General features: G+C 42.8%; 4 protein-coding genes, 2 long non-coding RNA genes and 2 pseudogenes across 13 annotated transcripts in view; 3 read left to right on the top strand and 5 right to left on the bottom strand.

Annotated features, from left to right (window-relative positions):
* The window catches only part of LOC136792246 (uncharacterized), a 50,374-nt gene extending 3,771 nt beyond the window's left edge, over positions 1-46,603 (bottom strand). The window contains exons 1-3 of one of the 2 annotated variants that reach the window (XR_010835751.1): positions 46,494-46,603; positions 44,616-44,693; positions 12,840-13,118 (exon numbers count right to left, since the gene is read on the bottom strand). This is a non-coding gene — a long non-coding RNA (uncharacterized lncRNA). Of the gene's footprint in view, positions 1-12,839; positions 13,119-44,615; positions 44,694-46,493 lie in introns of those variants that run through there. The other variant, XR_010835752.1, reaches the window with a different exon arrangement.
* On the bottom strand, positions 3,834-4,300 carry LOC131767368 (large ribosomal subunit protein eL28 pseudogene; annotated as a pseudogene).
* LOC136792247 (uncharacterized) lies at positions 46,128-48,884 on the top strand. The gene is made up of 3 exons (XR_010835753.1): positions 46,128-47,429; positions 48,230-48,359; positions 48,561-48,884. It is a non-coding gene; the product is annotated as an uncharacterized lncRNA (long non-coding RNA).
* Positions 48,885-51,488: 2,604 nt separating this feature from the next.
* On the bottom strand, positions 51,489-51,796 carry LOC131767366 (acylphosphatase-1 pseudogene; annotated as a pseudogene).
* Positions 51,797-58,740: 6,944 nt separating this feature from the next.
* On the top strand, positions 58,741-78,627 carry FOXJ2 (forkhead box J2). 2 transcript variants are annotated; one of them, XM_067008706.1, is made up of 12 exons: positions 58,741-59,016; positions 59,362-59,858; positions 65,700-66,046; positions 68,099-68,173; positions 68,985-69,053; positions 69,236-69,376; positions 69,870-70,068; positions 72,055-72,441; positions 72,861-72,962; positions 73,775-73,984; positions 74,541-74,639; positions 75,931-78,627. In XM_067008706.1, the coding sequence occupies exons 3-12, from the start codon at positions 65,714-65,716 to the stop codon at positions 76,017-76,019; spliced, it is 1,704 nt and encodes a 567-aa protein (XP_066864807.1). In that variant the 5' UTR covers positions 58,741-59,016; positions 59,362-59,858; positions 65,700-65,713; the 3' UTR covers positions 76,020-78,627. The 2 variants fall into 2 exon arrangements, with proteins under 2 accessions (XP_066864807.1, XP_058938539.1); XM_059082556.2 differs by having other exon boundaries at positions 58,741-59,858.
* Positions 78,628-79,353: 726 nt separating this feature from the next.
* C3AR1 (complement C3a receptor 1) lies at positions 79,354-99,469 on the bottom strand. Of its 3 annotated transcripts, none has more exons than XM_059082567.2 (3): positions 99,160-99,469; positions 91,078-91,197; positions 79,354-82,800 (listed from the first exon to the last, which is right to left on the bottom strand). In XM_059082567.2, the coding sequence occupies exon 3, from the start codon at positions 82,791-82,793 to the stop codon at positions 81,339-81,341; it is 1,455 nt and encodes a 484-aa protein (XP_058938550.1). In that variant the 5' UTR covers positions 82,794-82,800; positions 91,078-91,197; positions 99,160-99,469; the 3' UTR covers positions 79,354-81,338. The 3 variants fall into 3 exon arrangements, with proteins under 3 accessions (XP_058938550.1, XP_066864809.1, XP_066864808.1); XM_067008708.1 differs by lacking the exon at positions 99,160-99,469 and adding an exon at positions 92,080-92,093; XM_067008707.1 differs by lacking the exons at positions 91,078-91,197; positions 99,160-99,469 and adding an exon at positions 87,279-87,423.
* NECAP1 (NECAP endocytosis associated 1) lies at positions 99,285-140,511 on the top strand. Of its 4 annotated transcripts, XR_010835754.1 has the most exons (10): positions 99,311-99,461; positions 105,242-105,342; positions 105,499-105,603; positions 106,294-106,375; positions 107,210-107,318; positions 107,416-107,599; positions 117,990-118,391; positions 128,070-128,225; positions 129,092-129,243; positions 139,203-140,511. XR_010835754.1 is itself a non-coding variant. In XM_059082598.2 (8 exons), the coding sequence occupies exons 1-8, from the start codon at positions 99,367-99,369 to the stop codon at positions 109,878-109,880; spliced, it is 828 nt and encodes a 275-aa protein (XP_058938581.1). In that variant the 5' UTR covers positions 99,285-99,366; the 3' UTR covers positions 109,881-111,580. The 4 variants fall into 4 exon arrangements, 3 of the variants coding, with proteins under 3 accessions (XP_058938581.1, XP_066864812.1, XP_066864811.1); XM_059082598.2 differs by lacking the exons at positions 117,990-118,391; positions 128,070-128,225; positions 129,092-129,243; positions 139,203-140,511 and adding exons at positions 109,403-109,505; positions 109,832-111,580 and having other exon boundaries at positions 99,285-99,461; XM_067008711.1 differs by lacking the exons at positions 117,990-118,391; positions 128,070-128,225; positions 129,092-129,243; positions 139,203-140,511 and adding exons at positions 109,403-109,505; positions 109,832-111,580 and having other exon boundaries at positions 99,305-99,475.
* LOC131767360 (C-type lectin domain family 4 member E-like) lies at positions 127,848-133,357 on the bottom strand. Its single transcript, XM_059082607.2, has 7 exons — positions 133,320-133,357; positions 133,124-133,210; positions 132,224-132,316; positions 131,534-131,623; positions 129,732-129,883; positions 128,998-129,113; positions 127,848-128,192 (listed from the first exon to the last, which is right to left on the bottom strand). Exons 2-7 carry the CDS (start codon positions 133,158-133,160, stop codon positions 128,033-128,035), a joined length of 648 nt encoding a protein of 215 aa, XP_058938590.1. The 5' UTR covers positions 133,161-133,210; positions 133,320-133,357; the 3' UTR covers positions 127,848-128,032.
* Positions 140,512-142,955: the final 2,444 nt, after the last annotated feature.

Genomic DNA, 142,955 nt, shown 5'->3' with positions numbered 1-142,955 from the left:
GTTGTGGCCTCTCCCGTTGCGGAGCACAGGCTCCGGATGCGCGGGCCCAGCGGCCATGGCTCACGGGCCCAGCCGCTCCGCGGCATGTGGGATCTACCCGGACTGGGGCACGAACCTGTGTCCCCTGCATCGGCGGGGGACCACTGCGCCACCAGGGAAGCCCACAAATGGTTATTTAAAAATTTATAAGTAGTTAGGTATAGTTGAAACATAAAGGTATATGTGGAAGAAGAGTAGAAATAAGACTGACTCTCAGGCAAGGGAATATATGTGGTTTCTAAGAGCAAAGACTTTGGAGCCAGATTGCCTAGGTATAAATCTGGTCAATATCATTTACCAGCCATGTGTGTCAGCCTAGGCAAGTTATTTTCTCATTTAATAGAATGGATTCTTTGTGTCTATCAGACTCATTAGTAGATAATGCATATTAACTGGTATGGTAGTCATTTTCCTTAGGTGGCTCAGTTTAACATAGTGTTTAATAAATGTGTATTAAATAAATTATATAGTATAGATGAAAAGAATCCGAAATCTTTCTAAAAGTTAGTAATGCTAAAACTTCAATTCTGACAGCCACAGGTCCCTTTTCATTTTACAGTAGCCATAACTTCAAGGCCTTGAACTTTTTGAGATTCTAAGAAATATAACTTTAAAGACTCCTGGCCCTGATAGAATTTTTCATTCTTTCAAGAGAAGCCACCAGGGAAATGCAAATTAAAACAATGATGAGGGGCTTCCCTGGTGGCGCAGTGGTTGAGAGTCTGCCTGCCGATGCAGGGGGCGCGGGTTCGTGCCCCGGTCCGGGAGGATCCCACGTGCCGCGGAGCGGCTGGGCCCGTGAGCCATGGCCGCTGAGCCTGCGCGTCCGGAGCCTGTGCTCCGCAACGGGAGAGGCCACAGCAGTGAGAGGCCCACATACTGCAAAAAAAAAAAAAAAAAAAAAAAAAAAAACAATGATGAGAACCACTACACACCAATTAGAATGGTCAAAATCTGAAACACTGACAATACCAATTGCTGGCAAGGATGCAGTGCAATAGGAACTCTCATTCATTGCTGGTGGGAATGCAAAATGGTACAGCCACTTTGGAAGACAGTCTGGTAGTTTCTTACAAAACTAAACATACTCTTACCACATAATCCAGCAATCTCACTCCTTGGTATTTACCCAAAGAAGTTGAAACTTATGTCCGCACAAAAACTTGCACACAGATGTTTATAGCAGCTTTACTCATAATTGCCAAAACTTGGAGGCAACCAAGGTGTCCTCCAATAGGTGAATGGATAAACAAACTGTGGTACATCCAGACAATGGAATGTTATTCAACACTAGAAGGAAATGAGCTATCAAACCAGGAAAAGACATGAAGGATCTAAGGATCCTTCCCTAATGCATCCCTAATACATGTTAATAAAATAAAGAAGCCAGTCTGAAAAGGCTACATACTGTATAATTCCAACTCTACGACTTTCTGCAAAAGGCAAAACCATGGAGACAGTAAAATGATCACTGGTTGCCAGTGCCTGAGAGTGAGTGATGAGAGGAGGGCAGTGGAAATCTTCTCGATGATACTGGAATGATGGCTCCATGTCACTATCCGTTTGCCCAAATCCACAGACTGTACAAGACCAAGAATGAACCCTAATGTAAAGTCTGGATCTTGGGTGATTGTGACGTGGCAATGTACATTCATCAGTTGTAACAAGTGTACCACTCTGGTGGGAGATGTTTATAACGGGGGAGGCTATGCATTTGTGGGGGAAGAGGGTGTATGGAAAAAAATGTCTGTACCTTCCTTTTAATTTTGCTTTAAACCTCAAACTGCTCTAAAAAAAAAAAATCTTTTAAAAAAATTACCAATTCCCTATACAAGCAATTTTCTCCAATCTTGAAAGCAGAGGCTGTGCTCATTTCATTTCATATCACTTCTTCCAACACCATTTCCGTCACCCTCTCAATACTTGGCACAGTTCATTATTTAGAGTATTTTGGAGGAATTAAATAATTTCACTTTGGAGGCAGACAGTTCTGTATGGAAGAGAATGTACTGATTGGACATAAACTCAATTCTTAGTGGTAAACCACAATGCCAACTAAAAGTTTATAATCTGTCTCTTGTCAATTTCACCAACACAACTCACCTTTTAAGCCTTACCTAATCAGCCAACTAGGCTTGCTCCTTGTCAATTTTTTAATGAAATTCAATTATTAATTTCTATTGAACAATTAATTCGTAAGAATATCTTATGAAAACAACAATGAATTTTGCTGTTTAATACCATACCCCAAACTTCTTTGAACATATGCCCTTATTTAGTACTGTCTCTTCAGAAACTTCATTTCATGCTTCTAAGTCTGTTGTCAATGCGAAGTAATGTGTTTTGGATCAAGTACTTTCTTTTTTTTTCTTTTGGCCACAGCCCCCCAGCTTGCGGGATCCTAGTTTCCCGACCAGAGATTTAACCTGGGCCCACAGCAGTGAAAGCGTGGAGTCTTAACCACTGAACCACCAGGAAACTCCTTGGGTCATACTTTTTAATACTTGCAGAAATTAAATTGATTCTACCATACCATAGCATCATGTTTATTATACTTATTGCTAATAATCAATAATAAGTCAGAATATGCTCTAAACAATAGCTAGGAAGATAACTAGATCATTATAGTTGACAAAGGCAGAGCTGGAAAAAAAAGGAAGAACCAGGTTACTAAGAGGGGGAAGTGAGTGTCTATGTCTCAACTCAAACCAAGAAAAAAAAAAAAACAACCCACTACCTTATACAACAACTGCCCACAATTCAGCCCCAAACTCTCCCCAGTGCCAACAGACACCCCACCAAAGATATTAAATGGAAAGTTCCAGGAATAATTCATGAGTTTAAAACTGCATGCTGTTTTGAGTAGCATGATGAAATCTTGTGTCATCCTGCTCTGTCCCACCTGGTGAGTGACATGCTAGACTAAGTCTGGAAGATAAGCAGCACAGAGAAAAACCTCTGGGTTTATACAGAGAGCCCCTCTCCAGTGTTTTCATAACTGGTCTTCTTCCAGGGTCGGAGCCAAAAGAGACTCTCTCTCCTTGCTGAGCATCTTAATGCTCCCCTGAAACGATCACCCACCCCTGGAGCAGAAGCTCCTCTCCGACACCTCCCCCTTACTGTGCTGCCTTGGGCAGGAACACAAAGCTCCCCCTCACTCACTGTTTCTAACACCCACTTTTCTAACGCCCAGCTGAGACTACGTTCACTATTTCCTCTTATCATCAACACTAGGACGCACAGGCAAGGTGAGAGAATAATTACAGTGCAGTGTAGTTGACTGGGCAAGAGTGAAATCTGAGGCCCGCCTCCGGAACAGGAAGAGTTTAGAGTTTCCACGTTTGAACTGGTCATTTAACTTCTCTATATCTCAATTTCAGTATTTAACTGGAGGTCATTATACCCAGCTCAAAGAATTTTTGGGATAAAGAAATCAGATAATGCAAGTGGAAAGAAACCTGATAAACTCTAAAGCCCTAGCAAACAGTCATTTAGTTAGTCATTTATGCATTTTTCATCAACTGCTTATTGAATACCTACTGCGTGCTAGCTACAGTTCTAGGCACAAGCTATACGAACGTCGCTAAGACAATGTCCCTCTCCTCATAGAGCTTAAAATTTAATGTAGAAGGCCTGTGAAAGGTTAATTTTATGAGCTACCCTGGCTGGGCCACCATACCTAGATATTTGGTCAAACATTATTCTGGAAGTTTCTGTGAGGGTGTTTTGTTGTTGTTTTGTTTTGTTTTTCCCCTGCTTACAGCTTTATTGCTGTGGGCAAGGGGACAGATCGCTCAGGAGCTCTTGGTGGGATGGGTCCGCTTCCTCGGCACCATCACAGGCTTCTGGTTGCGCAGGACGTGGCTCTGCAGAGGACGGCCATGCGCAAATCCGGGCGCTACTTGTTGTTTCGGATTATGTGCCAGATGCTGGTGAGGGTGGCCCGGGCGTTCTTGTTGATGCTGGTCCGCACGTAGCAGGTGGCCAGCTTTCGCGGGCTGGATCTCTGCTTCGTGACCGCCACGACCCCTTTGCCGGCCGCCACCGGCTCCATGCCCACAGTCTTGCGGTGAATGAGCCCATTGTAGCCGAAGGAGTTGCAGGCTTTCAGGTTATTGGGCTCGGTGCCGTACATCTGCCTCTTCCTCTTGATCAAGAAGCTGGAGCTGTTCTGCACGACCATCCATTGTAGATGCGCGGACATGGTGGCATCTCCTCTCATTGCGGCGGCCGGAGATGGAAAGAGGGGGGTGTTTGGGGATGAGATGTACGTTTAAGTGATGGATTTCTAGTACAGCTGGTTGTCCTCCATAATGTGGGTAGGCCTTGTCGAATCAGCTGAAGACCTAAAAAGAACAAAGAAGGGACACCTTCCTCCCCACCCCAACCCGGTCCCCCGCAAGAAGAATTCTACCAGCAGACTGTTTCGAACTTCAGCTGCAATGCCAGCTTTCCTGGGGCTCTAGCTTGATGGCCTTTGTAGTTGAACTGCAGCACTGGCTCTTCCTCGGTCTCCAGCCTGCCAGCCCACCCTGCAGGTTTTGGACTTGCCAACTTCTATAATCACATGAACAAATCCCTCAAAAAAAATCTTTTTCTACATACAAGTATCCCCTGCTTTTTGAAAGTACGCTTTATGCCACTTCACTTTCATGAAAGATATACAAACATTAGTACCTGTTTTCACTAACCAAAAGAAATCGGGAGAGGATTTACACTTTCAGGGAAAACAGGTGAAAAGTGAAAACAGCATTAAGTAAGCATTTGTTTTGCAACGAGCCGTTATAGAGAGAGCAGCCGGCCCCAGCTTTGAGAGCGGCACTGCAAGTTCCTTCCCCAGAATCTACACTCGGCATTTCAGCGTCAAGCTGCCATAGCTTTGAACTACGACTCTGAGCATGTCTGCTTTATCTTTTTTTTTTTTTTTTTGCGGTACGGGGGCCTCTCACTGTTGTGGCCTCTCCCGTTGCGGGGCACAGGCTCCGGACGCGCAGGCTCAGTTGCCATGGCTCACGGGCCCAGCCGCTCCGCAGCACGTGGGATCTTCCCGGACCGGGCCACGAACCCGTGTCCCCTGCATCGGCAGGCGGATTCTCAACCACTGCGCCACCAGGGAAGCCTCTCTGCTTTATCTTGATTTATTTTGTGCACCCGTTAGCAAGATGTGTCCTAAGGTAATTGCCTCTTTGTTTTATGCCATTTCAGCTTAAGAAAGGTTTCATAGGAAGGCTGTACTTCCAGATAACTGGGAAAACCTGTATTTACACATTCTGTTGGTTCTGTTTCTTTGCAGAACCCTGACTAATACAGATTTTGGTACCAAGAAGTGGGGTGCTGCTATAACAAATACCTAAAAGTGTGGGTAGAGGCTGGAGGAGTTTTGAGACACACGCTAGAAAAAGCCTAGATCACCTGGAAGAAATTGTTGGTAGGAATATGAATGATAAAGGCGATTCTGGTGAAGTCTCAGAGGGAAATGAGGAACTTGTTATTGAAAATTTGGGGAAAGTTGATCCTTGTTATGAAGTACCAAAGAACTTGGTGTGATTGTGTTTTAGTGTTTTGTGGAAAGTAAACTTTGTGATAAAATAGAATATTTAGCTGAGGAGATTTCTAAGCAAACTGATAAAGGTATGATTTCCCCTTGCTGCTTATAGTAATGTGAGAGGAGATAAATAAATCGAAGGAGGAATTGTTAGGCAAAAAGGAACCAGAAATTGAGGATTTGGAAAATTCTCAGCCTATCCATATGGCAAAAAGCAAGAAAGCTTGCTCTGGAGAGGACACCATGGGTATAGCTGGAAAATCATTTGATAAAGGGATTAGGAGTGAAATTCCTGGGTTTAATCAGCCATCTCAGCAGAATCTAGCAATAGAGTTGGTGTTACACCAGCAGAAACACTGCCAGACTAGACTAAAAGGTGAAGAGATAAGACAAATTGAAGGAAGGCTATCAGACTTCTGAGATTCTACAGGATAGGGCAATAGATCTAGCAACATGTGTTATCCTTTAAGGGAAGAATGACCCTGGTTCATGATGATATCATGGGAATGAGACCAGAGAGCTCCCACTCCCACCAAAGACCCAGAGCACACGGGCCATCAAGGCAAGGCTCTCTCCTCCTCAGTTTCAGTGCGTCAGGCCAGTGGCCAGGGCTGAGGGGGCATCAGGACCACCTCAGTGGGCCTGGAGGTCAGAGCACTGAGCCAATGAGAATTATTTTTGAGACTTAAAATTTAAGGGAATATTGATTTCATGGATAAGACAACAAAAGCACAGGCAACAAAACCAAAAATAAACAAATGAGACTACATCAAACTTAAAAAGTTTTGCTCAGCAAAGGACACAATAAGAGAGTGAAAAGGCAACCGATGGAATGGGAGAAAATATTTGCAAATCGTGCGTCTGGTAAGGGGTTAATATCCAGATTACATAAAGAACTCATCAACAAAATAATCAAATAAAGTGATTAGAAAATGGGCAAAGGACACGAACAGACATTTCTTCAAAGAAGATACAAAAATGGCCAACAAGCATATGAAAAGATGCTAAACATCATTAATCATCAGAGGAATGCAAATTAAAACCACAATGAGATGTCTCTCTTCACACTCATTAAGATGAAAAAAAAAAGAAAGAAAAGCTACCATCAAAAAAAAGAAAGAAAACCAGAAAATAACAAGTATTGGTGAGGATGTGGAGAAATTGGAACTATTGTGCACCATTGGTGGAATCATAAAACAGTGCAACTGCTATGGAAAACAGTATGTCAGTTTCTCAAAAAATTAAAAACTTCTAGGTACTGAAAGCAAGGGCTCAAAGAGGTATCTACACACCCATGTTCACAGCAGCACTATTCACAATAGCCAAAGGTGAAGCAACCCAAGTGTCTATCAGTGGATGCATGGATAAATGAACTGTGGTGTATACATACAGTGGAATAGTATTCGGTCTTAAAAAAGGAGGAAATCTTGTCACATCCTACAACAGGATGAACCTTGAGGGTATTATGCTAACTGAACTAAATTAGTCAAAAAACACACTGTATGATTCCACTTAAATGAGGTGTCTAAAGTCGTCAAACTCATAGAAACAGAAAGTTGCATGGTGGTTGCCTATAGCTGGTGAGAGGAAGAAAAGGGGACCTGTGGCTTAATGGGTACAGAGTTTTAGGTTTTTGTTTGCGTTTTTGTTTAATTTTATTGACTTATAGTTGACTAACAACGGTGTGTTAGTTTCAGGTGCAGAGTTTCAGTTTTGCAAGATGAAAACGTTCTGGAGATCTGTTTCACAACAATATGAATATACTTAACATTACTGAACTGTACAATTAAAAGTGGTTAGGATGGTAAATTTTATGTTATGTGTTTGTTACCATGATAGGAAACACAAGGGAAAACAACCTAATGGAATTTACCTTGCCAAGTTTTGGACTTGTTTGGGACTCTTCACCCCTTCCTTCTTTCCGATTTCTCCCATTTTGGAATGGGACTGTCTATCCTATGTCTGTCCTACCACTGCATTTTGGAAGCACATAACCTGTCTGCTTTCAGAGGTTCACAGCTGGAGAGGAATTTTACCTCAGGCTGAATCGTACCTCGAGTCTCACTTACACCTGATTTGGATGACATTCAGATGAGACTTTGTAGTTGGAATGGGTACTGGAATGGGTTAAGCCTTTGGGGGCTGTTAGGGTAGAGGTAGTTGTACTTTACATGTGAGAAGCACATGAATTTGGGGGGGCCAGAGGGTGGGGTGTTACAGACTGAACTGTGTCCTCCTAAAATTCACATGTTGAACGCCTAACCTCCAGTACCTTAGAATGTGACTGTCTTTGGAGACAGGGCCTTTGAGGAAGTGATTAAGTTTAAGCGAAGTCATAAGAACGTGACGTAATCCAATGTGACTAGTGTTCTTATAAGAAGAGAAAGAGACACCAGGGGTGTGCACACAGAGCACAGGCCTCTTAAGGACACAGCAAGGAGGCAGCCACCTGCACAGAGACAGGTCTCAGGAGAAACCAGCCCTGATCTTGGTCTTCCAGCCTCCAGACCTGTGAGAACATAAATTTCTGCTATTTAAGCCACCCAGGGACTTCCTGGAGGTCCAGGAAGTGGTTAAGACCCCACACTCCCAAAGCAGGGGGCACAGGTTCGATCCCTAGTCGGGGAACCAAGATCCCCGCATGCTGCTGTGTGAAGTGGCCAAAAAAAAAAAAAAAAATAGCCACCCAGTCTGTGGTATTTTGTTATGGTAGCCCTAGCAGACTACTACAACAGACAACAAACAAACAAATACAAATACATAATGTCAAGTAACGATAAGGGAGCACCTGGAAAAATATATGAGCAAGGTACGGTAACAGAGAGTTGGGGAGGAGGGTTATTTAAGGCAGGGCGCTGAGGGTAGATCTCAGTAGAGATGACATTTGAACAGAAACCTGAATGACGTGAAGGAGCAATTCTTGGGAGCATTTGTGAGAAGACTGTTCTAGACGGAAGGCATTTCAAACACGAAGACACCAAGTGAAGGACGTGCTCTTGGCCTGGTGCAGGAGTGTGGTGAACCAGGGGCAGAGAGGATGAAAAAACTGTTGGAGAGATAAGTAGGAGTCCGGTCATGCAGGGGCATGGTAAGTGATGGCTTGGGTCCTGGATTGTATTTTAAATGTGACAGGAAGCCAGGAAGCTACAAAGCCATTTTAGGTTTTGGGGTGAAGGAGTAACCTTAGTTGATTTATGTTTTTTAAAATGTATTTGCTGGGCTTCCCCGGTGGCGCAGTGGTCGGGAGTCCGCCTGCTGAGGCAGGGGGCGCGGGTTCGTGCCCCGGTCCGGGAAGATCCCACGTGCCGCGGAGCGGCTGGGCCCGTGAGCCGTGGCCGCTGAGCCTGCGCGTCCGGAGCCTGTGCTCCGCAACGGGAGAGGCCACAGCGGTGAGAGGCCCGCGTGCCGCAAAAACAACAACAACAACAAAAACGTATTTGCTGTTGAATGGAGAAGAGGAGAGCAAGAGTGGAAACAGAGACCAACTAGGGGGCCCGTGGTCCAGGTGAGAAATGATGAGGGCGTGGACGACGGTGGTAGTAGTGGCAGTAGTGAGTCGTTGTATTTGAAATATATTTTCGAGATACAACCAACAGCAGTCACTACTGGATGTTGGGCGTGAGGGAAAAAAAAAAAAGGAGTCAAGAATGATCCTAAGGGTTTTGGCCTGGGTAACTGGAGTTGCCATTTACTTCAGTCAGGAAAACAGAGAGAGGAGGGGTCAAATCAAGAGTTTTGTTTTAGACATGTGAAGTCTGAGATATTGTTAGGATACTCACTAATAACAGTGCACTAATAATAGAACACTCTCCTTGTTTTCCCAGGATTCTGGCAATATACAAATACAAAAGATATGGTTCGTGCCTTTACGGTCTCACGGAAGGGGGTGGAGAGTGACACATAAACCAATTTTTTTAAATTAATAGGTTTTATCTGGGGGGAGCAGTTTCATGTTTACAGAAAAATTGCTTAGAAAGTACCCATATACTTCCTCACCTTCCGTATTATTAACATCTTGCATTAGTATGTATGTACCTTTGTGACAACTGATGAACATTCATTGACATACCTTAGTCACCCGAAGTCCATAGTTTACATTAGGGTTCACTCTTGGTCTCGAACATTTTACATACTTGGACCAGTCACCCATCATTACAGTATCATACGGAAGAGTTCCACTGCCCTAAAAAACCTCCAGCGGTTCAACCCCCACCCACCATCCCTGGCAACTAGCGATCATTTTACTCTCTACACAGTTTCGCCTTTTGCAGAAGGTCATATAGTTGGAATCATACAGTATGTCGCCTTTTCAGACTGGCTACTTTCACTTGCTAATGTGCATTTTAGGGTCCTCCATGCCTTTTCGTGGCTTGACAGCTCATTTCTTTTTAGTGCTGAATCGTGTTCCATCGTCCAGGTCCACCATATTTTATCTCTTCACCCACTGAAGGACATCTCGGTTGCTTCCAAGTTTTGGCAGCTATGAACAAAGCTGTTGTAAATACTCACGTGCAGGTTTCTGTGTAGACGCAGCTTTTCAACTCATTTGGATAAATACCAAGGAATGTGATTACTGGATTGTAAACAAGTATTTAAAATGTCAATTTCTATACAAGGGCCAACAGGGAACACAGACTGTTGCTTGCAGGAAGCAAAGAGCTTTCTTTGAGTTCCTTAAGTTTACCCGAGCAATGCTCTGAAACTATAAATGTCCTTCCCTCTCCGTATGACTGTTAGTCTGACACTATCGCCAGGATGCCCCTGCCTGGCTCATTTACAGGAAGGCAGCCACTGAAGAGCGATAACTGAAGTGCCCACGCTGACTCACATCCACCTTTTCAAAAAACCATAAGCAAGTGCCAACCTATTGATGACAGAGGAAGCAAAGCCACTTTTCAGTACATTTCATAATTAAATGTCTATGTTCTTTAAGCAGTGGTCTTCCCTAACTTTGGTGAGCCCAACTCCGCCGAAGAAAATCCATCAAGTTCTAGACGAAGAAAAAAGCTACTGAATCTCTAGGGTGGTGTTTATTCATATGGGGTTCTAAGATGGACCAGGCAGGTATACAAACCCCCTAAAAGTAAATGCAAATATTGTACTTCAGTGTACTTTTCTGAGGGGTAGGGGGACCATAAGCTCTTATCACAGTCCCCAAAAAAGCGCAAGATCAGAGAACAGCCAAAGGAGCTGCCAAACCTTGGGTGTGTACGAAGGGGGAGGAGAAGAATCTGACCTCCCCTGGGTCATCAGATGAACTATGTAGTGTGGAGGCCGAGGGCATTGTCTGCTTTCTCAGTGGTTCACCGCCCACTCTTAGAGAAGGTCTGGGCTCTAATTCCCTCCTAGCAGGGGGGAGGGCACGAGTCCAAAGTCCTCCAAGAGTGCGGGGATAATGCTCCCTAGTACTAAGGTACTTTAGCAAGAAGTAAAACCAATCCTCAGAACGGGGTGTAGCCTGAACAGGCTAAAAATCTTCACCTTTACGCATACACTTGGTCACGGTAATATTTTAGCATCGCCTTTAGCAACTCAAAGAGGAAGAGCTGTGAAACAGGAAAGGCAGAGGTCTCTCGAGCTAAACTTTGAATGGTGAGATCTCCTCATTAAAACTGTCCACACTACATGCAGACGACAGATTTTGTCCAGTGCCAAGCAGGTGCCACACAGGGTTCTGGCCACTGTACTTGTCTATGTCTATGTGCCGTTCTATGTCTCCCACATATGCTTCCTTTACAAGCGCCATGTGGTCTTTCTGTGTAGTGAAAAATCGGCTTCCCTAAGTTACACAACTTTCTTACCGATAATTGAGGCCATTCGGACTGCTTGTTTCCAGCCTCAAATTCAATCAGGCAGTCACAGAAATATTTGGATGAGGCGGGCCCAGAAACCCAAGAATCTCTTCTGGTCTGTGTCTACCCTGTAGGTTAGCCCCGCCTGCCCGCGTTTTTTTTAGGAGGCTGCTACGTAAGAGAGTGCAGACGTGCTTCATAGACCGTAGACCGTCAGCCAGATCTCCGTGGCGACCAGTTCCATCACTCAAAGCTGAGCAAAGTCTCCCCACCCTTTATTCTTCTGCTTCTCCCCTCCTCCAACGGAATTTATTTCGTGCTAATGCTACCCAGGGATGCAGGCAGTATCTTTATCTCCCCTGTTCTCCTGTTTTTCCTCATCCTCTTTGGCTCTCCTTCTCCATTGGACATGAATCTGCACAATCGCATGGCATAAAGCCCTGAGTACTTCTTCCATGGTGGGATGCAGATTTATTGAATGAATGTGTAATTATTTAAAAAATATGTGCAACGAGTGTTTACTTTGATGGCCTGACCCTATAATCCTATAACTGTTTAAGTGTTCAAATGGGGGGGAAGTTACTTTGATTACAATCACAGTCTAAATTCTTTAAATATTAAGTTCCAGGTGGACTTTTTAATCCAACTTAATTCCAATTACACGTAAATGACTGTTTTAAGCTACTTGTAAATAAACAAGTTTATACATGTTTTTACAAAATTAAGAGGAACAAGATAATCCATTAAATTTCATACTCTTGACAAGTGGCCCTTTAAGAGCTTTGAGTCTTAGCTTGATATTCTCAGGCCAGCTCCCTCTCGAAACTGATAATAAGCAGAAACAGATCAACATACTGATAGCAAGAATGAGGAAGAAAGACAAATGGCCTGAAAAGCCCACAATGGGATATAGATCTGGGTTAATTCATTTATGCATTTGTTTACCTCTGCTATGTTGCCAGGCCCAGTTTTAGATACTGGGGATATTGTGGTGGTAAAAGAGGGCCATTCCTGCTCCCGTGGAGCTTAAATTCAAGTGGATTGGGGTTATGCACACGTTTTTACTTTCTTTAAAAATTTTATTTATTTTCTGTATTTATTTTTCACTGCGTTGGGTCTTCGTTGCTGCACGTGAGCTTTCTCTAGTTGCCATGAGCCGGCGGGTGGGGGGGGGCTACTCTTCGTTGTGGTGCGCGAGTTTCTCATTGCAGTGGCTTCTCTTGTTGTGGAGCACGGGCTCTGGGTGCACGGGCTTCAGTAGTTGTGGTGCGCGGGCTCAGTAGTTGTGGCTCGCGGGCTCAGTAGTTGTGGCTTGCGGGCTCTAGAGCGCAGGCTCAGTAGTTGTGGCTCACGGGCTTCGTTTCTCCGTGGCATGTGGGATCTTCCCGGACCAGGGCTCGAACCTGTGTCCCCTGCATTGGCAGGCGGATTCTTAACCACAGAGCCACCAGGGAAGTCCAGTTTTTACTTTTCATTTCTATTAAAAAATTTTTTTGGGGGGGTGGGTTCCCTGGCAGTCTAGTGGTTAGGATTCAGTGCTTTCACTGCTGTGAGCTGGGTTCAATCCCTGGTTGGGAAACTGAAATCTCACAAGCTGTGCAGCCAAAGATTCATTTAAAGCAAGTGTTGCTAAGAGCATGGATTCTGGAGCCAGGCATCCTGGGTTTCAATCCTAGCTCTGACACTTGCCTTGTGTGATCTGGGGAAGGTCATTTAGCCTCACTGTGCTTCTATTTCCTCACCTGTAAAATGAAGGTAATAATAGAGTCTACTTCATAAGATTCATTATGAGAATTAAATCATTTAATATGAGTAAAGTACTTAGAATAGTGCCAGTATATATTGTCACGTAAGTGTTTGTCAAAGTAAAAAAAAAAAACCAAATGTATCTATTTAATTTCATAGCAGAATACATATGCTCAGAGATACAGAAGCTACTGCAGGTCATGAATTAAAGCCTAGATCCCCATTTTTTCAAAGAACCTAAAGACTTTCCAAAGATTCTCCAATTACATGGGAGAAGTTCAAACACAAATCATCACAGAACTAGTCTCCTCTATAGCAGTAGTAAGAGGTTCTTGATAAACTGAAGGTGTTTTTATTACGTGCCTGGTTCTTATCAGGTTACATCATTTACAATTCACAGCAATAGTTTAAATTTATTATTATCATCCTCATTTGCCATGAGAAATCTATAAGTAATTTGCTCAAGGACCCACGATTTAGGGCAGAACTAGCTGTCTGACTGTACTATAGTATATTCCTGTAGATTAAGAGACAGATACAGCCAATGTAGGTTCAGAAAAAACTATCTAGGACAGCCAGTGTTTTCCTGTTCTCACCCCCTACCCTTTTCCTCCTAGAAATGGGGCCTGTTCTTCCTCCCTTCTTAATCAGCTGATCATAAACAGGAAGCATAGCTGGGTGCAGTAAGTCTGTGGCTGAGGACAAGTGGCTGTAGACAGACATCCTCCCAGGTGGAGCCTACCTGAGGGAAGAAACACTCCTGCCACTGTCAGGATTGTCTTTGTCAATAAGAAACACCAAAAGGAAAAAAAAAAAAAAAGAGGGGCATCCTTCAGGAATAATGGATTTGGAGAACCCAGTGCCTGCTTTTGTACCACCCATAAACTAAGAACATTTTTACATTTTTGGAAAAAAATAAGAACTATATTTCGTTGACTTGTAAAAACTATATAAAATTCAAATTTCAGTGTCCATAGGTAAAGTTTTACTGTACACAGCCATACTCATTCATTTATACAAGGGCAGAGCTGAGTAGTTATGACAGAGACTCCATGGCCTGCAAAGCCTAAGATATTTAGTATCCAATGCTTTACAGTAAAGTTTGCCAACTTCCGAGTTAGGCAGTTGATGAATCAAGTGGAATAGGGCCATAAATTTGTAAAAACCCATAGTATAGGGTTATACTAGGCCCAGGTCAGGGGAAAGAATGGGATGGGGCAGTGCAGCAGGAGGAGAGGGTGAAGAGAGAGAGAATGGAATACATCTGGGTGGGATACAGACATCCTGAGAAGTAAAAAAGCTCTGAGGACTTCCTGTTAGAGAATGCAACAAAGTGGGCTCACCAAGATGGAGATGCAAAAGACCAGAGACTAAGCAATAGGAAATTCTCCAAATTTCTCTCACACCACGTAATAGGGACTGGGAAAAACACTTACCAAGGTTGAGTGTGACCTCCCAAACTGGTTCCCTAGGTTCACTCAGGGCTGATAGGCTCACCTGTTCTTTTTACTTATCTATATAGAAACACATTATAGATATTATTGGGCTGGCAAAAAAACTTTGTTCCGGATTTTTCATAAGAGCTTATGGAAAAACCGGAACAAACGTTTTGGCCAACGCAGTATCACACCTAAATCCCTAAGCAGCTACTTTGAACATAGCACTGCCCTCCAAATATTTTTTCCATTTTATCGAGATATAAGTGACATACTGCCCTGTATACATTTAAGGTGTACGGCATAATGATGTGACTTGTGTACATCATGAAATGATTATCACAGTATGTTTTGTGAACATCGATCATCTCAAATAGACAAAAAATTTTTTAAATAGAAAAAAAAATTTTTGTGATGAGAATGCTTAGGATTTAGTCTTGTACCAACTTTCATACATAACATACAGTAGTGTTAATTACATTTATCATGTTGTACATTACATCCTGGTGCTTATTTATCTTATAACTGGGAGTTTGTACCTTTTGACCTCCTTCATCCAGTTCCTCCTCCCTTCACTCCCCGCCTCTGGTAACCACAAATCTTTTTTTCTATAATTTGTTTTTGAAATATAATTGACCTAGACTGCCCTCTTTTAAGGAGGGGAAAACTCAGGACTGGATTAAAGAAGTGGCTAATCGAGTGGCTAACTTAGTGGACTGATGGATGATCTCCAAATGCAGTCTTCCTATCTTGCTTAGCTACATGCCATTTTCTGTGACCCCCAAAGTGGTGGCAGTCACACTGCATTTTATATCAGTGCTGAAGATGGTATGGGGAAGAGGGCTGTCAGGACGGCTGCAGTGTACAGTGATGCACTGTGAGACTGCTGCCAAGGATTTCTGTGGCTTCTAATATTCCTTTTTACAGTTGGTAAGTGGAAGTCACAAAAGTTGGAAACTGGAGCCAAAATGTTTCCACCTCCATCACCTATTTACCTAATGAAATCGTGTGAAGAAATGGGATGCGGAGACTAGTAGAGAGCAACGACCTTAGTGGAGTCAGGTCCCTCGATAAATTATTATAAATAGAACACATTATTAAACCTAGATCATTAATTTGCTTATTCTACACTTACTGATTTCTATCACTGCTTGCTGCTGAGTCGTATTTTAAAACACACTATGGGAGCCTGTTTTTAAAAATAAAGTCAATCTCTACATAATTTTTTTAAATCCTGCATAATTCTATAATATCAATATATATGATTATTCTAAATAATTTCTTCGCAAATTCAAGATTTTAATGTGGCACAGTAGGTGTGTTTAAAGCAGAACACGTTGAATTTTCTAATGATTAACTTTCTACAATATGTCGGATGCTGTTTTTTTTTTTTTTTTTTTTTTTTTTTTTTTTTGCGGTACGCGGGCCTCTCACTGTCGTGGCCTCTCCCGTTGCGGAGCACAGGCTCCGGACGCGCAGGCTCAGCGGCCACGGCTCACGGGCCCAGCCGCTCCGCGGCACGTGGGATCCTCCCGGACCGGGGCACGAACCCGCGTCCCCTGCATTGGCAGGCGGACTCTCAACCACTGCGCCACCAGGGAAGCCCTCCCGTCCCAATCTTGAAGCGTCTTTCTCAGCGACTTATTCGTTCTAAATGACCTCTTCTCTCGGTACCAGCTCTCTCCTTCTCCTGCACTCACACCCCCCCATCCAGTTTCCAAGCCCCCTTTCCCCTCACTTGCTCTCTACTCTCCTTCTTCTAAGCCCACCCCTCCGCCCCCGCCGGCCTCGCCCCTGCCCCCTGGTATCTCTCCCTCCTTGGCCAAAATTGGCCCGACGAGGAGACCAAGAGCTGACACGGACGTTAAACACACGTGCAGTGACCGTCTGGGGCGGGGACGCACGGCCGGGGGCTGGACAGGATGCTGCGCCGGGAGCGCTGTGCCTTCCCGCACGTCCGCGCCTGCGCCCCGCCCACGGCCAGATGCTGAGCCGGCCCGGCAGCGCGCCCGCCCGGGTCCTCGGAGAAAGCTGTAATTTCCTGAATCTGAAGCATCTCTAGGGAGATGCAAAACGTTCCACAAGGGTTCTGCCTCTAGGGCAGGTTTTTGTTCTAGGCAACTAATCCCAAACCGCCCTTTCAGCGCCACTCGGCAGTGTCCGTCTGCACGCCCCCTGCTCCTCGACCTTACCCCGACTGTTTAGCCTCGGGTCTGGTCTGGTCTTGTTTTCTGTTCTTTTCTCTCCCCTTCTGCCTCCCTCCTCTGCTCTTCTCTTTTCTGTGTATACTGCACATTTCACATTACCACACGGCCTCGGATCTTTACAAAATCGTCCCGTTCTTTACGTACCTGCAGCACCCTGATTCTATTTTTTGAAGTCAATTTCATTTACATGCTGGGTGTCCAGGGCGATGACTTTTGACAGACATACGCACCCATGCACCCACCGCCCGACAGATTTGCATCTTACACAGTGTCCTCAGCACCCTGATTCCTGCTGCAGTTCCTGTCATTTTTTAATCATACTGTATAGTTTTAGTCTCATGCATTCACCTTTTTCACATATTGGCAAATAGTTATTAAGTACCTTATATGAAACAAACACCGATGCTACAGAGATTAAAAACTAAAACTACTCAATTTAAAAGGGAAGGCAATATAATGCGACTCATGCTTTCTGCTCTCCTTCCCCTCACGTATTTCTGAACGTGCCCCCGCCCCCTTTTTAGACCCTCAGACAACTTGGTCAGCTGACTAATCCTTCCTGGGAAATAAATGACTTCTTTCTTCCTAAGTTTCCTCTTTTCCTGAGGAAGGCTGAAGGTGAAGGAAGCACACTAGACCCAGCACAGCTGCTGAGGAGGAAGCAGGGTGGGAAAGCACTAAAATGGGGAGAATTCCCTGGAGGTGTGGATGGGAGGCTTAATGAGAGTGGGAATTGTCACAGGCACTGTTCCCAAACAAATAAGGTCTGAGAATGCAGCTGTAAAGGCTACTGGAAGGCTCTTTGGGCAGCGGGACAGGATGTAAGTCCCTGGGATAGAATCATAAAAGAAAATGTCAGCATATACCATTGAGTTTAATCAGACACATTTACTAAAGATGGGAGAGGAGGCTACTGACCAGAGATGAAGAAAATCTGAAGACCGCCCCCATCCCTAAAGGGCACGCTATTTGGCGGGGAGGGTGAAAACTCAATCTAAGAAAAGTAGGGGGCTTCCCTGGTGGCGCAGTGGTTGAGAGTCCGCCTGCCGATGCAGGGGACACGGGTTCGTGCCCCGGTCCGGGAGGATCCCACGTGCTGCGGAGCGGCTGGGCCCGTGAGCCATGGCCGCTGAGCCTGCGCGTCCGGAGCCTGTGCTCCGCTACGGGAGAGGCCGCGAGAGCGAGAGGTCGGCATGCCACCAAAAAAAAAAAAAAAAAAAGTAGGCATGGGAATTCCTTTGTGGTCCAGTGGTTAGGACTCCATGCTCTCACTGCGGAGGGCCCAGGGTTCAATCCCTGGTCAGGGAACTAAGATCCCATAATATGCGTAGCCACAGAAAGAAAGAAAGAAAAAAAAATAAAGAAAGAAAAGCAGGCATAAGGACACAAAGGTGAAAACTAACAAGAAAAGGAAGGAAAAACAAGAACGAAAAGATTGGTTGCAGTGTTGATGTAAACACTGCCCTCTTCCTGAACCAGTGACACAGGGCTTCCACTTCCCTTTACTGTCACATGTTGCTCAAGTCTAGAAACGAAGATGTCTGACCACGAACTTCAAGCGAGGGGATAACCTCTAGATTCACATAGTAGATGTTCAAATTACAAAACCGAGCCTCTGTCTTTTTCTTTCTTTTTTCTGCTTTACTTAAGTATAATACACAAACAGAAAGCAGATAAAAATGTGTTAATGTTAAGTATACAGCTGGGTGAATATTTACATCCATATTCACCTGTACAGTACAACCACCACCCAGATTAAGATCCAGATTCTAGAACACTTCTAGCTCCCTAGAAGGTTTCCTTGTGCCTGTCTATAGCCTCCCTCCCCAGAGGAACCCACTATACTGACTTCTATCATCATTAATTTTGTTGTTCTTGATCTCTATGCAAATGGAATCATATAGTATGCACTCTTTTGTGCTAGGATTTTTTTCTTTTTCACTTAACATGGTGTCTATGAGTATTATGTGGTGTGAATCAGCAATTCATTCCTTGTTACTGCTGAGTAGTATTCCATTTATGGATATGCCAAACTTTATGTATCCAGTCTCCTGTTGATGTACACATTCATGCTACTCCATTATTGTTTTAAGTTTTGAGCTATTATATAACATCCCTGTCATTTGCCATACATATGAATTCTTTTCTCTTGGGTGTATACTTAGGAATTGGATTGCTGTGTTGCTATTTTTTTGGCAATAAATTCTAAATAAAAACAAGTGAGCTACATCTCTGTCTTAATATGTGTATGGTATTTTAATAAAAATCTTTTTAGGGCTTCCCTGGTGGCGCAGTGGTTGAGAGTCCGCCTGCCGATGCAGGGGACACAGGTTCGTGCCCCGGTCCGGGAAGATCCCACATGCCGCGGAGCGGCTGGGCCCGTGAGCCACGGCTGCTGAGCCTGTGCGTCCGGAGCCTGTGCTCCGCAACGGGAGAGGCCACAGCAGTGAGAGGCCCGCGTACCACAAAAAAAAAAAAAAAAAAAAATCTTTTTATATACATTGTTTTAATTGATCTTCAAAATTTTTTTGTGAAGTAAGAAGAGTAGGTAATGCTATCTCCATTTTACAGGTAGAAACTGAAACAGGGGGATTTAAATGCCCAATTTAGAGTCATAAAATTAATAAGTTATGAATTAGGACTAAAAACCACATTTCTAGTCCTAATTTATGACTCAAATTCATTTTTCCTTTTCTCAGATATAGAAAACTGCTGTTTCTTATTGTTTTTATTAGATGTTATCTAGCCTCATGTGAATGGAGAGGTCACCCAAATGTCCAGGTTCCCTGGACTGTCCCAGGTTAGCACAGAAACGCCCTGGGCAAACCGAGATGGTTGGTCATTCTACAGAACAAAGGAAGGGGTCAAACGGGCGTCACAGCTTGCAGCTGGGCACAAAACACCAAAACCTATCTGATTCAGCTCGTTCACACTCCTCCTTTCCCAAAGAAAAAGACATTTTTAATCAAAGAGCAATGCAATATCCACACACTTATGTACCATGTATGTCAGCTGTACTCCCTGACTCTCGGAATCATCCAGACTAGTGCTACTCAAGCTGTGGTCCCTGGACCAGCAGCCACAGCATCTCCAGGGAGTCCCTTAGAAATGCAATAAAAAGCCCCTACCCCCACTTACACTCCCCTCTCTCCCGACCTAAGAATCCGAATTTCTAAGGGGTGGAGTTCAGGAATTTGTGTTTAACAAGCTCTCCAGTTGGGGTCAAAGGAAGCAATGGGAAGGGGAGCTCGGGTTTGAGAAGTACTTGATGGATCCTATCTGGTTTTAAAGGTATCTCTGGGCAGAATAATTCCATTACCTCACTGAGTAAACTTTCCTTATGTAAAACAAATCCCATTGTTGGTAAAATCTTCTTTCTTGCTTATTAAATCTCTTCTCTACCATTCTGGTCCTAAATGAGAATGTACAGTATCATTTCAGAGCTGACTTTTTGTTGTCCTTTTCTGAGGCCATTCCAAGTATTTTCCACCATCACTTAAATTCTAGTGTCCAGGGCATTCCCCGGCAGTCCAGTGGTTAGGACTCTGCGCTTTCACTGCTGAGGGCCTGGTTTCAGTCCCTGGTTGGGGAATTAAGATCCCGCGAGCCTCGTGGCATGGCCAAAAAAAAAAAAATTAAGGTGTCCAGAAGGAATCCTAGTGAAAAACCCTAGTACATCTAAAGAAAGACCTTGTGGTTCCAATGTGAATATTCATGAATCTTTAAGAAAATCACTTTTCAAAGTACAATACACCCAAAACCACACAGGTATAAAAATCATAAAGCTTAGAAACAGAGAGAAAGAGTTGATCTGGATCACAGGAGAGGGGAATAAAAGATGACAAGCCTGGCAGAACGAAAAACAGAACGAATTTACTAGCTGGGGCTGGATTTGGGCACCCAGTATGCGTTCCCTTAGGATTTTGTGTAATTTGGCTGGCATCCACCTACACAGTTTGTCTGTACTCTGTTCCAGGACTCAATCCAAAAGATCACCCTCCAACTCCAATCCAGCTTCTCACTGTCCATCTAATTCTAGGCTCTCTCTTCCTTCCCTTTCCCCTCATTCTTCCCCAGAGAGGGGTTGCTATGGGGATGGTATCACAGTAAGCCAACTGGTAAAGAAAAGCAGTGACAGAAGCATAGTGGGAGAGTACAGAGAGAAAAAGAAAAGACTAAGGCAAAAGGAGAAGGCACAGACATAGATAAGACTTCAGACAGTCAAAAGAGGAACTGCAGGGACTCCCCTGGTGGCACAGTGGTTAAGAATCCACCTGCCAATGCAGGGGACACGTGGGTTCAAGCCTTGGTCCTGGAAAATCCCACATTCCGTGGAGCAACTAAGCCCATGAGCTACAACTACTGAGCCTGTGAGCCACAACTACTGAGCCCACATGCCACAACTACTGAAGCCTGCATGCCTAGAGCCCATGCTCTGCAACAAGAGAAGCCACCACAATGAGAAGCCCGTGCACCACAACGAAGAGTAACCCCTGCTCACCACAACTAGAGAAAGCCTGCACGCAGCAATGAAGACAAACGCAGCCTAAATAAATAAATAAATAAATAAATAAATAAATAAGAGGAACTGCACAAGGGATAAGATATCATAAACAACTTACAGAAATGGATGGAGACATACAGCCCACAGTTAGAAGAACAGAGCAGAAGCACTAAGGCAATAGATATAAGCAAACCTAGGGACCTGAACTATATGTAGAGACATGGAGGGGAAAGACACAGTCATGTCTTGAACCAGATCATGCAGGATTCTGGAGAAAACAGCTGCAGGCAGAACTTTGCTAAGAACACAGACAGTTCCTGGGAAGTGTTTATTTATTCTCATATGACTCCATGAGTCATTTCAATTTCCAAGGAAGGGACCAGCAGGAGGTTATAAAGAGGATATGCTTACTTGCTTACTTCTGTATTGTTTCCCATTTCCCTTTCCGACACATATGAAAAGGAACCTCTCAAAGACAAGCAAAAGCTAAGGTCTTTCCCTTTGACATAACCCTTTTAGTCTCTTGACTGTTCCTCCGTCCATCTCCTCAATATTTGTATCTCAAAATTTCTACAGTTCCTTCTCTTTCTGGCTCCTTTGTCTTTTCTTTCCATTTCCCCAGGTTATAAGCCACCGTCTTCAGGCTCCTTTTGTCTCTCTGATTCTCTTTTCCGATATCTCCCTGTACCTAAAGTCATACTTGTCCCCATATCTTAGCCAGAAACTTTGCTTCTGCCAAATCCATTCTCTATTTTTGCCCATTAGCTGCATTCTTGGACCTCTCAATCTTTGGAGAAGATAACATCTAAAAAACACAATAAGAAACAACAGTTTTCTAAATCTGAGAAGATTTTAATTTTGTTTTAAAGGCAATTTTTAGACAAAATAAAATATATACATACATACATGCCGAGAGAGCCTACAAAATCGCACAGCACTCTGCTGAACATTGCAGAGCCCTCCACGTTCCTGCCGTCGGCTTGATTACAGTTTGGTCCATGGAGGGGACCGGAAAAGAAAGTGCTTAAGTAAGTCAAAGAATTGAGAGACTTTATTCATGTGGAAACAATCCAGAAAGGCTTCTGAATTTAGAATCTTCCAGAAGTTAGAATTTGGAATAGCTCTTGAAAGATGGGTAAGATAAGAGGTAGGCAGAGATTAGAGAAGGGCATCTCAGGAGGACAGAATGGACTGGGAAAAGGAATGGTGCTAGGAAGTCTGTGCAGAGGATTGGGGAAGAGTGCTTTGTCCAGTTCTGCTGAAGAGTAGGGTCCTTACAGGAATCTAGTAAGAGAGAATGCTTTTTTCTAAAAGCAAGTTCAGGCTCTGCTGCAGCAGTCTTTGAATACCGGACATGCTACTTTGAGTGTAAGCCCTTAGTTGAAGAATAAAGCAAAACCTTACTGCATTTTTTCCCTTTTTCACAGCACCAACATACCACTTGTACTCCAGAGACACCAAATGCGTCACTTTTGTCTTACGTGATTTGCCACAGCTAAAATATAGTCTCCTCACTCTGTGCTTCTTCTAATTTCCCCTCTCCATTTCATCCCTCCACCCCAGCTCTGAACCCCAAACTCTGTTGCTTCATTTCATTGTCCTCTCCATTGTTTCAGTCAGAAGGCTTTCTGGATAGAAACCAACTTGGTACAGTGGCGGAAAGTGTTTCCTGCAAACAATCTTCTCTCACGTATATTTTTAGAACAATGACAAGGTTGAAAGTTACAAGACCCAGGTAGCTGCTCAGACTACGGCATTAACTTGCTGTGCTATACACTATGCTAACAATTAGGTAAGTTGTTAAATCTGTGTCTCAATTCTCTGATCCTAAAAGGTAGTCTTAAGGCTGAAGGGGAAGGGCTCCAGCTGATTTACTCTCTGCCATCTCAAACACACTGTCTATACAAATACTTGGGGATTCACGCATGCCGAGCAATTATTACCCCATGGAAGAAAGGAGATCAGTTATGTAAATATTTTGACTACTAATTAGGTATGCACTCATCATTTCTTTCTCAAACACACACTCGAAATTTCCAAATGTTTAGAAGTTTCCCTGGTTCATTTTTGTGCCTGGTACATGTAGACATATTCAATAAATAACTGAATGAATGAATGAACCTCTAGCTCTAAAACACAAAGGTATTGGGGAAGGCTTATTTTTTGCCACTAGATTCTGAGTGCTATCACAGTTGTAATTTGAAAACTTCGAAGCATCTGAAGAGAGCTACCTAGTTGTTGTTTCTGGGTATATGGCTAAAGAAAGAATTTATTACTCCCCTTGCGCTTCAGAACTTCCATCAGCCTTTGCTCCTTTCAGGTACCCTGAGAGTGAAGCTATTTACCCCTGTCTCATTAGTTCCTCTTTGATCTTGACAGCTGCCATCAATACCAAGAAATAAAACGGCCCCAGGAAAAGACTGGAGCTGCTCCCAGCATGGAGCACATGCAGTAAAAAGCATTCCTCTTGGTCCCCACACCTCAGCCTCTCAGTACAGCCAGTGACAGGACAGTGACTCTGCCTCCGCCTGTCTCACTAATAGCAAACTAGTGAACATGTCTGCACAGCCACGGCCCAGAATAGCCACATGCCTCATCGGGGCACCTGAAAGATAAGGAGAACAGAGCTTCTGGTTTAAGTTGTGTTGTATTTATCTAGGAGAGAAGCAGGATTGTTCCTCTTCTCAAGAAACATGACCTTACAGACGGAAAGAATGAGCAAAATGTGGGGAAGGGAAAGTAAAGGCCAGAAAGGTCAGTGAGATAAGTGAGAGCATGATTTTACTTTATTTATAATATTTATTTATTTATTTTGGCCACGCCTTGAGGCTTGCGGGATTTCAGTTCCCCAACCAGGGACTGAACCCCGGGCCCTCGTCAGTGAAAGCACTGAATCCTAATCACTAGACCGCCAGGGAACTCCCTGATTTTGCTTTAAATGAGAGCATATGAAAATAATGTCCAAATGTGATCACTGAACATTGTTAATATTCTAAAAAGGATGGAGACTGATAGTGGTGACAGAAAATCGGGGCTCTGAAAACATTTTCTTAGGTGAAAAAAAGTTGCGCTTCAATATCGTCCCATTACATTACAGAAAGGTTATTAACAGATGGTTGGCGTGAGATAAAGGGAGAGAGCAGTGATTAGTTGGAAGCAGAATCAATTCCTTAAGTGTAAATTGTGTCGATTTTTTTCACATAGGTTTTGTTAACCTTTTTTTTCAATGAGGTTAGTAAACAACATCAGGGAAATACCCTGGTCCAGGGTTTGTAATAAATCTAGGTACTACTGGCATTTGGGGCCAGATAACTGTTTGTTACTGGGGCTTGTCCTGTGCATTGTGGGATGTTTTGCAGCATCCCCGGACCCTACCCACTTAGATGTAGGTGGCATTCTCTTTGCCGCAAGTCATAGCAATGAAATAAGTCTGCAGAAATTGCCAAATGGCCCTGGGGAGTAAAATCACTGCTAGTTGAGACCCAGCGCCCTAGACTGAGAAAATCTCTAAGAAATCCTTTTGTAAAGGACTGAAATAACTTACCCATCTGGAAATCAACTATTTGAAAAACTCACTTATTTTGAATATAGATTAGAAAAACAAAGCAAGGAACAAAAAAATTTCTCGCTAGAGCTCAAAGCTTTACTCACAGAATGGTTCAGGTGTCCCCTCTCAGAAAGCACATACTCTCTCTCCACTTTAAGTTATTATAAAATATTCCAAACATACAAAGCAAAATGTTAATATCTGATACAAAGCATAAGTTGGTTATCTGATTTTCAAATCAACAACAGATTAGGAGAAAATCAGAAGAAACGTCGTATGCCTCAGGCAGGGACACTAAAACATTAAGGACAAGACAGAACACAGACAAATTATAAAAAGTGAACATATTTCTGAAAGAATAACAAATCAGAGAGAAAACAGTCCTACATTTTGGGTGTGTTATTCAGGTCACTTTAGTCCTTGGCATCCTACTTTAAAAAGGATATGACCAGGATGTTGAAGAATCTGGAAACAAGGTCCTGCAGAGCAGCTGGGGAAACTGGGATTTTTAGCTTAGAGAATAAAAGACATTAGGAGAGAGCATGTTAATTTCCTCCAGACATTTGCTGTGTTTCCAAAAATATGTATTTTTCAGTAACCCCAGATGGAAATGGGCATCAAATTTATACTACGCTTATGATCATCTCAATGTAACAGAAAGAACTTTCTGGTAATTAGAGCTATCCAATACATAATAGGCTACCTTGAAAGGTAGTAAGTTTTTCACTGCTGACTTACTTCCTGATTTCCAGAGTCATAGATCTATAGCCTGTCTGATATCTCCATTTGAGTGGCCAAAAGGCATCTCAAACCAAGCATAGCCAGAACAGAAGTACTGGTTTCTCTTCCAACCCCCCAAATATTTTCCTTCCTTAGTCTTCTCCATCTAGTAAACATTATTACTATTCACTCTTTTGCCAAAGCCAAAATGCTAGGAGCTATGCAGGATTTCTCTCCCACCTCCCACATCTAATCCAACAGCAAGAACTGTCAGCTTTACCTCCAGTCTACCCAGATTCCTTCCACTCTCCTGTCTCCACTGCAGCACCCTTGTCAAAACCATCAAAATCTGTCACTTGATCTGCTGCAGTAGTCTCTTAATCAGTCTTACGGATTTCTTTCCGATTCTTCTATAACTCATTCTTCACAGAAGCATCAAAACTGTACCTGGCCTCTACCTCTTCTTCCTGCCTTACTATCTACCACGATTCCCTGGATTCATTAAGCTCTAGCCACAGGAGGGTTGTTTTGTTTTGTTTTGTTTAGTTTTCCTGTCCCTCTATTATATCAAGTTCATTGCTGGCACAGGACTGCCTGGAGATGTCTTCACAAGGTCTTCAAATGTCTGACTCCTTCTTGTCATTTAAGTCTGAGCTCAAAGCCTCTTCCTCAAAGAAGTCTCCTTCACCAGGCTATCTGTGTTGTCCTTCTACCCACTCACCATTTATCACATTTCTGTTTTAATTTTTTTCATAGGTCTTACCACTATCTGGAAAGATTCCTTTGGTTATTATCCGACCCCATTACAACAGAGACCTTGTCTATCAACATTATTTGTCCCACATACTTAACATCTAGAAGGAGCCTGTACATACTAGACACTCAATTAGTATTTGTTGAATAAATGAATAACCGAATAATAATATAGATAAACTGGATTATTGTTCCTCAATTTGGTAAAAACTTGGATTCGATGATGACAGATTGTTGAACATTATTAATGTCTCAGTGAGACGGGCGACTGTGAATTTATAATGGTACCATCCTCTTCCAGGCTGTGTTTATTTTTTTTAGCATCTGGGGGTAGCATCAAAGAAGGCTAAACCAATTCTGGGGATTTTTCACGTGGGTAAAACACAAGGACTGTTAGGCAAGGGACTCATTTAACCAAGCATTTACCTTTGGAGGGTTAAGTACAGGAAATGACATCTCTCTGCAGAAGCACTGCTCGAGGTGTTAGGGTCTGGAGAAAATATTGCATTCAGAGAAATAAACCTTTTCCCTGCCTCTTCAAACCCTTGTTTTCCCCATTTACCCAGATGACCAGACTCCATGCTTTTTCAGAATATAGATTTTGCTAATTTTCATTCCTTACCCTCACCTCACCTTTAATCCATTCCTTCTAGAATCCTGCCTATTTTGGAGGTTTCCATCCTCCTCTCCATATTTTATCCCACCCATGCTTCAAGACACTGTTCTATCCATTATTCCTGTTTCTGCCTTAAATTTCTCACTTCCTGCTTATCTATCCCTGCTGCCAAGGGATTCTAAAGTACCACCATCCTGAAGCACTCTCATTCTTCCTATACCTCTACTTCCCATAAGGTACTCTATCCTTCACTGTCAAAATCCTCCAAGGAGTGACCTACACTCTGTTTCTTTTTCTCTCCCTCCCATTCAACATCAAGTTATTTCAGAATGTCTACTGGTCTCACAGAAGTTCAGCCCTCTATATGAAATTACATACCTGCTACTAACAATATTTTTGGTGTGACTGGAATTCTTATTTATTTTATTGAAATAATGATTAATCCCATGGCCACACCTTTGTGAGAAGGTAGCTTCTCCCTGAAAAAAGTGGACATTCCCATATCTAGAGGAAAGAGGTGGGTCCACAAAAAGAAAACCAGAACTCTTACACATATGTATAAGGAAACTTGACCTTGCTCCCTTAGACTTTGAGTTTAGATGTGTTTGAGGACCCTCCCAAGAGGTACAAGATAACTCTGGCCTCTGACAAATGGAACTAGGCCAGGAGCTTCTCAGGAGGATAGCTCTGTGATGAATCACCTCGCTAAAAGTAAAACATCTATTACTCATAACGCTTGTAGTATTCTTTTTCTCTTCTTTTATCTCCTAGTCTTTAGAAAGTTTTGCTACAACATTCCAGGCTTATCTCAGCTGTGTTAGGTACTGGAGTATATGCAGCCACAATCAAAGGAAAGGAGAAGCGTTCGGTTCCGCCTTCTTCGTGCTCCTTCCCTTAGGCTACCAAGATGGTAGTTATAGTCTTTAGCAATAATTTCCAAGGGACACATGTATTTTTTGCTTGAAGGTTCAAGCACTCTTCCCCACATTCCATTACAACATCTCTATTGAAGCTTCTTCAGCTGCAAAACACAGGAATGACCTAACTGCAGAACCAGTGACCTCCCTGGCTATTATCCTAATCAAAGTCTCTTTATCATTTAAATTGCCAGCGAGCTCCCCAACCTCTCTCAGCATCCACACCATTCTCTAGGTAGCCTTCTCAACGTCTCTCACTCCTAATTCTACTTCTTTTTCATTGATTCTTCCCCCTCAGTGACTCTTAAATGTCAGGTTTATCTCTGACCAGATTCTCAGTTATCTCAACTTTTCCCACAGAAGAAGGGGACTTCTAAATCTATGGTTTTTCACTCCAAACATTCTTTTGAATTCCAAGCCAAATGTACAATGGGCTGTCATGAATCTCCACGTGAACATCTTGTAAGTATCTCAAGCTCAACATGCCTCAAACCAATCTTCCAAAGCTGCTTCTGCTCTTCCTCCTCTAGTTGATTTGCCCACACTGGTTAATGGCATTACTAGTTATCTAGTTCCCAAACAAAAATTTTTCACTCTTGTATCTCCTTCACCTTCCAGTTGTCAAGTCCTTTCAAGTCTGCTTTAAAAAAATGTCCCTCAATCCCTAAATAGTTATTGACAAAATCAAATCTTGTTTTGAAAAGATGCTGTTAACAATTGGCTATCCACAAGCATAAGAATGAAGTCAGATCCCTTCCTCACACCATAAATAAAAATTAACTCAAAATGGATAACAGATCTGAACATAAACCTTTCTGACTTGAATTAGAAAGAGCTTTTGTGATATGACATCATAAGTACAAGTAACAAAAGGAAAATTAGATTAACTGTACTTCATCAACATAAAAATTTTTGTGCTTTGAAGAATACCACCAAAGGGCTTCCCTGGTGGCGCAGTAGTTGAGAGTCCGCCTGCCGACGCAGGGGACACGGGTTCGTGCCCCGGTCCGGGAAGATCCCACATGCTGCGGAACGGCTGGGCCCGTGAGCCGTGGCCGCTGAGCCTGCACGTCCGGAGCCTGTGCTCCGCAACGGGAGAGGCCACAGCAGTGAGAGGCCCACGTACCGCAAAAATAAATAAATAAAAATAATACATATGTTCATTATTTTAAAAAATTTAAATACACAAATCTAAAAAGTAAAAAGTTAAAGACATACACTGCATTCCTATTAAGTTTCAAGATTAACCATTATTAAAAACTTTGGGGGTGTGTATACACATATATGAGCACACGTTATAAATATGCACATTATAGAATACATATGCATGCTCTGTTTGTATACATGTATAATTTTTTGTTTATTTATTTTTATAAGTCCTTGTCTACATTTAAAAAATTTTTTAAAATTTATTTTTGGCTGTGTTGGGTCTTCGTTTCTACACGCGGGCTTTCTCTGCTTGTGGTGAGCCGGGGTTACTCTTCATTGAGGTGCGCGGGCTGTTCATTGTGGTGGCTTCTCTTGTTGCAGAGCACGGGCTCTAGGTGCAGGGGCTTCAGTAGTTGCAACATGCGGGCTTCAGTAGTTGTGGTGCGTGGGCTCAGTAGTTGCAGTGCATGGGCTGGACTCTAGGGTGCCTTGGCTTCAGTAGTTGTGGCTTACAGGCTCTAGAGCCCAGGCTCAGTAGTTGTGGTGCACAGGCTTAGCTGCTCCGTGGCATGTGGGATTTTCCCAGACCAGGGATCAAACCTGTGTCCCCTGCATTGGCAGGCGGATTCTTAACCACTGAGCCACCAGGGAAGCCCCCAAAACAGAATATTGATCACCCTTTTTAATTTGTCCCATCTCCTAGGTAAAATAAGATATAATTTCTATGTGCATTATTATTGAAGTCATAAAAATATGAGTACACATGCCTCACATTTTTGTTGTAGTTGATAATGTTGTGTGATCTGCCACCCCAAAGAATATACACAACATTACTTCAAAAAAGGCAGTGGTCAAAAGTATGGTTAGAATGATCTCATTCCTTACAAATAAATGAGTAATATATAAACAACACATGCACATGTGCACAGGAAAAAATATGGAGCATTACACCAAATGATTAACTCTAGTGAGTAAGATTATAGAGACCTTTCACTTTATCTGATATCTATTTTTCTGGAATAAACTTAAAAAAAGAAAAAAGAATAAGTATACATTGTTTTCAGTGAAAAATACTTTTAAATACAGATCTGATTATATCACTGCTGTGCTCCAAACTCTTCAATGATTTGTTGCCTACAGAAGAAAATTCACATTGACACAGGAAGCACTCAAGGCCTTACACAATTTCATTCACGCCTATCTAATCTGATCACACAAACTACATCTATACTCTTTTTATTGTGATTTTCTCTGCCTGAAATATGGTTATTTACCTTTTCTGCCTGTTGCCATACCTCCGAGGCCTAGCTCAAATGTCCCTCCACTTGCGTTCTTTCCAATCCTCAGGAACAATTAATTATGCCCTCCTGTGTGCTCACACAGTACCCCCCCTTTTTTTTTACAGTTCTATTATAGGACTAACCATAATCTTATGTACTATAGTTGAGTGCACATATGAATTCCTTTAGAGTCCCTTTGTTTTCTTCCGGCGCTCAGAACAGGGCCTAGATTACCAAGATTGCAGTTCCGAAGGGGAGAACAACAGGCAACGTCACTACAGAATATTAGACTTATGGGACTCATAAACTTCCATGGTGACACCACATAAGATTGTGCCAACTGTGTCTGCACACCCAGACCACCATTCACATCATGGTTTGTGCCAATAGCGCCTTCCTTCCCCCAGCCCAGCCGTGCCTGATTTCCGGTCTTGCATGGAGGACCTGAGGGAGAAATAAAAAGTGCAGACGGGAGGAAGGGGTGTGGTATCGTCCAGAAGGCTTCCCCTTTGAGAAGGTAGGTTGAGAAAGACCTGAAGGCTCCGTGGTAGTTGCCCTGACAAAGTAGGAGGGAGGGAGATAGAAGAAAATTGTGTTCTAGGTTGAGGGGACAGAGTAAGGGCTGGAAGGTTGGACTATGGTGTGTTTGTGATCCTGCAAAAATGTCCACATGGCTGACCTGTAGGGGGCCAAGGGAAGAGAAGAAGCTGGGAAGTAAGCAGGGATCGTATCACAAATGGCCTGATATGCCAGGTGAAAGGGTCTGGACTTTATTCTGAGGACCACAGAGAGCCAGTAGGTTAAGTACAGTAAAAACACGAACACAAATTTTAGAAAGATTACTGATTGTACTAAAACTAATTAGGAGCTTTCTATAATAGATGACAATGGCTTGAACTGAGGTACTGGCGGGGGGCTCAGAATATCAGGTATCAAAAGGACTTAAAAGTACATTTAATGCAAACCTCTGCTCTCAAGGATTTCCTTGAGAGGCAGATCTTATGATTTTCTGTTTGATTTTATTTTTCCGAAAATACAGATGGGAAAATAAGACATACAAACAGTTGTGACAAAGCAGGAAAAAAAATACAAAACCTGTCGGTGGGGTATTCATTCAATAAACGTCTACTGATCAACTACTACATATCGGGTCCTAGGCACAGTTCTCCGTATACCATAGAAAGACATAACAAGGCTTAGAGCGACTGCTAAGCTTCAGGATATGTGCTATCTGATCATGGAGAAAGAGCATTTCTGAGTGTTGGGGGCCCTCCTTGTAGGATAAAATCTTTTAGAAAATATTTCAGCTATTCCTCAGTTTGTTTCTCTAGAACAGAGGCAAGGTAACGTACTCATTAGATGATCAGGTGATCCTCTGTAGCATTCCTCACCTTGAATTGGGTTTGGAAGGATAACCTTAAGTTTATCCACGTAGGAAGGCTGTGTGGATTGACCTTCCCTTCTCTTTCTCCTATGTTGGAAAGAACTATTCCTCCTCCAACTTGCCACAGTTTTTACCAAGGGGACTTCCCCACGTGGGGGGGGGCGCACGTTTATTTTCATCTTGAACTGTTCCATATCACTTTCTCTCTCCTGCTTGGCTTTTATCACCAACCCCGTGGAGCCATAGATAACACTTTATAATTTAAGAACAAAAGATATTTGGAATGTTAGGTACTCAGACAAGGAGAGATGTCTGGGGCGGAGCATAAGCAGGAAAAGGGGAAAGGTGAGGTAGGTTGACATCTCCTGGCAGTAGGCGCAGGAGTTCCCATCTCCAAAGACCTCTCATTGCCTGGAGACACTGGTTCTTGCTTAGGATTAAGTTAGGTTCTAGAAACTCTAAGAATTAGATAATCTCTAAGGTCTCCTCCAGTTTTAAAATTCTACAATTCTCGTACGATTTCCACAACGTATCTTTTCACAAGGTCAATTTGTAACGAGAACTAGATAATTCTTAATTAAAATTAGGACTGAGGATCTGAGACTCGTAGATAAATCTGGAAATAGAAGTTACATTTCTGGGATCTCCTACAGTTCCTTCGGTAGATTCCTATAAAAGTTATCGAAAACATTAACAACCTTTTGCCTTTAACTTTTGGCCCCTCTTACAATCCAAACACCAGTAAAATAAGGAGTATTAGCTAGGGAATTTGTTTAAGTTGTGCAATGTGTTTTGAAGAAAGTAATTTATTTTTAATATGTGGTATAAAAGAAACAGGTAGAGTTGCCAGATCTAGCAAAAACAAAAAAATAAACTAATAGAATGCCATTAAATTTGAATTTCAGGTAAACAATGAATAATCCTTTTAGTATAAATATGTGCCACGAAATGTTTGGGACATACCTATACCACAGCACTATTGCATGCGGCACCTCTCAACAGAGAGAGCTAAAGTTCTGCTCCATCCCATGGGTTGTTAGGGGGATTAAATCAGAAAAAGCGGAGGAAGTGCCTAACACAATAAATAAAAGTTCTTTTTGCTTTCCCCTTAGGCTGAGGAATATGATATTGATAATTTTCAATCATTCATGTATAGACTGCAAAAAAGTTCAACCCCAGGCACCCTGCATACTCCTGGTTCATTTTTCCCTGCCGTCCATCTGTCTTAGCCACAGAAATGAAAAAAAATGAAAAAACACTCAGTATTGGATGAAACATATTTAGAAAAGTAAATCTGCCTGTGGCGATTAAAAAGTCATAAATTATTGTGGTTTAGTCATACAATAGCTTCCATTAGCACAAAAAACTGGCTTTATATTGGGCAGCTTCAGGCGTTAGAAAAATGTATGGTGTGAAGTGAAAGGCCTATTCCCCTATTCCCCTATTCTTAACCACTGCACCACCAGGGAAGCCCAAAATAAATTATTTTAGATGTCAACTTAAAAATGTGTGTGTGTGTGTGTGTGTGAGGTGGGGGGTACATAGTTTTTCAAAACTATTTTCTGAGTAAACAAGCCAAAAGGGAGATCACTGCTTCTTTCTTTCTGTGTTGCTCTGGCACCACCTTCCACCCTAAATCTCTTCCTTTCTCTGTGGTTCTATTTCTCATACCCCATCAAAGCCTATCGTATGGGGGACTTCCCTGGTGGCGCAGTGGTTAAGAATCCAGTTCTTCCTCGGGGCTTCCCTGGTGGTGCAGTGGTTAAGAATCCGCGTGCTAATTCAGGGGACACGGGTTCGAGCCCTGGTTTGGGAAGATCCCACATGCCACGGAGCAACTAAGTCCGTGCACCACAACTACTGAGCATGCACTCTAGAGCCCGTGAGCCACAACTGCTGAGCCCTCGCAGCACAACTACTGAGCCTGCACGTATAGAGCCCATGCTCCGCAAAATGAGAAGCCCGCGCACCGCAACGAAGAATAGGCCCCGCTCGCGGCAACTAGAAAAAGCCTGCTCTGCAACAAAGACCCAATGCAGCCAAAAAAAAAAAAAAAAAAAAAAAAAAAGGCTTATCATGAACAGCTTCCTTTCCTTCTACCTTCTGCCCGATCTTTAGCTTAAATGTTCTCAAGTTTATTCTCTTTTTATTCTCTTCTCTTGGGGGCTTTGCCGATTCATTGCTAGGACGGCACTCTCAGGCCTAACTAAATACACCAACGCATCACTAGCTCACCTCATCTGGACTCAGCTGGATTCTCATTTCCAGCCCCTGTAAACCCACAGGACCAGGAAGGGAGCCCCAAAGGCACACATCGCCACCTGGCGGCCGATTGCTAACCAGACCTGGCGACACCAGGATGCTCTCAGTGACACGGGGACAGGCCTGAAGGCAGATTGGCAAGAAGCACCAGTCTCGGGTGGAACTGCCAGGGTTACTCCCTCTGCTTGGGTAACAGCATCTTCTCTGGCTGGAAAGATCCTTCCAAATCTGTTTCTCTCAAAATTCATTTCATCTTTCATAGTCCAGTGTAAATGCCATGATCCCTTTTTTCTGCCCTTTCGAGTTAGAGGATCTCACTCCTCTACAAGTCCCAGAGTGGGGTCAGCATTTCATTAGAAGTCAGGGAGCTCCACATCGCCTAATCCGAACTATTTCTCCTCCTCTAGTTCCTCAAAGACTCAGGTCCTTTGAAGTACATGCCATCAGGATATTGCAATATGCTTATCTCCTGGGCCACTTCCCCTCATTCTCTGAAAATTTAAAAACCTGACTCATTCTCTTGGTTACACAACTCCTGCTGTCCTCATTTCTAGTGACTTCGTCATCCTTGGAAACAATTCATCCCACGCACTGGCCTCAGTGTCTTATCCACTCATTTCCAATCATCCCGTTTTCCAGCCCACCTTAGTCACTTACTCTCACGGTGACACCCTAGCCCTGGTTATTAGTAATAAATGCACTCTTTCCGAAACTTCTGTTTCTTGCATCTCACTGATCGTTATCACCTCTTCAACAATTTCTGGACAGAAGTAGGATTTTTAAGCTATTGACTCTATCAAATTTTCACTGCCTATCATCCTTCTAGTTTTACTTTCCATATCTCCCAACTTAAATGGTTTGATTCATCACTTTAAACACTCCTTTGTATAAACTTGCAACTCCCTAGCACTTCTTTCCCTCCTGCTGTAGTCCTTGGTAAAACCCCAGCCCTTGTTAAATCCAGTCTAATTACTCTGCTTGCTTGCATTCACTAACTAAATAAACATAACTGGAGAAAAATCCACAACCGTGCTAACTGGTCTCACATTAAATTAGATGATAATCTCAAGTGGGCTCGATTCGCTCCCTATTGTCCAAGAAAACAGTTTCACACCTTTTCCTCTCGACTCAAATTTCCAGGATCTCCTGTCCTTTTTCACACTTAGCTGATAATCTCATTTCTTATTTCTTTGAAAAACTAAAGAAATTTCTCATCTTCCTATTTCCCTACCAAATCGAATTTGACACTCACACTCAGCTTGCTTCTTGTTGAAACAGACTGATTGTCTAACATCTCCTAAGGCTAGCCCGTCCACCACAGAGCTGGATCCCTTTACCTCTGACCTTACTCAAGAATTTTGTCCTAAAAGCATTTCCCTTATATCGTCAAATGTTCCCTTTCTACCAGATCCATATCATAATGTCTCTGAACAACACTCTACCTTAGATAAAGACAAACTTCAGAAAAGTAGGTACTTCTGGCATGGTAAGAAGCTAGAGGAGAATCTTACAATACATACAAGATTCGATTTCTTAAGCAGGGTGGGTATCAAGGTGTTCATTTGCAAAATTCTTGCCTTGTTCACAAAGACGATGCTGAAAGCGAAGGAAGCAGTGCTGAAAGGCATGCTGCGCCTCTGAAGGCAACCCAATATCCCTGGAAGAGCACCCCCGGGAGAAACGAGCTTGACCACTACGCCATCATCAAGCCCCCTGACCTGGGTCAACCGTGAAGAAGACAGAAGGCAATAACATACTTGTGTTCATTGTGGAGGTCAAGGCCAACAAGCACCAGATCAAACAGGCTGTGAAGAAGCTCTGTGACACCTACATGGCCCAAGGTCAACTCCCTGATCAGGCCTGATGGACAGAAGAAGGCATGTGTCCAACTGGCTCCTGATTATGATGCTTTAGAGGTTGCCAACAAAATTAGGATCATCTAACCTGAGTCCAGCTGATTAATTCTAAATATAAAATTTTTCATCATAAAAAATTCTTATAATACATCCATTCCTTCAGAGTAATGAAAGAAATAATTCTTCTCTTGACCTCAACTCCCTTCTCAAGGTAAGCACCCCTTTAATGTAAATTCTTCCAATTCCTCAAACCATTCTCTATTAAACCTACTCCAATTAGGCTTTTGTCCCTCCTGCTTTGTTTGAACGAATCCTATCAAGGTCATCAGCGAACTCCATCTTATCAAATCCAAGGGTCAATTCTCTATCCTTCTAACTTGACCACTCCAAAACATCTGACAAAACTCATCACTCTCTCCTTGTTCGAGTAAATTTCTTCCCTTGGCTTTTCATACACCAATTTGCTCTGGTTTCTCATTTATCTTACTGCCTTTTATCAGCATTTCTAAATGCTGGAATGTTCCCAAGGTTCAATCCTTAAGACACTTTTCTACACACACTCACTCCCTGGGTTCTCTCCTCCTGGCCCATGGCTTTAAATACCATTTACATCCAGTCTCAGTCTCCAGTGGGACGTGGTCTTTAGGCTGTAGACTTGGACTTCTCCATACGGAGGGCTAATGAGACTCAAAGCCAGGAGTGCCCCAGGCTCCTGCTCACTCCTCTCCTAACTTGTTCTTCCTCCAATTTCCTACCTCAGTTGCTTAAGCTAAAAATCACGGAACTAATATTGACTTCCGTATTACGTTTGAACCCCATGCTCAATTCATTAGCAAGTCCTGCCTGTGGAATCTGGCAGTTTTTACTACCCGTTACTACCACCATTGCCCAAGTCACCATTATCTCTACCAATAGAACAGCCAATAACTGATCTCTCTGCTTCTACGTTTGCCCCCTACAGTCCATTCTCCCACTCACAGCAACAGTGATCTCTTAAAAACATAAATCTGCACTTACTTGTCCCCTGGTCAGAATCCTTCCAGTGGCCTTCCAACATATTTAGAAAAAAAAAGGTAAGCGTCTCATCATGGACTACCGGGCACTACGTGACCTGCTCTGGGCTGTCTCCCCACCTCACTTCCAGCCACTTTTCTCCAGGATGCACCACACTTCTTCCCTGCTGTTCTTTGAATGCATGGGCCAAATGCAGGCTACCCTGTTTTTGGTTGTCGTTAATTTGTTTTTCTTAACTTTTTGAGATAATTATAGATTCACAGGTAGCTAGAAATAACACAGAAATCCCACATGTTCCTCACCCAGTTCCCCCTAACGGCAACATCTTGCATAACACAGTCACAGTATCACAACCAGGGAATTGACATTGCTAAGTCTACTCACCTTATTCAGATTTTGCCAGTTTTACATACACTCACTTCTCTGTGTGTGTTTAGTTCTACGTAATCTTATCACTAGTGTAAATTCTTATGACCACCATCCCAGTCAAGAGGCAAAATATCAGTAGTTCTGTCAGAAGGACACCTCCGAAAAGAAGGAGAAGGCAAAGGAGGAGGAGGAGGAGGAGGGGGAGGAGGATCCCTCGTGCTTCTTTTTTTTTTTGTGTGTGTGTGTGTGTGGTATGTGGGCCTCTCACTGCTGTGGCCTCTCCCGTTGCGGAGCGCAGGCTCCGGACGCGCAGGCCCAGCGGCCATGGCTCACGGGCTTAGTCGCTCCGCGGCATGTGGGATCCTCCCGGACCAGGGCACGAACCCGTGACCCCTGCATCGGCAGGCGGACTCTCAACCACTGCGCCACCAGGGAAGCCCCCTCGTGCTTCTTTTTTATAGCCAGTCATCTCCGGCCCCGAGTCCCAACGAGTGACAACCATTAATCTGTCCTCCATCCCTACAATTTTGCCATTTAAAAATGTATATATAAAGAAAAACAAATAAAAGAAAAACATGCATATAAATGGGACCGATTTTAGTTTGGGCTGCCGTAACAGAGTAGCATAGACCGGGTGACTTAAACACCACTTATTGCTCAGAGTTCTGAAGGCTGGAAGTCCAGGGTCAAGGTGCTAGCATGGTTGGCTTCCAGTTAAGATCCTTTTCCTGGTTTCCAGACAGGCATCTTCTCACTTTATTTATTTATTTATTTATGGCTGCCTTGGGTCTTCGTTGCTGCGCGCGGGCTTTCCCTAGTTGCGGCGAGCAGGGGCTACTCTTCGTTGCGGTGCACGGGCTGCTCATTGCGGTGGCTTCTCTTGTTGCAGAGCACAGGCTCTAGGTGCGTGGGCTTCAATCGCTGTGGCTCACGGGCCCTAGAGCGCAGGCTCAGTAGTTGTGGACCACGGGCTTAGTTGCTCCGCGGCATGTGGGATCTTCCTGGACCAGGGCTCGAACCCGTGTCCCCTGCATCGGCAGGCGGATTCTTAACCACTGTGTCACCAGGGAAGTCCGTCTGTCTTCTTTTTTTTTTTTTTTTTTTTTCGTCTGTCTTCTCTTCAAATACCATCTGGGATTAGATTTCAACTTATGAATTTTGAGGGAACACAAACATTCAGTCCATAACAAGATCACATAACATGTAACCTTTTGAGGTTGCTTCTTTTCACTTGGCATAATTTCCTTGAGACCCATCCAAGTTGTTGTATGTATCAGTAGTTTGTTCCTTTTTATTGCTGAGTAGTATTCTATGGTAGGAACGTACCACAGTTTGTTAACCTTTCATCAACCTAAGGACAATTAGGTTGTTTCTAGTTTTTGGCTCTGACAAATAAAGCTGCTATAAACCTTCAAGTACAGGTTTTTTATGATTGTTTTTATTTCTCTGGGATAAATGCCCAAGAGTGCAATTGCTGGGTGACATGGTAAATGCATGTTTAGTTTTGTAAGAAGCTGTCATATTCTATACCAGAGTCGTTGCACCATTTTATACTTTCACCAGTAATGTATGAAGGATCCAGTTTTCTGCATGCTCGCCAGAAAATGGTGTTATTATTTTTCATTTTAGCCATTCTGAAAGGCACATAGTTATACCTTATTGTGGCTTTAATTTGCATTTCCCTAGTGGCTAATGATGTTGAGCATCCTCTCATGTGCTTATTTGTCAGCTGTATAATTTCTTCAGTGAAATGTCAGCTCAATGTCTTTTGCCCATTTTATTAACTGCTGATATTTTTAATAACAGCTTTATTGAGATATAACTCACATATTATACAATTACCATTTAAAGTGTACAATTCAGTGGTTTTTAGTATATTCACAGGGTTGTGCAGCCATCATCATAATTAACTGTAGAACACTTTCATCACCCCCAAAAGAAAATCCTTACCCGTTAGCAGTCACTCTCCGATTTCCCCCAAACCCCCAGGCTTAGGCAACCACTAGTCTACTATTTATCTTTATGGATTTGCCTACTCTGGACATGCCATATAAATGAAATCAAATAATATGTGGTCTTTTGGGACTGGCTTCTTCTACTTAGTACAATATAATGTTTTCAAGATTCATCCATGTTGTAGCATGTATCAGTACTTTACTTCTTTCTATTGTTAAATAATATTCCATTTTAGGGAATTCCCTCATGGTCCAGTGCTCAGGCCTCAGCGCTTCCACTGCCGACATCTGGAGTTTAATCCCTGGTTGGTCAACTAAGATCCTACAAGCCACGCAGTGCAGCCAAAAAAAAAAAAAAAAAAAAAATCCATTTTATTGGACATACCACATTTCATTTATCCGAGCATCAGTGGATAGACATTTGGGTTGTTTCCACTATTATGAATAATGCTGCTATGAGCACTCAAGTCAAGTTTTTGTGTGGACATATGTTTTCATTTCTCTTGGGTACACCTACGAGTGGAATTTCTGGGTTGTAGGGTAATTCTATGTTTAACTTTTTGAGAAATTGCCAGCTGTACCACTTTACATTCCTACCAGCACTGTCTCAGGGTTTCGATTTCTCCACACCCTTGCCGAAACATTCCAGTATCTGTATTTTCAATTATAGACAACCTAGTGAGTGTGAGGTAATATTTCACTGTGATTTCCGATGTGCATTTCTCTAATGGCTAATGATGCTGGGCATCACTTCATGTGCTTATTGGCCATTTTTATATCTTCTGAGAAATGTCTACACAGATCCTTTGCCCATTTAAAAAATTGGGTTATTTGTCTTTTTATTATTGAATTGTAATAGTCTTTATATATTCTAGATACAAGTCCCTTATCATATACATGATTTGCCAAAATTATCTCCCATTCTGTGGGTTGCCTTTCCATTTTTTAAAAAATTAATTAATTAATTAACTTATCTTTGGCTGCGTTGGGTCTTCGTTGTGGTGTGGTGGCTTCTCTTGTTGCGGAGCACAGTCTCTAGAGAGCAGGCTCTGTAGTTGTGGGGCATGGGCTTAGTTGCTCCGCGGCATGTGGGATCTTCCTAGACCAGGAATTGAACCCATGTCCCCTGCATTGGCAGGCAGATTCCCAACCACTGCGCCACCAGGGAAGCCCCTCTTTTCACTTTCTTGATGGTGTCCTTTGACGTCCAAAAGTTTTTAATCTTGATTATGTCCAGCATATCTATTTTTTTCATTTGTTACTCATACTTCTGGTGTCATATCTAAGAAACAGCTGCCTAATTCAAGACCATAAATGTTTATATCTATGTGTTCTTCTAAGAGTTCTATGGTGTTAGCTCTTACACTTAGGTCTTTGATCCATTTTGAGTTCCTTTTTGTATATGGTATGAGGTAAGGGTCTAACTTCACTCTTCTGCATGTGGCTATCCAGTTGACCCTGTAACATTTGTTGAAAACACTATTCTTCTCCATTGAATGGTCTTGTCATCCTTGTTGAGAAATCAGTTGAACACGAATGCATGGGACTTATTTCAGTACTCTCAATTCTATTCCATTGATCTATATGTCTAATGTTATGCTAATACCACACTGTCTTGATTGTAGTTTACTGTTGAGTTTTGTTGAAAGGGCTTTTTATTTTCTAGATGCAAGTCCTTTGTCAATATGTGCTTTGCAAATATTTTTTCTGTGGCCTATCTTTTCACTATCTTTATAGGGTCTTTTGCAGAGCAAAAGCTTTTAATTTTAGTGAGGCCCTATCTATCTATCTATCTATCTGGGCCTGTGCTTTTGATGTCAAGCCTTTGCCTGTTTTTGTAAATAAAATTTCACTGTAACACACCATGCCGACCTCCTTACATAATGTCTGTGGCTGCTTCAGTAGCCATATGCTGAATAGTTGTAACAGAGACCACATGGCCCACAAAGCCTAAAACAGTTACTATCTGGCTCTTTACAGAAGAGGTTCTTGACCCGCTTCTCTAATCTGCTAAACCTTTATACTCCAGGGCCCTTACACACTCCCTCTGTCTGAAACACTCTTTCCTTGGATCTCCTTCTCACCGCTGGCTCTATAGTGTTATTCTGGTTTCTGTTCAAATTTACCTTAGAGAGGCCTTCCATGACCATACTATTTAGAATACACAACCCTCCCCATCATTCCACCATCTACTGCCTTACTTTATTTTTCTTCATAGAATTTATCACTTCCTTCACTAGAATAAGCTCCATGAGGGCAGTCTCGGGCACCAACAGTGCCTGTCATATAATATCACTCAAGAAATACTTGAATAAATAAGTGAGTCGCAGACAATGACGTGGAAACCACGTCTTTCCAGGAAAAATAATTCTATTGATATTTATTATCCCATAAACTATTTTGTCAGAGGAACAATACTTGAATGAAAGAACAATAGGCCTGATTCCCTTCATGAACTATACAATGATGTTTATGTGTCATTTTACTTCCATGGCATTCCCTAACATATCGAGCTAAAGAGTTACATACGGCTGGAGAGCAAGGATGTTTGAAAGGCTTTACATTTGTTTTCTAACTCTGTATTCCTTCCTGATCTCCTCTTGAGCCTGAACTGAAATTCAATGGGTCGATAATAATGTAGGTTATCTTTTTCACACTACAATTGATTTCTCCTGATTGCTCTTGAATTCTGAACTTCTTGATCTGTCTATAGGGGAACAATGTAGAACAGAGGAAAGGAAAGAGAGCTTTGGCATAAAGACACTGGTCACAGGCCAGATCTAGCACTAGTTATGTGACCTTAAAAACATATCTCAAGATCTTAAACCTTGTTTTCAGATAGTAACATCTGCCTCATGAATAAATGTAAGTAAATAATAATTAATTCCCAATTATTTAACATCTTCTGTATGCCAACGTGAGATTATATATATATCTGTCCCCGGTTCCTGGCATAGAGCTCTTAAAACCCTTGTAATTTCCTAAGTCATAAGAGCACTGGGAACATCTCTTGTTCTAATAATTGTCTTTGACCAGGTCCCTGACACAGGGCTCCTAAAACCCTTATAAATTCCTAAGTGATAAGGACACTAGGAGCATCTTTTGTTCTGATGAGGTGACTGTGGGTGGGCTCCTGGATGGCTCAAGGATGGGGGCTGGTCACCAGCAAGACCAAGCCATGATTGGAAGCTTGGAACTATCAGCCCACCCCTCATCCTCCAGAGAGGGGAGAGGGGCTGGAAATGGAGTTAATAATTGATCGTGTCTATGTGAGGAAGCCTCCATAAAATCCCAATAGTAGGAGGTTTGGAAAGTTTCCAGGTTGGTAAACACATCACACCGGGAGGGTGACACACCTCAACTCCATGGGGACGGAAGCTCCTACGTTCAGGACCCTCCCAGACCCTGCCCTATGTATTTCTTTATCTGGTTGTTCATCTGTATCCTTTATCATATCTTTTAATAAACTGGTAGACATACGTGTTTCCCTGGGGTCTGTGATCCATTTTAGCAAATTAATGGAACCCAAGGAGGGGGTCATTGTAACCTCTGATCTACAGCTCGTTGGTCAGAAGCACAGGTGATAACCTGGGCTTGCAACCAGCGTCTGAAGTATGTGTGTATGGGGGCCAGGACAGCAGCAGTCTTGTGGGACTGAGACCTTTACTTGTGGGACCTGGTTAGATAGTGTCAGAATTGAGTTAAATTTTAGGACATCCAGTTGGAGCCACAGAGAATTGCTTGGTGTGCAGAAAAACCGAGATTTTTTCCTTTACAGCCAAATACTTTGATAAGTGCTGAGAATATACTATCTAATTTAATTGTCACAATAATCAGCAAAGATTGATGTCATCCAAAGAGTTAATTATAGTGTCTGGCTGATAGGTATGAAATAGGACAAACTTTCATAGCCATTTGCATCTGGCTATGTCAAAATGGCCTTGTCAAAAGTAAAATCACTGTTTTTTTGTTTTTTGTCTTTGTTGGGGTATAGTTGGTATAAAATCACTGTTTTTCTTTTTCTTTCTTTGTTTCTTTTTTTTTGCAGTACGCGGGCCTCTCACTGTTGTGGCCTCTCCCGTTGCGGAGCACAGGCTCCGGATGCGCAGGCTCAGTGGCCACGGCTCACGGGCCCAGCCGCTCTGCGGCACGTGGGATCTTCCCGGACCGGGGCACGAACCCGCATCCCCTGCACCGGCAGGCGGACTCTCAACCACTGCGCCACCAGGGAAGCCCAAAAGCACTGTTTTTAATGCCAGTAACAACAGCAACAACTATCTTAAACCTTTGCTTATCCTTAATTCCCACTACAATTCTGGGGACTCTGTCGGTTAATTTCTCTATTATTGAGATGTTTCGCAGGCACGTACTTCTCTTTTAATAAAACAACCACCACAACGACGACATATGATATCTTAATGATAAGGCTGGCATAATTAGGAAGCTCTCAAATAACAGAGGTAGACTACCCTGTATGATTTTTGAAATGGAAAAACGCAGTAGTATCCAATCTTAAATAGTCAAATCTAATTATTAAATAATTATGCAGCAGGGGGAGCTTGGTGGGAGCTGGGGTAGACGGGGGCACAGTGGCTTTGCTCACCATTGGTGAAGGGGTGAACACATTTTAAAAAAGGATCACTCCTTGACTTCTGTGTCTCACACCTTGTCCTCACAGTGTTTCTACCTGTGTCTTTCCACAATAGCCTTAACAACTATCATGTAAAAGTACCATCTTCAAAAATGTATTGACTTTCTAGATTTTCCAAAAGATGCGATGTATTGGAAAATGTGCTAAGGAAGAGCAATTGCCCTCCCTGTTCTTCCCCCAGCTCTGCTTTCCTTAGTTTGACCAATAAAAAAATTGGGAAAGAATCTGGCAGTCTGATAAGACCGCCATTCAAGATTCCAGTGAATTCCCTGAGAACGAGCTTATTTAAAGTCTTTCTGGATATGATCACATGGGCTAAACCCTTGGCTTCAGGCAATACGTGATCTAGTCACCAGACGAAGCCTACCCTGACCCCATCCCAGGCCAAAGGGTCATAAATTCTTTAATATCTTTTTGTGACTCGTCATCACAGTGCTTTGCAAGTAATATGACTCAGTAACACTTTAGAGTCTGCTCTATAAGAAGAGTTCTTATCATGGTGCAAACTTAGCTATGATTCTTCACACCTATATAGTCATGGCAGTTTTTAAGGACATTCCCTCTCGTCCAGTTGTGTATAATCTTACTGAGGCCTGTTTGCAATTACAATGCTGAACACGGATACTTTATCATTTTTATTATTCTTGATGTTAAAGCACAATGCCACAAATGGCAAATACTAATTAATTGTGAATAAAAATAATATGGGAATGTACCAAGTCTATTGGCTGCAATAGTCTCTCCCACCACCACTTATGTAGGTCCACATGAATAAGACAACAAAAGTTTAGGGAAATGACAGGTATTGAGATTGCTAACATAACCATGACAAAACAAGCTGATACCAATCTGACATAAATTCTTAATACTCACATCCTGTTTGTTGCTCTCCATCTCTCTGCTATACTAAGAATTGACTCGCCCTCCAATTCTTCTTTAAGGTACTGCTTCCTGTAAATTGTAATTGGCTAGTTATTTATTTGCTTTATCTACTTAAGCTCCTTGAGAGATGACGCTGTGTCAGCCCCCCGACCCCCTGGCACACCAATAAGTACTTGTGGAAGTAGGTGAAACCTCATATAATTCTAGTGTCTTAGATTAACTCAATTCTGGGGTCCTCAACAAAGCTCTTTCCACTTGTTCAGTAGCCGGTGGGAAGAATTTTATCAAGTAAAGGGAGAGAAAATGGAAAGAGCTGAATATGGTGCAAAATGGAACCTCTATATTTTGAGTCATTGCTCTGTCACCAACTAGCACAGTTTCCCCATCAGCAAAAGGAGCAGGGATTAGGTGAACTTGCTGTCATAAAATTCTGTGATTTAATGTGGCTTATTTTGCCATGTAAAATTAATAAAATATTTGAAATAAACCACCTCCTCACAGCCTCACCTGAGCCTAAACAGCATCAGTGAGCTGCAGTGGAGTCAGAAATCAGGACTCGGCTTAACCAGTTATCAAGTCCAAGTGTTTCCTCCTTGACCAGCTCTCCTGACTTGGATGCCTAGTTGGGGATCAGCTGAGATGTATGGTGAAACACTACTATTATCTCCTGAGTTTATTAGGAGGAAGGGGAGAATTAGGACAGACCATTCCTTTGACTATTCCACAGCCTCCTTATTACCCTTGCCTTTCCATTTCTCTCTGCAGCCCCCGCCTCCCGGTGTCTCTCCTTTCCTCTGTCTGCTAGTTCTTGGCTTCCAGGTCACCGTCATTCCGGGAAAAAATAAAAACCAAAAACCTCTACAACTCTTCTAACTCAAATAAATATACTTTTCTTTAAAAGTAAGGTGCTAATACTTGCAGTGAATGAATGAATGAGCCATAATTTTCTAAGGAAATTCCAATTTTCATCTTTCAAAACCCTACAGAGCTATCATTTGCATAGCACTTAAACTCCCGGTAGGTATCTTTCAAGGCCAGCACAGTTCCCTTTGCCTGGATGGTTTTTCTACGGCTCTCACTTTCTTCAGGTCTTTGGTCAGAAGGCACTTCCTCAGACCCATTCCTTCCCCCACCCGCAAATGAATAAGCCAGTCCCCTCCCCATTTCTTACTACATATTTTCTTCATAAGATTTATCACTGCCTGGCATTTTATTACACATCCACGCATTTTCTTATCTATCCCTTCCCTAGAGTATAAACTCGCAGGAGGGCAGGGCCATTGCCCACGTCGTTCACTGTGAGGTCTCCAGCACGTGGAGCAGGGCTCGGACACGGTAGGTGCTCAGGAAATAACAAATATTCTCTCAAGTACTCTGAGGCAGGCTACTTGCTAGTTTCTCCAGAGCCCCAGGACCCCCTTTGCCCTTAGTCCCGCCCAACCGTGAGTCACCACCCACCTCTACCCGAGCCCAGCTCGGAAGCTCGTCCTCCCGCCGGCCAGCCACAGGGACAGCGCTGCGCACCCACCACCCGGACCGGGCAACTGCGGTTGGGCCCGGCGGCTCCGCTCAACCGCCCATCTCCGGGCTCACCCACGCCGCTCCGCAGGTCCCAGGAGGCCACGCCCGCCCGGGGGTGACAGCGATGCCGCCACTGCGCTTCCGCCCGGCCGGCTGCGCGGCCGTTAGGACCCCCGCGCAGCTACGAGATGCCCAGGATTCTGTTTTGAACGACCCGTTGATGTGGGAGGAAAACGTGACTCGTGGGTCCGGCTGCCTCCGTTAAGCAGGACGCAGGCAGCCACCCGCGGCGTGAGCAGGGGTCGCGCTCTTGAGTCCCCCCACCGCGGCCCCAGTCCTACTTCTCACCTTAGCGCCGAACACACTGGCGGGGCCGCAGCCCACCCCGCTCCCACCCTGCGCGCCGGCGTCTTCGAGGAGAGAGCGGGGAACCCTTTACGGGGAAACGACTCTGGGCCCCACCATCCTTAATGCCGCCGTTAAGAGGGTGTTAACATTTCTGCTTTAAGAGATACCGGTTCCCTCAGCGCCTCCGCGCCCCGGGGGGTGTTGCCCTCAGACAACTCTGCCGGGTGGGCCGGGGTCGAGGCTGAGAAGGCCGAGGGCAATTTCTAGTGGTTCTTTTGGACCCGGTGGCTCTTTTCTAATGAAAAGCCTCAAACGTCTTTCCGTCCACCTCCTGGAAAGGACTCTTTAAAATTTGGGGTTAGGAGTAATAAAGGTCGTCCCGCGCTGCCTCGTGGGTGCTGTCCGGGGAGGGGTTGGTGGGCAAGAGAGAGACCGGTGCTCTGGAGAGTGTTCTCCCCCTCGTCCCCTAGCTAACTTGGAATTATTTAGAGCCTCATAGTGATAGCGTGGCCTTTAGCAAGGGCTGAGTCAGTAGTGACAAGGTTTTTTTTAAAAAAATGTCTTCATTACACTTCTCAAAAGGGAATATTCCCGGTGAGCAATAAACTCAGGAAAAAGCTGTGCAATTGAATTGGTCATATCAGGGAACTCCAAATTAAAAGCACAGGAGATGCTACCGTACACCCACCAGGATGGTTAAAATGGAGGAGGAGGAAAAGGAAAGAGAGAGAGAATGCCAAATACGGGAGGCCAGAACTTTCATACATGGTTAATAGGGGTACAAGTTGATAAACTGGCGCACTTTGGAAAATATTTAGCAATATTTATTAAAACAGAACATACGTATATAATGGAATGTTACTCAGCCATAAAAAAAATGAAACAATACCATTTGCAGCAATATGGATGGACCTGGAGATTATCATACTAAGTGAGGTAAGTCAGAGAAGGATAAATATTATATGATATCACTTATATGTGGAATGTTAAAAAAATGATAGAAATGAACTTGTTTACGAAACAGACATAGAAAACAAACTTATGGTTACCAAAGGGGGAAGTGGGGGGGATAAATTAGAGTTTAGGATTAACATATACACACTACTATATATAAAATAGATAGGGGCTTCCCTGGTGGCGCAGTGGTTGAGAATCCGCCTGCCGATGCAGGGGTCACGGGTTCATGCCCTGGTCCGGGAAGATCCCACATGCCGCGGAGCAACTAAGCCCGTGAGCCATGGCCGCTAGGCCTGCGCGTCCGGAGCCTGTGCTCCGCAACGGGAGAGGCCACAGCAGTGAGAGGCCCGCATACCACAAAAAAAAAATAAAATAAAATAAAAAATAAATAAAATAGATAAACAACAAGGACCTACTGTATAGCACAGGGAACTCTACTCAATATCTTGTAATAACCTATAATGGAAAATAATCTAAAAAAAATGTATGTATACAGAATCACTTTGCTCAACACCAGAAACACAACATTCTTCAATAAGAAACACAACTATACTTCAGTAAAAATTATTTTTAAAAAATAAAACAGAAGATATGCCTGCCCTGTGACCCAACAATTCCACCCCTAGATATATACTCAATAGAAATGCATACACACGTTCATCAAAAAATAGGTATTAGAATATTCGTCTCAACAGTATTCATAACAATGCCAGACTGGAAATAATCCAAATGTCCTTTAAGAGAAGAATGGATAATTACATTGTGTTATATTCACACAGTGGAATATTATACAGCAACGAGAGTGAATGTGCTACAGCAACCTGCAATTATATGGATGAATCTTACGAAGTTGAGTGGAAGAAACCAGGTGCAAAAGAGGACATATCAAGCGATTCCATTTATATAAAGGTTCAAAAACAGGCAAAACTAAGCTGTGGTGTCATAAATCTAAATCTGTGGTTACCCTTTGGGGGGTTGTGACTGGGGAGGGACACCAGGACTTCTGGGGTGTGTTCTGTGATTTTGTCGGGGTGCTGTTAACTTTGTAAAAACAATAATCGAACTGAGCATTTTCCATATGTGTTTCACTTAAAAATGTTTTTAATTAAGGAAAAAAAAATGGACTTCCCTGGTGGCGCAGTGGTTAAGAATCCGTCAGCCAATGCAGGGGACACAGGTTCGAGCCCTGGTCCGGGAAGATCCCACATGCGGGGGAGCAACGAAGCCCGTGCGCCACAACTACTGAGCCTGCGTGCTGCAACTACGGAAGCCCACGAACCTAGAGCCTGTGCTCTGCAACTAGAGAAAGTACTGCAACGAGAAGCCTGCGCACCGCAACGAAGAGTAGCCCCCGCTCTCTGCAACTAGAGAAAGCCCGTGTGCAGCAACAAAGACCCAACAGATCCAAAAATAAATAAAATAAATTTATTTAAAAAAGAAAAAAAAAGCCTTAACTATTATTAATTTGCCCAAGTGCTCTATTCAATTCAACATACATTCATTTTATAGTCACTATATTAGTAAATAAGGCACTAGGAGGCACTGTGGAGTCCAGGAATGAAGTCTCTGCCTCCCAGGAGTTCATCACTAGGAGGCGTTACAAATGTCACTACTTGGGCGTAGTCTTTACTACTATACTAACTGTTAGGGAAGTCCAAAATAATTACCTTGGAAGAAAGTTGGGTAAAAGAATATGCATCTATGCAGAGTTTCTGAGTTAGAAGGGATCTTAAGAGCCTCATAATTTCTCGTGGGCAGGGACCAGGGTGATCAACTGTCTCACTTTCCCCAGGACGCAGGGGTTTCTCACAACGGGACTTTTAGCACTAAACCCAAGAGAGTCTTGGGCAACCTGGTATGGACGCACACTCTAGCAGGGGCTGAGCCTGATTCATCTTTAAACTTGTTGAAGTTTCCAATATAAAGTCTGGGACGTAGAAGTTGATTAATAAGCTCAATGAATATTTGTTGAAATGGGGGAAAATGTTAACAGAAATAAAGGCACCTGTTTAGGTGATGCCAGTTGTTTTTTGGGAGCAGGAATTGTGCAAAATATGGGTTAGGGACAGGTTGAGGAGGGCTTTGAATGCCAAGCTGAATAGTGTGTTTTATATTTTATTGGTAGCCATGGAATGCTTTTGAACAAATACAGTGACATAAAAAAAAAATCTGTTTCTCCTCGTCAAATCTGGGTTACTGAACAGGACTAGATGGCTTAAGTAGGGTTGGCATAAGTCTACAAATTGAGGTCCATGTAGAATGTTACTAGGAGTCCAGAAAAACAGTTAAATAATAGACTTTCAGACCCTTAAGGAAACTAAGAGTTTTACTAATCTAATGCCTTCCTTATTTTTTAAAAAAATTATTTATTTATTTATTTGGCTGTGTTGGGTCTTAGTTGGTGCATGCAGGATCTTACATTGTGGCGCATGGGCTCCAGAGCATGTGGGCTCTCTAGTTGTGGAGCATGGGCTCTAGAATGTGCAGGCTCAGTAGTTGTGGCCCGTGGGCTTAGTTGCCCCACGGCATATGGATCTTAGCTCCCAGACCAGGGATCAAACCTGCATCCCCTGCATCAGAAGGTGGATTGTCAACCACTGGACCACCAGGGAAGTCCCCTTCCTTATTTTTAAAATATTTTTTTCTTATTACAGTAGTTCCCTCTTATCCACGGGGGATACTTTCCAAGACCCTCAACGGATGCCTGAAACCGCAGATTGTACCCAACCCTATATATACTATGTTTTTCCTTATACATACATACATACACATGATAAAGATTAATTTATAAATTAGGCACAGTAAGAGATTAACAGCAGTAACTAACAATAAAATAGAACAGTTGTAACAACATACTGTAATAAAATTTATGTGAATGTGATACCATGACAGTACATCTGATAAAGCAGCCAGCTGCCAAGTGAGTAATCAGCATCAATAAACTGGACCAAGGGATGATTCCCGTCCCTGGCAGGACGAAATGGGATGGCTTGAGATTTCATGATGCTACTTAGAGTGGCACACAATTTAAAACCTGTGGATTATTTCTGGAATTTTCCATTTAATATATTTTCAGACAGCGGTTGACCATGGGTAACTGAAACCTCAGAAAGTGAAAGTGCTAAGAGGGTTCTACTGTATAGTTCCTTTTACAAACTGTTTCTTCCATACCTTCCCCCCCCCGCTTCTTTCTTTTTTTTTTTTTTGCGGTACGCGGGCCTCTCTCTGTTGTGGCCTCTCCCGTTGCGGAGCACAGGGTCCGGATGTGCAGGCTCAGCAGCCATGGCTCACGGGCCCAGCCGCTCCGCGGCATGTGGGATCTTCCCGGGCCGGGGCACGAACCCGCGTCCCCTGCATCGGCAGGCGGACTCTCAACCACTGCGCCACCAGGGAAGCACTCCCCCCTCCTTTCTTAAATGTTAATATTTATCTGTAATACTAATTTTAGTTCGCAATAAATGAAGGCCCAGTGGTAAGGTGACTTATCCAAGTTCATTCGGCAGGTCCTAAGCAGGTCCTGGTGTTTTTCCTGATTTTCCTGATGCCCAAGAGGCTATCTGACTCAGTGTCTCACGTTCTCACTAATCAAGATGCCAGTGGTTTATCTTTACTGACTGGAGGGCTTGGGCCTGTGCTGAGGAACAGCAGCAGTTTTTCCCATGAGATCTAGGGCTCTTCAGAGACAATTTCTGCTTTGCTTATTGGCCTCATCACAGGAAAAGTGACAGTGCTTTAAGTATATGAACTATTAACTTAAAAATAATACTGCATGTTTCCACATATTCATTTAACATTACTAGGAACAAAATGCCCTTTTCTCTCATAAACACACTTTTTAAAGGTTCTAATGTGTTTTTATTGATTAGAATTGTAGTTGTAATCCTTCCGTCATACATATAATATGCAGTAATAATCAAATATCTGATACTAAAATAACTTACTGATAAATTCTAATACTGAACACAGAATAGTTCTAACTCTACTAACAATAAAAAACAAAACCACTTAGTTTATCTTGGAAAATTTAAATTCTGGCCATTATTTTACAAGTTAGGAATCTGAGTAATCCAACTTTGAGGTGACTTTCTCATTGTAGAAGTTTGCTCTGTCGACGTACGTTTGTTTTGGGATTCCCTCTTTTTCAAACCATCCCTGCATATGACGCACTTTGGAGATGGGACCTTGAAATTCCCTCATACTGTGCCCTGGTCAGCGTTCTGGACCCAGCCTCCAAATTCCAGCTTTTGCCCCTCAGCCTGAGTATATTTGCGGAAAAACACCCCGTGTGCCTTCCCCCCAGTTTCATAACCCACTGATATCAGGGTGTCCCCTTCTCCCGTGTTCATGCTCAAACCCTCCTCGTCCTCATCTCACGCGGTGGGAACTACCCAGGCGACCACCACGCCAACGGTTCCCCCAGCCGAGTAACTGACGCGCCCGGAAGCCTAGACAATTCTTGAAAAAAAATCTTAACATCCTCCCCCTCCCTTGCCCCACCCTCAATCCCACTTTGGCATAAGCAAGATATACCTTATTATGCTAGAATTATTTACAGCCTAGTAATAATTTTCCCATGGTACTTTTATTATTGCAAATACAGCTGCCTCTCGTACCTCCTCTTACTTCTAAACTATGGCCATAACGATACTGAAGGGCTCGTATGATATACTCTCTTGTAAACTATCTGGCCTAGGACATCCTGGAAAATCATGAAAAGTTGGGATCACTTTGGATTAACAGAAGGTACCTGTTACTGAATCTTGACCCATAGCCCTTGCAGCTCTGCAGTGGGGACAGTTATAATACTAATGGGAAGTCCTTACTCTGGTCCCTCAATTTCAAAGCACAATTTTTAGACAGGGTTACAGCTTTGCTGAAATGTAGCTATAAGAAAAAGTCTGGAAAAAAAAAAAGGTCCATTTGTGCTGGGAAGCAAGGGAATTCCGTAATTTACAGTATAGATGGCATCTCTCAACACTCTCAAATAGTTCTTCCTACCCTGGAATTGCAGATTGTAGGTTAAGCACCTTATTTTTCATTCACTGGATGTAGAGGATATCTTTTCTCCAATTCCATCTATCTTCTCAATTTTTCTAGGAAGATAGGTTGAGGGGAAATCTACTTTCAAATTTTAAATGCCTCAGGGTGTTAAGGAGAAAATGGTAGTATTTTCACAGGTAGGTAGCTTCCTAGGTAGATCTGTGGGAGCAGATTTATCTTTCAATTTATGGCTGGAAAAACCCACGTGGTGAGTGTGAAATATTTTTCCAGGATCATAAAATTGGCATAGATACCTTTAAAAACATATTTTAAAGGTTTGGCATACTTTGTAAAAGTCTTCTCATTTTGGTTCGGTTCATAACCTGCTATGTATCAGACACTGCTAGACACTGGATATGCAACGATGAATAAATACACTCCATATCCAAGCAGGTTTCTGTAATGTGATTAATGCCCTTCCTTCAGACAAATTTTTACAGTTTCCTTCACCTCCACGCAGCCTCTCCAATTATTTTGTGAATGGTTTCTTTAGGAACCCACCTGCTCGGATACGGCGGTCCAGGGTCAGTCCTTAACTTTCTGTATGAGAACCTCGGTTTCCCCATCCTTCCCCTAAACGCAAGGCTAAACCCCACACTTTTCCTTTCTTCTGTCTCTTTCATCCTGGGAAGTCTGGGACCAAAGGCTCATATGAATTTAATTATCACGTATATTTTAGAAAACCACGGTAGCCGCTAACTTCGCTGAGTAAACAGGAAACTATCGATCCCACGCAGGAAATGGCCTTGTTTGAGGGCAACGAAGGTTTCGCGGATTTCCCTTTCTCCTTCAGTTCCCTTCTAAACTCATTTCCGGGTTTCAGTCCATTTGGTCCTTCACTACAATAGCGGACTCCGTCTCACTCTTCCCAATCCCACCGTAGGCATCGTCCCTGAGAGAACGGCCAATTGGTCCTTCCCTTTCGTGGACATCTTTACGCCTTGTTTTACATCACAGCAAATCCCAACCAATCAGTAGTTGGGGTGGGAGGTACTAAAATAATCTTCACTTCCTTCCCAAACATCCGCCTCTCGCTTGCGTCATCCTGATAGATTACATACGTAGCCAATCAACAAGCAACTTTGGGCCCGGCCTACCTTAAACCCAATCAATTAAAACGAAGACGGGGAATTGGGCGGAGAATGGAAAACTTGCCCCCTCTTTTGGAAATGGTTTGAAGAGGTGCGTCCGGATCTCTTGAACTTAACAATTATCGACCAACGATCACTGCATACTGCGTGTCTCAAACGCCCCAGTTCTGTCCCCCTTCGACCTCACCCCAAGATGAGCCCCACCCCTCACATCCCTCCCCTCGCTCGCCCCCCCCCCCATTTCAGTAGAACACATTCCCATCCTGAATCATCAGGAAAGGAACCAAACCCCAAAGGCCTGTGCTTGACACGTTCCTCCCCGCGCCTGTAGAGTAGGGGGAAGGGGAGACCCTGCAGACTCCGGCGCCAGTCTTTCCATTCAGTGTGTCTCTCCTCCCTTCCCCACGTTCCCGGGTCGGAGCTGACACGGGAGTGGGAGGAGCCGAGGGCCTGCTCGGCTTGGGGAGAGGCTAACGCTTCTTAAGGTGGCGCCGAGCTGTTAGGTGGCTGGGCCTCTAAACAACTGGGATGTGACGTTCTCCTGCCTCCCAACTTCGCTTCCCACGCAGTTTCTCATCTCTGGTCCCCTAACCTTAGTCCTAGTCTTATTTTTAGGAAGAATAAACAGGTTAGGTAGGTAAACTAATGAAACTTACAATAATAAAGTTATGTAAAAGAAATACAAACCACGGAGAGAACTTTTCCTTTACGATGTAAACTCTTCTTCTGTGTTCTATTCTTTTCTTCCGAGATTACCTTTTAAAGTGGCCGCTAGAATTTTTCTGATGCGCAAATGTGGGCTCAGATTTTGTCTGATAAATATTTTTTTTTTTTTTTTTTTTTTTTTTTGTGGCACGCGGGCCTCTCACTGTTGTGGCCTCTCCAGTTGCGGAGCACAGGCTCCGGACGCGCAGGCTCAGCGGCCATGGCTCACGGGCCCAGCCGCTCCGCGGCACGTGGGATCTTCCCGGACCGGGGCACGAACCCGTGTCCCCTGCGTCGGCAGGCGGACTCTCAACCACTGCACCACCGGGGAAGCCCTGATAAATATTTTTAAGTGAATCATTTGTATGTTTGTTTATTCTCTCCCCACTAGATCTGACGACAGCCTCTAAAGGAAGCAAGAACCCTTTGCTTAGAGGTTGCGGGTTACCTCCTAGTCTTTTGACCGAGGGTCCCCTGGAAGCTGGAAGAGCGGAGGTGGTATATCGGGCTGCCTTGCAGTCTTGCCTCTAGTTCAGTCTTAGTTGTAAAATGGTGATACCTTCTAGGTTTAGTGTTAGTACTAAAAGACTTCGTGTAAATGAAAACACACTGTGATCTGAAAGGTGTAAACAAACATTAGATAATATTATAAATATAAAGCATGTAATAGTAGTAAACATTTACAGAGTCCTTACTATGTTCCAGTGCTTTTAAACAGTATTAAAAAAAACTATTTTGTAAAATTTCAAACATATGCAAAAGTAGAGAGAATAGTATTTTAAAAAGACATGAAAAAAACCCACGTTGTAATAAGAAACACTTGGCTAGTCATTTATTACCTATACCTCTCTTCCCCATCACTTGATTATTTTGAAGCAAATTTCAGGCTTTTCATGACTAAATACTTTAGTATGCATCTTTAAAAGATAAATATCTTTAAAAAATAATAACACAGTTCTATTAACATATCTAAAATATAACAGTAATTCTTTTATATCACCGAAGTCAGGATTGAAATTTCACCAGTTGCTTGATAATGTTTTTTCCAGTTGCTTTGTTCAAATCAGGATGCCACCCAAATGTCCATATATTGTATTTGACAGATATGTCTCTTGATCCATATAGATCGCATTTGGTTGCCTTGTCTTTTAAGCCTCTTTCAATTTCTAGGTTACTCTTCCTTCATGCACTTATCTAAGTGCATTCCATGCATGAAATCACACAGTCCCTGCCCAGCACAATGAAGTAGGTAATATTATTATCCCCATTTTACTGATGAGGAAACTGACTACCAGATCAGTTAAATGACTTAAGTTCTCAGTTATTGAGTGTCAAAGCTGGGATTTGAACACACAAATTTTATCCACTGTACCATGTTTCATATAACACACAGGTCTTTCATAAGTGCTTCCAAAACATGTATTGTGGCATATTGGTCACCAGTAGTATGAAGAAGCATTTTGCTCAAGGTAGACTAGCATTCATGAAGAATTATATAATATGTTCTATTATTGAGAAGGGTGAATCTTTTACATTTTGATTCCTTGCATGTTTCAGTGACTATATTTTTATTCTGCTCCATATCACCCTCCTTAATAGAAAGTAAATGGAAAATGAATGCAAGTGCTTCTCCCTGTCTCAGGGCAAAAGCAAAACAAAACTAGCTTATCGGTTTCTTTTTTTGTTTTAAAAAAATCACATAAGCAAAACCCATACAAACGCTAATTATAGATATAGTTGAAAATGAGGTAAATTAAAATAATCTTTAAGCTTACATCTTTGGTGTATATCCATCCATGTGTTTGTGTGTATGTACGTACACAAATATATACATACACATGCTTATATATTTTAAAAAACAACTATATAATCATATTATACAAATTGTTTTTTCTTTTTTTTTTTTAAGCATGTTAAACCCGAGGTTTATTTTAACTATGAGTCCACTATGTGCTATACTGACAGTAGATACAGGGCCAGAATAAGGTTGTAAATATTCATACACGTGTAAAAAAACTACAACTTACACATACTTTATTTACTTGATTGAAAGCCTTGTGGTACATAAAATGCTTTTTATACTTGATCTCAGCTTTGTTCCCACCGAAGTGAGTTGTATCTGGGTTTTCTGTGCTCAGGACTGCTCAATTGCTGCTGCTGCTGCTGCTGCTGCTGTTGTTGGTTTGTTTTCTTTCACGATCAAGGTGGGTACTTTCATATAAAAATCTTGTTTTTAATTCCTTCTCTGTCAAGTCTTTCCTGGATTCTTAGCTTTGCATAATTATACCTGCAGTGGAACCAGCATCCTAGTCACCAAGATAAATCCTCACACTCCAGCGTCACATGATCTTCTAATTCTACCTTCCCCTTCCCGGGCTCCCCGTGATCCGGGCGCATCCGCCAAGGGGACAGTCAGGCACCTCCCTACAAACTGTTTTTTAACATGATTTTCTCACTGGAATATATTTAGACACATGAAAAAAAATTCGTTCTTTAAAATAATACATGACTATTGATTGCATATATCTAAATGGTAAAGAAGACATAAAAAGAAAAACAATTCCTCACTAATTCTACTTCCCAGAGTTAAATAAAATTACTCATTTAAAAGCTAAGTAGTATCCTATTATGTAACTGTACCATAGTATATTTAACAGTTACCTTATTATGGATATTTATCTGATTTCCTACAGTTATAAATAATGCTGCAGCAAATGTCTTGTATATATCAAATACATTCTTGAGCTTTTTATTTTTCTCAATTTCCAGGAAAAGAGAGTCTAATCCTTCCCTAACTTTCCCATTTTTAGTACTTTGACCTCTCTACCCCTGCTCCTCAAATTTCATATACATAAAAAATGTCAAAAAAGGGTTAGAAAAAGAAACATAACAAAACATGTAACACATAGCAAGAAACATTTGATGCCAAATTATCTGTGTATGGGAGAATGAGTTAATGTTTCAAAGAGGAAGGGAAAATACAATCTTAATCCTGGATATTGCAAGGGTGGAAAGAAAGAAAAGGCTCAATTGGAATTTTCTGCCTTTAATTACATTTAAAGGAATGACTTTTAATTCTGACAGCTCAGGAAAATGGAATATAGGTTAAGAGTCATTTGGATTTTGGATATGTTAATTTAAGTCCTGACTGTGCTTCTTACTAATCATCTGTACTCAGAAATAGTCAATGCCTCTGAGTCAGTTTTCTCACCTGTAAAGTAGGTTTAATAATAGTGCCTTATGGGACTGGGAAAAAATTAAATGTGATAATGCATGCATAGCTGAATTCCTAGCACACTGTAAATAAAATGTAATATATATATATATAGTATTATATATTTAACTAGAAGACAAAAAAACCCTTTAATATCTAAATGTGAAATGTAGTGATCAAGCTGTAATCCTGAGTATGCATTCTTTTTTTTAGCAATTAAAATATTTCATGGATAATATTTTTGCTTTCTTATTATTTTATGTGACAGAAAGTAGAGTACTTTGAGAAAAGTTTAATAGGCCAGAGGCTGAAATATATAAGAATTTGCAGAGGAATAATATGATTCCAGGAGGAAAAATGGAGGCGGTATGCCTGATGGTGTTTTTTGTCTTTGGATGAGGATTATTCTATAAGGGGCAGAGGATGCGAACATTCTATACTGTGACCTGGGAAAGATTTGTTATAGAATTGTCAAGTGAACTGAACAATATTTTTTTGAACAATATCCTTTATCCTTTATATACTGTACAGTTTAAAAAGCATTTTCACATAAATGGGCTCATTTGATTCTTGCAGCGGCCTTATTGCGTGGGCAGGGCGAGCATCAAGATACCCTCTTCGCTAACCAAGATTCCATAGAACGATGGCCTTGCACAAATTTATAAAGCTGGATTTTCTGATGTTTAGTCCAGAGTTTTCTCCGTTGCACGCTTGTTTTTCCCTTTCTACACTCAGTCATTCCACAAGCGTTTATTGAACTCCGGGACGATATCAATGTAACAGACTAAGTTCGGCCCAGCCCCATACCCCTTGAAAAGCTATCCCAGGGGAAAAAGAAGCCCATCAAAGACATTCCTGAGAAAACCGATGTTCATCTGCGTACAGAAGACAATGAAAAAAGGTCAGTGTCGCAGAATTAGCGTTGAACTGAAATTGACAGTTCCTGCGGCGCGAAACAGGGACTCTCCCGACGGACAGCAGGGGGGCGTCATCTCGGGTGGATGGCAAGCTGCACGGGGCCAAGTGGCGGGGTGGCGGCCGGAGGGGAGCGAGCGCGGCGTGCGTCCCCGGGGCCGCGGGAGGCGCGCGGCGTGTCCCCAGGGGGCGCGGGGTCGGCGGCGCGGCTCCTCCGGCGCAGTTCATCTCCGGCGGCGCGGCCCGCGGCTCGGCTCCGCCCGCTCCTCCTTAACCCGCGCGGGGAGGCGGCGGCGGCGGCGGCCGGGCGGGCGGAGGCGGGGGAGGAGCGCCGAGCGCGGCGCGGAGGCCGGGGAGGAGCCGGGGCCTGCAGCGGAGCAGAGCGGAGCCCGAGCCCCGGCCGAGCCTTGACACCGTCCGTCCGCCTCCTGGTTCCCCGGGAGCCCGGACTGGCCGGAGCCCGAGCGGTGGCGGCGCGGGGGAGCGGAGCGGACGGGACGGGAGCAGAGAGGAGGCGCGGCCGCCGCCGCAGCAGTGACGGGCGTCGGGAGCCGCGGCCTCCCGGCGCCAGCTGCCCAGGCCAGCTCCGGGAGAGCGGGGAGTACGAGAACCCCACCCTCGGGGGCGCCCCAGCAGCGGAGGCGGGAGCGGGGACGGGAGCCACCTCTCCCCCGGCCGGAGAGATGACCCTTCGCGTTCGGGCGAGGGAAAGAAGAGACCTCTCCAGGGGACGAGTCTCTTCTTCCTAGAGGCCAGGAAGATCCCCGTACCGGCCCGGGGATGGAGCTCCCGAAGTAGAGAGGGGTGATCCTTACCAAAGGCAGCGAGTGAGACCGCCCCGGCGAGCCTCCATTCCTCCAAACCCTCTCTCCTCAGTTCTGGACTTTTGAGGCATAAAGGAAGGGGGATATGCCTATGGAGTAGACACCCTCCATCCCGTCCACAGGGGAGAGGACTCCTTACCCTCAGCGGCAGAGGACACTCCAGGGAGAGAAGAGGACTCGGCTCCCAGCCTTTCAGGAGAGGGGAAGAACTCCCCCCAACTTCCCTGTACCTAGACAGTGGAACGGGGCAGAGCCCCTCCGCTCAGATCTCCAGCGGACAGAAAGAGCCCTCCACTCCCGACAGATTCCGTTTGGGGGGGAGGAGACAACTCCCGGTTGGGAGAGGCTCCTCCCCTCGTCCCCGGGGTCACCGGCCCAGTGTGGGGACTGTGCCACCTTCCCCAGGTGGGACCTCCTTCTCCTCCCCCTCCCCCTCCCCCTCCCCCCGCTCCTCCTCAGGGGACCCGGTTCCCCTCCCCAGCTTGGGAGGCTCAGCCAAGTACAGGAAGAGCCACTGAGGATGGGACTCTTCATCTGCCTCTGAAGAGGGGAGTCCCTCCAACCCCAAACTCCAGTACCAAGTGGTCCTCTCCCTCTGCTGGGGGAGACTTGGAGACAGGTCAGTGCTTGCTTGCTTGCTTTCATCTTCTCTCTGTCATCTTTAGGCACTAGTGGGTGTAGGGGGCCGAGATGGTGACTCTTGGTTTCATCACTGGGGAAGGTAGAGTGAACAACTCAGAACCTTCTGGGAAATGTGTTCTGAAGGTACTGGATTCAAGCCCTCGTCTTGCTGCAGAGGCTCTGAGAAAGGGGTTTCTTAGCGTTGGGGGTCTAAAGGGATGGGATTCATTTGAGGTCCCCAGGGAAGTGCATGTTTTCATGCTGAGGGCAAAGGGCTATCAGAGAACACCTGCATCTTCAGCACTCCCCCCCAGCACGGTGTAATAATGATGGCAAGCCACGTTCCAGCCAGACTCCTGTGCCACTTTGCATCCTTGGGCCTTTTCATGCAGAGAGTGGGCTCCCACTGAAGTCGTGGTGGCATGTGGTGGCCTGGCCTTGTCTGGGCCTTCCGTTGGTATTACATTTTCTCACCTGTAACCCTAGGTCACTTAATGTCCACCAGAGCTGTTCTCTGCAGCCCACTGTGATTACTGCTCCCTTGCCAAGAAAACCAGTCTGTCTCCACTCACGCTGCCTCCAGCACCAAGAGGCCTCCTCTCATGACCTCTCCATTCCTGGCCGGAAGCACAAAGTCCACAGGGAAAATGGGGATCCCATGTCCCGAGGCAAGAAGAAAGGGTGCAGGGGAATGCCAGCTCCTGGGTTGAAGTTCCTCCCTAATGTTGGCTAGGTACCACTGCCCCAGCGCCCTGCTCTGCGCCTGTCTTGCCCACAGTTCCCCGGGAAAAAGCAGATGCTGGAGAGGAGGAGAGGAGGGTTCCTGCTCAGCCCCCTTCCAGTCTTCCATCAAAATCAGTTGACTGCCAGGGAGATTGGACCCCCCAAGGAGTTTCCTTTCAGAAAAGCACCTAATAGTCTCACCCTCTGCCTTCCTGTTTCTTGTTCAATTCTGGGTCTCTGGAACCTTGTATGTAAGTTTTCTTTCATAAGATAATAGCAGGAATCATCAAAGCCCAGACCGTTCAGAAAAGGCAAGAAAAAGGTGCCAGGAACTCCTTCTGGCTGAGCCTGGGCTATGGGTTTAGTAGGGCTCTGCCTTTCAACCTGGGATCCCTAGCTGGGTGCCTGCTTTCCTGTCTCACCTTTAGGACATACCTCGTCTCCTGTAAGGGGCATCAGACCCCACAGAGAGTCCAAGTGGGAGGCTTCATCTTTATTGGGTTTTTATGTTTGCTCCTTTCTCTGTCTGGGCATTGGGTGGACTGTCTGAGTCTCTAAGTACGTCCACTGGGCCCTGGAAGTTACCTGTTAGTCATGGTCAGTGAGCCAGGGCTCTAGTTCAGGTTCGTATGGCTGTGCTGTAGAATGATGTGCGTCTGTTTCTTACTTCGGGTGGATGTGGCTCTGTCCACATCCGTCCACCTCCGTGCAAGGTGCGGGGACAGGTACGTGAGTGCTTTTCAGACTAAGCCTCCAGTTACCTAGAACTGTGCGTTTCTGGTAGGCCTCTAAGAGCAGGTGCCCCTGTGCGGGAACGTGGAGAGGGTGCTGTTGAGAATGCCCAGCTGGGAGGAAAGGCTTGGCCTGCGCTGTCCCGTGGGAGCCCTCGTGAATGGCGGCATGAGAGTCATCCACGCAGCAGGGCAGCCCAGTCTCAGGCTAGGACCGCTTCTTCTCGGACTGATAAGAGAGCTTCATTTCTGATGTTTCTGGTCTAAAAAGCATGAGGATCCTTGGCTCTTAACTCTAGAACTCCCTCCCCCATTTTTTGCAAAGAGCCAGCTCTGTGGAACAGCAGACTGTTTCTCACAAAGTACTTTACCAGATGCTGGAATGCTACTTGTTGAATGGCTCAGAGTGAGCTGGACCACAACACCTGCAGGTGTCTCACTGCCACACAGTGTAACTGGCCCTGCTGGGACTGAGTTTCCCTAGCTCTCCTTGCCTCCGTGGAATCAGTTAGAAGCATATGGCTATAGAGTTGGAGTAACGATGACTTAGAGGGTGCTGTTTTCCAGATCATGTCTTATGACTAGACCTAGTTCCCCCTGAAAAATAAGGGATGATATTCCCCCATTTCTTCATCCTGGGGAGTTTACTAGTCCTGGCATTGGTCAGTCCTGGGGCGACACTCCCCCCAGAGGAAAAGTTTGAGATTCTGACATCCGGAAAACTATTGAGAACTCATTGCAGGTGTAAACCACTGCAAGTTTGCTACTTCCAGGCTTACCTGTATGGTCTGTCCATTTTCTAATTTTCAATTTCTAATATTCTCCTTTTTTTTCTCATTCAAAAATGGTAATTGCTATCCTTACGTAACACTAGTGCTTTAAAAATTTTAACTCAAGGTAATCCTCCCAACAGCCCTATGTAGGTACGGTTATCACCTCTGTTTTCCAATGAAGAAACTACAACACAGAGAGGTTAAGTAACTTGCCTGAGGTTGCACAGCCAGTAGGTAGTGAAGCCAGGATTGAAACCCAGGCAGCCTGGCTGGTGATCGGTAATGTGGCAGACTTAGCCACTGCTCTGTTAGTTTCTGAGTTATGTACAGAGCAGGAAATTATCATTCCTTAATGTCTGACCTTGGCACCATACAGAGAACAATTACTGACCTTTCAGAGAAAATGGGAAGAAAACTGTGCCTATTATTTTGGGTCTTACCTGTCTCACCCGGGATCAGTCCCCCCCGCCCCCGCCGCCACCATAGAATGTCTTTCTGTTCTTCTCTGCCTTTCTCCCAGTAGCGTGGTGTTCATTAGACGTTCCATGGATGTGATGGAGCCTGCCCTTTGGCTGCCTTTCCCAGTTTCTATGGGTATTTCCTTTCAGTCTTCCAGCTCGCAGAGAAGAATGTAGCCTGACTCAGGTTCTGCCCCAGCCCAGTGGCACGAGGCCCACCTGGAGAGAGAGGTCTGGGTAACTAGGTTGGTTGGACTGAGAAATGGAAGTACCTTTTGTGTGCCTTTCTAATAATAGCCCTGAACGTTAGCCTGGTGCCATTATTTTGGGGAGTGAGGAATGTGTGGCAGCCGCTGGCTCTTTAAGCTTCCTTCACGTCCCTCCAGGAATAAAGCTTGGACAGTGTTTATGACTGCATCCCTTTTACTGAAAGGGGGAAACTGAGGCAGGAAGACTTCAGGGAGCAAGGGGCGGTTAGGGACATTTAGTGAGTTAACGTCAAGGTTTGGAATAGAATCAAGGAGCCTCATTCTCTGAGGTTCCACACACTGGGCTGCCCTTCAAGAATGGGGAAGTGATGGGGGTGCGTAAGTGGGAGGGGCTTAGGGAGAATGGTGCTGAAAGATCAGAAGGATCTTTTGCTGCGTCTATCGGAAGATATTTTGAGTGCTGGGGCCGTATCTGGAGGGCTGGCTGGGAGGGTGCTGGAGAAAGGTTAAATTTAACCTCAGTGTCCTAACCTGGTACTGGGGAAGCGCTAGGGAAGGGCATAGAACGAGGAGCAAAAGGCCAAGGGTGCTTCGCTTTCCGGAATTCACGGTGATTGGCACTGCCGAGTGGGTTCTGTAAACCACTTTGTACTCTCACGTCCCTCCCCGTCCAATGTCTGGAGAGTTTCAAACGAAATGTCCCCTGAAGGCTTCTGTGTACTTAAGGTGAGACTTCCCAGGGACCTTTAGCAGGAGACAATAGGGAATAGGGTAAAACTTCCTTACAGACCCAGGAGAACCCCGGTCATCGTGAACCCGCGCATTGCCACGTTCCCGTTCAGCTGGGATAACCCAGCTACAGGGCCAGGTGGCTGCCCTTCGCACCCTGCTTTACCCCAGAGGCTGTGCTGCTTTGACTGAGTAAACTGCTAGGAGGTCTGAGGCTTCCTGGAATGCTTAAATGTCCCTCTTAGTTTCCAGGTTTCCGCGGTTTTAGGGCAAGATGGTGGTGGTGGAATGGAAAGGAGAGTGGTGAGGAGAGGAGCTAAGGATAGAGGGGAAACCCCATCGTGGTGCTGTTTCTGAACAGGGCCTTTGAAAGTTTTTTCTCCTGTCAAGCAATTCTTGGGTTGCAGTTGGGTCTCATGCTGCCCAAGCCCCCGAGGCGCTAAGGTGTTTCCTTGAGCCTTCGGGGGTGGGCGTGTTGCTGGCGAGGAGTGCAGGGCAGGGGACATGCGTGTGCTTGCAGAGACTGCGTGGGTGGGGAACTTGGGGAATTGGGAGATGAGTGAGAATGCTGACCCTTCGGAGAATGTCTCCAGGGGAGAAGAGTCTGTAACTAGAAGAGTGAGCCAATAGCGTGAAAGATGTGTTGGAGGCGGAGACTGGGGTAGGCGGGCATATCCGCGATTGAGCTTCTAACTACAAAGTGTGTGGATGTGTGTGTAGTTGTATGTAACGCTGGTGCGTATCATCTGGGTGTGGATTTCGAGGTTATATACGGAATAGGTTTTCTGTCCAGGATTCGGAGGCATGTTAGCCTTGGACGCCTGGACGGATCCTCAGCAAGGGGTCCGAGGAAGAAATCCTAGCTGGAATCTGGCCGGCTGCGCGGGCACGAGCCGATCAGGCAGCAAGCGCTTGGCGGGGGGTGGTGGTGGGGGGGTGGCTGGCATCGACCCCAGGGGAGAGCCAAATGGCTACCAAGTGGTTCCTGCCAGCCTTTCCAGATTCTGCGATACAGATGTCACCCACCGGCCTTCACCTTCCCCCACCGAGACGTCACTCTAGCTGCACCTCTCCGCCTGCAAGAGCGCCCAGGCTGCGTGGGTGGCAGCCGGGCGTGCAGACAGCAGGCGTGGGCGGGTCGGCAGCGTCAGGAGTTTGCATGGAGGTGCAGCGAGCGTGCGTGCCAGGCCGGGAAGGAAGGAGAGAGGAGGAGGGCGGGAGAAGTGGAGCTAGCCCTTAGCCCCAGAGTGGTTATTTTTAGCCCGGCGATCTGATTGTTACCGGTGAGCGCGCTGCTGGGTGTCTCCCTGGCTCAGTGCAGCAGGGCCGGCCGAGAGGTGGGAGGGCCTTGCCAATGACTTCTTCCTGGTGTCGGTGTCTGTGGGCGGGAGTTCCCCAGGGGGAGCTTTAAAGGTGCCAGGGCAGCTGTGCTCGGGCTCCGTTCGCTCTGTGTGTGACTTTGTGCCCTATGGGTAACGTTATCCCGTGTATCTCATTGTGATCTCTGGTCGTGAGCCACTGTTGATGTGTCTGTCTTGCATCTGTGCTTGGCTGGTTGTCACATGTAACTTATGTTGGGACGTATGTAATACGCCTCATGTGCACGCGTATGTGGGATAAAACGGGTGAGCGCTGGAATGGAACTCGCGTGAAACATCTTTAAGAGTGTTGGTGTGTGCTTCGTTAGTGTATACTTGTGTGTACTCTGGTGGTTTTTCTTTGCACATTCACCCGTGCTATCTATCTGTGGATGTTGAATGTAAATATAACAAGCATCACATAATTGGAGAATAGACTTTGGCTGATTTTACCTGCTATTTATTTTATTTTATTTTTAAAGTTTATTTCTACATAGTTTAAAAAAATTATGTTCTAGGGCTTTAAGTGAGAAGAATTGAGGGAACAGCTCAGTTTGGTGGGCGGTTTGATCTCCTTTTTAGTCCTGTGCGAAGGGAGAGGCTTCTTGGCCATGTTCCACGTGAAGATGTAGAATAAGTACCAGTCTACCACCTGGTAGGTAATTGGTGACATATCCGTTTGGGGGTTCTGGTAACACCTGGTCGAGGGCTATCCCAGGAGAGGAGTCTTCTACAGGAATTAGAGTGGGAAGAACCTCTCCTTCCCTTCAAGCCCTAGGATTTGTGTATTACTTGGCCACCAGTAACCACAGGTAATATTTGTCTATTCCGTTTTCCTCTTTTTCCTCCTCTCTGCAGAACCCAGAAGTACCATGGCTTCTGACCTAGAGAGTAGCCTCACCTCCATAGACTGGCTCCCCCAGCTGACCCTCCGGGCTACCATTGAGAAGCTCGGGAGTGCCTCCCAGGCTGGGCCTCCAGGCGGCAGCCGCAAATGTCCACCAGGCTCACCCACAGATCCTAACGCCACCCTGAGCAAAGATGAGGCAGCCGTCCACCAGGATGGCAAACCCCGATACAGCTACGCCACCCTCATCACCTATGCCATCAACTCCTCTCCGGCCAAGAAGATGACCCTCAGTGAGATTTACCGCTGGATCTGTGATAACTTCCCCTATTACAAGAATGCTGGCATTGGTTGGAAGGTGGGACGGCTTCTATACCCTGAGATGATTCTTAGCCTCGACAACCTTTTCCTCTCCTTTCATCTCTTCCTATAACGTGGTCCGGTTCACTCTGCGCGTCTCAGAGATGCGTGAACTTAAAAATCTCAAATCCCCCATCCGTTACTTTCTTTCCAGAGTTGAACAACTTCCGTAAGGTGTATCGGGGGAAACACCAGTGATACCGGGCCACTAAGTGTAGTTATGGGGGCAACAGGATGCTGACGCTTATCAGACCCTCTTATCCTCTGGTTCATGTCACAGATATTTCTTGCCACTCTGCTCTGTTGGAGTCACGTGCAAAGTGTGGCGTTGCTCCGTCCGTCCCAGAGGTTTGCAGAGCTTCATCCACATATTGTCAGCATCTTTAAAAAAATTGTGTACGAACAAAAAGAATAGTATAATTAGCTTCTTCCCCAACAGCTCATCCACCATGCAAGGAAGGAGAGGAGAAGTTGTTTGGCTGGAGATAAAGGAAAAAGGGGCCTCCTCTTCCAAGCAAAGAAGGAAGACTGATGTTCTCAGTCCTTTGGAGCAATCGCTTGCTTGCCAGTCGTTGAGTAGGAATGGGGATTTAATGTAGGTCTGTCACTCTGTAAATCACCGGCTGACATACAAACCAGATGATGAGCTGGAGACTGGTGAAAGCATTTAGTGTTTCCTTTAGAAATATGTTCCTGCTAGCTGCCACAGCCTCCAAACCACCTCATCCAAGACATGTAGCAACACTATTTCTTTCCTCCAAGTGTGACCATTCCATGGGCTGTTGAGAGGACAAAGGCGAAGTGTGCCTTGTTTCACTCATAATTTATATTTTGTTATCATTTACATCATCAGTTTTTGCTTTTTTTTTTTTTTCCCTTGGCCATACCACTCGACTTGTGTGACTCGACTTAGTTCCCCGAGTAGGGATCAAACCCACACCCTTGGCAGTGAGAGCTCGAGTCCTAACCACTGGACCGCTGGGGAATTCCCACATCATCAGTTTTAAAACATTGTTCTTTCACTACTGATAGAATGAATTAAGGAACTGGGCAGATGTGATTTTTTTTAATTGAAGTATAGTTGCTGTACAATATTATGTAAGTTATAGGTGTACAATATAGTGACTCACAATTTTTAAAGGTTATACTTCATTTATAGTTATTATGAAATATTGGCTATATTTCCCACATTGTACAATATAGCCTTGCAGCTTATTTTATACACAATAGCTTGTACCTCTTACTCCCCTGTTCCTATATTGCCCCTCCTCTCCTCTCCCCACTAATAACCCCTAGTCTGTCCTGTGTATCTGTGAAGTTGCTTCTTTGTTGTTACATTCCGTAGTTCGTTGTATTTTTCAGATTCCACATGTTAGCAATATCGTACAGTATTTGTCTTTCTCTGTCTGACTTATTCCACTAAGCATAATGCTCTCCAAGTCCATCCATGTTGCTGCAGATGCAACATTTCATTCTTTATTATGGCTGAGTAGTATTCTGGTGTGTGTGTGTGTGTATGCACACACCCCACATCTTCTTTATCCATTCATCTATTGATGAACAGTTAGGTGTGTGTGTGTGTGTGTATGCACACACCCCACATCTTCTTTATCCATTCATCTATTGATGAACAGTTAGGTGTGTGTGTGTGTGTGTGTGTGTGTGTGTATGCACACACCCCACATCTTCTTTATCCATTCATCTATTGATGAACAGTTAGGTTTGGGCAGATGTGATTTCGAGGCATTTATATACCTGTTGTTAGTTGGGTGGAAAGATTGAAAAACTATATAATCAGCTTTCTAGAAGCACCTGGTAGTCAAATTTACAGCCATTACCTCTCATCGATTTAATTGCTTCCTTTTTCTTATCTCATGCTCTTGCTATCTGATAGGTAATTTCCTCCATCAGTATAGTTAAGAGGTGCTTTGTTTACCCTGATACTTGAACTTTAGTGTGTGTTATATCCCTTTGTGTCCCTCTGCGCACTACTGGAAGATTTTCTGCTTTGCACGATGCTCAAATCTAACTTGCTTCTCTGCTTCCCCAGAATTCAATTCGGCACAACCTTTCTCTCAACAAGTGTTTCCGGAAGGTGCCCAGACCTCGGGATGACCCCGGGAAGGTGAGATGCTGCTGTAAGCGGTGAAGGGAGGAGCAGGAAGGAGCGAGAAGTAGCTGGCAGCTTAGAGTCCTATGGCTGTTTTAATTACCCAGAAGAGGAAATCATGTTAATTAGAGAAGCAGCTTTATTTTTTTCCTCAAAGGAAGAGCTTGGTTATCAAGCTAGTGGGTCTCCATGAAAGTGAATGACTAAGGAAGACTGAAATTTTTTTTTAAATAGAAATATTTATTTTTAAAATGGACTTTGATGCCCCCTTTTTTGTGCATGGCGCTCTTTCTAGGTGTGAAAGGTGGGCTTAATAACCTTGATAGGAGTTTTGCTATATAAAAATCCCATGATTTTACCTTCAAAGGAGAGAAGGGATAGATCATCCTCTTTGTTTGACAGCTGTGGATGCTGAAGTCCAAGAGAGTTTTGCCTCAGGTCACATGGAAGGGAAGGGTTGGTCTGGACATTTCCAGCTCTTTGAACTAGATGCTGTGTTCTGTCCCTCTAGAATGATCGAGGCCTCAGTGAGCTGTTAGGACAAATTTAGTCCTCAAAAATAGCTGGTACCCTCAGGATTCTATGTGAATTTCCAGTCATTTTTCTTTTCCTTCTTTTTTTCAAGGTTCCAGATAGATGATCTTCTTTAATGTTAATGTTATTTATTTTTTTAAATTGAAGTATAGTTGAATTTCAGTCCAGTCATTTTTAAAAATATAACTCTTATTTTATGTGAAAATCCCTTCAAATGTCTACTTTTCCAAAGGTGGGAATGTCCATATATAATGATTTTTTTTTTCTTTATGGGGATGGGTTCTCCTTCTAGGGCTCTTACTGGACAATCGATACCTGCCCTGACATCTCCCGAAAGAGAAGACACCCTCCCGATGATGATGTAAGTCTCCGCCTCAATGAGATGCCATTTATGAGCCAGCTGCTCCTTTTACATCTTTGCCTGCTTTTTCAGTCATTTCCTAAATTTGGGGCCAAGGTCAAATACCAGCAGGTGTGGAACCATCGGTCTTAGTAGGATGTTTAGCATCTGCTTATAGATTTCTCTTCTTTCACAACCCTCAGCTATCCCAGGACTCACCAGAACAGGAGGCAAGCAAGAGCCCACGGGGAGGCGTTCCAGGGAGTGGAGAAGCCTCACTGCCTCCCGAGGGGAATCCTCAGATGCCACTTCAGAGCCCCACATCTATCGCCAGCTACAGCCAGGTAGGAGGTGGAGGTGGCAGGGGATACAGGGATGGATGGATGGATGGATGGATGGATGGATGGATGGATGGATGGATGGTTGAATAGATTCATATATCTGTTGGTTCAAAATTATGTGTTGAGTATCTGTGCTGTAGTAGGCAGATAAATTGGGAAAGAAGGAGAAAGGGCAAGAGGGAAGCTGAGAAAGAGATGGAGAGAGAGAGAGAGAGACAACAAAATTTTAAGAAAGATCAGAAAGAAAGTGGTGAGAAGACAAGAGAGCCAAAAAGGTTATGAGAAAGGAAGGATGACTATGGATGTAGCACAGGAGAAGGGCAAGAAGCTACATCAAGATAGGAACGAATGAGAAAAGGAGGAGAAAATGATGCTCCTTCATTGAAAAGGTGGGAGAGGATGAAGAGGACAGGCAGGAGAGCTTGGTGTCCACTAAAGGGTTGTATTGGTCCTTCCCGTAGGACATGGATCGAGGCTTTCTTACCTCTCTCTGCAGGGCACAGGGTCTGTGGATGGCGGAGCAGTGGCAGCAAGGCCTCCAGGCCGAGAGAGCACCGAGGGGCCCCCTCCCCTGTACAACACGAACCATGACTTCAAATTCTCCTACTCAGAGATCAATTTTCAGGATCTAAGCTGGTCCTTCCGCAACCTCTACAAATCCATGCTGGAGAAGTCCTCTTCCTCCTCTCAGCACGGTGAGTCTGGAGTGGGGAGGGGAGCAGAGACGTCCTTGGGTTTTTGAACAGATGGGGGCATTCTCTTCTTTCCCTCTTTCTTACTTGTAACCCAAGGAGAGGTTGGTCACTGGTCAGGGAAAGCGTGTCATGAGCCAAAACTGCTTGGAGGCAGAGCTCTTCTGGCTTAGTGCTGGAGGACAGCTGTTTCAAGAGGCGGGCTGGGTCATTAGTTTCAGCAAGTAAGTTGGAGGAATCCCCCTGTCTATGAGAACTAAGGGCCGTGATTTTATGGCTGCCAGCAAGTCATTCTGAGGATGGCCACTAGGGGACAGCAGTAGTTTCCTTTTCCTAAGAATCCCTGCGTTTCACTGTGAGAACAATTTAATTTTATTTTTTTAGCATATTTATGTTAATTTTTATTAGGAACAATTTCAAACAGATGCAAAAATAGAGAAAATAGCATAATAAACCCTCATATTTTCATTGCCCAACTTTACCAGTTACTGATATGTTAAGCTTGTTTTATTTACCACCCAGCTTTTCTCTTATTTTTAATTTTTAAAAATTTTTTTATTTTTTGTGGTACGTGGGCCTCTCACCGTTGGGGCCTCTCCCGTTGCGGAGCACAGGCTCCGGACGCGCAGGCTCGGCGGCCATGGCTCACGGGCCCAGCCGCTCCGCAGCATGTGGGATCTTCCCAGACCGGGGCACGAACCCGAACTCGCGTCCCCTGCATCAGCAGGCGGATTCTCAACCACTGCGTCACCAGGGAAGCCCCCAGCTTTTCTTTTAAACGGAGGAATTTAATGCACATCGTTCTACCTGCAAATACTGGTTCAGTATGCACCCTTAATGATGAAGGCTTTTCTTTTAGTTATGCATTGCCGTGATGACTCCTAACACAGTAAATAATGCTGCCTTAATATCAGTTTATATCTCATCCATACTCAAATTTCCCAAATTAACATAGGAGAATGATTTGAAGTCGTTATTGGGAGACTTTTTGAGAGATTGTCTGGTTCAGTGCTCTGTGATTCCTGTTTCTTAAATTTTTACTTTTTATTTTTTTTGCCACACCACATGGCTCGTGGGTTCTTAATTCCCCGACCAGGGTTTGAACCCATGCCCCCTGCAGTGGAAGCGTGGAGTCCTAACCGCTGGACCACCAGGGAATTCCCCTAAATTTTAAAAAAGAATTTAGAGGTAGGGATGAAGTCAGGACTTTAGGTGAATCATGAGATCTTGTTCTGTCCAGTGGCCTTGGATAGGCGGCCGGAGACGAATGGAATGATAAAAAGTGGTTAGGAGTCACTTTGGGGAAAATTGTATTAATTGTCATGAATTGTCTGTTATATCCCAGGGGATTCCTATCTAGAGTTGTGTTGCTAGATTGCAGCACTTGCTTGAGAAATGAGTCCAACTCAGGTGATTTGGTTGATTGGAAGTAGGGAGCTTGGAGGGCTCCCAGAAAAAAAGGGAAAAATTCGATGGAGCGAGGACAGCAGAGAGCTCACTCAAGTTTAATTACGGCTGAAAGCCCGGGTCTCCATCTCGAGCTCTTCCCTGCCCCATCTGTTTGAGAAATTCATCCGTCCCCACTCTACTGCGTACCCAGACTCGGTTTTTCGCAGTGACTGCAAGAGGCAGAAGCGTGTAGGACAATATGGAAAAGGAGAGAACAGAGGCCCATGGCTTTGTTTTATTTATAATTTGCTTTTGGAACTTTACCTGATATCCGATGTCTTTTGAAACTGTGATTGCAGGACATACATCCCAGATCCTTGAAAAATAGCATGAAAAGGTGCATGCTGACCTTTTGGCTAAAACTTCAGCGGTTGTCGGTGCTGTCGAGGGCCTCCGTCCGTCGGTTATCCCTGCCGCGGGGAGGAAGGGGGCCCAGGGGACCCTGCTGTCCCCGAACGTCCCGTCTCCACCCAGTGGACGTCCTGAGCGATGCGTTGCCCCGCTCACGTACCCGCTTCCCCCCCCCGCCCCTCCCCGCAGGCTTTTCGTCTCTCCTGGGGGACCTGCCGCCCTCTAACAACTACTACATGTACCAGCAGCCGCCGCCGCCGCCGCCACCGCCGCCTCCTCCGCAGCCACAGCCGCAGCCGCAGCCGCAGCCGCAGCAGGCACCCGCCCAGGGCCCCTCCGCTGTGGGCGGTGCGCCCCCCCTGCACACCCCAAGCCCAGATGGTTGTGCCCCACCAGGGGGGAAGCAGGCGGGGGCCGAGGGCTACGGGCCGCCCCCTGTCATGGCCATGCACCCACCTCCGCTGCAGCACAGCGGCTACCACCCTCATCAGCACCATCCCCCCCCACACCCTGCCCAGCCGCCGCCGCCGCCGCCGCAGGCACAAGGCCAGGCTCCCATCAACAGCACTGGCTTTGGTGAGTAGGGAGGGTGCAGGGAGACCCTAGAGGACTGCGGGTTGAGCCCCCTGTTCTGACTCTGGCGGGAGGTGCGACTGGTTAGGAAGTTAACAGTGGGCCTTTTAGCCTCTCTCCCGTGAGAGCTCGTCTGGAGCCGCGGAGGTGGCTGCTTAGAGCTCTGTATTAGAGAATTCTTGAATAAATTGGGATGGTTTTCCATTATTCTTTTGCCCATGAGCTCGGCTGTCTGTAATTAAAGCATCGATAGCTTTGTTTGTCCTGAATCTCCAGGGAGGGAGAGCCCACAATGATCTTGGTCATGCAGCCGATAACCTACTTAGGCGCCAGCATCTCGCATCCAGTAGTCGACCTGCCGTGGGTTGGCGGCCGTCTTACCCGTCACTCTGCCTCGTTACCACGCCCCCTCCTCTTTGCAGCCTTTCCTCCCGACTGGTGCTCCAGTATTGACTCCCTAAAGGAAAGCTTCAGGGTGGTGAACCGGCTCAACTGGTCCAGCATTGAGCAGTCACAGTTCTCAGGTGAGTGAGCAAAGGATGGCGCCTGGAGGGAAGAGGAACATAGCGGAAGCGGAAAAACCCAGTGGAAACCGGAACCAGGAGGGGATGGTTAAGTGAAGCTTGAGGATGGAGGATTTCGTGTTACACAAGGTGGATCATATTGATGCTGTCTTCAAGTTAGTTTTAATTAATTTTTGCCTTAACGCGAAATATGACGGTGGTTTATTTCACTGAGTTTCATCTTCAGGAAAACAAGACTCTCAGGAATTCAGCACCCTGGACCACTATTTTGTAGTTTTGTCACCATTTACTGACATTGTGACCACGGCTAATTCACTCAGTCACTTTGAAACTTATTCATCAGAAAGATGGAAATTATAATAAGAATTTACTAAGGAACCAAACGTAAAATAGATAGCTAGTGGGAAGCAGCCACAGAGCACAGGGAGATCAGCTCGGTGCTTTGTGACCACCTAGAGGGGTGGGATAGGGAGGGTGGGAGGGAGGGAGAAGCAAGAGGGAAGAGATACGGGAACATATGTATATGTATAACTGATTCACTTTGTTATAAAGCAGAAACTAACACACCATTGTAAAGCAATTACACTCCAACAAAGATGTTAAAAAATTTTTTTTAAAAAGAAAAGAATTTAGTAAGGAAGAAATAGAATGAGAGTTTGAAAATGTAGGACTCTACCAGTTGTCAACTGTTGGTAGCGCGTATGATCAGCGGTGTTGACTGGCCATGTAGTTGGAGCAGTGAGTTGGGCATAGAACCGCAGGGGGCGTTGGGGCATCTGCAAGGCTGGCCTTTCTTGCTGCTCTGTTTGCAGAGCTGATGGAGAGTCTGCGGCAGGCGGAGCAGAAGAACTGGAGCCTGGACCAGCATCACATTGCCAATCTGTGTGACTCCCTCAACCACTTCCTCACTCAGACTGGCCACGTGCCCCCCCAGGGGGGCTCCCACCGGCCACCCGCCCCCGCCCGCATTGCCGACTCCTGTGCCCTCACTAGTGGCAAACAGGAGCCAGCCATGAACCAAGGTACCGCACAAAGCAAGCTGCCAAGGAGGTGGAGACTGGATGATGGAAAGGAAGGGGGACGAGAAGGGCAGCAGAGAACCGAGAAACTTCAGCTTATGAGCAGTGATCCAAATGCCAAAGAAATAGACCGTGTGATTCCTTTTAGGTCTTGATCTGGGAAGTCAGGGTTACTGAAGAGAAGGGAGGAGAAAGTCCCTGTTCCAAATTTGCGGCTCAGTAACCCCTCCCTGGATCGTAATTATGTGGAGTTGTGATTCTCTACGGTTATATGGTCTTCCAACTGGTGAAGTAAGAGTCAATGATCACGGTTCTATGTTTGTCATCTTTCTGAGAGCTGTGATATTGAACTCCACTAGTATCGGGTCCCTTTGTGCCCTAAGTGGTGAGGACTGATAGCTTCTGCAGAAAGCCTTGGTGCCCACAGGAGCTACAGAGCAGAGCAGGGAAGGGAGAAGAGGTGAAGGGCAGGAAGAGTACTTTTTTCTGCCTCTCTGTCTGACTCTGCTTCCTTGAATATGATGGTCCCACTCACTTAACGCTTGTCTTGCTTTGGCAGTGAACTCTTATGTGCACCCTCAAGCCCCCCACCTCTACCCGGGTCCGTCACCGATGTACCCACTTGCCGCCCAGGACTCAGCAGGATACAATCGCCCAGGTAAGAGCCAGGAAGCTTGTTTCACCATCAGCGAGTCCTTCGGCTTTCCTATGGCTCCGAGCCTACATTCCTGGCTCTTTTGCCTGCACCTGCTGGGAGGGGGTGAGCCTTCCTGATTCTCAAGGCTGGAGGGTGGTCCACCTTCTAGGGGGGTGTATGTCATGGGAGACTAAAGAAGACCAACTTACTTTAAAATGAGCTCATGCCTGCAGTGATGAAAGGAAGTAAAAGCATGGCTATAAACAAAAGATAGACGTGTAGAACATTTATGCCTAGCTTTGGACTCTAGGTGGGAGATACACTCAGACAAATGACAGGAACATGTTATGCAAATGTACCTGCTCTGTGCTCACGTCTGCTTTCTTGTCTTCCTGACCTCAAGTATCAGGGTTCTGGGATTGAACTACCTCTGATGGTGAGAGTAGGTGGGGAGACCGTAAATTGCCATAAATACTACAAAACGAACAGATCCTTCACGTTTAAATGCATTTGATTTTTTTTTTTTTTTTTTTTTTTTTTTTTTTTTTTTCGGTACGCGGGCCTCTCACTGCTGTGGCCTCTCCCGTTGCGGAGCACAGGCTCCGGACGCGCAGGCTCAGCGGCCACGGCTCACGGGCTTAGTTGCTCCGGGGCATGTGGGATCTTCCCGGACCGGGGCACGAACCCGCGTCCCCTGCGTCGGCAGGCAGACTCTCAACCACTGCGCCACCAGGGAAGCCCCCTAAATGCATTTGAGAAAAATCACTGTTATCATGCTGCCTAGCCACAGGGTTTGGAATTTGGGAGATGACGTTCAGCTCTTTGTCCATGTATTCCTTCTCCGTGTGATTTATATACAAATTTCTGTATTGCTATTTCGTGTAATAGTATATTCTGTATGGTTTTTTGTCATTATTACGTAGTCTTCATAAGTATAGCTTTTTTTTTTCTTTTTGTTTTTTGGCCGCGCATCGTGGCTTGCGGGATCTTAGTTCCCCGACCAGGTATCACACCTGGGCCCTCGGCAGTGAAAGCGCAGAGTCCTAACCACTGGACCGCCAGGGAAGTCCCCATGAGTATAATTTTTAATGGCTGCGTACTGTGACATTGCCATGTGGCCTAGTTTCCTCTGAGTCTTTCCTGAGATCTCACTGAAGTGGTGGCCGGAAACAAAAATATCTCTGGGCTGATAAGGACCATAGTTTCCCCAGACCTTCCCCATGGTGGTGTTTGGGGTTGAACTCCGTCCATCGCGATGGATAGAACGGCTTCGCATCCACTCTCCTTTTAATCTCCTTCTCTCTTCCCACAGCACACCACATGGTCCCTCGGCCCCCAGTTCCACCTCCGGGGGCCAATGAGGAGATCCCCGACGACTTCGACTGGGACTTGATTACCTAGTGCATCTGAGAGCCCGGCCATCAGCCGGGGCTGGGTGGTGAAGTCTGGCAGTGGGGAAAGCACAGCCCCAGCCCATCCCTTCCACTTCCACCCTTGCCTATATATAGATATATATATATCCTCTTTTTTTTTCTTTCTCTGCCAGAGAAGCCACCGCAAGATGCTGCCGAAGATAACCCCCTCTTTTCTGCCTCATTCTTCCTCTTCCTTCTTGTTTTTTTCCTAATTCTTTTATTATTATTCTTATTATATTATTATTCTTATTATTGGTTATATGCTGTCTCCGGTCTCCTGTCCCTCCACCATGGACCACGTCCACCTCTTGCTAATTTAAAATCATCCGGCTGGGAGGTGAGGCCATGAGAGCCGCAGAGAAAGGTCTCAAACTTTGATTTCCCTTTCGTTTTGGGAAAGTCAGCGCTAGTCCCACCTTTCAGCCCCACATTGTTTCCTGTGGATATCCGTTCGATCCAGGACTGGAGAAGCCACATTATCAAGTAGAAGGGATCTAAAACACTGCTTGGCAACCATGAATTTGCAGGTTTACTCAATGGTGCTAATTTTGTCCTCTGAGCTCTTCCGTGTCCCTTTATTTCTCCAATCCTACTTCTGATCCTCTTACCCCATCAAGGGTAAGAGTGATGGTGGCGGCAATAAAATCCTAGTGGAATAAGAGGTCTGGGTTGGGTCGGGTAGACTGTCGTAGAGGGGTGATGGAATATAGAACAGTCAGAAATTGCGTAGGAGATAGAGTCGGGCTTAGCCAGAACTCTGCTTCTCTGGTGGAAATGAGGACAACTCTTCAGCATAGGTTCAGCTTTTTGGAGATGGTTTCAGTTGAACCATTTTGACGTTTTAAACATCATTTTCTCTGGAAATTAACTGTGGCTTTTATTTGCATTTACCAATTATCCTTTCACCCCCTTATCTCATTCAGCAAATATTATTTTGTCCTCCTTTAGTCGTCTGCTCAACTCTTCCACCCATGGTATTTTCTTCCCCCATTTTCTGGCATTCTCAAGAAAGGAGAGTAACCCATTATCCCTTGTAGTCTCACCATGTCCTAGGGCAAGACGGGAATCTCTTTCCCACCCATCCTAGCAGAACCAAACCTACAGTCCTGGTGGCAGGAGGGTGCGAGGAGGAGAGGGGAGCTGGCATAGACATGGGTGGAGAATATTTCAGTTATTTCACAATGTAGGCAAATGCTTCTCTTGGAATCCGGATCATTGGGGCTGAAGCTTTTGCAATTAGGCTTTTGAGGGGTGAAGGGAAATTGGTAGAGGGGAATAAGTAACCTAAAGCAAAGAGTTCCATGAGGGCCAAGGGAGACCCCCCGCCCCCCCCAGAAAGGTACAGGGATAACTTACCTCCTTTAACAAGGAGTGGCCATGATTTATTGCTGCAGAGTACTTAGTGTATATTTGATATTAACCATTGAATTTTAGTTATGAGAGGGAAGAACCATTTTACTTCCGTGTTTACCTTGCTGAACGTTCACTTTCTCAAAGCTGCAGGACACAATGTACGGAATGGACAAAGGCCACTCTCTCTGTGATTTCTGCTTCGTGTTCATATTCTTTTATCTCCCCATGCTTTCTGCTCTCCTGCTTTCCCCCCTCATCCGCCCCTTCCTTTCTTTGTAAGGGATTCTATATGAGAGTTTGTTGAAGACGTCCAGTGAGGCTGAAGTCAGGGGGCAAGAAAGGGCAGTTAACTAAACAGCACTTTATTTCTTTGAAGTTCTTTGTAAGAAGTAGGGGTGTGAGTGGTGTGAGCTCCCCATGGTGTCGGAGGGCAGTTAGTGGGGTTGAAGTATGCCGTAAGATTTCCCCTTGGGAAAAGGAGAATTTCTCTTGAGGGTGGTGACACGCCTTTGCCCAGTGTCCTTATCTGAGGCGTATCTTCCTTATCCTTCCAATCAAGGTGCCTCCTACATACAACGTCCCATCTGTTCTCCCTAAGATTCCCCCTTGACAAATCATCACTCTTTTCTAAACCCCTTTTCTACCCAGATCCATACAGGATTTGCAAAGGTAGACTAAATCAGACATGTAAATGTCTCTTGTTTATATTTCATCTGTGTCTTCTGAGAACGAGGGTCATTAAGAACTCTGGCAGGCAGCCAGAGTAACTGAAGTCTGGGGCTAGGGCTGGAGATTGGCCGTCAGGCCTTCTGGGATTTTAGCTCCTCTCTACTAAACCCAGCCTTGCTAAATGGCACAGGACAAACCTGACCCTCTTTGGGCCTTGGTTTCCCCTCCCCTCCATGAAATGGAAAGAATCCTACTTTGTCTTGTTGGTCCAGCGTTGCTGGCCGTGAAAGTTTTGTCGTTGTTGTCTTGGGTGATGTGTGCAAAACTGCAGGAGCTCACTGCCTAAAAGAGGAAGTAAGAGAGAAAGTGGAGGAGAGGGACGGAAGGAGCAATTCTTTGGTATTGATCCACCCATCCCTGCCTTTCTCTCTTCAACCCCCATGTTTCTGGTTTGGTGAGTCCTTCATACCACCCATAATGCTTTGCATTGGTGCAGGCTGGGGCGGGGGGTGTATGGTCTCACAAGTTGTTGTTGTTTGCATGCTTTCTTAATAAAAAAAAAAAGAAAAGAATGTCCATGGTTTTATCTTCCTGGCGCTGGTCTTAAATTTGTTTTTGCCAGGGTAGGAAGAGAGAAGTGGGAAAGCATGTGTCTTCCAGTGCCCCTCCTCGCCACCACCCCTCACTGGGTTTGATTAGTTGACCCTGACATTTTTGGTAAGATTGATGGGAAAAAAGAATTAAAAGCATGTCTTTAACATTCTTTTTTTCAAATGCTATTCAATATAGTGAAATATTGTTGGGAGAGGCAGTCCCCCCCTTGCAGCTTGATGTGTGGGCTAAGCCATCTTGCTTGCATTCTGGGATATTTCAAAGATTAGAGATACTATAATTTGAGGAGGACTTGGGTCCCCCTCTGGGACTTCCAGTGAACACTTACAGGTACTCGCCAGGGTTTTTCATTGGAAATGAGGGAATTCCAATTGTAGGGATTTCTTCAGAATACATTTCCAGGGTAAATAGAACTCTCAAAAGGAGTCCAGAAATGTCAACTACTGAATCTTTATAACTATGCCAGAATCATTCACCCTGGTATCCTGTACAGTAACCCTGGAAGTTAGGGACTTATACCCAGGGTCCCGTGAGAAATGTTGGGATTTCCAGAAGCCCAGCTAATCATCATTATAGCAAGCCTACAGCTACCCACTATGAGATTTATATTTGCCATATGTTTAGAGATTATGATATATTCTGAGGGTCAAACAAAAGGGTCCATGAATCTATCAGCCTTGCAAGGAGACATTCAGAAAGAAAGCATTTATTTATTCACATCAAATAGATGATCAGGTTAAATTGGAAGGGAGCATGGCAAATCTCACATCGTGTCAGATGTCATCACTGCACAACGGAAAGCATGCCTACTGGTTTGACATTTTTCCACATAGCACTTTATCACTTATTTCTAGTCCAGACCCTCCCTTCAACCACTGGACAAAGGATAGTGCCTTGTAAAGTCTAAGACATCTCATTTTCTATTTTTCAGATTAAATCGCTGTACGCAGATGAGGCTATGTTGTAGTACAAACAAAACCTGAACATTTAGAGGTTTTAACACATAAAACTTTATATACAGAGAAAAATGAAAGAAAAAGAGAAGGGGGTTGGAATGGGTCGACAAAGTAGAAGAAAATGTGTGATCATGAACAAACTAAAGGATGGTGAGTAATGAATAATGGGAGGCTGAATAAACAAAAAATATGAATGTGTTTGGATAAAAAATCGTCATCTTTCAAAAGGAGAAGTCATTTTATCACGTCTACAAAAACTAGCAGCATAAGGTCATGACTTTGAAATATCATGGTGAATGGGCAAAGTGAGGCAGGAAACCCGTTAGATTTCGTTATAAGCCTTAGGCTCTCTTTCAGTTATGTGCGTGTATCACTTTGGTAAAGATAAAGATTAATTTTAAAATACCCCGAAGATATATCTGGTAATTTTGGCATGAAAGATACACACCTACAGTCATGTTTTCTTTTAAAGTTGGATAACGTGCCCAGAGGGAACTCAGTTATATTGCAGCGAATTCAAGAATAGCTGCCCTATCCTCCACCGTCTTTCTCCTTTCATTTCAAATGAGTTGGAAAGTACTAATGTGGAGCTAGAGGAGGGGAGTAATTTGCATCTTGTGAAACTATTGGTTATTAGAGGCATAAAGTCTGGAAGAAGATTTAGAGGCAGGGGAGGAATAAGGGAATTAAGGAGCTTAAGAAAAGGAATGAAAGATAGATGATTCTATCGACAGGCGGATAGAGCACACAGAGGGAAGAGAGAACTCCCCGAACTGCGGCTCACGTACTGTTTTGGTTTTTTTTTTTTTTTTTTTTTTGCTGTACGCGGGTCTCTCACTGTTGTGGCCTCTCCCATTGCGGGGCGCAGGCTCAGCGGCCATGGCTCACGGGTCTAGCCGCTCCGCGGCATGTGGGATCCTCCCAGACCGGGGCATGAACCCGTGTCCCCTGCATCAGCAGGGGGACTCTCAACCACTGCACCACCAGGGAAGCCCTTACGTACTGTTTCATGAGAAAGTCTTTAGATGCCTAAGTAGTCTGTCTTTACACAATAGATGCTTATTTAGTTGTAATAATGGAAACTCAGAATTCCTACATCCTGTATCCAGGAGTATTCCAAGTTGCAGGCATCTGGCATTGTACTCTGCTCCAGACTCAGACTCATAACTCCTTGTCTTTATGGACTTTCTTTTTGCACCTTTTTTTTTTTTTTTTTTCATTTAAAACTATCACCACCACCATCACAACAAAACCATAGAATAAATGATCACCTTTCACTCAGGTAGGACTAGGAGAAATGGTTTTAACTTGAATCTGGAAGGAAATTAGAAAGAAATTTAATGATGGAAACATTTTAAAGGAGATTGCCTTCGCATTTATTTCACGTGGCTTTGTTTGAGATAGAAATAGACTAATTTTTACAATGCTTCCCAAATTGAGCATTCATCCAAAACAAGGGAGCTTTGAAAACACTGTCTGAGCCCCACCCCCAGAGACTGATTCAGCAAGTCTCTGGTGGGGCTGGAGAATTTGTATTTCTATCAACTTTCCAGGTGATACCGATGCCACTAGTCTGGGGCCACACTTTAAGACCCTCTGGATTGATTTTCTGACCGTTTCTGAAATCCCCTGCTCCCCATCTGCCGTCTCTTTAGAAATACGATGCGCTGGGGGAATGCCTGAGAGCCTCTGCCTGGGTCACCTGCTCCATAGTCTCACACAGCTGTGCTGATACTGTTGTTTTCCAAAGAGACTCTGTTTGGGGGGCAGCTGGTGGAGTGTGTCAGGTCCTCACTGAAAGCTGCCTCCAGAATTCCCTGCACGGACTGTTTTGCTTTTTTCCTAAAATCTTTCCCCAGAAGGGCGTAGACGAAGGGATTGAAGCAACTATTGGCAGATGCTAAAGCAAGAGACACGTGGTCCCAGGACAACAGCGCTTCCCCAAAGGGAGTTTCTGGGTCAATAAACAGTAAGAGGACCCCAACAATGTGGTATGGAGCCCAGCAGACAAGGAAGACAGCCACCACCACCATAGCCACTCTCAAGGTTTTGCTCCGAGACTTGGTGAAGCGGCTCCGACGCATTCGGAAGATAATGAGGCTGTAACAGGCCACCATGAGGATGAAGGGTAACAGGAAACCCAGCACTAGCCTAGTGATGGTTATTGCTACCTGGGGTGTTGGCACTTGATGGCCATATGCAAATTGGCCTAAATCATCATCCTGGAAATCTTCCAATAGCTCCGATGTGTATGAGGAGTTGCCGGAGGCACTAGAGAAAAGGTCTAAATCGGCAGGAAGAGGAGCATCAGAGCTCTCCAGTGGGTTAGTTCTGTGATCGTCGATGGGAAAATCACTGGCGATTGTAGCTGAGAACTCATCAGCTGGTTTAAATACATTATAATATGGATGTTGAACAGATAATCTAGCTGAAGCCGTCGGGAGTGAATGTCCAGAAGTTCTTTGAAATATGTGAGAACGGAGGCCAGCGGTGGCTGCCCAGGGCGAGTCATTTGTTTGTTGAGAGAAAGAATCTAACCTATCGTCCGTTTCTTCAGGCAGCTCAACAATGGAGTTGTCAAGAGACCCGTTTTCCAGTAGATCAAAGTTGAAGTCTGAATAATCTAATGATCTGTAGAGGCCAAAATTGTAGCCACACATACTATGGTTGTCTATAGTGAACGTTTCCCGGTATATGAACACAGGTGTGCACATTGCAAAAGCCACCACCCAGATACACCCACAGATAGTGAAGGCTGTCCCCACGTTGCGATGGTTCTGGCACCAGACTGGCTTGAGTACCAAAAGACAGCGGTCCAGGCTAATGGCGGTCAGCAGGAAGACGCTGGCAAACATGTTGAGGACAATGATGGAGGAGATGAGCTTGCATAGGAACCAGCCGTAGGGCCAGTGTCCTTGGAGAGCCAAGTGAGCCAGGGAGAAGGGCAGGGAGAGGCAGCAGAGAAAGTCAGCCAAGGTGAGATGGAGAAACCAAACTGTGCTCACGCTCCGTTGCATCTTTAGGCCAGCCACCCACAGCACCAGCCCGTTGCCTGGCAACCCCAGTAGGAAAGTGAAACTGAGAATGACCATGGAGAGAATTACCTGGGGTTCATCCCAGGGCTGTGACGGTAGGTCAGTTGAATTGGTCTCAGCAGAGAAAGACTCCATTGCTAAACTTTTATAAAAAGATAAACAGAATTGTTAAAACTCTTTAAAAAAATGCATAGTCTTAGAATTCTAACCTCCCCACATAAAGATGTAGAGTCACAAAGACCCTCACACTGTTTTAGTTTTATTTTCTGACTTCACATTGGATTACACAAAAACATTCTCTGAAAGACAATTTAAAATCTACTGTATTGACATAGAGAACAGACTTGTGGTTGCCAAAGGGGGTGGTGGGGGAGGGGAGTATTGGGAATTTGGGATTAGCAGATGCAAACTAGTATATATAAGATGGATAAACAACAAGGTACTACTGTAGAGCACAGGGAGCTATATTCAATATCTGTGATAAACCATAATGGAAAAGAATATATATATATATATATATTTATAGCTGAGTTATTTTGCTGTACCGTAGAAATGAACACAACATGGTAAATCAACTATACTTCAATAAAATTAAAAACATTTTGTTCTTTTTTGGCTGTGCCCTGCACCGCCTGTGGGATCCTAGTTCCCTGACTAGGGGTCAAACCCAGGCCCTTGTCAGTGAAAGCTCAGAATCCTAACCCCTGGACCACCAGGGAATTCCCTCCGTTATGTCTTTCAGATACAACCTCATTTTTTCCTTTTGCTGTCAAATTTATCAAGAGTTGTTTTCCCTCTTTGCGTTGATTTCCTTACCACTCATCATTTCTTTCTTATTTGTTTTTTATGAGTATAACTTGAGAAAAATAGCTTGATTATTGCAGAAACAGAAATCATTCATGGAGATAGGGAATTCCCTGGCGGTCAAGGGGTTACGACCCCATGCTTCCACTGCAAGGGGCGCAGGTTCCACCCCTGGTTGGGGAACTAAGATCTTGCAAGCCACTTGGCATGGCCAACAAAACAAAACAAAACAAAACAAAACAAGAAATCATTCATGAAGAAACTTAGAAAACATAAGCAAGTAAAAATAAGAAAATAAAAATGTCATATACCACTAGTCAGGGATTACTATTTTAGTATCTTAATTTACATCCTTCTGGATCTTTTTTCACATACATACATGTAAACTATATGTATGTATATTTCTTGTTAAGCAAAATTTAACAAAATTAGATTATACTGTGCATATTGGTTTAAAATTGTTTTTAATTGTGGTGAAATACATATAACATAAAACTTACCATCTTAACTATTTTTAAGTGTACAGTTCAGTAGTGTTAGGAATATTTACATTACTGTGCAGCCAATTTTGAAACTTTCTCATCTTGTAAACCCGAAACTCTATACCTATTAGAAAACAACTCCTCACTTCCCTTTCCCCGCAGCCCCTGGCAATCACCATCCTACTTCCAGTTTCTATGCATTTGACTCCTCTAGATACCTCATATAAATGTAATCCTAGAGCATTTGTCTTTTTGTAACTGGCTTATTTCACTTGGCCAAATGTCCTCAAGTTTCATCCATGTTGTAGTGTGTGTCAGAATTTTCTTCCTTTTTAAGACTGAATAATATTCCACTGTATGGATGTACCACAGTTTGTTTATCCATTCATCTGTCGATGGATATTTGAGTTGCTTCCACATTGTAGCTATTGTGGATAATGCTGCTATGAACATGGGTGTAAATGCATAGTGTTTTATATAAACTGCTTTATTTTATCACTTTTATCAGTTAGCAGTCTCCACATTATACAGTAAGATTGTACCTTAAGGAATACTCAGACTTTATCCATTTTTTCCAGCTGTCCCCCAAATAATCCTTTATACCTGATTTGTCAACAATTATATCCAGTCTAGGATCACACTGCATCAGGATGTTTCTTAAGTCTCTTGATGTAGCATTGTTTCTCTTTTTCAAGGATACGGGCTTGTTTTGGGGTCTGTTGTTCTCACCACTCACTTCACAACCCTTTGTAATTGGTCTTCTGCCCCATCATGCTGCTAAAACTAACTCTAGATAACAAACCCAAGCATCTTTTTCTCTGTCTTTATCCTCCACAATATCCATGTTATTTGATACACTGGCTTCTTAACACTTTCTTCTCTTGGCTTCTGTGAGATTACCCTTCCCTGATTTTCAACATTCCCATAAACATACCCTACTTTATAGCTTTCCTGAACAACTCACTATTCCAAGTCAATACCTTTTTCTATTCCTTGGCTAGTGCTGTTTACTTCTATATGGAATTATATCCTCCACCTTAACCTCCTCTTGCCTCCATTCTTAATCTCTATCTGTTGAAATCCTAGCCATTCTTTAAGATCAAGCTCAAATATATCTTCCTTGAAACTTCTCTTATAATCCCAGTCATAATTTATTTCTTCAGCCTCCTATTTTTGGGTGTGTGTGGGGGGTGAACTTCTTTTCATATTCTCTGTGCAATGATGCATTTCATCTTGTATTATAATTCTTTTTGTGGCTGTCTTATCTATCATTCTGGCCTTAAGTTTCATAATGGTAAAAAAAGAATCTTGTTCCTAAATGCTCATTCCACAGAATGTAGCACAATTAAAGATTACTTGAATGGATAGATGCTCATTTTGGGGGTTAACTTTTTTTTTTTTTTTTGCGGTATGCGGGCCTCTCACTGTTGTGGCCTCTCCCGTTGCGGAGCACAGGCTCCGGACGCGCAGGCCTAGCGGCCACGGCTCACGGGCTTAGTCGCTCCGCGGCATGTGGGATCCTCCCGGACCGGGGCACGAACCCGCGTCCCCTGCATCGGCAGGCGGATTCTCAACCACTGCGCCACCAGGGAAGCCCGGGGGTTAACTTTTTTTCTTTTTCAACTAAGTGAAAAATTCTTCTTCTTATCCATTTAATCCAGTAAGGATGCTGTCTCTTCTAACTTCCTTTTTTGTTCTCCAGTTCCTAATTCTTACTGGCTATAACAGCATTTTATGTTTCCTTTTGTAGAAGTCCAAAATACTTGTGTGACTCGAAGCTGTTCTGCTGAGTTAACTACAAGCTGCCATAGGGATTAGCAGAAGTTAAAATAACTAAGACAACAAAATACTAAAAAAGAAGAAGTGATTCTCATTCTCCTTTCGGTAGCCTTGCGTATTCCAATATTCAAGTCCTGTCAGGGTCACTTCCTTCGCTGTTGTATGCGGCACCTACCCGGATCCACTGTCCTACACACATATTCACGCATAGACCCATAAAATATTGAGAGACCGATAGAGTCATATAATTCTAGGCCTGAAAGGAAAGTTAGTAATCATCTCTTCTTGTCTCTAGTTTTATTTTGTAGTTTTGGACACTGAAACTCAGAAAATTGGGGGACTTTTACATATTCACAACTAGGAGAGTTGTCAAACCTAAGTCCAATGACTGTCAGGCCAGTACTCTTTTTACTACAAATAATCACATAACTGAAAAGCCTTTGGTATTGCTAATAAAGGGAAAGGCACCAAGAGCCACACAATAATAAAGAATAATAAGGAAGTGATAAAGATTGAAAAGAGCAAAATTCCAATACAAAGAAACTGAGTCATCTGGTGTGAGCTATATTTTAAATATTACATAGTATCTGTCTTGAAATGAAAGTATATATGAATCAGAATCTTAAAAATCTTTCTGGGCAAGATAACATTTTATATTTCGACAAGTGTTTTGGCTGAAAAGTACCTCTACATTTTTTTTATTAGTTTTCAATACTGAATTGGCCAACCCGTAATTAAAAAGATAAGTAAAATCCTGAAACCAAAATTCAACTATGATAGGGAAAGAAAAATAGATTCCAGAATCAGAACTAATGATATGATGACAGAATCAGTAGCAATAAGGAATGAGCAAAATAAATAAGAGAAATGGAATGAGGAAAAAAAATATATATATTAAGAAAAAATAGGCAGGGGCTTCCCTGGTTGTGCAGTGGTTAAGAATCCGCCTGCCAATGCAGGGGACACGGGTTCGAGCCCTGGTCTGCGAAGATCCCATATGCCGCGGAACAACAAAGCCCATGTGCCACAACTACTGAGCATGCGCTCTAGAGCCCGTGAGCCACAACTACTGAGCCCACCTGAAGCCCACGCGCCTAGAGCCTGTGCTCTGCAACAAGAGAAGCCACCGCAAGGAGAAGCCTGTGCACCGCAGTGAAGAGTAGCCCCCGCTCGCTGCAACTAGAGAAAGCCCACGCACAGCAACAAAGAACCAATGCAGCCAAAAATAAATAAATTTATTTTTTTTTTAAAGAAAAAATAGGCAATCGATGATTTGGAAAACAAAATTATTGGAGAAAGCTGGAACAGCCAGTTTAAGAGAGGGAAAAATGATGTAAAAATTCAATATTAGTTCCAGAATGAAAATATTAAGAACAAAGATAAATAGAATGTGGACTATTTAGAAAAAGAAAAAGGTGGACATGGGAATAAAGCAAAATAAATAAAAGTTGGGGAAGGGATAAGGGGAAATGGAAAATAACGACCCTCAAACCATTATCAATAATGAGCAAAACAAGCTGGACACAAGTCCTCAGGTGGATCTAGGTTTCCTTACCCAAAACCCGAGATTGTAGCTGAAGACTTCAGCATGGATCTGGAGGTCTCCACGAGTCCTGTCTTGACTACAGTCAACTATGTTTAGGAAATTTGCTGAGCACCTCCCCTTTCCTCTCTCTCTTCGTTTCTGATGATAAATTAAACCCAACACTTTTGACAACTATATGACTCCACAGGAAGAGTTTCAAAGTGAGTCATTTTTTTTTTTTTTTTTTTTTTTGCGGTACGCGGGCCTCTCACTGCCGTGGCCTCTCCCATTGCGGAGCACAGGCTCCGGACGCGCAGGCGCAGCGGCCACGGCTCAAGGGCCCAGCTGCTCCGCGGCACGTGGGATCCTCCCGGACCGGGGCACGAACCCGTGTCCCCTGCATCGGCAGGCGGACTCTCAACCACTGTGCCACCAGGGAAGCCCAAAGTGAGTCATTTTTAAATGTTTCATATAAGAAAAGTAAGAAAAACAGAAGTGGGAGAGTATGGCTCTCAAAAATTTTCTGCAGGACACAGTATGCTTAGAGAGAGAGTACTTTTTACATCAGCTTCCCACTTTATAGGTTTTTGGATTTGCTTTGTTTTGGAAATGCACAAAAATGATCCTATGGTATGTGAGAGTGGGGGTGGGGGGTAACTGGGGAGAATGTGCAGGCACAACCCCATGTAATGAATCAAGTAACATATCTTATATGCTTAATATGTGTCAAAGAAGTGTGTTGTGCAAAAATCAGATGAATTAAACTATGTTCTAATCTCTAGAGATTCACAGTCTGGTGAGAATATGTACCCATACAACAACAACAAAAAACACCTGTAATACAATTCAGACTATAATGATAGAAATAGCAGTAGAAGTAAAAGAGTAGAAAATAGCATGTAGGGGTGTATTTAGCCTGGGGCAATCTAGGAAAGTCTTAAGGTAGAAATAAGGTCTGGGCAGGTTCTTCAAGAATTATGGGACTTCTCTAGAAAGAGATGACAAGCTGTTTACTTTTACTATCTTTATTATTATTATTTTGGGGGCCATTTCAGGGCATGTGGGAATCTTAGTTCCCCGACCAGGGATCGAACCTGTACGCCCTGCAGTGGAAGTGTGGAGTCTTAACCACTGGACCACCAGGGAAGTCCCCACATCATACTTTTAAAATTTTTCTATATTATACCGTTTAGTCAATTATTCCCCTTTTCATAGATATTCTGTTTTTATCAAATTTTAAAGCAGTTATAAACAATGTTTCAATGAATACTCTTGCATTTTACACATCTATGAAAATTTCTGTAGAATAGTTTCCTAGGACTGTAATTGCTAAATCTATGTATGTGAATTTACATTTTGAAATGTATGGCATTTCCCACTAAAGAGACTCCACCAATTTACACTTCCATCAACGGTGGCGAGGGTATCTATTCCATTTGCAAAAAGTAAGCTCTTTATCATTAAGTTCAGTATCATAAACAAGTACTCTGCTCTTAATATAGACACTATGCTTTGCACTGTAGGAGATGCAGAAGCAATGGAAGATGTAAATATATAATTATAATTGAGTAAGGGCTGCTAGCAGGGTAGTTCTGGAAACATGGAAGAGGGAAAGACGTTCTCACTGAAACAAACATGAAGATAATGCACTGAAGAGATAACACTTGAGCTGGGCTTTAAGGCTGGGTAGAAATTTGACAGACACTAATAGTGCTATAAAATAATTTATCTGTCTCTCTGCCCCACTAGATCAAGAGTTTGGGCCTATCTCCAGAGCCTGCTACCATGCCTGGAATAATACATGTCTGGGGCACCAATGAATGAATGAATGGAAGTTTGGTTGAAAAGGATGTTGGCTTTTGAATATAATTCAAAGAATTAATTTGAGTCTTTAAAGTTGTTTCTGGTGTGGATCCAGTTTTACTGATTCCTCTTTCTCTAAAGATTATACAGCAATTAAAACCAATTGGAGAAGAGAGTGGCATGGACATATATACACTACCAAACGTAAAATAGATAGCTAGTGGGAAGCAGCCGCATGGCACAGGGAGATCAGCTCAGTGCTTTGTGACCACCTAGAGGGGTGGGAGGGAGGGAGACGCAAGAGGGAAGAGATATGGGAACATATGTATATGTATAACTAATTCACTTTGTTGTAAAGCAGAAACTAACACACCATTGTAAAACAGTTATACTCCAATAAAGATGTTAAAAACAAAAAAACAAAAAAACCAGTTGGAGAACTTCCAGCTGTATTACTTGGATTTTCAGATCAGGAAGGAAATTACTGAAAACACCTTGTGAATAGGGCTCCTATTTCTAGATGGCTTCTGTCCCTTCTTATAATGTACTAGTTTTATGGTGTAATGTGGAAAACTTGGGGGGAATTTATGTGATTCTCTTCTGTTTTGTTCCTTTTTAATATCTAATTATAAGTTTCTAAGCAGAGATCAGATGCTTTGGAAAGAGTGAAATTTTGAATATATGTTGCAAACACAGCCATATTAAAACATTTTATGAGTCACTGATTAATTCTACATTTTCAATGATGGAAATCTGTAGTCATTTGGCCAAAATAAAAATTTTAGAATTGTATAATCTCTAGCCTGCTCTGTCTGAGAGAATTGAAAATAAATATATGACAAAGTTTCTGTCCTTAAGGACTTTGACGAAAAATGATTAGCTGCATTATTAGATCAAGTATAATTATACTCTAAATGAAAAAATAACCAAGTGCCAAAAACTATGGATGACAGAGACAAATGCTATGGCTAGTTAGCAAAGGACAAATCTGATGAAACCTGGTGGAGGTTAGCATTAGCTGGAAAATTTTCATGGAAGAACATTCTTGAGGTGAAAACTGCTCTAGATTAGGAATTTTGAGTTCTAGTTTTAGTAGTAACTAAATACTTGACCTTGGGCTGGATGCTTGACCTAGAATTTTTTTCTTAGATGTAAAATTAAAGGGTTGGCTCGAGTGATCTTTAAGGTTTCTTTTACATCTAACAATCTATAATTCTCCCATTTCAAGTAGGGGGAAAACACACATTAAGGTGGAGGTACGCCCGGCGTGAGTGAGTGACACAGGTAAAGTGGTCTGGCTGGAGTAAAAAGCACACAGGGAGCAACAGAAGGTGCGTAGAGAGCCTGAGCTTGAATCCCAGCTCTGCCACTGACCAATCGTGTGCCTGCACAGGAATTTTTCAGACTCTGTGTTTCCATTTCCTCACCTGCAAAACAGGGATTGTGTCCGGTTTTATTTAATGATACTCAGGCCCATTCCCATTCTTCCTTATTATGTCTCTAAGTGAAGCCTGGGCACTGCATTTCCGAGACTGCCTCTCAGGCAGGGTCTGCCTAGGCTCTGCCAGAGGGGCATGTTCATGTGCTCTTGGGAAGTGAAGAGAAAAGGGAATCATTACATTTGTTTCTTTTTTTTTTTGAGATTAATTTTTATCGGAGAATGGTTGATTTACAATGTTGTGTTCGTTTCTGCTGTACAGCAAAGTGAATCAGTTCTACATATATACATGTATTCACTCTTTTTTAGATTCTTTTCCCATAGAGCCCATTACAGAGTATTGAGTAGAGTTCCCTGTGCTCTACAGTAGGTCCTTATTAGTTATCAATTTTATATATAGCAGTGTGCGTATGTCCATCCCAATCTCCCAATTTATCCCTCCCCACCCTTTCCCCCTGGTAACCGTAAGTTTGTTTTCTACATCTGTGACTCTATTTCTGTTTTGTAAATAGGTTCATTTGTACCATTTTTTTAGATTCCACATATAAGTGATATCATATGATATTTGTCTTTCTCTGTTTGACTTACCTCACTCAGTATGACAATCTCAAGGTCCATCCATGTCGCTGCAAATGGCCTTATGTCATTATTTTTTATGGCTGAGTAATATTCCATTGTATATATGTACCACATCTTCTTTATCCATTCCTCCATCGATGGACATTTAGTTTGTGCAGAGTTTGCAAATATGTTTTAAAAATAAAAGAACAAAACCATAAAATAGAATAAACATTAAAAATATTAAAATAGAAAAGAGAGAGATTGAAAGGGGGATCATTTATTTTCTGACTCCTTCAGCAGCAGACAACTCTGGTGGGTTTCTGTAACAGAGATGGCAGGTGTGACCTTGGCAGCTGCTGGCAACTGTGGGCTCTGGCAGGATTACTGGTTTCAGCAGCAGCTACATCTCTGTGAGAATTTCTCTTCCAATTTTAGGGAAGTACCTTCCTGAAGTTATATTATCTTCTCCCCCTTTATTCCTCTAGTCCTTCCAACTTTTGCAACCAAGTCCTTGTATTGAATACCTTGTTTGAAATACCTACAATGGTTTCTGTTTTCCTGGCTGGGCAATGACAGTTGGGGAATATTCATTGTACCCACTCTATAGGACTGCTAGAAGTAAATAAATTAATACATGCAAAGCACTTATGACACTGCTGGCACATAAGCATTCAATAAATGTTAGCAGTTATTATGTCAAAAAACGAATGCGGCTTCCAGTTGCCTATCGTATCAAAACTATTCTCCCATCTTGGACTCTTAGCAAATAATTTACAGAATGTTCCCTTAACATTGTTAAGTTACATCCTTTCTGTTGAATCAGATTCTAACCCATAGCCCTCAAGGATGTAGATTTGACACACTCTCTACTCCCTATAGTATAGCTGCCTAATTATGCACAGTTATAATAAAACAAAGTAAGAGCACAAACTGAAGAACAATGTCACCCAGAAATTAAAGTAATTCAGTCGAAAGGTAAATAAAATAAAACAAACAAAAAACTGTTAATCCAATCATAATAACAAATACCTGATGAGTTGATGCCTGGATCTTGAAAGAATCCAGCCAAATCTGGCATGATGAACCATTCAAATCTGAGTGGTTTAAAGAAAATTTAGCAAACTTTGTTTCTTCTATTGATTTATTGATTATCGATTTTCTATTATAATATGTATCCAGGGCAGTCAGCCAAGGAAGGGAGATTGAAGGGGAAGTAAACTGTTTCATGAACACCCTTTGTGACTTTGGTTCCATGAAACCCAAAATGGACCAGGGACTAGGTTTCAGTTTGTGTTTATCTGATCTAATGAGAAGGCATAAGAAAATCTTGCAGGGGCCACAGAATTCAGGATTATTGAGGGGTAGATGGCTCTCATAAATGGTTTTTTTTTTTTTTTTTTTTTTTTTTTGCGGTATGCGGGCCTCTCACTGTTGTGGCCTCTCCCATTGCGGAGCACAGGCTCGGGACGCGCAGGCCTAGCGGCCATGGCTCACGGGCTTAGTTGCTCCGCGGCATGTGGGATCTTCCCGGACCAGGGCACGAACCCGTGTCCCCTGCATCGGCAGGCGGACTCTCAACCACTGCGCCACCAGGGAAGCCCTCTCATAAATGTTTTAAGTGTAGATAAAATTTTGAGTAAATTTTGATGGATTTTTTAGGTTAGCTATCCTATTTGTGCATTATTTAGAAAATGTCTTCTCCATTTCATTTATCCTTTGCCTTTTCTTCCCCATTTCATTTCCACTAGAATGTGGGCAAAGAAAGTGGTGATACAAAATGACGTTGGGTTGAAAACCACCCAGTTTTTCCTTCTGTGCAGGGAAAACCACAGGTCTCCATCTCCCATGTGTCTCCTTTACTTTCACACAGGACACTTCACGTCTGACACTTGAGGTCACCAAATGTGTGTGTGTTTTTTCCCCCACATCAAACAATTCTGCAACATCAGCTGGGTGTCCTACAATTTAACTTAATTCTGACACTATCTACCTGGAGATAGCGTCACACCCCACAGGTTAAGGGCTGAGTTCCACAAGACTGCTCCCCACTTCAGATGCCAATCGCAAGTTGTAGATCCCCAGGTTACCCACAACTTCTCTCTCTCGGCTACAAATCAGAGGTTCCCATGACTTTCTTCCCCTTGGCTTCGATTATTTGCTAGAGTGGCTCACAGACTCAGGGAAACATTTATTTAGGTTTACCAGTTTATTAAAGGATATGATAAAGGACACAGACGAACAGCCAGATGAAGCGCTACATAAGGCGAGGTCGGGGGGGGGGGTCCCGAGTGCAGGAGCTTCTGTCTCCAGTAGGGTGGGGGGGTGTCACCCTTTTGGTACATGGATGTGTTCACCAACCCGGAAGTTCTCTCAACCTCATGTCATTGCGATTTTTTTGGAGGCTTCATCACACAGGCAAGTTCAATTATTAACTTCATTTCCAGTCCTTCTCCCTTCTCAAGAGCATGGCGGGTGGGACTGAAAATTCTAAGCTTCTAATCATGGCTTGGTCTCTCCAGAGCCCACCCAGTCACCTCACTGGATCAAAAGACACTCCTATCAACAGGAAATTACAAGGTTTTCCCTTGTGTCAGAAACTGGGGTCAGTGACCAAACACTAGAACAAAAGATGCTCCTAATGCTCTTATCACCTAGGAATTTACAAGGGCTTTAGGAGCCGGGGGCACAGATCAAGATATATATATATTTCCTATTATAAATCACAGTAGCATGCATACTCGTTTCAGGTGGAATGTTTTTTCCTACAATGGCCATATTTGTCAGTCATTTAGGGAAAAATGGTGTTAGAATGGTAACTCCATTTTAGTTATTATGTTCTTTGTTGTGCAGCTTCTGAAATTCTAAAACTGAATGTGTCTATGTTTATAATTACCGAAACAAACATGATCATTCTTGTTCCAAATATAAATTAATATTAGTAATAGTGATAACTTACACGTTGGGGACATCCTCCAGACGCGGTGCCGGGTGCGTCATTGGCTGCATGTTATTTAACTCTAACGACACGCCAATGATGAGAGAGATACTAATACTAGTACCTCATTGTCAAAAAGGACACTGAGATGCAAAGAGGCTAATGAGTTATCCAGATTCACACCACTATGTAAATGGACGACTTACAGCCAGACAGCTGGCCTCCAGAGCCTTATGCTCTTAGCCACCATGCTGCCCTGTGAATGCTAATCCGGTCTACTGTCTCCGTGTTTGTGGCAGTTGTGTTCTATAATGTCACCAGGAACACTGAATTAGCAGACGCTGGACCAATGCTGCTAGGGGATGTATGGGGTTGAGCTCTGCCAGCCTCTGGTCACTGCATTTTGGTCAAATGATCAAATCGCTTCGCCCTCTGCACCCCTGTGGCTGCGCCCTCCTCCGTGCCTCCAAAGCTTCCCCCCGTCTCTGCTAGTTGAGGGGCTTCCTAGTGTGTGGACACTTTTCCTCCTTCACGGCTCCCTCCGAGAGGGCCAGGTTCCGTCCCTATTCTTTGTCTCCGTTGTTTCTTTTTTCTTTTGCCCTACCCAGGTACCTGGGGGAGTTTCTTGCCCTTTGGGAGGTCTGAGGTCTTCTGCCAGCGTTCGGTGGGTGTTCTGCAGGAGCAGTTCCACGTGTAGATGTATTTCTGATGTCTCTGTGGGGAGGAAGGTGATCCCCGCGTCTTACGCCTCCGCCGTCTTGAAGGTCGTCCTGGGAAACCTTATTTTATACTGTTGACTCATCAACATTGACCTCTCTGCCGACAGCACTAAACTTCATATGCACATATATGTGTCTCAGTCTTCTTGTGCTTATGGACACTATATAGCGCTCCAGCGCGATGCTTAGGGATCATTTTAAACAGCAAAATCACCAACAAAAAGTATGAAAATGCGAAAAACTTGGCACTAAATAGGCTGTGTAAAGCATCCTTGTTTACAGTAAGAGAGATGAAACAAGAAGGCAGAGAGGGCTTCCCTGGTGGCGCAGTGGTTGAGAGTCCGCCTGCCGATGCAGGGGACACGGGTTCGTGCCCCGGTCGGGGAGGGTCCCACGTGCCGCGGAGCGGCTGGGCCCGTGGGGCCGTGGCCGCTGGGCCTGCGCGTCCGGAGCCTGTGCTCCGCAACCGGAGAGGCCACAACAGTGAGAGGCCCGCGTACCACAAAAAAAAAAAAAAAAAAAAAAGAAGGCAGAGAGCCACCTGGATTGACATCAGCTGACATCAGCTGATGATGTACTTGTCTAGTGACTCAAATTTGTTTGCCACCCTGTGCATGTTAGGGAGTGACTGTTGATTTGGGGGTTACAAATAAATTTAAGCAAATAAGGCAAATTCACAGATATTGAATCCATGAATGAGGAGGATCTACTGTACTTGCTAAAGGTTGTATATTCTGTCCATTCTCTGGATAGAGCTGTTAGGGAAGAATTGCATATTGGTTAAGGACCCGGGCCTGGAGACACTTGTGACACTTGTGTGTCTGTCACTTGTGACTGTGGACAATAATTACTTAATCTCACAGCAGGATAATACTAGTACATATCTGTTGTTAGGATTAATAATATAATGCACACAAGCATGCAGAACAGTACTCAGTACTTAATAAATGCTACTTTACTATAATTCAACCAATAGGCACAGGAACACTAATTATTCATGCAAACATTTAAATATAAGGTATAAGCAGCTGTTATGTTTGTATCAAAAATGTAAGGATTTCTCTCCTGACACTTAAATATTGGATGAGCAAGCCAATGAACTTTCTGTATCTCAGCAATTTTTTTAAATGAAAATGGGGATAATGCTACTTATGGGCAAGACTGTTGTGAAAAATGAATGAGATAGTGTATATGAAAACACTTTGTAATCTTAAAGGTGCTATGTAAATATCACGTAATATTACCTGCTATGTAAATATCAGGTAATATTACCTGATATATAACCCATTTGAAAGAGTGTCTACAATAAATATGTACATTTTAAATAATAATAAAATGCCTACCATGAGCTTACCATCCAGTTTTAGAAGCAGAATGCTACCCGTATCTCTGGAGCACCTCCTGTGACTGCTCTAATCGCCTTCCTGAACCCCGCCTCCCAAGAATCCACAACTGGGAATTTTGTGTTTATCATTTGCTTACATTTTAAATATGGCTTTCCCATTTAACTGGACACCCCCAAACAATACAGTTTTAGATTTGTCTGTTTTTAAACATTGTCCAAATGGACAATTTTGTTTTATCTTTTGTTAAACTTACTTTTTTCTTCTCCTAAAATTAAGTTTTTGTGATCTATCCATGTTGTCCATAGCAAGTAGTTCACTGATGTTCACTATTTACACTATCCTGTTATATGAATACAGCACAACTGATTTGTCCTAATGATGGACATGTATTTCCAATATCTCACTGTTATAAATGATAAAACAATGCTACAGTGAATTCTTAACTACTGTACCACCAGGGAAGCCCTGTAGATTAGTCTTTTTAAGAATTGCATATAAATGGAGTCATACAGTATGTACTCTTTGGGGCCTGGCTTTTTTTTTTGTTGCTGTTGTTTGGTATAATGTTTTTGAGGTCTATCCATGTCATTGTGGGTGTTAGTAGTTCAATTTTTAAAATTGCTACCCCTGAGTGTTAGTATTTGATCCTCTTTATTGCTATTCTGTTTATTTTATTACTATTGTATGTCAATATGACAGTATTATAGGGATACACCACAATTTGTTTACCCATTCACCTGTTGATAGACATTTAGTGTTGTCTCTAGTTTTTGACCACTGTAAAAAAAACTGCTCTGAATATTTGCATATATGTCTTTTTGTGAACATATGTTTTAGTTTCTCTTCAGTAAATATTTCAGAGTAAAATGCTGGGTCATGTGATAAATGATATATTTAACTTTTAAGAAAATACAAAACTATGTTTTCCAAAATGGTTGTGCCATTTTAACTCCCTACTACCAATGTATGAAAGTTGCTCTGTATTTTTGCTCCATATTCTTGCCAGCACTTTTTGCTGTCGTCAGTTTTCTTTTAAGCCATTATATTAGGTGTGTTGTGTTATCTCGTTGTAGTTTCATATATATATATATATATGTATATTTCTTGTAACATCTTTTTCTGGTTTTGGTATCAAGGTAATATTGTCTTATAAAAATTAGTTGGAAAGTGTCTTATCTCTCCTTTTTCTTTAGAGCATCTGTATGGGATTTACATTATTTCTTCCTAAAATGTTTGATCAATGATGAAACATTTGGGGCATGGAGGTTTGTTTTTGTTTTTTTGTGGGAAGGTTTTTAGTTATAAATTCAAATTCTTTAACCGGTACAGGGCTATTCAAATTTTCTATCTCTTCTTGAATTATTTTTGGTAAATGGTGTACATCAATTACCATTTAAGTTATTAAATTTGTTGGCATAAAGTTGTTAATAATATAGAGATGTGGAAGTTCACGTTTCATTTTATAATTTCATATTCTCTGAATTTTTTGCAAAGTATATGTAGGGTCCTTACATTGGGGGATTTGGGGAAATGGCCAAGTTAATAAGTTAAATGATTGGACTTAAGCAGAAATCCTGTATTATTCAACAATTATTACTGCCTATTATGTGAAGGGCAATGTGCTGGGTGCCGAAAAAGCAAAGTTCTTGCCTTTATAGAGCTGATGGCTTAGTGGGAGATATTTGAAGAATAATAACACGTTAGATACAACGAAAATGTATAACAGAAGCAATTGGAAGCATTAGAGAAAGTTCATCCAAAGGACCTGGCAAAGTCACAGGAGGAGGTACAATTTGAGCTGATATGTGACCATATTAGTTTGCCAAATTAACAAGCTAGGGGAGAGTGTTTAAGACAGAAGCTTTAATGCATGCAAAGGTATGAAGAATATGAAGAACATGGACAACTCAGGAAACCTTAAGTAGTTGAGGATTACTGAAATTTTAAGTGAATGTCTGCTTTAAACAAAAATCTTGGATCTCTTTTATGGCCTTAATATCTATATACCTATACTTATTTATTTACTCTATATATTATACACACAAACACCTCAAAACATACTATAGTAATGGATATGCCATTACCCATTTTCTGTTTATAGACATTCATGTTGTTCCATTTTTCACTATTACAAACAATGCTGTAATAAACATTATTGTACATACTTTTTCGCACACATTAAAAAGTCTCTAAAATAGCTGTTAGTGGATTTGCTACATTGAAGGTTACCTACAATATTCTGATCAATTCTAAATTTACCTTCAGAAATGCTGTACCAAATTACCTTACGAGAGTAGCTGATTCCCCACCTCCTCATAAGGGCTAGATATTATGATTCTCTTTGAATTTTAAGATATCACTTTGCTACGCAGGATAGACAAATTAGAGACAGGTTTCCAACCAGTCAACATAATGAAGTGGTGAAGATCACCGCTATTGTAGTCAGACAGCCTTGAGTTGGTATCTCGGTTTTCCATTTGCTGTCTGCGCTACTTAAATCAATTAAGTGATGGAGTGGTGGCAAGTTTTCCTTTGGAGTGTACGAAGCATATGTTTATGGAGACAGTAGAATCTATCATTATAATAAGACTGGGAGCAAATACTGTCTATTAAATAGTTCATGGTGCTTTCCCAATGGGTCAGGAATGAGTTGATCCCATTTACAGTTTAACACGGGCAAAATTTCCAAAAAGATAACCAGAATACACACTGAAAGTGTGGCAGACTATTTCAACAGGTGCCGTTCTCGAAACTCTGCGATGAAAAGGTGTTATAAGGCAATGGATCAGGCTGGGTGGCCATTTTTGAAGTTTGGACTCTGGAAGGTTAAAATCCACCACGCCTGGGTCATACACTTTTTGTTAGGTACCCAATTTGGGAATACCGACGGGCGGATTCCCCTTTTCTGCTTAGAAACTACGGTTCCTAAGACACGTCTTAAAGTGACTCTTGGAAGAAAGAAACTCGCCCGACTTCACAAAGGTCGGCACCCTCCCAAGAGCACTGCGGGCCCTTGCCCGGAGCAAGATGGCGCTTTCCCTCCTCGCTTCTCGGAGATACAGAGCTCCTTAACGGGAATCACTCACTTGGAGGCCACCCTTGCCCTTACCCAAGATGGTGAGTCGCGCAAAATCACCGTTTCCAGGTTTCAACATGGCTTCCCGGACCCGCGGCACCGGACGTTAACCTCAGGAACCCAGCGCAACTTTCGCGGAAGTAGCGTAAACGGAAGTTGTTGCGCAACGCGATTCCCCGCCTCCACGTTACGCCCCCGTGCTGACGCCGCGCCCCCAGCGGGGCGGTGAGCAGAGCCAAGATGGCGGCCGAGTTGGAGTACGAGTCTGTTCTGTGTGTGAAGCCCGACGTCAGCGTCTACCGGATTCCGCCCCGGGCCTCCAACCGCGGTTACAGGTACTAACCCTGAGGTACTGCGGCATGCGCGTAGCCGGTCGGGGCTGATACTTTGCTCCTCAGTAGCTCGCTGCCCGTCCCTGCCACTGCCACCTCTGGGTTGTCACCTTGCTAGGCTTCCCACCTGGGTTGTTGTCACCCTGTCCTCCTGCTCTTCCCCCACTCTGGACTGCCGTCATCCTTGTTTTCGCCGCTTAAAAATATGACCATTCTGCATCCTCCCACCCCTCCTCCCCCGGACCCCTCTGGGTTACCCCTCTGCTCTCCATCCGTTTCCAGTCGTGTCTGCTTCATCGCCCGTCACCTTTCTTTCGCTCTTCCCTGCGTCCTTTAGCTTGTCACCCTCATCTTCCCCTCGCTGTGTGTCCCCGACCCCCATTTCCAGTACCTCGTGCGTATTTGTGGGTAATCATTGTGTCGTTGGCCCCTCTCTGGATGAGCTAATTTGTCTTTTGTGCTGTTCCGTCTTGTCACCAAATCTCATCATCCACCATATGTTTTTTTCCTTTCAGCTCTTTTGCCAGTGGGCAAAGGTTATGATCGTAAGTTTTCCAATGGTTGTCCAGTCTGTCTCTTTTCAATATGTTTTCTTGGTGATACTATAGTATTTTCAATCTTTCTTCCCTACCCCCCTTCTCTCCACTTCGCCTATAGCTTTTACTTCCAGAGTTAACGCAGCATTTTCACTGGAGGGCTGACTGACCACCTTGTAATCCAATGACTGGGAGGGTCTGAGTAGGCTGTAGGAAGTCACCAAGTCTTGTAGTCCAAAGAGTTCACATGTAACTCACTGGGTTGCATGTTTAAAAAAATGAGTGTGAGCCCTCGGAACTTTACAGTATGATTTTTTTTTTTTTTTTTTTTTTGCGGTACGCGGGCCTCTCCCTGCTGTGGCCTCTCCCGTTGCGGAGCACAGGCTCCGGACGCACAGGCTCAGCGGCCACGGCTCACGGGCCCAGCCGCTCTGCGGCACGTGGGATCCTCCCGGACCGGGGCACGAACCCGCGTCCCCTGCATCGTCAGGCGGACTCTCAACCACTGCGCCACCAGGGAAGCCCCAGCTGTATGATTTGAGACAAATCTCTTAGCCTCTTCAAGCCTCAGTTTTCTCATCTGTAAAATAGAAAAAAAAAAAAAAAGGTGGTAATAAAACCTGCTCTAGCTACGTACCTTGTAGAAGTTTTTAGAGGGTTAAATGAAATCATATAATAAATGTGAAAAAGAATTTAAGATAAATTTCCTAAAAAGAATTTAGGAAAACAGTAAAGCAGTGTATAAACATGAGATACTGTTTTGATTTCTCTCTCTGACTCACATCACCATCATGATTTTCCTCTTGGCATTTATTATTACCTCGGCTGAAAAGTTATCCTTTCCCTGTGTCCACTGTTTTGCCTCCTTATCAGAGGTTCATTCGTCGTGAATCAGTATCTTTCTGCTTGCTGACCTGTGCACTAGACCCTGTGGGTTGTACCTTTTGGCAAAGAGGTAGTCCTAATTTCAAGCTTTCAATCAGACCCCAAATTGACCATGAATAAGACTCTCCATGCTTTTTGATGGTAGTCACAGGTACTAATATGTGTGCGTCAGTTGAGAACTCTCCTTCTTTGGTGAGCCCTCCTTGACCCTCCATTCTGGCTTAGGTGTCTCTTGGTGCTCCCATAGCACTTGGGCTTGTCTCTGTCACAGAGCTCTTCCTTCTGCATTCTCATTGATTGTTTGGTCTCCCAGTTCTCCAGACTAGACTTGAACAACTTGAGGTCTTTTTAAACTTTATATTCCTAGGGTCTAGCACAGTTTCTGGCACATAGTGGAGACTCTGTAAATGTTGACTGAAAGAAGTTAGTAGATTACATTTAAATTAGCATTGATTGAACTGTGAAATAGGTAAAATAGCTCATGACCTCCAACTTTTCGCGTTGAGACTTCCTAAAGGATATGATACACGTTGAAGTGAGGTTCTGTTCTTTTTCTTCTACTTCAAGCTTTTTAAAAGCTTGAAGCTTCTCTCACCCGTCTGCTTTCTCTATCTTCACTTCTGGTTTATCCTTATGTCAGTTAACTGCATTGAGCCATCAAAGCAATTTCTTAATTTTCGTCTTTAACCCTTTTTCTTGTTGTCGTTCTGTGTTTTCCATGCGTATTACTGACATCTTATTCTCAAGAGGCTTTCTACATCAACCACTCTTTGTCAGTGAAGAGAGCGGAACTGAGCTTGAATGGTGATTCTCATTTGTTTGCTGGGTTTCCTTTGGGAAGTCACTTAACTCTTTTGAACTTTAGTTTCCTCATCTATAGAAATGGATATAATATTACTTACTGGGCTTCCCTGGTGGCGCAGTGGTTGAGAATCCGCCTGCCAATGCAGGAGACACGGGTTCGTGCCCTGGTCCGGGAAGATCCCACATGCCGCGGAGCAACTAAGCCCGTGAGCCATGGCCGCTAGGCCTGCGCATCCGGAGCCTGTGCTCCTCAATGGGAGAGGCCACAACAGTGAGAGGCCCGCATACCGCAAAAAAAAAAAAAAAAAAAAAAAAAAAAAAAATATTACTTACTTTGTTAGATCCTCTCAATTTTCACAAAAGTGGGCATAATGCCTGGAACAGGTGCTTGATAAATATGACTTTTCTCCCTTTTTGTCTGTGTCCATTTTACATTATAAGCATGATTTGTTCTCCAGGCTGCCATTAAAGGAAAAACTGGACTTTGTAGGAAGCAGAAGAAATGCTTTCTTTGAGTGACTAGTAAGATGAGAGGGAATAATTGACTTTGATTCACCTAGCATAAGCTGTTGCTTCCCAGACTTTCACTGACCAGACTTACGGAATTTAGGTTGATGCAAAACTTATAAATGATTAGAAAATGGTTTCCCAACCTATAAAACTTTTTTTTATTCATCATTATCCTCCTCCTCAGCTAAATCAGTATTAAACCCTATAGTGTGGTTTAATGTAATGAAAAGAATGCTGGACTTTGAAGTTAGGGATTGTTACTTAGTGTGTTATTGTCTATTTCTTCATTTAGAGAGAGGTGGTAGACTTTTCATGCCTATTCCATATGGCTGCTATAAGATTTATTGCCAAGGTAGATGAAAATTTGTGAGGTTGGTTTAGAAGATCAGTAAAACCAAGAGTTCCTCAGGCTAGGTCAGGGGAGTGGGAGAGGAGGTAAGGCTCAGGGCTGAGGGAAACTGCTGCCATGAGTATCCATTCATTTACTGAGGATTTGTTAAATATTGGCCACCAGACACACAAATAAGCCTAGGAACCTGTCCAGAGAATCGTGTCTAGTAGGCTTGTTCCTAATATTTTCAATAGCCCATTTACACTATGTCTAGCTCATGGCGGTATAGTGGAATAAGTAATGACTCATTAAAAAAATTTCATAGACAGGGACCTCTAGAGCTTGCTCTAATCTGGATCAGATTCAGGTACTTGAGGGTCTTTGAGGCGGGACATCAAGAGAGAAGGGCGCGACAAAGATTTTATCTTGTAAATCCTATTCAGAACTTGTCCTAATTTAAATTTTCATTTCTTCCTTTCCACCATTTGCTTACCATCTTGTGAAAATTATTTTTATTCAGATATACTTTATTGTTACTTTCCTAACCTGCAAGTATTAGTCTTTAGGTTCCCAAGGGATGAGTTATTTTTATTTTTTAAGGGATGAGTTATTAATAACTTTTATTTGCCCTCCCTTTTCCACACTGCTGGCAAAACAAAATCACAAATACAATGTTTTGTAAAATTGTTTCATGTTTAAATAATGTCTTAGATTTCATTCAGATTCATTTATAACACAGATCATAAGGATTCAGTGTTTGTACTGTTTCCATGGACATTTGTATCTCTAATCCACATGTCCTTCCTGAAGTCCAGATTCATATATTCAAACGCATACTCTGTATCTCCTCTTGAAAATCTGTAAGACATCTCAGACTCAACATAGCCAAAATTGAACTCCTGATCTTTCTTCCCAGCCTTGCTCTACTTGTAGCCTTCCTCATCTCAATTATTGGCAATTCCTCCTTTCAGGCTAAAAGGAGTCATCCTTGATTTTATCTTTGATGTCTCTCTTTCTCTTCTACCTCAAATCCGTGCCATAAGAAAATCCTGCTGCCTTACTTTAAATATATCCACAGTCTAGCCACTTCTGCTCCTTTCTCTTCCTAGTCACCATTGTGACTCTCCTAGATTAGTACAGTAGTCTCTTGACTAATCCCCCTGCTTCAGTGTTCATATTGCTGCATCTCTGCTATGGTGGCAAAGTAATCCGTTTAAACTAAAAGGGAGATCATGTCACACCTCTTCTTAAATGGCTCCTTTTTCACTCACAATAAAAGCCAGAGTTCTTAAAATGGCTTACAAAACCCTACATGATCTGTCCCTCAGTTAGCTCTCCCACCTCATCTCTTTATTCTAACCACAGTGGCCTCCTTGCTTGAGGGCAGATAATGGCGGGCATGCTCCTATCTTAGCATCTTTGCACTAGCTGTTTCCTACACCTGGAATGCTTTTCCTCCAGATACCTGCATGGGTAACTCTCACTTCCTTCACCTTTTTGCTCACATTTCACCTTGTTTAATAAGGCCTGCCTTACTAACCTTGACCACCCTTTTGAAGGCTGCAGCCTGTTCATTCTCCCATGACCCTCCCGCTCTCCCTTTTCTGTCTCTGCATTTTCTTTTTACTGTAGCAGTTATCACCTTCTGAGATGTTAATTATTTTACTTATTTATTGCTTCTTTTTTATTATCTATCTTCTATTAGAATGAAAGCTTCATGGCGGCTTTAAATTTGGTTCCCTCTTGTATCCCAAGTACCTAGAACAGTACCTGCAACTTAATACACACTCTGTAAATATTGGTTGAATTCAGTGAAAGATAATATGTTTAGGGATTTGGGAGGCTTCTGTACCTAATATATTTCATTTAGTAGACTTTGTTGTTCCCTGATCAGCAAAACACTATTATATAAAATACCATCTACAGTATTATATAAAATAGTGTCATTGTGATAAATTTTTAAATTACTTTTTTTTGTACTTTATACTTTTATTGATGCTTTTTGGACTTAAGTAGTAACATTTCTTCTATTTGCTTTGGACTGTGTGTAACATGAGGCATCTGTATAGAGAGAATCATGAGTTAGTCTTTTTTTTTTTTTTTTTTTTTTTGCAGTATGCGGGCCTCTCACTGCTGTGGCCTCTCCCGTTGCGGAGCACAGGCTCCGGACGCGCAGGCTCAGCAGCCATGGGTCACGGGCCCAGGCGCTCCGCAGCATGTGAGATCCTCCCGGACCAGGGCAGGAACCCGTGTCCCCTGCATCGGCAGGCGGACTCTCAGCCACTGCGCCACCAGGGGAAACCCGAGTTAGTCTTTTGATTACTTAATACGTAGAAAGAGTAAGCAATTCAGAAGAGGGAAATAGAAATATGGCAAATGAGGGCTTCCCTGTTGGTGCAGTGGTTGAGAATCCGCCTGCCGATGCAGGGGACGCGGGTTCGTGCCCTAGTCCGGGAAGATCCCACATGCCACGGAGAGGCTGGGCTCGTGAGCCATGGCCGCTGAGCCTGTGTGTCCGGACCCTGTGCTCCGCAACGGGAGAGGCCACAGCAGTGAGAGGCCCACGTACCACAAAATAAAAACAAAAACAAAACAAAACAAAAAGAAATATGGCAAATGGTTCTGTGTAGGTTTTTAGTGTATTAAAGACGTGTAGGTTTTTAGTGTATTAAAGACATGGACCCGAGGCCTGAGGCTTCTCCATTTTCCTATCCTAGGGCATCTGACTGGAAATTAGATCAACCTGATTGGACTGGTCGCCTCCGAATCACTTCAAAAGGGAAGATTGCTTATATCAAACTTGAGGATAAAGTTTCAGGTAATCTGTGCTGGTGACTCTCTAACATATTAAGGATATTGGTTTGGTGTTCTTTTATAAATACCTTCAAATTTGGGACTGGCGTGGAAATACTTGTTAATTGAGTTTTAAATTTTTGCTTCCTTTGCTCAAATAAGTCTTTTCCTTACCTGTCAGGGGAGCTCTTTGCTCAAGCACCAGTAGAACAATATCCTGGTATTGCTGTGGAGACAGTGACAGATTCCAGCCGCTACTTTGTAATCCGGATCCAGGATGGTACTGGTAAGGGATCAGGGATTTTGAATGGGTTGAGATTAGGAAAATAGTTAATGCACTTCAATAGAAGTGTGCCCCAATGCATTTATCTTACTTCAGTTTACTAAATTTTTCCTCCCCTTTGTCCAAAGTTAACTCTAGTTGCTAAAGGAGAAGGATTAATATGTTTGTAATAGATATGAACACAAGTTCCAAGATGCGGTTATTAAAAGTAGACATAAATAAATCAAAATGTTTATCTAACCAAAGAATTGACACGTATTGCCTGTTCATTGTTGTGGTGGTTTTTTGTGGGACTATCTTACATCATCTGTGTTTATGGCAATCATCTTTTCTCCAATCAGAGGTTGGCAAATTTTTTCTGTAATCACACAGATAATAAATATTTTAGGTTTTGTGGGCCAAATGATCTCTTGCAACTACTCAGTTCTGTTGATGTAATGTGAACGCTGCCATGGATGGTCTGTAAACAAACTGGTGTGCCTTTGTTCCAGTGAAACTTTATTTACAGGAACAAAGCTCTGGCAGCGTTTGGCCCATGGGCTGCGTGCAGTTTGCCGATCCCTGGCCCAGGAGAAAATATTTCACATTCACAGATGTTATCTAGTTAGGGTAAATATTACATTGATATTTTCATTGGATAGAGTTTGCCCTAAGGGATACTTCCTGTTCTGAAGATTCCTGTCTTTTTCACAGGGCGTAGTGCTTTCATTGGCATTGGCTTCTCAGATCGGGGTGACGCCTTTGACTTTAATGTCTCTTTGCAAGATCACTTCAAGTGAGTGAAGCTTGTCTTTAGTTTCCAGGTTAAATGTTTGGGGAATGCTGCTTCTCAGTTGAGTGGGTGCTATATCTCTTTTACCTCCTGCCTTCTTTACTTGGGAAACTAGCTCACGTGAATAGAAATCTTCCCATTCACTCTGTTCTCTGACATTATATTTGTATCTGTTCTATCCTTTCCTTATAGTTAGAATATGTTTTTAGTCCCTTGTACAGTGGTTTGAGATGGGGCTTTTTTTATGCCTCTGGGGAATTTGCCCTTGCTTTTAGGTGGCTGAAGGAGGCATAACAGTGACAGCAGGGCTGTGTGTGAGATACGTGGGGAGTTATGTGCCAGTTGTGTTACTCCGTGTAGCTGACATGTTTTGCGCCTGTTGCAGTGTTTCTTCAGCCCATTCGATTTTGGCTCAGCTGTGGTAGACACAGCGCCATGTGCACTGTTGGCTTCCTACCTCAAGGGCAGGCTTTTCTGCCTTAGGACTTCCTGAAATTGTGGAAGGCCACCCAGTTAGCAAGGGGGGGCAACCTGGAAGGACTGAGGAATTAACACCCCCTCAGGGGCCGCCCTCAACCATGGGGGATGGGAATTGGTGGCTAAGTGCCCTCTTTTGGAGGGACAAGTTTAATATGCGTTTTGAATGGTTCCGCAGCGGTATTGAACCCCAATTGCCCTCTCTTGGCTTTTCTTCCTTTCCTTTCTCACATCTCATATTCCCTTACTCTACTTTCTGGAATCATGTTTCACATAAATTAGCTACACTCAAATTTGTGTGTCAGACTCAGCTTTCAGGGAATCCCAATTAAAATAACTTACTCCTTTACTTTACTGAAGGTGGGTAAAGCAGGAATCTGAGATTTCCAAAGAATCTCAGGAAATGGATAATCGTCCCAAGTTGGATCTGGGCTTCAAGGAAGGGCAGACCATCAAGTTGAGTATTGGGGTGAGTATGGTTCCCCCCACCCCTCCTTGTATTTCCATAAGCCTGTGACTTATTCTTTTTCTTTCTGTCACTCTGCTTCTTTTTTTTTCTTTTGTAGAACATCACAACCAAGAAAGGAGGTGCTTCTAGGCCCAAGACTACAGCGGCTGGGGGCCTAAGCTCACTCCCACCCCCGCCTGGAGGCAGAGTCACAATTCCCCCGCCGTCCTCCTCGGCTGCCATCAGCAATCATGTCGCTCCACCGCCCGTACCGAAATCCAGTCGTGGAGGTACTGATGCAGGTAACTCTCTCTAGCACTTTAGCCTTGAGAAATCATATCTTAGGGTTTAACTGGGTAACACCTATTTGCCAAGGAGAGTGTCGATGGTTTTGCTGTTAAATGGCACTTGACACTGACAAGGTGATTCTGGAAGCCTCTAGCAAGGCATTGAAGCTTCTCTGGTGAGCTGAGGGTCATGGTTCTGGGTGGTTCTTTGGCCGAAAATGAGTAGATATTGAGAAGACTGTTTCCTTCATTGTACCTTGGTGAGAGAGATTCTAGTGGGCCTGAGAGTCAGATGGGCCAAGATTTTGGTCATGGCTCTGCTACTTTTTATCTGAATGTGTTGGGTAACATTATTTCATTTCTTTGAGTCTCAGTATCCTTACCTGTAAAATGGAGATGTAAAACTACCCCAAGACTGTGAGGGTGAAATGATGTGATGGCATCTAGCCCAGTTCTTGGAATATAGTAGCTATTCAGTGAATGTCATTTCTTAATCCGTTCCATTTCTTCACAAGGGCCGTGAGAGGAAATGAGACGACATCTGGGTTTATGAGTACACTTTTGTTTTTCTTTACTGTCTGGTGGGAAAAATGAATAGATACAGTTATTTCCATTTAAAGGATGAGAAATTAGAACTTGGGAAGGAATTTTCCTAAGATTAGAGAACCTAGTATTAGAATCTGGGAGTTTTAAGTTATATCATTAATTAGTTAATTATAATTTAATATAATTTAAGTTTTAAATTATATCATTAATCATTTGTAATTGATTGCTAAGAGCAAACTTTCTCCTCCTGGAATTTTTGAGGTAAAAGTGGTTATAGGCTACTTCTTTTGGTAAGTGTTGCCAGAAGGCACTGAGGATAGTATCTAAGGTTTATTTATTTTTATTTTTAAAAATTAAACTTGATAATTGTAGATTCACATGCAGTTGTAAAAAATAATACAAAGAAATCCCACATACCCTTTACCCAGTTACCCTCAACATTTTGCAAAATGACATTGAGACCATCTCCTCATCTTACTTAGATTTTGTCATTTTTACGTATTCTCTTTTGTGTGTGCAGTTGACCCTCGAACAGTGCAGGGCTCAGGTGCACTGACCACTTCCTCCCTGACCCCCGCCCCCCCATGCAGTCAGAAATCTGTGTATAACTTCATAGTTGTCCCTCCGTATCTGCGGTTCCAAATCTGCAGATTCAGCCCACCACAGATCACGTAGTAATGTAGTGAGTGTTTATTGAAAAAAAATCCCACGTAAGTGGACCCATGCAGTTCAGACCCATGTTGTTCAAGGGTCGGCTGTAGTTCCGTGCACTCTTATCATGTGTAAGTTCCTGGATCCACCACCATGGTCAGGATACTGAACAGTTCTACCACGACAAGGATCCCTTGTGTCGCCCTTTCATAGCCACAGCTCTTTGCCTCTCCCCACAATCCCTAACCCTCAGCAATCAGTCACTAATCTGTTCTCCATCTCTGATTTTGTCACTTAGGAATGTTACATAAAGGGAACCATATAGTATATAACCTTTGGGATTGACTTTTCCCACTCAGGATGATTCCCTTGAGAGCCATCAAGTTGTATATATCAACAGTTTGTTCCTGTTTATTGCTGAGGTGTGTTCCATGGTAGGGATGTAGCACAGTATGTTTAGTCCTCATCCGTGGAAAAGCATCCGGGCTGTTTCCAGTTTTGGGCTGTTACAAAGTCACTGTGAACATTTATGTATAGGTTTTTGTGTGAACATAAGTTTTTGTTTCTAAAATTTTTATTATGTTTCCCCTTTTCTTATTTCTTCTCTTACCTTGTATTCAGATATCCTTTTAGATTTGGATTCTCCTGCTCCTGTAACCACACCAGCACCAGCTCCAGTTTCTGCAAGCAATGACTTGTGGGGTGACTTTAGCACTGCATCCAGGTATTAGCATAGGGAAACCAGCGTACTCTCAACCAGGGTATTGATGGTGTATGTACAGTCAAATGAAGTCTCTGATCTGGGAAAGCAAGGCATTTGTAGGTCATACAGAGTCTTCAGCAGGAATTCTAGGTAAGGAAGTATAGGAGTGCTGGGGATGGTGGGATAAGAAGGCTTCAGCATGAAGCTTGAGTGGAATGTCTCAGGCCTTAATAAGGAGAATTGCTGTGAAGCATAGTTTCAGGAATTCTGGGCAGAAATCTCTCACTGTTAAGGATGGAGTCCCTATCCTAATATGCCTTTGGCTATGTCTCTGTTCTGTCTTGCAGCTCTGTTCCAAACCAGGCACCACAGCCATCCAACTGGGTCCAGTTCTGAGGAGCACTGGCAGGATGTTAAGGACAGACTTGAAGAATCAAAATGACCTTGAGGGCACCAATCTGTGAGGGGAGCTCGGAACCCCTTCCCTCCCCAGAACCGAAATCATTGAACGGTTGTTTTCATAGCTTCTCCATTGCGTTCAGGCTGGTGTGTCACTCCCCGGTGTTGTTCCTTGCTGTACAGCCAAGAAAGTATTTCTTATCTCCTGTTCACTACGAGGGCAGGGGACCAGTGGGTCTTATGATACTTGTGGCTGACTACTGCAGGGCTCTAAAGGCCAGGGTCTCTTTGGTGGGGAAACAACCTCCAACATGTATAAAATTTTCTCCGTCTTCAAATTCTTTAACTTTTTCCAGAATCATCTCATGACCCTTGTGTGCCTCTTTGTGAAGCTCTGTTTAGCAATTTCAGGGGAGACAAAAACCTCAGAACTTCCTTTTCCATTAACTGAAGACTCTCAAAATGGACAGACTGATCTCAGTGTTTACAGATGCAGAATTCTGATAGGGGTGGGTGTGAAGAAAGACCTGTTTCCTGGGTCTCTGCTATATATCCTCCCTCAGGCTTGTCTTATTCAGTGAACATCCAGTGCTGGGTGCAGCCCCCTGACCCTCTAGTGCGTTTACATGTCTCTTCCTGTGACAAGAGGGTTGTGTTGGTGGCACCCCACTCTTCTTTTGTTGAATAGTGCATCATCCCTGATCAGTGGGTGTCTCTTGGATGAAGGAGGTTCAAGGGACTGTTTTCCTACTTATTTTCTAGAGAAGCAGTTACTTTCCTGCAGCTCCATCTAGTTGCTGCATTTGAAGCACAGCGTTACTTTGTAATGGCCCCATTATTTGTCCTAAAAGTTAGAGGGTTTAGAGTTTTTAACCTAATTTGTAGAGCAGAGAGGTTGAAAGCACTTAACTCTTGTTCAGTACCCACATTGCCTTGCTGCCTGGGTATCTGGCTCCTTTTCATACACATTTATTTTTTCAGTCCACCAGCTCTGCAACAGAAAGCTGCTATTACATGTACCATCATTTATGAAGCAAGCTGGAGAGCCGTGGCTTTAGCTGTGGTAGGTTTTGCCCAAACGATGGCTGCAGTACCCATCACCAGGAGTATCTCAGCAGCAAGTTGCCCCCCACCACTTTCCCTCTCTCTGCCCGCCATTCCTTTTACAGTGCTGTGAAGGGGTCCCGCTGTTAGGTGAACTGGCACCAGCCATTTTGTCTGCTAAGGGGCAATTTTGAGAGTGAAATGGGAGGATCTCACTTCTTCCCTTAGCACCTATTTGGATGTGTACCTTTTGGCTGAAGGGAGCCCTTATATTTAGTTTCAAAATCTCTCTCTTGGATTTCCTTCTTGACTCTTTTTAACTTTGGGTCCTTTTTTTTTTTTTTTTTTTTTTTTCATTGCTTCCCATTCTAGGCAGCTCTATTCTTGCAGAGCCATGACAGAACATTTAAAAATTCCAATAGAAAACACTAAAAGGAAAGCCTATAGGATCACTAGTGACTAACTACTGGGAGCCTATTTTCTCAATCTTCCTCTGTGTTGTGTTCTTTGTTTTCTCAAGATGATAATATATTATGTATTTGAATTGCTGAAAAATTGAAAATGAAGTTTCAGATATATGTATATAGAGCATATGTATGCTGTATTGGTGCAATAATGGTAATTAAAAATATGGAAAGAGGTAGTGTCTCTTTTATCTTTCTGTTTGCCTGTTTCATTATCTTTTTTATTTAATTGACCCAAGATAGGTGGCCAGTAGGTAATAAAAGGACATTTTATATCTATTACTCATTTTCAAGAGATGGAGGTTTTAAGAGGTTAAGGCTAGACCTCTGTCCTCATGTTTCTAAACCCACAGAGGCTCCTTGTCGAGATCATTTGTATTTATTATTTATTTGCTGGTACAGTTAATTTCATTTGTTTCAAATTATCTTTGTGATCTAGGCCACCTTTCATATCCCAGAACTATGGTCAGCATAAATGAAGGGAATCAATGCATGAGATAGAACTAAAGTGAGAGTCATGGACTTTGGAAGCCAGAAGGATCTTGGAGTTCTCATTCAGTGATTGTCACAGGAGATGAATCGGAATGATATGGGTGCTTCTTTTTTTTTTTTTTTCTTCTTTCTTTTTTTGTTTTCAATTTAAAATAACATAGTGCTCTCTCCAGAGATTCTGATACACCTCCCCCATTTGCCCTCCCAGGGAAGGGCTTGGATGGCGTCCCCGGCCGTGGCCTTCCTTATCATTACTGAGGTGGTGAGGCACTGTCATGGATAAACATGTATCCTAAACTGCAGGGGGTTTTTTTGGGCAAAGATGCAGATAATAATCTTTCCATCTCCACCCCCTTGGTTAGACGTTGACATCTGCCTTCACTGTTGTTACTCCTCACTTCCTCCATTCCCATAACCTTCTAGGTAGTTGGCTTGCCTCTAGCTTTCTCGGCCCTAGTCCAGCGTACATGCTGCCACCAGAACAATCTTCCTGAAACCAAACCCCGCTCATGCCCTTTCGTCCCCTACTCATTAGTTACCGTTAATAATGTTCCTTGGCTTACAGATTAAAGTCCGAAGTACCATGTCATCCTAAGCTCTCGGTTCTCCCTTTCACTCAGTCTCCTCCCGCACACTAGGCATTCTGCAGATGCCATCAGCACCATGGGCATTGAGTGCTTGCAATTCCCTCTGCCTAGAATTCCTTCCCTTCTCTCCCTGCCTGGTGAAATCCTTCCCATCCTGGAAAGCTCAAGTGCTGCTTTGTGAAATGCTACTTATCCCCTCAGTCTGAAAGGTGATCTCCCTTGTTTTTTGGGGTTGCTGTTGAAATTCTCTTCTTACTAGTTCGTGAGCTCTTTGATCCAAGGACCATGTCTTCATTTTTATCTACTCAATACCTTCCATATGCCATAAATATATACTTGGTGAATTAACAGTGATTTCAGTGAAGAGGGACTAGAAATCAGAAAGTTCGGTTTTTCCTTTTTTCATTCATTCTCATTTTGGTTGTTCCTAGCTACAGGACGTAAGTATTCCACATATGCTTTGTTATAGTTGCAGAGGGTCTCATTTATATGCTCCAGAGTCAGTTAATATTAGGGCCCAAGAAAGTAGCATTGAAGACAAATTTTACTTTGGTACATAGATGCTATGGCCTGGGAAAAGGAAAACTGGATATCGTGTAGCCCAGCTGCTGATAAATCTGGTAGCTTACTGTCTGATCTCAGTTATCACAACTGGCCAAGATTGCACTTGGTTATATTTAGCTCTTTTTTAGCTTAAAAAAAATCATTTCTGGGCTTCCCTGGTGGCGCAGTGGTTGAGAGTCTGCCTGCCGATGCAGGAGACACGGGTTCGTGCCCCGGTCCGGGAAGATCCCACATGCCGTGGAGCGGCTGAGCCCGTGAGCCATGGTCGCTAAGCTTGCACGTCCGGAGCCTGTGCTCCGCAACGGGAGAGGCCACAACAGTGAGAGGCCCACGTACCGCAAAAAAAAAAAAAAAAAATCATTTCTGTTATTGCCTCTTAACTGTACATGAGGAAAATACATATGGTTTGTGACTAGAACTCATACTCAGGAGCTCCCCATCAATCACATATTCTCTTGAGAAAGAAAGAAAAGGGGGAGGATTACATTTACTTGCAAGTCCCTTAAGCCTGGGGAATGTATAGGCTTGGTATGGTTTTCACAGCAACCATGGTTGAAACCATTTCGTATGGCATTAATTTCAGAACAAGAATTGTCATTTTCAGTCCCTTTTTGAAAGTTATTAAGATGTGGGGGTGGTATGTTTTAAAAAGCTCTAGTATACTAAAGTCTACATCTCAGGAGTGAAATAATTGTCCTTTGAGACCTCATGTTCTGCCCTATCAATCTAAGACTAGTGTCATCCCCTCAATTAAACACAATAATGCATTAAGACCAACCGTGAATGTTTCTGTTTGCTTTTTAATGTTTTCTTTTGTCTTATGTGTGTTCTGCCACTGCACCTAATAATGGTAAAAAAATGTCTTTGAGGCAATTTCTGTGAATGCTTTAACTGGCTGCATATCAGCATGGGACCACTAGAGGACGGGCTCCCCCTAGCAACTCTAGCACAGTGGTAGGAAATACTGCTCAGATTTCCTGGTGGCAGGCGGGAGACGCCTAAAGACATAAATGAAGACTGTCAAGGGACATTTCATCTATGGAGTCTAAACATGTACCCGATCCAAAGTGTGTTGGGAATGTAGAAAAACAGCTGTTTGGGTAGGTGGAAAATGAAGAACAGAATAAAACTTTCTTCCGACTTTAATGCTTAAATAAATCTTTGAATGGGGAATATACTTATTGATTTTAATGACACCGCCCCTTCCCCAGTCCCACCAAAATAGGTGATTAATGGGAAGTAAAGAGGAGTGGTTAGGAGCATGAACTTGGGAAGAGACAGACTGCCTTGGCACAAAACTTTACTCTGCCACTTACTGGCTTTTTGACCTTGGACAAATTAACCCTTGTTTGCCTTGGTTTCCTCATATGCAAAATGAAGATAATAGTTCCTACTTTATAGAGTTATTGTCAGAATAAAACAAGTTAAAAATGTAAAGTGCTTAGAACAAAGCCTGGCGTATGGTGAATTCGCTGTTAGCACTGCTTCTACTACTGCTGCTTGGCTGGCTCTGCTAATTCTGGCTATTAGGATTGCAATAACATGGGAAGTATACAGGGCAAAATGATGAGATCCTATCCTTTTAAAAAAATTTTTTTTTTCGGTATGCGGGCCTCTCACTGCTGTGGCCTCTCCCATTGCGGAGCACAGGCTCCAACGCGCAGGCTCAGCGGCCATGGCTCACGGGCCTGCTAGGCCCCTGTGGGATCTTCCTGGACCGGGGCATGAACCCGCGTCCCCTGCATCGGCAGGCGGACTCTCAACCACTGCGCCACCAGGGAAGCCCCACTCTTCCTTTTTTGATAAGGGGAACTTTTTCTATATGGGAAGTTCCCTCTTGGTATTAAACGATGTTGGTTTTGGGGGGTGGGCTGATGTAGGCAGAATGAAACTGTCTTTCATCTCCATAACCTGATAATTCTCAGGTTTTCTGTTCCACTGTGCTGCTGAAATTTCTAAAGCAGACTCCAGAGCTCCCCCAAAGCTGTTTTTGTTAATGGATAGCTAATTGTTGATCTTTTTTGGCGGGTGGGGGGGCGGACAGAGGCTGGGGTCTCCTATGTTTCCATTTTGGTGATGTTGAAAAATAATTGATCCAATTCCTTGATATATGATGGAACAAGATATTCCAGATTCACCTTGTACTTTCGTTTTTGTTTTTAAATCTAAAGCCCAGGGAGAGGTATTACCGATGGGTGGTCTCTTTCTAGTTTCCCTTTCACTTAATTTAAAGTTTTGCATTGATTCTGAATTAGGCAGAGGTCTTAGTTCTAAATTATTGTTTCATCCCCTTCATGTGCTTTTAAATCCACACCTTTAGCCATTACTGGACCTGATGATCTCCATGCAGACTCGATGACTCTCAGTTCATGAAGGTTAACTCTGGTTACATTTTCACCTCTTGTCTGGTGTTCGTGTGTTCTGAATCTGTGAGGACCCAGTAATAAGCTAAGAGCATTTCTCAAGAATAGAATGGTTACTTGCTGAAAGGTCATGACTTGCTCTAATGAATACTAGAGGCCTCCTCTGAATTGTCCTATCAGGGTTTGCCTGTAGAATCAAACTTAGCCTTTGGTTTATGGCTTCTTCAGCCTGCAGCTATAAGCAATAAAGGATTCTTTTAACATAGTCTTAGAAATTCTGGTTTCCAGGTTTTACAGTAAGCCAAGAATTTAGGGCTTTGAGCTTGTTACTCTCTTCGTTTTGTCCAGGGCCATTAAAAGCAACTATGCTCTATAGTTCTTACATTCTCTTTCCCTTGTAGTCATTTGGTCTCCTAAAGTCTTGTCTTCCTTGGGTACTCTTGTTTTTTTTGAACTTAAAAAAAAATTTTATTGGCGTATGGTTGATTTACAATGTTGTGTTAGTTTCAGGTGTACAGCAAAGTGATTCAGTTATTCGTATAAATATATTCATTCTTTTTTAGATTCTTTTCTCATATAGGTTATCACAGAATATTGAGTAGACTTCCCTGACAACACTTTAAAAAAATTTTATTTTATAAAAGTATAGTTGATTTCAGTGCTGTGTTAATTTCTGCTGTACAGCAAAGTGATTCTGTTATACATATATATATATATATATATATTCCTTTTCATATTCTTTTCCATAGTGGTTTATCACAGGATATTTAATATAGTTCCCTGTGCTAGGTGACAACATGTTTTAGTTTGTGTTTTAGTCTATTCAGGCTGCTTTGAAAACAAATACCAGGAATTAGGTGGCTTATAACAACAAACATTTATTTCTTATAGTTCTGGAGGCTGGGAAGTCCAAGTTCCTGGCATCGGTAAATTCTGTGTCTGGTGAGGGCCCATTTCCTCACGGACGACTGTCTTTTTGCTATAACCTCACCTGGTGGAAAGGGTAAAGGCGCTTTCTTAGGCTTCCTTTGTAAGGGCGGAAAGTCCATTCATGAGGGCTCTACCTATGACCTAATCACCTCTCAAAGGCCCCACCTCCTAATACTATCACCTGGGAGGTTAGAATTGCAGCATAAGAATTTTGAGAGGACACAAACATTCAGTCCATCACAATTTGCTAAGTTATTTTGCCATTATATGACAAGGACTGCCAGGTCCCATTTGTTACTACTAGTTAGGTTTTCTCTTCTCTCAACTTCAACCAGATCAGGTAATAAATTCTCCAATTTCCCCCATTTTACTGGGAGTCTATTGCCTTCAAGTATTTGTGGTACTGATTCTGAAAGCAAATGTCTGTATTTTCAGCTTCTGTGGTATGTGAAGAGCTCTGTCTCATGAAGTGGCCATGTTCTCCAAACATAGGAAGTTAGATGCCGGACAGCCCATCTGAACGACAGTGCTTGCTACACTTGCCTTACTGTGATACACGTTCCTCTTTATATGCTATTGTATTCTATTTGATATTATTAAGCATTTTACAAAAACTATGTTCATATGTGTTATTGGCCTAGAGTTGTGCTTTGTAGTTATCTGATTTGTTTATTGGAGTGATCTTAAAAAGAATAAGAAGGTTTCAGTCATTTTTCTGTCTGCTAAAGAGTTCATATAAAAATAGAATTAATCAGTTTTTTTGAGGGTGTAATAGAATTTGCCCATGAAGTTGTTGGCATCTGGTCCCCACCTCCCTGTCTTTAACCGCCACTTCTTTTTTTTTTTTTTGCCTATACAGAGTCTGTAAAGCTTTTCCTTATATTTTTAACCATTACTTTCTAAAGCTTATCAAAGTAATTTAAAAATCAAATAATCCTGGGACTTCCTTGGCGGTCCTGTGGTTAAGACTCCTCGCTTCCACTGCAGGGGGGATGGGTTTGAATCCTGGTGGGGGAACCTAAGATCCCCGCATGCCACGCGGTGTGGCCCAAAATATCAAATAACCCTGGAAGGTTTATAATGGAAAATTATAGGAGTCTGATTATTATTCTTTGTGCAGGTTTGATCATAAACCAGCAATGGAAAAACGTGGAAGAGTTTTATTTTTCCAATATTGATGGCAACTTATCCCTCTTTTTAAAGGTAGGCTCAGAAGAAGAAAAACATGGCAGTCCATGTTTTCTTAGTTCTTTTCAATAAACACCAGTCCTTTCCAACAATTGATTATCCAGTCTAGCAATTAGAATGTCGATCAGAGGGCCCACCAGTTGCTCGGCATATATGGAACTATTGATGCTGTCTCATTTGTTTGTCTGCCATACGTCGTGGCTCTTCTTCTTAGGGGTGCTTGGTGTAGGTATTATGTGCTCTCTGTGTGTACTGCCCCTGACCCTGCTCCAAGTTATGATGGCCCTGCAGACAGGGCCCCCTTGTCCCCATTCAGTGATTCTATCTCACCCTTTTGGGGTATGTTTCTTCATGTTTAACTGAGGTGTCTCTCATAGGCTAGGCCACTGACATCTCTTTTGGACCATCTCAGTGTCCTTAGTACCATGTATCAAGGAGTATTTCTAAGTCTCTTTTTTTGTTCTCCTGGAACAGGGGATGGTCTAGGTCTCGGGATCTACCACCATTCCCATCTAAGCACAGGGCCCTTCTACAAGCATCAAAGCTAGGAGAAGTCCCACTGGGAATGGGTACTACACCTTGCATTCCAGATTTACTCAGCTCTCAAAGAGTGATTGATTGCAGTAATAACCCTAATTTATCCACACCTTCTTGTAAAATTTACGTTGTAGCTTCTGCACTGACTCTGGGCTTGACCATGTGGAATGCTTTGGCCAATGAAAGACCGCGTAGTGTGATGCAAGAAGAGATTTGAAACGAACGTGTGCGCGTTGGACTTGCCCTCTTGCTGCTCTTGGAATCCTGCTGGTTTAGTCTTCTGGAGAATGAGAGACCACGTGAGGCAGACACAGGCTGCCCCATTTGACGTCATCTTCGGTAAGTCTCTATCAGTCTGGTTTCTGACCAGAGATACGTGAACAGGCTGAGCTGAAATCAGCCACACTTGACTCAAACCAGAACTATCCAGCTGAGCACAGCCCACATTGCCGTAATCACAGAATTTGAGCTAGATAAATTCTACAAATGGCGCTACCAAGATTTAAGATGGTTGGTTAGCAAAAGGTAGTTGATTCTATTACGTATATTAATTCTATTATATATATTCTCAGAAGTATTTCTATTATATATATTATAATTTAAAAAATGGAAATAAAAATGATGTGGTAAAGGCAAAGTAAATAATAAACTTTAAAAAATTAATGTTACTTTGTGTGTGTGTGTGTGTGTGTGTGTGTGTGTGTGTGTGTGTGTGGCTGCGCCGTGCAGCGTGTGGGATCTTAATTCTCCAACCAGGGATGGAACCTGTGCCCCCTGCATTGGGAGCGCGACATCTTAACCACTGGACCACCAGGGAAGTCCCTAATGTTACTTATTAATAGAACAAAATATCTGTCTAGTTATGAGTTTGGTTTATTTCAATCCTTGCTTTTAATAGCTGTCAGTTGTAAAACAAACCTCACAATGTTATATGGCTCAAAATGGGAAGTATATCGTTAGCTGTACTTAACAAGATATGATTCTCATTTTAAAATTCTCTCCATAAATCTTTTTGTTGAGACTAGCTAGTAAAGATCTTCTTTCATGGTATTAATCCAGTTGTTCTTACAAATTAGTGAGAGGGTGTTACATTTTAAACTCCTTAATAAGTGAGTCCAAAATTCACTGAAACCCTTCACTTTGAAGATTTCTAAAAGGAAGATATATAAGCCACATCTTTACATAATTTCTGGTGAAAGAAAAAAAATCACAACATGGTGGAACTATTTCTTTTCTAAGCATCAGTTTTCCAAATGCTCTTTCCATAAGTTTGTTTGTCTTCTCACTTATTGTTTATCTTGAACTAATAGGTTAATTGTGTGTGTATGTATGTGTGCGCTCATGTGCTTTAATTAATTAATTAATTAATTAATGGCTGCATTGGGTCTTCGTTGCTGTGCGCGGGCTTTCTCTAGTTGCGGCGAGCGAGGGCTACTCTTCGTTGCGGTGCACGGGCTTCTCAATGTGGTGGCTTCTCTTGTTGTGGAGCACGGGCTCTAGGCGCGCGGGCTTCAGTAGCTGCAGTGCGTGGGCTCAGTAGTTCGCGGCATGTGGGATCTTCCCGGACCAGGGATCTAACCCGTGTCCGCAGCATTGGCAGGAGGATTCTTAACCACTACGCCACCAGGGACGTCCTGCGCTCATGTGCTTTAATATCTGCTAATTGGCATACCACTGGAAGCTATTTCACAGCACTGAAAAGGTGAGCAAAATTGGCACACCTGTCCTTTTTCTTTTTTTTTTAAAGCAACATTTAATAAGTTTCCCAGTTCTTTTAAGTAATTTGCCAAAGTGAGCAACAAGGTCACATCCCATCCTGTTCAAAAATATCATAAATATTCTACCAAACATCTTGTTTTTATGAATTTAACCACATTGAGATATTATAATGATTTATGACACCAATTGCCTGGAGGTAGGCCAAATTTTGCAGGTTAAAGCCATGGTCCTCTACAAGACTGCTCTCATTTCAGACACCAGTCACAAGTTTGAGGGTCTTCAAGTTTACTCTCACTTCTGATCAACTGATGACAAATTGGGGGTTCCAGTGACTCTGTCAGGTTTGATCATTCACTAGAACAACTCACTGAACTTAGAAAAATGCCAGCCATACTTTTGATTGCAGTTTTATTATAGCAAAGGGATACAAATCAGAGACAGCCAATGGGAGAGACGCATAGGGTAAGGTCTGGGAGGGTCCCAAAAGTCACTTTCCTGGTGCCTCAAGGTATAACAGTACACAGAGCATTGCCAACCAGGGAGCTCACCTGAGCTTTGGTGCCCAGAATTTTTACTGGGGTTCATTACATAAGCAGGCTTGACTGAGTCATTTGCCATACGGTCAGACTCAATCTCCAGCATGCCTCCTCTGTCTAGGCTGATATCTCATGACTCGGAGCCCCAACCCTTTAATCCCATGGTTGGTGTCTCTGGTGTGGCCAGTCCCCACCTTGAATTGTCTTGTTAGCACAGTAATTCATAGGCCCACTATGAGCACTTCATTAGCAGAAAGTATCCGGGCACACCGCAAATAACAGACACTCCTATAACTCAGGAAAGTACAAGGATTTAGAGGCTATGTCCCAGGAACTGGGTACAAATCCAAGTCAAATTTTTTTTTTAACATCTTTATTGGAGTATAACTGTTTTACAATGGTGTGTTAGTTTCTGCTTTACAACACAGTGAATCAGTTATACATATACATATGTTCCCATATCTTTTTCCTCTTGCGTCTCCCTCCATCCCACCCTCCCTATCCCACCCCTCTAGGTGGTCACAAAGCACCGAGCTGATCTCCCTGTGCTATGCGGCAGCTTCCCACTAGCTATCTGTTTTACACTTGGTAGTGTATATATGTCAGTGCTACACTCTCACTTCGTCCCAGCTTACCCTTCCCCCTTCCCATATCCTCAAGTCCATGCTCTAGTAGGTCTGTGTTTTATTCCCATCCTACCCCTAATCTCTTCATGACATTTTTTTCTTAGATTCCATATATATGTGTTAGCATATGGTATTTTTTTTCTCTTTCTGACTTACTTCACTCTGTATGACAGACTCCAGGTCTATCCACCTCATTACAAAGAACTCAGTTTCATTTCTTTTTATGGCTGAGTAATGTTCCATTGTATATATGTACCACATCTTCTTTATCCACACTCTTGCACTGCTGGTGGGAATGTAAATTGATACAGCCACTATGGAGAACAGTATGGAGGTTCCTTAAAAAACTACAAATAGAACTACCATACGACCCCGCAATCCCACTACTGGGCATATACCCTGAGAAAACCATAATTCAAAAAGAGTCATGTACCACAATGTTCATTGCAGCTCTATTTACAATAGCCAGGACATGGAAGCAACCTAAGTGTCCATCAACAGGTGAAGTCAAATTCTTGATTACACAGATATTTAAATGACAATATGATGCAACATGCAGAGAAGAATGAACCATCAGCTTCTCAGAGTTGAGGAACCTCTGCCCTCTCCTCAGGATACATCCCATACCACTCATGACATGCAACCAACACTGAATCCTTGTGATATTAGTAAAGCTTGTTTTCATAAAACATTTGAAGTACATACAAACAGAAGTTCTAGTATTTTATTTCTGTGCCCCGGAGAACCCTCTTTTATACCACCTGGGGTACTTCTGCCCCAATTTGGAGATCACTGCCCTAGAGATCCCTTGGCTAAATGATTTGAAGAGTGCTATGGACTGAATATTTGCACCCCCTCAAAATTTATATGTTGAAATCCTAACCCCCAGTGTGATGGTATTAGGAGGTGGGGCCTTTGGGAATTGATGAGGTCACGAATGTTGTTAGTCTTAGAAAAGAGACCCCAGAAAGCTCCTTCACCCCTTCTGCCATGTGAGGATGCAGTGAGAAGACTGCCATCTGTGAACTAGAAAACAGGAGTCTCACCAGACATCAAATCTGCTGCCACCTTGATCTTGAACTTCCCAGCCTCCAGAACTGTGAGAAATAAATTGTTGTATAAGCCACCAAGTCTATGCTACTTTGCTGCCCTTGACAAGTCTCCCTGCTGGTAGAGTGAACTTCACTGCCCCCATCACAGCAAGTCCAGGTGGAATCAGAGAGGATATAATGTACACCTTATCTGAACAGAGGATTTGAATGTTACCACATGTTTCAGCTTACAAGGAACTGCTCTGTGATCCTAGGTTCCAGAATGAGAAAATACTTAGAGAACAGCCAAGAAGAGTTACAGTCTATCTCATGCAGACCCTAAGCCCTCATGTAATGTGAGTGAGAAATAAATGTTGTTAAGCCACACAGATTTGGGGGATGCTTGCGGTACAGTGTAATCCAGGCATAATGTGACTTACCCCAGGGGAAGAGAGGTACCCTTAGGAATGTATTTTGTATTTTGCTTTCTCCTTACAAGCTTAGATGGTTAAGGTCCAGTAGCGCTTGTTAGGTCCAGTAGTTATTTGCTGGAAGAATTTGTAAAAATTAGCTCTTTTTCTTCTCTTACTGTTTTTCATACCCCTTTCCCTTTCCTTACTAAACAATTCAGCCTTAAATAAGGCATTAGGCGGGGAAGAGCAAGGTAGGTGTCTGTTGACGGGTGGGGTGGGATAGGAGCAGCGGTCTGGTGCAGGCAGTCAGAACTTAGGCAGGGCGAGCACGGTGCCTAGTCAGGGGGCTGGCTTGACAGCGGTGTCGGAGCCCGGGACGAACATCTCTGCAGGGGTGGGAAAGCGTTCTGGCCTCCGAGCCTGTGCACGCTGAGGAGAGGGTCCACGTGTGGCAGTGGCCTGGCGTGGGGCATCAGTGCCTGAGAGGTGAAGAGAGCATCTACGTGATGGGGTCGTTGAGTGCAGGGAGATGGTGCAGTGACCGAGGGCATCCTTGCTGGGAGGCGTCAGGGCCCCAGCGGGGGGAGGAAAGCATCCATGCAGAGGGGAGACCACCTGTGGGTTTCAGAGGCTGTCCACACGGGGGTGGGGGGAGCCCACGAGGGGTGAGGAGGGCTTCCACACGAGAGGGTGACCTTGTATAGGGTGTTAGAGCCTGAGTGGCGTAAGGATGGATCCCACATGGGGGTCAGGGGACCGGCTTCAGGAATCAGAGTTCAGGCAGAGGGAGGAGGGCTTTGCTATGGAAGGTGGCCTGGCGTAGGGCAGCAGACCTGGGCAGGATGAGGAGAATGTCCTTGCGGATTGGCTGCCTCCGTGCAGGAGCACCCACGCAGAATGGAGAGGAGGACGTCAACAGCCGTGGGGCCTGGATTGAGAAGCAAGCCCAGTACGGGAGAGAAGGGCATCTTAGTTAAGGAGGGAGAAGCTGCAAAGGTAGAAGATCAGTTAAATCCAGGGCCTTGATCAAATAAGTAAATAAATTAAAGAGAATGGAAGCAGGCTTTTTACTGTCACAGAAGGGAGTTAGAGATGTGGAAGGGGGAAAAAACTGGAATGAACTCATTGGTGTAGGATTGAGATTAGAGGTGTTAGTGTGAACTCATGGTTTTCAATATATTGAGATGTAGAAATAAATACAGAGGTAAATGTGTGCACACGTGTGTGTGTGTGTGTGTGTGTTACGCAGGAGAGCGAGGAATTAGGTGGGGAGATTAAAAGGAGGATGGGGCGATTCCCTGGTGGTCCAGTGGTTAGGACCCCATGCTTCAACGGTCGGAGTCTGGGTTCAATCCCTCCTCAGGGAACTAAGATCCCACAAGCCTGCAGTGTGGCCAAAAAATGAAAAAAAAAAAAAAAGAAGAAGGAGGAGGATTATTTGGGGAGAGCTGAATCTGGGTGTGAGCTGGGAGCACGTCTGTAGAGATTTCACATGAAGGATTTAATTTTGGGGGTGCTTTCCTCTTGGCCTTTGGATAAATTCATATGTAGTGCTCAATTTCTCTCCTTCTGAACTGTGGTTCCATTAAGTTATCCTAATTTGTTAAAGGGTCATATATACCTGTACAGCCTTTGTTGTGGTGTCGTGGAGATGAACGGGCTAGGGAAGGGCAGCCTCCTCTTCCAGTAGAGAGAGCTTCTCTCAGGAGTGGCTGGAGGGCCCAGAGCGAGATGAATGGGGGAGCACAGTGGACTTAGTCGAGAACAGGGAAAAGCAGAGAACACAGAGGAGCAGCTTCTGAGGGCACATAATCCAAACCTTGACTCCCCACTGCATTAGGGAACGCTGACTCTTGAAGGTGGGGAGTCTGACACGTGAGTTATTTTGTCAGTTGGAACGTGACCCCCAAAGTTACCTGATCAGTTCACAAATGCAAATGTGAATGAGTATATACTGAGGTTGGTTGGTCCGCAGATGATTATGTTTGCATGTAAATGCTCGCAAGTACTTTAATTTCTTCCTTTCTGGAAAGTTCACGGTGCTCATAATTTCTCTAATTGGTTTGTTCCTCTTTTCTTTTCCTTCCTCTTTTCCTACATTTTGAACTTCCTGCTTTTTTTTTGCTATTTGCTGGAATAATGTTTAAAGTCTGTGACAGACACTGAGCCCGTCCTGGGAGTTGGGCCCCTGAGGTTTTTCGTTTTCATGAGACTCCCCTCAAGGTTGTCTTTCTGGGGCCTCTGTTCTCATCAGGTTGAGTAAGAGGATGTATGACAAGTTACCACCATGCTTGGGTTTCATTTCAAGCTGTTTTAAGGAAGAGATGAACAGAATTCTTTGAAGAGAACAGAAGATCTCAATATGACTTCAGAGGTCACTTATGCTGAAGTGAGGTTTAAAAATGAACCCCAGTCCTTAGGTTTCAAATCAGAGCCTCCTGCAGGTAAGACACGTTTTCTGGTGGTTAGAGTTAACGATGGAATGAAGGATGAAGAGAGAACACTATAAACAAAGCCTAGGTAATGTTGGTTAATGGTTCTCTGGCCACAGTTGGGAAACACAGGACTCTCAGAAGATTGGGTGTCCTGACGATAAGCATTAAGGGATTGTGCGGTGGCGCCATAACACAGCTGAGGTGTGAGAAATCCACTACAGGCCTGAGCTGAAGAGAGTGCTAATGCAGCTGGCAGGTTGTCAATCTGTGCCCTCTGTGCAGTCTAGAGAATGGATACAGGTCTTGAAGCCAGCAGCCCAGATGCAAGGGCTAATGATGAATTAGGGGGTTTTGTTTCTCGATCTTGATAGGGGAAGAGTTTGGGTGGAGAGTGTTTGGGTGTATTGGTTAGTACCAGACGAAAGTGGAATGAAAGACCATTGCAGATGAAAGACTGGAAAGTCTTATAAAGAAAGTCCCTTATGTTTTTTTTTTTTTTTTTTTTTTCGGCGGTTCGCGGGCCTCTCACTGCCGTGGCCTCTCCCGTCGCAGAGCACAGGCTCCGGACGCGCAGGCTCAGCGGCCATGGCTCACGGGCCCAGCCGCTCCGCGGCATGTGGGATCTTCCCGGATCGGGGCACGAACCCGTGTCCCCTGCATCGGCAGGCGGACTCTCAACCCCTGCGCCACCAGGGAAGCCCAGAAAGTCCCTTATGTTTTGAGGGAAATTGCTCTGCAGTCAGAAAATCCGTTGCATACTGCATCTCTGAGATGGATTCAACGAAGTTTGGAAGTAGATAAAAGGTAATTTGGGTAACATGTATGATATCTCAGATATAGAAGAAAAGAGAGAAAAAAACAAGCATGGAGACTGTGAGAAGCTGTGAGAGGGTAGTCATGATTGCTCTTGTTTTCCAAAATCCTTCTGTGGAAACATGGAGAATGCTCAGGAAACTGTTTCCTTTCCCCTTAAAAAATGTAGAGGGACTTCCCTGGTGGTCCAGTGGTTAAGACTCTGTGCTCCCACTGCAGGGGGCTCAAGTTCCATCACTAGTCAGGGAACTAAGATCCCACTACCGCCAGGCGTGGCCAAAAATAAATAAGTAAGTAAGTAAGTAAACACACGGTAACCTTTAAAAATAAATAAAATTTAAAAAATTTATCTAATTTCTTTATTATATGTTGTAATATTCATTATAGAAAAAATAGAAAACTAGAGGTATACACGAATTTAAATTACTGTATTTATTCTTACCATCTAGAGATAAGTATAATTTCCATTTTAGTGTACATCCTTCCAGATATAAATACACATAAATGTGTATTTGTATTTTTTCTAAAAATGAGATCATATTATACATTATTGAAGGTTTTACCACCACTTGGCAATATATTATAACTTTGAGAAAATAATTGTTTTTTTTTTTTTTTTTGCTGTACGTGGGTCTCTCCCGTTGCGGAGCACAGGCTCCGGACGCGCAGGCTCAGCAGCCATGGCTCACGGGCCCAGCCGCTCCGCGGCATGTGGGATCCTCGGGGACCGGGGCACGAACCCGCGTCCCCTGCATCGGCAGGCGGACTCTCAACCACCGCGCCACCAGGGAAGCCCAATAATTGTTTTTTTTTAAATTGAGGTATGATTGACAGACATAATTATATTAGTTTCAGATGTACAACATAATGATTTGGTTTTTTTTTTTTTTTTTTTTTTTTTTTTGCGGTATGCGGGCCTCTCCCTGTTATGGCCTCTCCCGTTGCGGAGCACAGGCTCCGGAAGCGCAGGCGCAGCGGCCATGGCTCACGGGCCCAGCCGCTCCGCGGCATGTGGGATCTTCCCGGACCGGGGCACGAACCTGTGTCCCCTGCATCAGCAGGCGGACTCTCAACCACTGCGCCACCAGGGAAGCCCAGGCATATTGATTTGAAAACCACAGATTGTCACTTATGCCTAAGAGAAATAAGTGTTTGTGAAGAAAACTAATATATTATATTCACTTGTTCAGTTGAATTTTCCCATTCAATGATTACGCGTTAATTCCAATGATTTCAAGGGTCTCTTTATGGTGCTGTATGCAAGAAAAATGGTTATAAAAGCTGCCATGTTATTTATATATTCTTGAATAATCTTGTCAGTATTGATGGAATAGTATGCAATAAATGGATAGGCTTGAGACAGGAAACTGTCAAGTTGACTGTTCTCTTAGAATAATTTGACTGTTGGACTCTGGTTCTTGCTGAGCAATAGATACAAATTTGGGTGCTATCCAGTTAGTCAATGGAAGAGAATAGGGCGGAAATGGAGTTCCTGGGGTGAGTAGACTGGATGACAGTCTCTTTGGAGCTGAAGGCTAGCATGATCTTTCTAAGAAGGTGCAGTAAATGCCTTTGGCCGGAAAGTCCACACCAGTCTTTTTTGTTTTGTTTTGTTTTTTTTGTTTTTGTTTTTGGTGGTATGAGGGCCTCTCACTGTCGTGGCCTCTCCCTTTGCGGAGCACAGGCTCCGGACGCGCAGGCTCAGCGGCCATGGCTCACGGGCCCAGCCGCTCCACGGCACGTGGGATCCTCCCGGACCGGGGCACGAACCCGTGTCCCCTGCATTGGCAGGCGAATTCTCAACCACTGCGCCACCAGGGAAGCCCCACACCAGTCTTTTAAGCAGGAATACGTTTCATGACTTGAAGAAGTTTCCTACTTATTATATACGAGAACATAGGGAGGAGATATGCTTAGGCAGGGAGTGAAAAACAGGATGAAATTGAGAAGAGAAGATAGACTTTTCAGGAACTAAAAAGAAGACATGATACAGAGCCTGATTTCGAATTGTTCAAGGCACTTTCCAAAATCCTCTTCTTTGCTGGATTTGGTGCTTGTTCTGTGTCCCTGTATTTTCTTACAAATACTCATAACTGAAGCAAATGTACCAAAAGGAGAAAGGAATACTCCTTTTTTTTTTTTTTTTTTTTTTCCCCACAACATTGCTAGAGAAGCTTGGTAAATTCTGTGAAATCCCGAGACTGATGTAGAGAAAAATGCACTTCTGTCAATATCATGAATTATAACATTCAAAACGATGTATTTTTATTTACATCAAAGCAACAAACACTTATGAAGTCCTTATAAAGTGCAATGCACACTTTTCTTATGTTGGAGTTGTACGGCTGTGATTATCGCTTATTCCTTCTCATTTATATGTTTACGTTGTGCCTTCTGTCTTGGAGATTTATCTCTGTTCAACTTTTCTTTCTGGCATTTCACAGATCCGAAACATATTGAAGAAACAGGGCATATCATTCCAGTTTTGCCTTGGATTTGAAGAGTCTCTTATGGTGGCGCAGTCCTCCACTGTAGCTATGTTGTTAGGCTCTCCTATATCCCAGAAGCTGAAAGAGAGAGACATGGGAGATTTACAAGAGGTAAAGTGACCTGCAAACTAGGCAAATTACATTTGTGTTATTTAACTTCACAACAGTTTTGTGAGGCAGGGATTATAATCTCTTATGGATAAAGAAAAGGAATCTCAGAAAAGCTAAACCATTTCTCTAAGTCACAGAGTTTGTGAACGGTGAAGTTAAACTGGATCTTTCTGACTTTCTGTTCTGCTATGATGTCTCATGGCTTTAGATCCAAAGTGAGATGTTATGGGAAGGATTGATATCCTGATGGATTTGTTTCCTTCATACTCATATCTCATATCAAGTTTATTCCCTTTATTCTACAGAGTTTGTATCAACTGAGGCGCATACTTCAGTCATGTTGCACGGCTAGAGTGAAACAATGTTTTAAAGGATCAGAGCACCCTACCTTTACTCCATAAGAATCTGTTGTCTTCCTCAAATCACTGTTTTTGTCTCATTGACTGCAGTTTGTGGGCATAAGACTACGAATTCCACTCTTTGTCTTGTATGCATTCCCACTGAATTAGTGCTCCATTCTAAGCCTCTTCTCATTTCATCTGTTATTTCCCCTTTATTCTTGAGCTAGTTCTAGGAGATGGGAGCAGGAGATCCTTGTACTTCTCTTTTCTGTCTTCTACATCAGCTCTTTCCCTTCTTGCATCTAATATCACCAAGAATGGACTTGAATATACCTCCTGGACCAGAATTAAGTTCTGAAGACTCTCCTCAATGGTGGTCTAACTTTACAATTTGGGTTAGTGTTATAATTCTACTACAAGAAGGAAATTACCTCAGAGACTTTGTGAAAGGTGTACCATCCACCCATTGCCACTGACTCTCAGTCACCTGGTCCGTCAGTCCAATATAAAACTCTTTCTTTTTAGGTTTCATACTGTAAAGGAATTCCTATGGAAGATACACACAAAATATGAGGAGATCAATTATTCCAATTCTGAACAAATGTTGAACATAATTGTTATTAAAAGAAATAAAGTAGGATCTAGACTAGAGATGACAGATAAATGGGCCCGAAAAGGTAAGATCATAGAGGATTACCTCCTGATTTGTTTATTGTGGTAAAACATACATAACATAAAATTAAACCAATGAAAAAGAACCTTCAACAGAGAAGGAGGTTCTCAGTAACACAGTCAAAATTTATCTACTGTTATTGGTAGCCCAAAACATTACAAATCATAGCTTAAAGATAATGGACATTTTGTTTGCCCTCTTTCACATGTTTATAAACATACTGGTCATTCTAAAATGAAGTCCCAACCCTCTTTTTTCCCTGCCTTACTAATTAAGAAACTGAACATGGGAAGTTCCCTTTTTTCCAGTTTCTTCTAGTAATGAAAATAAAGTTGGTATTGACTTACAGAAATGGTAAGAACAGCATGTATTTCAGTAAATTCACTTAACAAATAGTAACTGTGGGCTAAATACAGTACACATGTATGGAGAAAGGTATGTGTCCTGTGAAGCGTGTTTCATTGGCACTGGAGGAAGCTGAACTCCAACTACCTGCTCCTCCTCTGTGTTGATAACCACCAGATGAGCTCCCATGCTCGAGCAGTTTTTTAAGCTTGCTGTCCACGTCATGGTGTCAGTAGAAAATAAATAGCAGCTGGATTGAAAATGTACCCAGTTCAATGGACAGCAACTCTTGACTGAACCTAGAAGGAGAGAAGTTTCTGTGAGAGTCCTCACAGACCTGGGTAAGTTACAGAACTGGGTAAGATAACAGAAACCTTCCTCTGGACCCATAAAGTTCCTCATTTATCATCCGAAGCCTTGGAACCCCTGTTATGCTACTGACACGGAACCCTATTATCTGTTCATAGACTTCCAAGTTCAGAGAAAAATTATGCATTTTATCTGAGTGACCTCTGAGCAACCACCTCTCATGTTGCCCAAACAATGTACCCTCCGCAGAATCTCCAAACTGGTGGTCCCGTTGGGCTACAGTTCTTAGACTTATAGAATTTAAGTCTTTGAAGTTTACGGGAACCCTCCTGCACTGTTGGTGAGAATGTAAGTTGATACAATCACTATGGAAAACAGTATGGAGGTTCCTTAAAAAACTAAAAATAGAACTACCATATGACCCAGCAATCCCACTACTGGGCATATACCCTGAGAAAACCATAAATCAAAAAGAGATGTACCACATTGTTCATTGCAGCTCTATTTACAATAGCCAGGAGATGGAAGCAACCTAAATGTCCATTGACAGATGAATGGATAAAGAGGATGTAGCACATATATACAATGGAATATTACGCAGCCATAAAAAGAAACGAAATTGAGTTATTTGTAGTGAGTTGGATGGACCTAGAGTCTGTCATACAGAGCGAAGTAAGTCAGAAAGAGAAAAACAAATACTGTATGCTAATGTATATATATGGAATCTAAAAAAAAAAAGAAAAATGGTACTGATGAACCTAGTTGCAGGGCAGGAATAAAGATGTAGACATGGAGAATGGCCTTGAGGACATGGGGTGGGAGGCTGAAGCTGGGCAAAGTGAGAGTAGCATCGACATATATACACTACTGAATGCAAACTAGTTAGCTAGGGGGAAGCAGCCGCATAGCACAGAGAGGTAAGCTAGGTGCTTTGTGGTGACCTATGGTGGTGGGATACGGAGGGTGGGAGGGATTCTCAAGAGGGAGGAGATGTGGAGACATATGTATGCATTGGCTGATTCACTTTGGTGTACAACAGAAACTAACACAGTATTGTGAAGTATTTATACTCCAATAAAGATCTATTAAAAAATTAAAAATAAATAAATAAATAAATAAATAGTACAGTCTCTCTCAATTTAATGGTGAGGAAATTATAGCCCAGAGAAAGAAGTCATTTTCTACTGTCATGTAGCATTTTGCTAAGACTTGGGTCAGGAATATATGGAAGAGTATAGGGGGCGTACTTCTGAGGTATTTTCCAAATTTCTTACTCCATGCATTTTTTTCTCCTTCACCTCATTTTGGAAGCAGGTGATGAATAAAAACAAAAAGTGCACTTCTGGGAATAACACCTTCCACTTCTAGGTTGACTCTTCAGACATATACCTCAAATTTATTCTACAAGTTTGCTATAATGTCTGCAAAGTGTCCTGCCCCAATGCTAATTGCACTTCCAAAGTTTTATTCCTGTCCTCTTACCAACTCCTCATTATTCTCTGACAGTACAGGCAAGATTTTGCATTCTGCTTTTACAAAACAGGACCTAACTCGACTACTTTGTTTATCCCCAAATCAATCTAGAAGCCAGAAAATGTTGATGGGTAAATTTAGCTGTTCAAATTTGAGGACTATTATACTTAATCCATCATTATAGCAGGAGAACTCCGTGACATCCTCAGGTGGCTGGAACTTTTTCTCATCACAGAGCTGAAAGGTGTGATATGTCACTGTAAGGAGAGGGGCACAGTTAATGTTCATTACTCTTGACAAAAATACATTTTATCATCTCTGTAGTTATAAAAGTACCAATAATTATGATATTTCCTTACTATCTACTTTTCCTTCAGCATAGAGAGGAACCGAGGTTTACTTACTCAAAGAAAGAAGAGAGAATTCACATTTCATGGTCTTCCTGATTTATGAAAATAAACGTACTTTTTTTCAGGCCCAAAGACCCAAAGAAAACCAATGTGTTTGCGCTCTCTCTTATGGCAAGTCTAACCCCTCAAACCTTCCTTCCAAGAAGTGATTTGTTGTGCCTCTGGCTAGGATATCAGAGCAGGGTTACACTAATGACAAGGGTACGGGGGTGTGGGTGGGGGACTCAGGGCCACTAAGGAGATAAAAGATGTGTACCGTGAAAAATGTGTCCCAGGTCACTGAAATTTGGTAACAGTTTTATACTGGTTGGGATTTCTGGCTTGAGATAAATAGGGGGAAAATTGGAATAGAAATACCCTTTGTGGGAGAAGAGAACTCACAGGCAACAAGGAAGAATTCACTCCTAGCATTCACCAGGGAGCTTGAATTTGACCTTCAGAACTCACCAATACATCTGGTGATAAAACAGGCACTCAGTAGCAGGATGCAGAGCCCAGCAACGGTCCATAAGAACACTTGGGAAAAGAAGCATCCTCTTTCTGAAGAAAGACACAGACATGGTCAATCTTCCCTTAAAATCGACAAAAGAGATATAAGAAATTCCTGTTACCCTGCTTATCTCCTTTCACTTGCTTTGTCTATATTGAGTAATTCTCAAACTTCAGCATGCATCAGAATCATTTGGAGGGCTTGTTAAAACACAGATTGTGGGGCCTCACCTCCAGGTTAAAAATTCAGTAGAGCTGGTATGGAACCAACAAGTTCCCAGGAGCTTAGGACGCTGCTGGCCTGGGGACCACACTTATGCAACCACCGGAGTAATTCATCACTAACTTTAAGACTCTGACTCATAGACTCGGAGAGATGTGCAATTTTTCCTTTCTAACTCTCCCAGATTTCTCCCCTTCTTTCCCTATCTTTCTCTCTCTCTTTCTCCCTCTCACTCTTCCCTGATTTTCTTACCTCTCTCGTGCTCTCCTCTTTTCAGTGTCTCCTTTTCCAAGTCCCTTGTAAGTCAGTCAGATAAAACATTGATGATCTAGTAGTTCCTCTCCTCCTCCCTCCCAACACACATTTTACCTACAAGGAGAGTGAGTTGCAGAGATGTGAAGTGACTTGCCCAAGGGGACACAATGAACTATGGAAAGGGTGGCTCTCCCTAAACTCAATCTCCAGCAATCCAATGTAACATCTAGTCTAACCATCCTCTTTTACTTTCCTCTCTTTCATTCTCTGTCTCTCCTCTTTTACTCTACTGGATATTTTCTATTGTCCTAGCCCCAACATATTAAACATCTCTTCCACAAAAAGGTCTATGAAAGAAATGGGATAGTTGCAAATTTTACCTGTGCTTTGTGATGCAGATGATTTGGATGAATCCATCCTTTCTCTTTCTGTCTCTCCCTCCTCCTCTCCGTCTCGCTCCTCAGTTTCTAAGTATAAGAGTGTTTTGTTGGTAAGATTCAAAGAAAAGGAATCTTTAAGGATGAATACTTTATCTGTGTTTTAGGAAGCTCAACCCCAAGACTTAAGAAAATTAACCTGCTCTGTGGCTGTGTGTTTAAGTCAGGATTTCCTTTATTGCATAAGGAGGACAAGGGAATTTATTGGGCAGCAAGTCAATCTCCTCACTCCAGGAAACAACAAAATGGGGAAATGATAACATTTTAAGTACTAACAAAACAGACTAGCCTTGGGGAGATATGAGGGGCTTAAAAAATATTGTTTTATTTTGGTCGATAAAATTTTTCTGCTTTCTTCCAGACTTAACTCATCCCTAAATTTTTCCTTGACACCTGTGGAGCTTACCTCTGCACTCCCAATTTCACTTTGATCTTTAATCTTTAAAAAAAATTTTTTTTTTTCTTTTTTTTTTTTTTTTTTTTTTTTTTTCGGTATGCGGGCCTCTCACTGTTGTGGCCTCTCCCGTCGCGGAGCACAGGCTCCGGACGCGCAGGCCCAGCAGCCATGGCCCACGGGCTCAGCCGCTCCGCGGCATGTGGGATCCTCCCGGACCAGGGCACGAACCCGTGTCTCCTGCATCGGCAGGCAGACTCTCAACCACTGCGCCACCAGGGAAGCCCTAAAAAATTTTTATTGGAGTCTAGTTGATTTACAATGTTGTGTTAATTTCAGGTGTACAGCAAAGTGAATCACTTATACATAGACATAGATCCACTCTTTTTTTTTTTTTTTTTAAGATTCTTTTCCCATATAGGCCATTATGGAGTATTGAGTAGAGTTCCCTGTGCTCTACAGGTTCTTATTAGTTATCTATTTTATATACAGCAGTGTGTATATGTCAATCCCAATCTCCCAATTTATCTCTCTTCCCACTTATCTATCCCCTGATAACCATAACTTCGTTATCTACATTTGTGACCCTACTTCTGCTTTGTAAATAAGTTCATTTGTACCCTTTGTTTTAGATTCCACATATAAGTGATATCATATGATATTTGTCTTTCTGTGTCTGACTTACTTCACTCGGTATAACAATCTCTATGTCTATCCAGGTTGCTGTAAATGGTATTATTTTGTTCTTTTTTATGGCTGAGTCATACTCCATTGTATATATGTACCAAATCTTCTTTACCTATTCCTCTGTCGATGGACATTTAGGTTTCTTCCATGTCCTGACTATTGTAATTGGTGCTGCAGTGAACATTGGGGTGCATGTATCTTTTTTTTTTTTTTAAACTTCTTTATTGGAGTATAACTGTTTTACAGTAGTGTGCTAGTTTTTCCTTTACAACAAAGTGAATCAGTTATACATATACATATGTTCCCATATCTCTTCCCTCTTGCATCACCCTCTCTCCCACCCTCCCTATCCCACCCCTCTAGGTGGTCACAAAGCACAGAGGTGATCTCCCTGTGCTATGCGGCAGCTTCCCACTAGCTATCTAATTTACATTTGATACTGTATATATGTCCCTGCCACTCTCTCACTTCGTCACAGCTGCATGACTCTTTTCGAGTTATGGTTTTCTCAGGGTATATGCCCAGGAGTGGGATTGCTGGGTCATAAGGTAGTTCTATTTTTAGTTTTTTATTCACTTTGATCTTTACTTTTACACATTCATTAACTGAAAAGGAGACACACCATTTGGCATAGAGCTGGGCACATAGTATATGTATTTATACCTTAGCGAGGTGAATTTCTTTTCATCTGTCATGTTTTTCCTTCCTCTTTCATTTGCAGGTCTTAAACAGTCTATTATTGTGGATTTTTATGTCTGTTATCAAGTGTTGACCACTAGGCTATTTTACAGGTCCGACTCAGTTGAACAGCCTCATGTAGCATGACTATGTGCTTTGAAACTCAGCTCAATTTCTTACATCATAACGCAGCTTCTGAGGCTTTGGAGGTTCAGTAGGAAGTTTAATTCTATTGTTCTGGATTATTTGGGAGTTTTTGTTTTATATTGTAGCCTATTCCTCCTAATGGTAAAAATGAATTTGAATGTCAGAAGAAGCAATTTCAATTAGACATTAGAATATAGTGCCTTTCTGGAAGATTAGTTGGATATAGTAATGTCTCATTACTATAAAATACTTAAGAATAAGATCAACTGGTCTCAGTTGATTTAAATTCATGTTAGTTTCATATATATATTTATATAATATTTAAATTCATGTTAGTTTCATATATATATATATATATAAAAAACCTGGTAATCCCCACACCCGATGACTCATAGACTTTCTGTGTGTTTGAAAATAGCCCTATTTTCAAAGGGACTTTTTATTATTCCAGTGTATTGGTCAATTCCCTCTGCATTCTCCATTTAACAGTTACATAGATTAATTACAGAATGTTTAAAAATTATACACATTTATATTGTAAACATATGCAATTTAATGTGTACTATCAGCAAACGGCTTTTGACTGGTAAAAAGAGAAATTATCTAATGGGTGAGTTATATGAATTATTAAATGATAAATCACACTGACCACAGTCCATTATTTATTATTATCAATCAGCAGGAATCAATATTAATAAACAATTATGCATTAATAATTTAATGAATATATAATTAACTACTATAATTAAATAACTAATAATCTTGTTTTAACCAGCCAAAATATGTATATGATTTTATCCTTTGTTTTATCACTTTTCCCCAAATTATAAAAATAATATTTTTATAGTTAATAATATGAGAAAAATATGACAGGTAAAAGACCTCCCATCTATCCTTAGTACATTCTTGTAAAGTCAATCACAGCCAACAATTTCTTGTATCTACTTTGAGAGTTTTTTAAAGTTTATATGTAAGTGCAGATTCTATATACTGTATATTCATTTTTATGCATTATTCATTTATTCATTTTTATGCAGATAAGATCATACCATGCATGCTTTTATGCTTTGAAAATTACTTTTATATTCATCAATGTATTTGGAGTTTATCTTCTTATTTCTAATGTTTAAATTTTTCCATAATTTATAGACCAGGAACTTTTGAAGGACATTTAAATCATGTCCAGTTTTTTTGTCACTCTAACCAATGAGGCAACAACTTACACATATTTGCAGGTGCACAATTTTCTGCCCAGTGATTCATGGCCAAGTGTTAAAATCAATACTTGGCTTGAGCTTTCACAGAATAACATTCTGGGATATAAAAAGAAATCTTATATTTTGTCTGAAGGCAATTCTTTTCATTATAATTTAATATTGAAACCTTATTATGTAAATATAACACAAGGACATTACAGTGCAGGAACATTAATTACTCAACAAGGCAGGTAATATATTACTCTTGTGACCATAATGCCACAAATTTTCCATACGGGACAAACACTTCCTCTTCCTCGTGGGAGAGTAGAGAACAAGATATTTTTGGATACTTAACTTTTCTCTAATCCCTTCTTGTTCATATTCTTTAACAACAGTGAAACATTCTTCCTTATTAAATATATTTTTTCATGAATTTTTCTCCCTTATGATATTTTGAGGTGGCAAAATTGATATTCTGCTGCTAATTTATCTTTGTAAAATGTGAAAAATTCCCGAAAAGAATTCATCTTAAAAGACCTAAATGGAGGGCTTCCCTGGTGGCGCAGTGGTTGAGAGTCCGTCTGCCGATGTGGGGGACGCGGGCTCGTGCCCCGGTCTGGGAGGATCCCACGTGCAGCGGAGCGGCTGGGCCCGTGAGCCATGGCCGCTGCGCCTGCGCGTCCGGAGCCTGTGCTCCGCAACAGGAGAGGCCACAGCAGTGAGAGGCCCGCGTACCGCAAAAAAAAAAAAAAAAAAAAAAAAAGACCTAAATGGAAATTAAGTGTCAAAAATCATTTATTTCATTTTTAAAGATTATTATGTCTAACAGAGGTATTCTGCAAAGATTAGAATTATGATACAGTTAATTTCTATTACATTTGTGTTACTTTCTCAAATTTTATAAATGTGTGCTAAGTATATTATTTAAATTTTTATGAATGATTTTATTAAAGATATTTCATTTTTAAAATACTGTATCTTTCATCAATGTCCTTATTAACTTTATAATTTTAAAATAAAGAACTTTTATAATAAAAGTTTCTATTTAATATTAGTTCATTATTAAGTGAAGTTCCTGATATTTAACTTTGTATATAAATTTAGCAGGTTTTTCAAAACTATTACTGTAGCATTTTATTGTTGATAATACATATAGATTTATATTTCATCACACTGAAAAGAGCTTCAACATATAAATCATGTAAAGAGCTTTTTGATTCAATTTACTGGTCAAATGCTTGATTATATTTAAACAAATGTACAAATATTAACAATAAACCCAAACAAATACGAAGTTTATATTACTGACATTGGTTAAATAAGATGATTACCTATGTGATTGCGTGAACAATGATGGCACACAAGTCACGGGGCTCCGGAAGTGACCTACAGGTAGACATTCAGCTGTTTGGCTTTCTAAAGACAGAGGGTAAGGCCTCCGTGAAAATGCAGATTCTGGCTGATTACGTAGCCTAGAGGCAACAGCACATCTACCTTTGCATACTTGTTTGATTATAGTCACAGGATAAATTGCTAATGGTAGAATTGTCTTATTGAAAAGTATACATGTTTAAAATTTATAATAGACAACAATACATTGTCATCTAAGAATTCGGTACCAAATTACATGTTTACCTCATAGTATATAACTTACAAGTTTCTCTAAACCCTTACCAACATTGGACACTATCAAACTTTAAAATATCCGATCTGAGAGGCAGAAAATGTTATCTCAATCTTTTTTTGTATTTCATTAATTACAAATGAAGTTAATAATCTTTTAGTTCAATTTGCTTGTCTTTATTTTCTTAGAAACTCTTCATAACTATAGATAATTTGGGGGAGGGTATATTTCATCTGTTTCTTATTGATTTGTAAAAATACACACTTAGGAATTATCCATATATTATTCACATGCATGGCAAATATTTCACCCAGTTTAGTGTCTTTGACTTTATTTATTTTTTAATCTATTTATTTATTTAGTGGTGGTATAGAAGCCTTTACATTTTCAGGTAGTAAAATTTACTAAGATCTCCTTTATTACTCCTTTATGTTGTGCTATGCTTAGAAAAGATTTCTGCACTTCAAGATGATAAATTATTCACCAGTATTATAAAATAATATTGAAATTTATTTCATGTAAGAATTGACATAGGAATCCAGCTTTAATATTTTATGTGGTTATTTATTTTCACACATATAACTGAAATACCCATCTGTTTTGTACATCAAATTCCCTTTTTACGTATCTACATTACTACGGGACTATTCCTTCACTAGATTCAAAAGTATGTTATTATTGTAGTGTGTTAATGTGTTTAACTATTTGGTAAGACGTACACACCTTCATTGCTTTTAGTTTCCACACTTTTGTTCTGCATCACAGGTTTATGAGAAAAATTTAAAGTCACGTTTCAAAAAATAACATTTTAACATAGAAATACATTGAATCTGTAAACTAATTTAGGAATAAATGACACTTTCACAGTATACAATTCTAACTGTGGTGAATATTGCCCATTTGCTTCCAGATCCAATCTCTACCCTCTGCACCTTTTTCTGTGCCCTGAGAGGCTGACCGTTATGGAGGACATCAGTGGGTTCCCTTGTTTAGGATTGACCATGGGAAGCACCTTCAGGGTATGGCAGGGGGGCTCTATTCTTCTGCTGAAGGGTACAGAGCCTATCCAAGTCTCCCGCCTACAGCGCTGAACCCTCTCTCCGGATGTAGTAGTGATGGCAGCCCTTGCTCTTCAGGTCAGAGGGTGTGTGGACAATCCCTCTCTAGCTGTTGCTCCCGGATGCTGCTCCATCATCGCTGTTGGCTTCCTTAACCCTGCCCACACCTTGTAAACAGTCCTCTCATGGAACTCTTGTCAATCACCCCCTTGGAATATGTCATCTCTTTCTGCAGGAACTCTGGTGGACACAAGTACATTTGGGGATTTCAGGAACTCTTCATACAGCTCATTCTGTAACCGAGACTCATTGTAAAACCTCGATGAGAACCGAGTGCAAGTCATTTTAAGATGATAGCCAGAATCCATGAGAAAACTGGTAAGTAGGCCTGAAGTGGAGTATCAGAAGTCACTACTGAACTATGACGAGATTGAACTTGAAACTGATATTAGAAAATACTTTAAATGTTCTGGGCAAATATAGACAGGATGAACGCAAGCTTGCTAGACTTTTGCCAGTGAGTCATATTTCCAAGTCCTATGAGAGCACCCGTTGGTTTGTATTGTGGAAATGAAGCATATTGGATGCACACATATTTATAATTGTTTTATCCTCTTGATAAATCGACCACTTTATCATTATATTATGACCTTCTTTGTCTCCTATCGAAGTTTTCGACTGAAAGTCTATTTTGTTTGATATAAGAATGCATGTTTTTTTAGTTTCTATTTACATGGGATGTGTTTTTCTATTATTTCACTTTGAGCCTATGTGTGTCCTAAAAGCTGAAGTGAGTTTTTTTAGGTAGCATGTAGTTGGGTCTTGTTTTGTTTGTCTTTTTTTTTTTAACCCCATCAACCACTCTGTGCCTTTTAATTGGATAATTTAATCCATTACATTTAAAGTAATTATCAATAGGTAAGGTCTTACTGTTGCTAACTTGTTAATTGTCCTTCAGATTGAATGAGGTCAGATCTTAATGCACAAAACTTAACACTTCACTGTTTGTTTTGAAATTTCTTCAAAATATTTACCTCTAAAATTTCTCCCTTTCATTGTTATTCTTTAAGCACTAAATAATGGTAAATCGCTTGTAAAACTGCTATCAAAATCAAGTTATAACCTTAAAGAAAGCATTTACTATAACATAGATACTCAATAAACATTAGGACTATCTATTTTCTAGGTTAATTAAATTAAAGCCCAGAAACCTCAGAAGGTCTTCTCTCTTCCTTTCATACATGATCAAATATGATTTTATATAGTCTGTGTTTTTCCTTCATTGTTACTTTCTAAATTCTTGGCTCTCTTATTGTTCAATTCAACTCACTATTTCTGTATATTTTTGGATTTAAATGTATAATAGGTGATTTCTCTCCCATGAATGGAAGTGGTTATTTATTTTTCAATGTTATGATCTAATGAATGTAATTAGGTACATTTACCTCAGAATTCAAATATGTTTCTGTTCAAGATATATTTGCTTTATACATATATTTGGGAAATGACTGATGGGCTATAATAAATCAAGCTGTATCCCTTTCAGATATGGATCAATGTATCAATACCCTGAAGACCAATGTTCAAATAAGCAATCAGTGCCTCCTCCAAATTATAACTTTTTTGGTCCCATGAATATCTTCTAGGAGCTGTTTTGGATTCTATGGCCTTTCGTTCCTCTATCCTAACTGCTCTGACTTGAGGACTATTTATCCAGTTTTGAGACATACCCACTGTCAGAGCAAAAATCAAAATATCGGTTATATCTTCCTCGTTTCCCTAATACTTTGCTTCCTCTGCTTTTTGACTTTACTTGGTTGTCCTAGCCTAGTTACCTGCATCCTAGGACAAACATTCTTTGGAGTTATTTATATTTCCTGTGGTTATTTCTGCTATTTTAGCACAAAGACCTGCATTGTGCTTGTAGCCTTCAAAGCCATGAAACCAGGAAACATGCTGCAAATATGGATGGTGACCCAATTCTCAAATACTATCATCTACAGTGGTTCCCTCATTCAAGTATGTATCTGCACAATCTGGTTGGGAACTTCTCCCCCTTTCCCTGATATTAACACACAATCAGAGTTGGACCTAATCATCCTTCAATGTAACGAGGGATCCGCTACTGCTTTCTACTGTGTTCTGGGTTACTTGGACTTTCTAGCACTTCTGAGCTTGACTATTGCTTTTCTGGCCACACAGCTACCAGACAATTTCAATGAGGCAAAAATAATCACATTCAGCATGCTGGTTTTCTGTAGTGTGTGGATTTCTTTTATACCCAGATATCTGAGCACCAAAAGCAAGGCCACCGTGGCTTTGGAAACATTTTCCATCTCGGCTTCCAGTGCTGGTTTATTGGGTTGTATATTTCTCCCCAAGTGCTATGTGATCTGACTAAGATCTGATAGGAATTCCTCGCAAACGGTAAAGGAATTAGTGTTAAAGTGACATCATTGCTATGAAATGAACAATACTATGGAAATATTATTTGGCAATATTCCAAAGGGTGGTATGCAATAAATGCATTTCATTTAAACAATGACAATTGCTCCTTAATCAAGTGGCACTATCATTGTGGCAGCAAGTCACAGTGAAGAAAGCACTGGGGTCGGGTAGACCGATGTTCAAATTCAACACCCCTACTGACTGACTCTGTCAGTGTAACCAATTAACATTTCTTTGAATCACAGTTTTCTCATCTTTAAATAAACACGTAGCAGGCTAACAAGTTATAAAGGGCTAGAGTGAGAATGAAATCATTTATGTGAAACTATAGTGGGTGCTCAAGAACATGCTTCCCTTCTGTTAGTCTTACTCTAGCTGTCTTTTCCCTTCTTATTTAAATAAAAATTGAATTTTAAGGAATTATAAGTTCTGGTAGTAGAAAGCTAGTGATGTCTAATTGTCCATCATCCCACTACTCATAGACACAAAACAGTATGAAATTGGAGCTTTGGATGATTTAAATAGCATTCTGTATGCTTCCATATGCCCAGGTGAAACATGGATCAAAGCTTAAACAAAACCCAGAGGGAAACAGAAGGAACTATTCAGGGAAAAAGACAATGATTTATCAAAGATCCTGGTAACATCTAAGTGGAGAAACTTGACCGACTGAGAGAGAGGAACCATCTTTCATGAAGAGGGTTGCTTTTGAATATAGTCATAACATTCAAATAGCTCCTCTTTCATCTCTTCCCCACTGATACCTGATATCACTTACAATGACATTGAAATGTGACCGTGGTTAGATGTGAATCAGGAGATGAGGTTTAAATCTAGTAAAGTAAGATAAAGGTTGTAATTTAAAGGACCTGTAACTGTAGAATGATTCCTTCTGGGAGATGTAGTTTTTCAGTTACTTATTTATTTTTTTTTGCCAAGAAATTCCTTTGCACAGGTCATTTCTTATTTTCCAGTGACAAGCCAGTCCCTCATATAAATCTTTAAAGGCAGAAGGCAGGTAGACTGGAAAGAGACTGGTCTGCCCTTTCTGTTGGCTCTTCTCAAGTGCCAGCTCATCATTTGAGTGTGCACATGGGCAAGTGTCTCCAACTTGATTTCTGGAGCTTAAATTGGAGTTTGCCATGGTGGTAATGGTCCCTGCAGAGGTATAGCGGCCATACCCCAAATAATAGAGGCATTGGAAATAACTGATGTTCAGAAATTGCTACACCAGGTAAATGTGGTTTTTTAAAATTGAAGTACAGTTGATTTACAATATTATGTTAGTTTCAGGTGTACAATAAAGTGATTTGCTTATACATATATAGGTATATATCTATATTCTTTATTTTGATTCTTTTCCATTACAGTTTATTACAAGAAATTGAATATAGTTCCCTGCTCTACACAGCAAATCCTTGTTGTTTATCTTTTATATATGGTAGTGTGCTTCTGTGAATCACATGCTCCCAATTTCTCCCTTCCCCCCTCCTTTAGGTAAATATTTCTGTTTGCTTGATTTTTTTTTTTTTTTGACAGG

The sequence above is a fragment of the Kogia breviceps genome, chromosome 12 (genome assembly GCF_026419965.1).
Source record: "Kogia breviceps isolate mKogBre1 chromosome 12, mKogBre1 haplotype 1, whole genome shotgun sequence".
NCBI classification, from domain to species: domain Eukaryota; kingdom Metazoa; phylum Chordata; class Mammalia; order Artiodactyla; family Physeteridae; genus Kogia; species Kogia breviceps.
This window is presented reverse-complemented; position numbering and strand designations above follow the sequence as displayed.

Excerpts from the sequence above, each read along its gene's own strand:
- C3AR1 (XM_067008707.1), bottom strand. The coding sequence starts at position 87,313 with ATGCTGAAGTCTTCAGCTACAATCTCGGGTTTTGG. Across the intron at positions 82,801-87,278 it reads GCTACAATCTCGGGTTTTGG|TTTAGCAATGGAGTCTTTCT; the intron begins GTAAGGAAACCT and ends TTTTTATAAAAG.
- NECAP1 (XM_059082598.2), top strand. The coding sequence starts at position 99,367 with ATGGCGGCCGAGTTGGAGTACGAGTCTGTTCTGTGTGTGAAGCCCGAC. Across the intron at positions 99,462-105,241 it reads GCCTCCAACCGCGGTTACAG|GGCATCTGACTGGAAATTAG; the intron begins GTACTAACCCTG and ends TTCCTATCCTAG. Across the intron at positions 106,376-107,209 it reads TCTTTGCAAGATCACTTCAA|GTGGGTAAAGCAGGAATCTG; the intron begins GTGAGTGAAGCT and ends ACTTTACTGAAG.
- LOC131767360 (XM_059082607.2), bottom strand. The coding sequence starts at position 133,160 with ATGGATTCATCCAAATCATCTGCATCACAAAGCACAG. Across the intron at positions 129,884-131,533 it reads CTGCTATAATGATGGATTAA|GTTCAGTCAAGAGTTGCTGT; the intron begins GTATAATAGTCC and ends CTCTCCTTCTAG. Across the intron at positions 128,193-128,997 it reads CCTTTCACAAAGTCTCTGAG|CTTCTGGGATATAGGAGAGC; the intron begins GTAATTTCCTTC and ends TCTCTCTTTCAG.
- FOXJ2 (XM_067008706.1), top strand. The coding sequence starts at position 65,714 with ATGGCTTCTGACCTAGAGAGTAGCCTCACCTCCATAGACTGGCTCCCC. Across the intron at positions 72,442-72,860 it reads CATCAACAGCACTGGCTTTG|CCTTTCCTCCCGACTGGTGC; the intron begins GTGAGTAGGGAG and ends TCCTCTTTGCAG. Across the intron at positions 73,985-74,540 it reads GGAGCCAGCCATGAACCAAG|TGAACTCTTATGTGCACCCT; the intron begins GTACCGCACAAA and ends TTGCTTTGGCAG.